The sequence below is a fragment of the Monodelphis domestica genome, chromosome 4 (assembly GCF_027887165.1).
Source record: "Monodelphis domestica isolate mMonDom1 chromosome 4, mMonDom1.pri, whole genome shotgun sequence".
NCBI lineage: Eukaryota > Metazoa > Chordata > Mammalia > Didelphimorphia > Didelphidae > Monodelphis > Monodelphis domestica.
This window is the reverse complement of record NC_077230.1, coordinates 440,774,878-440,919,056: the sequence shown is the minus strand read 5'-3', so window position 1 is coordinate 440,919,056 and position 144,179 is coordinate 440,774,878. Positions and strand designations below refer to the sequence as shown.

At 41.7% G+C, this 144,179-nt stretch overlaps 4 protein-coding genes and 2 long non-coding RNA genes across 6 annotated transcripts in view; 3 read left to right on the top strand and 3 right to left on the bottom strand.

Moving 5' to 3' along the window:
* LOC100619205 (zinc finger protein 345-like) overlaps nt 1-5,448 on the top strand; it is a 19,399-nt gene extending 13,951 nt beyond the window's left edge. Inside the window, exon 5 of the mRNA XM_007492460.3 lies at nt 992-5,448. Coding sequence (XP_007492522.2) covers nt 992-3,078 — 2,087 coding nt within the window. The 3' untranslated portion in view covers nt 3,079-5,448. The remainder of the gene's footprint in view (nt 1-991) is intronic.
* A 10,655-nt stretch (nt 5,449-16,103) lies between these two features.
* Nucleotides 16,104-18,092, bottom strand: LOC100026734 (sentrin-specific protease 2-like). The gene has a single exon (XM_056826280.1). The coding sequence runs from the start codon at nt 18,090-18,092 to the stop codon at nt 16,104-16,106; it is 1,989 nt and encodes a 662-aa protein (XP_056682258.1).
* A 15,772-nt stretch (nt 18,093-33,864) lies between these two features.
* On the top strand, nt 33,865-34,668 carry LOC107649189 (natural cytotoxicity triggering receptor 1-like). Its single transcript, XM_016422721.2, has 2 exons — nt 33,865-34,083; nt 34,289-34,668. Exons 1-2 carry the CDS (start codon nt 34,080-34,082, stop codon nt 34,666-34,668), a joined length of 384 nt encoding a protein of 127 aa, XP_016278207.2. The 5' UTR covers nt 33,865-34,079.
* Nucleotides 34,669-34,689: 21 nt separating this feature from the next.
* On the top strand, nt 34,690-137,807 carry LOC103093153 (immunoglobulin superfamily member 1-like). Its single transcript, XM_056826279.1, has 7 exons — nt 34,690-35,022; nt 35,386-36,013; nt 36,203-36,502; nt 37,092-37,388; nt 39,071-39,121; nt 122,368-122,418; nt 137,620-137,807. The coding sequence occupies exons 1-7, from the start codon at nt 34,690-34,692 to the stop codon at nt 137,697-137,699; spliced, it is 1,740 nt and encodes a 579-aa protein (XP_056682257.1). The 3' UTR covers nt 137,700-137,807.
* On the bottom strand, nt 65,005-68,053 carry LOC103096671 (uncharacterized). The gene is made up of 5 exons (XR_008911677.1): nt 67,798-68,053; nt 67,672-67,711; nt 67,534-67,571; nt 67,376-67,428; nt 65,005-66,121 (listed from the first exon to the last, which is right to left on the bottom strand). It is a non-coding gene; the product is annotated as an uncharacterized LOC103096671 (long non-coding RNA).
* On the bottom strand, nt 104,916-108,354 carry LOC130454003 (uncharacterized). The gene is made up of 5 exons (XR_008911676.1): nt 108,032-108,354; nt 107,900-107,939; nt 107,763-107,800; nt 107,605-107,657; nt 104,916-106,350 (listed from the first exon to the last, which is right to left on the bottom strand). It is a non-coding gene; the product is annotated as an uncharacterized LOC130454003 (long non-coding RNA).
* Nucleotides 137,808-144,179: the final 6,372 nt, after the last annotated feature.

Below are 144,179 nucleotides of genomic sequence, written 5' to 3'. Positions count from 1 at the left end.
GGTAGCTTATATTCTACAAGCATGCAGGACAATTGCAACAATATTGCACTAACCCGTTTGCAACTAGGACTACAGAAAATTACCATATTCTAAAAGAGAAAAGGGAACAAAGGATGGAGGTAAAAGGGAAATACGATTCCCTGGTTTGATTTTTTTCCTTCAATCACAGGGAGAAGGAAGCCAAAATGAAAGCCAAACAAAGTACTTGTAGAAACCCAGCACAGGGAAGTCCAACATCTGAATTTGCCAGGCAGTCGCTTCCTCAAACCCCAAGACAAGTCCTCTGTCTTGGCCTAGATTCTTATCAATGCCACAGGAATTGGCGAGGTACTAATCATGATTTTTAATAAGCACAATGAACTTAGGTGTAGAATGTGACAAGAATTATAGCTTTAAAGACCAAATTAAATTTGTATTTCAAAAATATCTGGACTCAATTTTTATAGGATATTTTTCATACTAGTTGTTTGGCATTAGCTCATATATTAATACCTAAAGTGAGAAGCACTTGTTTAAATTGTTGCTTACATAATGGTTTATACACATACAAATATAAGTAAGTGAACATGCAGGTATAAAATAGTTTTTTTTTTAAGTGCAATGGAGAAAAACATCTAATACTATGGACAGAGCATGCTCAGTCACAAAGTTTGAGTTTTAGTCTCAGCTTCAGGGATGTTGGCAGATCCCTCTGTCATTATGAGCAAAGAGCCTCAGTTGTGAATGTAAAGAGAATTCTAGGCCTGCCTGTGTCATAGGTTGGTTGTGAACATCCAATGTTATTGCATGTGAAGTTTTTTATAAGTGAAGTCATTCCTAAGGTGTGGGATAATGGCATTGTCAAATGATTGATTCTGCCTTTTTAAATTTGAAGACTCTTTTCTTTCCCTGTGGAAATAGAATATAAATCATTTTGCTTTCTGTCAATGGAGGGAAGAGGACATGTTTGTGTATGAGTTCCTATATTCGTTTGTCTGTTTGTTTTCTTCAGATGGAGAGACTAGACTTGGAATGAGGGAGACTACTGCAAAGATGAGCATTTCTATGGAAGAAACACAACAGCAAAGATTAATAAATGATGGTCACTGCAATCTCAATTTGAGAGAAACTTGTGACTCTGATATCAAGACAAAGAAAAAACAAAAGAGTCACTGCAAATTTGATAAAGATGGAAAGAGTTTCAGACAATGTTCAGTCCTAATTCACTGTAAGAAAACAACCTCTGGGAATAACTTTTCTCAGGATAGTCAAAATAGGGAATGCTTTCCTGAACAGTTAAATCTTGTGGAGTCTCATGAGAAGCCCCCTGAAGTCCAAACTTATCAATGTAATCAGTGTGAAATGGTCTTTGGCTTGAACTCTGACCTACTTAAGCATCAGAAGAGCCATCCTGGAGAAACACTTAATATATGTAATGAAGGTGAAAAGAGCTCCACTGGCAATTCACAACTCATTGGCCAGGGGAAAATTCCCAATGGAAAGAAGTGTTATAGATGTAATGAATGTGACAAAACCTTTAATCATCAATCATCCCTTATTCACCATCAGAGACTTCATTCTAATGAAAAGCTACATAAATGTATGCAATGTGGACAGGCTTTCAAGCAACAGGCATCCCTTCTTTCTCATCAGAGATTTCATACCAGGGAGAAATCTCAAGGGTGTAATGAAGGTGGTAAAGCTTTCAATGAAAACTCATCCGTTATGGCACATCAGAGAAGCCACACTGGAGAGAAACCTTATCAATGTAATCAATGTGGAAACACTTATACACAGAGGGCCAGTCTTGCTGTACACAAGAGAATCCACACTGGAGAGAAACCTTATGAATGTGATCAGTGTGGAAGGGCTTTCAGATGCAACTCCAGTTTTGCTTTACATCAGAGAATCCACACTGGAGAGAAACCTTATGAATGTGATCAGTGTGGAAAGACTTTTAGATGCCGTTCTAGTCTTGCTAAACACCAGAGAATCCATACTGGAGAGAGACCTTATGAATGTGATCAATGTGGAAAGACTTTCAGACAGAGCTCCAGTTATGCTGAGCATCAGAAAGTCCACACTGGAGAGAAACCTTATGAATGCAAGCAATGTGGGAAGACTTTCAGGTGTAACTCCAATCTTGCTCTACATCAGAGAATTCACACTGGAGAAAAACCTTATAAATGTAATCAATGTGGAAAGAATTTTAGCCAGAGTTCCAGTCTTGCTGATCATCAGAGAATCCATACTGGAGAGAAACCTTATGAATGTAATCAGTGTGGAAAGGCTTTCAGATGTAGGTCTAGTCTTGCTCTACATCAGAGAATCCATACTGGAGAGAAGCCTTATGAATGTTGTGAATGTGGCAAAGCTTTTATTGAACACTCATCCCTTATTGTACATCAGAGAATCCATACTGGGGAGAAACCTTATAAATGTAATCAATGTGAAAAGACTTTCACACAGAGCTCCAGTCTTGCTCTACATCAAAGAATTCACAGGGGAGAGAAACCTTATGAATGCAATCAGTGTGGAAAGACTTTTACAAACAAATCTAATCTTGCTCTACATCAGAGAATCCACACTGGAAAGAAACCTTATGAATGTAATCAGTGTGGAAAGACTTTCACACAAACCTCCAATCTTGCTGAACATAAGAGAATCCACACTGGAGAGAAACCTTATGAATGCAATCAATGTGGAAAGACTTTCAGATGCAGCTCTAGTCTTGTTGAACATGAGAGAATCCACACTGGAGAGAAACCTTATGAATGTAGTCAATGTGGGAAAGCTTTCAGATGCAGCTCCAATCTGGGGAAACACCAGAAAATTCACACTGGAGAGAAACCTTATGAGTGTAATCTATGTGGAAAGACGTTTAGACACAGCTCCAGTCTTGCTCTGCATCAGAGAACTCATACTGGAGAGAAACCTCATGAGTGTCATGAATGTGGCAAAGCTTTTAGGGACCACTCATCTCTTATTGTTCATCAGAGAATCCACACTGGAGAGAAACCTTATGAATGTAATCAATGTGGTAAAACCTTCCGGCAACAGTCATCCCTTATTTCCCATCAAAGAATTCATACTAGATAGAAATCTTATTTCTGTAGTGCATGAGAAAAGACATTCAAATGAAGTATAAAGGTTGTTGGACATCAGAAAATAATTCTGGGGCCAAATTCAATATGGCCTCAGTGAGGTAGAACCTTCAGTCAGGGATCGTCTCTTATATCTGAGCATTCATAGTGGAGAGAAATCTTAAAAGATGTGCTCAGTGGGGACATGCCTTTGCTGGAAAAGGAGAGGCCCTAGTTATCAGAATATTCATACTGGAAGGAAGGAAGGATTGTGGAAAAGCCTTGACATGGAGTTCAGGCTTGACTGGATACTGGAGAAATCATGCTGTAAATAAAACTTAGGGATCTAATGAAAAAGAAAAACATCTTGTTTCAGCACAGATCTAATTAGACACCCTAAATTTCATGCTGTGTATAAAACCCTATAAAAGCAATGATTTTTCTCTTAAAACTATTGTTTTTCAGTACTCCTCAATAATATTCCATAATATTTATTTACCACACCTTTATTAGTCATTTCCCAATCAATTAGTACTTACTTCTTACCTGTTCTTTGTTGATATAAAAAGTTATGGTATAAATATTTTGGTAACTGACATTTATTTCTGCATTCATTGCTTTAGATGGGTAGATGGAACAGTATTTAGAGTACTGATCCTGGAGTCACAAGACCTGAGTTGAAATTCAATCTCTAAGACTTACTAGCTGTATGACCTTGTACAAGTTACTTAACCAATTACTGTATGAGGCTTCCCCATTTGTAGACGGTATATACTAATAACACCTACTCTTAAAGTTGACATGAAGATCAAAAGAGCTAATATGTGTAAATCACATTGTAAGCATCAAATCACCATTTAAAAGCTAGCTCTTACTATTATTCCTTGGGTCAGAAGTCTCAGAGTCAGCCAAAAGATATGGACAATTTAATCACTTTTCTTGTAATTCAAATTGATATTTAAAACAATGTGGAAGAAGGCAGTGCCTCATGTGCTCTTTAGCTATATAACTCTGGGCAAGAAAGAGCCTTTCTGTCCATAATTTACTAATCTCTAAAATGAGGAGGTTGGCATCAATGACTTCTATGGTACTTTCCAACTCTGAATTTTTATTCCCATGGAAAATGTGTTTCTATGTCTTTTTCCACAGCCTCTTCCAGTATTTTTAGGAAGGATACATAACAGGTACAAAATCTGAAAGTATAATACAAACAATTTAGTTGGATTTCAAAATAGAAACCTTGAGAAATTGAACAGACCAGGTTTATAATATCCAAAAGAAATTGGGGGCTAGAGCTAAGATCATGGAATGAAATTGGCACACTTGTCCAATTTTTGCAATATACTTCTGTAAATTTTAAAAATTAATATTCAATACTCTGTGTATTGTATTTAATAATATTTATTAATACTTAACTTGAAGCAAAAGGAAAATAAAAGACTAAAGAAACAGAGCTTACTGGCCTCCCATGTGGAAAAAGAGAGTGAAGGAGGCATTCCCCACAGCTTAAAAACCATAATTTCAAGGACACATGTAAACAAAAAGGGAAAAGGATTCTTGGGACAAGGGGAGAATTTTGGGAGATGAAGCCCAAAGGATACAAAATTTCCACTTATACACTTCTTTTTAATAACTTAAACAAATGCACCTAAACAAATAATGAGCAAAAGAGACTCCAAAAATCTCAGTGAATCATTTTTACAATCCAGGATAGCTTAGGAAGACATAAAGAGATGTCTGTAGACACTGGAGTGGGAATTGGCAAAAAGCATGATGGGCTGGAATTGGCATTGTCTAGAGGCTTTAGAAGTGGTGGCAGCAGAGGCAGCAGCAATGGAGTGTTACAATTGGTCAGAAAACGATTCCATGGAATCCCTGAGATAATACTGGGAATATGATCAGGTGGTGGTATTAGGTGACACTATAATTTATTACCTGGTTCCTTGGTCCAGGTCGGAGAGGTGCATGGAGTCACAAGAGATGAGGGGTCCTATAGATCAAGAGGGTAAGGATCAGATTTTTCTCTGAATCATACAATATTGGAAGCATTAGAAACTTACAATCCTGTAGACCTTGTAGTAGAAGCAGCAAAACATAAAATAAAGAAGCTCAGGGTAATCATCCACTCCAATGCTGAGCAGAGCCCAACTTTAACATGAAATCCAAGATTGAGAAATATACTGGAAAAATGAGCAAATGACAACAAACCTATCCATAAGTAACTACTATGAGGACTGGGAAACTGAAAACCAAAACACAGAAGGGGACAATGACTTGAAAACATCTACAAGCAAAGCATTGAAGAAAAATTCACATTGAACACAAGCCCAAAAAGAATACCTCAAAGAGCTAAAGTGATTTTTAAAAGGAGATTTAAAAAATAAAATAATAATGGTAGAGAAAAATAAGAAGACATAAGAGCACTGGAAGAAAATTGTGGCAAGAAAACGAACAGCTTTGTAAAAGAGGCACATGACAACTGAAAAAACAAATCCTTGAAAATCAGAACTGGACAAATGGTAAAAGAGGTTCAAAATTTCACTCAAGAAAATAACTCTTTTAGAAATAGAATTGGTCAAGTAGAGGTTAATAACTCCATGAGGCATTAAGAAACCAAACAAATGTGAAAAACTAAAAAAAAAAAAATAGAAAAAAGAAACAGAAAAAACAACTGACATTGAAAAGAGATCAAAGAGTGATATTTTAAGAATTATTGAACCACTTGAAAGTTATGATAAAAAAGAGCCTAGCCATCATATACTAAGACATTATAAAGAAGGGTCCATATAACTTTTAAGTAGAGGGCAAAGCAGAAATTCAAAGATCCACTGCCAACATCCTGAAAGACACCCCTTAAGGAAAACTCTCAGCAATATTATAAGCAAAATCTGGAACTCTTAGGTCAAGGGAAAGGTACTGCAAGCAGTCAGAAAGTCAAATAGTATGAAGAAAGAATCAGGTTTATTCAAGATTTTGCCAGTACTACTTTTAGGAACCTAGACAGTTTAAAATACAGTATTCTAGAATACAAAGGATGGAGGATTAAAATTAAGAATAGCCTCCTCAACAAAACTCAGTATAATCTTAAAAATAAATTCTTTACTTTTCATTTTAGTAATAACTCTAAGATAAAAGATAAAAGGGCTAGGAAATCAGGGTAAGGTGACTTGCTTGGAGTCATATAGCTAGAAAGGCTTTAAAGCTAAGTTTGAACCCAGGTTTTCCTAACTCCAGACCTTGTGCTAGAGCCACTGAACCTCCTAACTGCCTAAAAACTCAGTATAATTCTTCAAATAAAAAATAGATATTTAATGAAATAAAGGACGTTTAAGCATTCCTAATGAGTTTAAGTATGAATAGGAGATTTGACATTCAAAGACCAAATTCAAGAGAAGCATGAAAAGGTAAATATGAATGAAAAATCTTCGGGGCTTGAAATGGTTAAATTGTTTCTATTCCTAAATGTGGAGATGATACATATGTGCCCTAAGAACTTTACAAGCATTAGGGTTTTTAGAAGAAGACTATTTAAACATAGACATGAGTCTGTTGTGTTGGGATGATCTCAAAAGGAGAATGAATGGAAGATTGAGAAAGAAGGAGGCACTGGGAGGTGGGGAAAGGACAGGAAGAATAAGGAAATTATAGAAAAGACGTGCAAAAGAAGTTTTTACAATGAGGGAAAATTGAATCTAGTTCAACATGGAAAGTATACATATAGTATATAGTATATGTATATGTATATATAGTATATATGCTATATATATATGTATATATAGTATAGCTATACAGTCATCCCTCACTATATCATGCTTCACTGTATCGAAGGTTTAAAAATAATCTAATTCTGTATTGTGGAGTTTTTGCTACATCACGGGATTTTTGTGGATGAATACTGTACTGTACATAATGGGAAAAGCCACTACAAGTTGTTCAAGTTTGCCAGTGTGAGATTGTACATGGCACACTATTGGCTAATGGAATGGAAGGCAACCAATCACAGCACTGTGTTCTGTATCCTGGGCACTGTTTATAAAAATGTGACAATGGTTAATAAGAGCGTGGAAAAGGTTTATAGGAGAGTGGGAAGGGTTTATAAAGCCTTAAAAATATATAAATAATAAAATAAATATAAAGCCACTATTTGGTAAATTTTCATCTATCACAGGGGTCTCTGGAATGTAACTCCCGTGATATGTGAGGGATCACTGTATGATGCATGTGTGGACATGTGTGGACACACACACACAAACAGTTTGGGAAGTAGGAGCAGTAGGGGCTAAGAGAAGGGGTTGAGGTGAGAGGGAGTATAGGTAGAGAAAGGTTAGGATTAATGATCAGAAACAAAAGAGACTTTTGAGGGGAGGACAGGGTTAAAGAGAGAATGATAAACGGAAGAGAATAAGATGAAAGGAAATCCAGAGTTAGCAATTATAATTATGAATGTGATGAATTCAACCATAAAATGAAAGAGGATATCAAGATGGATTAAGAATTATAATCCAACAGTATGTTCTTAACAGGAGAGACACTTCAAACAAAAGACACTCATAGAATTAAAATAGTGGGATGGAACAGAAACTATTATTCTTCAGTTAAAAAAAAAGGTAGAGGTAGGGGGCAGCAAGGTAGCCCAGCAGATTGAGAATCAGAGAAATAGGAGGTCCTAAGTTCAAATTTGGCTTCAGACATTTCCTATCTGTGTGGTCCTAGGCAAGTTTACAAAAAACTAACTATATATTAGGGCATAAAACCTCACAACAAATTCAGAAAAATAAAAATATAAAATCCATCTTTTCTTGGGCCATGATGCAATAAACATTACATTCAATAAAGGGATGTGGAAAGCATAAGTCAAAAGTTAGTTGGAATGGCAATTAGGTTGCTCAGTGTCTAGAGCAGCAGGCTAGGAGATGGGAATTCAAATCTGGTTTCAGATACTTCCAGGATATGTGACCCTAGGCAAGTCACTTAACCCCATTGCCTAGCCTTTATTGCTCTTCTGCCTTGGAACCAATATGAAGTATTAATTTTTTTAAAAATCCTTAACTTCTGTTTTGGAATCAATACTGTGTATTGGTTCCAGGGCAGAAGTGGTAAGGGCTAGGCAATGGGAGTTAAGTGACTTGCCCAGGGTCACACAGCTAGGAAGTGTCTGAGGCCAGATTTGAACCTAAGACCTCCCGACTCTAGGGCTGGCTCTCAATCCACTGAGCTTTCCAGATGCCCCCTCCCCCCTCCATAGTATTAATTCTAATACAGAAGGTAAGGGTTAAAAAAACCTGGAAACAAAATAAACTTATTCTTAAGAATGAGTTGATCAAAGAACAAATCATATAGAATATTTGTAGGATATACCCAAAGCTGTACTTGGGAGAAGATTTATCTCTGAACAATTGCTCAAGCAAAAATGAAAAAGGTGAACATTCAAACAATGAAGATGATAGTAAAGCAATGATTGGTAGTCATTTTACCTAACTATATGCCAATTTAACTAACAATCTAAAGGACATGAATATTTACCAAATTATAAATTGTACAGATTAATAGAAAAGGAAATAACATATTTCAATAACCCCGTTTTAGGCAAGTAAATCAAACAAGAAATAAATGAGTTCCCTAAGGGAAAAACCCCAGTCAGTACCAGATGGATTTACAAGTGAATTCTTCAGAACAATTCTAATGCTATACCAACTATTTGAAAAAATAGGTAAAGAAGAGATCCTACTAGATTTTTCCTATGACACAATTATGATTTTGATACCTAAACCAAGGAGTTAAAAAACCTGAAAGAAAACTATAGATCACTTTCCCCAAAGAATATGAAAGGAAAAATTTTAAATGAAATACTAGCAAGATGATTAAAGAAATATTTCATAAAAAATTATACATATGATCAGCTTGTATTCATATAAAGAATGTGGGACTCATTCAATATCAGAACACTGTAATTGATTATATCAAGGATAAAAACAGAAATTATGATTACACCAATAGAGACAAAAATTCAGACAGAATAATTAAATCATATGATTATATTAATAGATGTAGAAAAGTGTTTGATAGCATGTATTACTATTAAAAATAAAATGAAGCTTAGGAATTGGAAACTTTCTTAAAATGATAAGTAGTATCTATTGCGAACCAATTAAATATTATCTGTAAGAAGCAGAAACTTGAATATTTTCCAATAATATCAAGGGTGAAATAAGGATGTCCAGGGGGCAGCTGGGTAGCTCAGTGGATTGAGAGCTAGTCCTAGAGACGGGAGGTCCTAGGTTCAAATCTGGCCTCAGACACTTCCCAGCTGTGTGACCCTGGGCAAGTCACTTGACCCCCATTGCCTAGCCCTTACCACTCTTCTGTCTTGGAGCCAATACACAGTATTTACTCCAAGATGGAAGGTAAGGGTTAAAAAAAAAGAAATAAGGATGTCCATTATCATTGATTATTATATTAGAAATGCTGGATGTAGCAAAGGGCAGAAAAAGAAATTCAGATAGTAAGCATAGGCAAAGATGAAAGAAAGCCAAATGATGGTGGTTTACATAGAGAACCCTAAAGCCTCAACCAAAAAAAGTAGTCAAAGTAACAACTTTTAGCAAAGTTTCAGGATGAAAAATAAAACCACAGAATTTGTCAGCATTTTAATATGTTGTCAATAAAACATAGCAGAAAAAGAGAGCAATTCCATTTAGAGTAATTGCAGAGAGTTAAAATACTTGGTAGTCTTCTTGCTAATATACTCACAAGAACTCTATGAACACAACCACAAAACAATTTTTATGCAAATAAAGACAAATCTAAAGAACTGGAGATTGCTCATGGGTAGGCTGAGTCAATATAATAAAACTGATGATATCACCTAAATTAATTTACTTATTTAGTCCTATGCAAATCAAACTACCAAAGAATTTATAAAACTAGAAGAATAACAAAATTCATCTGGAGAAACCAAAGGTCAAGGAAAAGAAGGGAATAAGTGAAAAAATGTGAAGAAAGGTCTAGCAATACCAGATCTCAAACTGTACTACTGTACTACAGAGATATCATCAAAACAATTTGTTACCAGATAAGAAATGGAGGAGTTAATCAATGGAAAAATAAAATGCATACTATATAGAAGCAAATTAGTAGAGTAACCTGGTGTTTGATAACCCCAAAGTCCTAGCTATTGAAGAAGAATTCACTATTTGACCAAAAAAAAAATTAGAAACCTGGAAAGTTGTCTGGCAGAAATGAGCATTGATTTACATTTCATATTGTATACCAAGATAAGTTCAAAATGGGTATGTAATTTAGAACAACAGTGATAATCATAAACAAATTAGTGGAAGCAGGAAGAAATTAACCGTCAGATATATGGATAGAGGAAGAGCCTATGACCAAATAAGAGACAGATTCATGGGATATAAAATTTAAAAAGTTTTTATAAAAACAAAATCACTGTAGTCAAAATTAGAAGACAATTTTTAACAACTGAGGAAAATTTTGCTTTAGTAAACTTTCTCAGATGAAGGTCTTATTTTTCAAATATGTAGAGAACTGAACCAAATTTATACATTCCCCAGTTGATAAATGTCTAGAGCATATGGGCATATATATTTTTACAGAAATAAATCCAAACTATTAATTATCATATGGAAAAAAAAGAAAAAGGCAAATGCTGGTGGATATGAGGAAAAGAAGGTTCATTATTGCACTGTTAGCAGAACTGTGAATTAGTCCAACCAATCTGGAGAACAATTTGGAAGTATACACAAAAGTCTATTAAACTTCACATATTCTTTGCCCCAACAATACTGCTATTTGATCTGTTTCCTAAGGAGATCAAAGAAAAAGGATTCATATACATATATACATACATATATATTCATAGAAGATCTTTTTGTTGTGCCAAGGAATTGGAGACTGAGGGAATATCTATTAACTGGGGAAAAGCTAAATTAATTATGGTATAAGAAGGTGATGAATATTATTAGAGCATGAGAAATGATGGAGATGGCTTCAAAGAAACCTTGTAGGACTTATATGAACTGATGCAAAGTGAAATGAACAGAACCAAAAGAACTATATTAACTATATGCAATATTGTAATAATGATCAATGATGAAAGATTTAGTAACTGACCAATAAAATGATCCATCACAATTCCAAATGAGGACTCATAATGAAAAATTCCATCCAAATATGGATAGAAGACTGATCGACTCAGAGTGTAAATTGAAGCATTTCCCCCTTTATTTTTCTTTTTTGTTCAGAACACATTTTACATTATTTCAAATGTATAATGAGTATTATATTTCTTGTCTTAAGAGGTGGGTAAGTGGGAAGAAGGAGGGATGGAATTTTAATTGAAAATAAAAAAAAATTAATGGAAAATAAGTGCTATTACCTTGTGATCAACTAATCACTATAAAACACTGGAAAACATGTAAAAACATTTGTAAGAAACTAGATATAGACCTACATTTCATACTATATAACAGATTATTTCCAAATGAATGCATGACTTCAGCCACCTCAAAATTAAAATCACCATAATTTCCAGCTGACTTGGGTATTTTATTATTTGGGATACCACATGGCTACCAATAATTAAATATAGTTTAGATCACAACGCTAAAATTATCCTTACAGTATCCCTTGACTTGTAGAGAGGATCATTGTGTTTTTGATCAGCTTTCACTATCAATCATAATTGATTGGGAAATGAATAACAAAACATCTTTGTATCTAGGTGCAAAGTAAAAAGGTGACTTAAAAGCAGACCAGATTTGGCGTTTCCCTCAATTTACAAGTTCTGTTTTTCTTGTGTTACTTTGAAATTCCTAGCAATTCTGCCTGGTTTCTGTTCATCAACAAATTCATTGGAGTGTGATAACTGTAGGAAAAAGATTTATTATGGTGCTCAAGCATTTGGCCAGTGTTTATTGTAGGGTCTTGAAGCATATATTGTGCTTGAGAAAAGAGGGGTTATGGGCAATAATCTTTGGGCATTAATTGTAGTTGCAATCTTTTTACTGTAATAATCATGGGGGATTAAAGTGGAATATATATATATATATATATATATCCTATAAGTATTTGCTCTCATACTATTTCTCCTGTATTAGGGAGAGATTAGTAATTATAACAAGCCCATTATAGGGAAAGTTGGAGAGAGAAGTCACAGAATGGGGATGGGGGGCTTTTTGTTCTCGGGGGACTGCTTTGCAGCTTCTGGCTTCCCACTGTGACCATGTCAGCCAATGGGGGTCAGTTGGCTCCCTGCAATGTGCTATACAGCGTTTGATTTTTTCTCTCTTTTTTTGCATTTGAAGCACATGTCACCAGTATTGAAAGTATTTTCTTTTAACTATTTTTGATTTTTACAGTAGAATAAGCTTAGATGTCCATTTACCTAGCATATAAATGCATGACCCAAAACTTTATACCATGGAAACTTGCCATTTATTGATAAATGTTATGGGACTGTGATTAATGCTTGTGTCTGATTCTAGGAAATGGGATCAAAAAGGAGCACAGACTTTATATACACAGTGCCATAGAAGCACAGATTTAACCTGAATAGTGCCAAAAAAGAGCACACAGGTCAAAAAAGAAAACAATCCAGGTGAGATTGATGAACGTCTATGCCAATACAAAAGGGACGTGTGAACCTAGTGTGAGACTGGAGGTTGTGGCACTTGACATGTTAAGACATAGGACTCCTTGAATCACACTCCTTGTAAAATACTTTCTATCAAAGTACCTAAGAATGGGCTGTTCTGGCTTCTTTTATCCTTGAGAAATGTCAAAAGATCAGACCAGGGAATGACACTTCCCTTTTACACAAAAATCTAGTTCTTTTTCTTCTCTTATTGTATGGCAACTTCCTGTAGTCCTGGCTTATAATGGGTAAGTCTGGCTTATAATGAGTAAGTTCCCTATAGACTTGTGGGGCAGAAATTTACTTTAATTGTGCCCTAATACAAGGGCATGCTATGAATTTATTCTTGTTTTATTCAGAAATTTTATATACATACTTTTAAATATTTTGATTCTTATTTTGAATTTTTTATTTCTCCCAAAGGTTAATTTTTTTCTTCTATTTATTTTTCTTTTGATAATTGACTCATATATCTTATAACTCAACCAGGTATTCTGAGTTGATCCAGGTATTGGTGAACACCCTCTTCAGGGAGAATTGCATTGTATTTTCATAAAAAATCCAAGATTTAAAAATTTGTTTGAGAAAAATTTCAGGAAAAGAAGCTTGTTAACTCCTTGAATCCAGAGGATGAACTGTTTGGAGAAAGATGCCTGCAGAAACCTACACTGCATCAAGAAGATCCAGAATGAACTTTTGGGTGCAATTGATTGAACTAAAGGGGGTTGAACATTTATTTTGAATGTATACTTTTATACCAAAGGGGACTGCCCCATAATTGGCTTTTTGTCAATGAGCTTAGCAAAACATTGGTTTTGCTATCTCTTTCTATTTCCTAGCCTACCTGGCTCTGCCAAATGTAATGTGGAAGTATCCTAGAGGAATGTAAGATGTATTAACCTACCTAGGAATGCCACAGGGCCAATTAAGCACCAAACCCTTTGGTTATGAAACAAAGTTTATTTTAAGAAAAAGGGATAAGGGGAACTGGTTGCTATGACCCTGATACTCTTCAAGCTACCTCCACCCAACTCCCAAGTCTCCTGCTTAAGGAGAGTCTTCTGTTCTTCTTTAGGCCTTACCTACACCTCCCCATGCTATCTAAAAACCTTTCCGAGGCTATCTGACTTAACCCTAATCTTCCCACCAGTAATTAATAAAGAAAGAAAGGGAAAAACCTCTGGCTTTTGTGGCTGTACCAAGTAACTCAAAGTTATAGGTGGAAAGCTTTGAATTACTTTAGCCAGTAGAAATCCTGGTAGAAGGACCACTGCCAGATGATGACTAGACTCAGGGAAATTAGATTTCTTCAAGTAAACCCTCTACTTGGATGCCAAAGATTTTTTTCCATGAAAATCCTGATTTTCCAGGGAGAATCTCTTAGAGAAAAACTCTTCCTTTAGCTTGGAATTGTAGGCAGAGACAAAACCACTCCCAGCTCAGATGAAATCCAAGAAGGAAGTGAAGTTCAGTCATTTTCAGTTTTAGACTCCCACAATTTCTTGTTACCCAGAATCCTTTCCTGGGGCTTATCTCAAAATTCCCTCCTTTCCAGTAGCCGGAGAAAACGAGACTATCCCTAACTTTATTGCTACACTGGGGTGAGATAGTAACAGTCATAAAAGATCTGTATTTAAGTGCCCTATCCATAGAATTTCTAAGCTTTACTGTAGCACAAAATGGGGGTGGGTAGGAGTGAGGTTTTATAAACAGTTTAAAATTTTTAATTATTATTTATTTTTAAAATTTTTATTTAATTAGTTAATTTAGAATATTTTTCCTTGGTTACAAGAGGCAATCAACAGCTTTTCAGAAAGAGGTTTCATCTCCCATACATAGAGAACTTTGTCAAATTGACAAGGCTATGAGCCATTCTCCAATATAAAAGGATATGAACAACCAACTTTGAGCTGATGTTGCCAACGCTATATATAGCCATATGAAAAGTGGTCGAAATCATTACGGATTGGAGAGATTCAAATCAAAACAATTCTGATATCTCTTTTCACATTTGTCAGATTGGCTAAAATGGTCAAAGGGCAAGATGATAAATGTTGGAGGGGATGTGGAAAAATGGGGACGTGAAAGTATTTTTAGTAGAACTGTGAACTGATCCATCCATTTTGGAGAGCAATCTAGAGTTAAGTCTTGTGAGATATAAAATTATATATACCCTTTGGCCCAACAATCCCACTATTGGGTTTGTTTCCTAATGGAATTAGGGGAAAAAGAAAAAAGCCCCTATTAAAAAAAAATATTGCTTTCTTTCATAGTAACAACTTAGACAAGCTAGGGTTAGGCAAAGGGGATTAAGTGAGTTGGGGGGAGGGAGGGACTGGAGGTGTGGTTGTCTATCTCCTAAATCTCCTAACTACCTCCAACTTTATATTATAACATTTAGTAATAGTAGTCTCTTGGTAACGGAGGATGACGATTGTCTTTGTGCATTTTCGACATTTATGGCAGCTCTTTTTGTGGTTGTAAAGAAGTAGAAATTGAGGATATGCCCATCAGTTGGAGAATGGTTAAATAATTTGTTGTGAAGATAGGATTAACTCTCCCCTTGCCTATTTTTGGCAAATCAAATCAGGAACTTAAAGTTCCTCTACTAGATACTAAGTAAGAGAGATTGCAAGTCACTGGGCATTGCTAGGCAATTTGAAAGACTTTGTTTGGTTTCCATAAAGTGGGGAAGGGACAAGAAGTAACTTGGAAAATGGACTATAAATAGGGGACAATTAATCCTGTCTTCACAATGTGACATTAGATTTGATGGAATTCTACAGTGCCAAGAGACAAGCAGGGTAACCAAAAGACAAACAATCCTGGAAAGACCTAACCAAGAGAACATTGTATACTGCAACATAACTATTGTTTGGAGAATAACTTGTGTATGTCCACTTTGAGAGAAATAGCTGTTGAATAGAAACCAGTGGGACATAGTTTTTATATCCCCCCCTCCTTTTTTTTTTTTTTTGGTAAATAAAGGCTTCTTCAGTGTACCAGGGTGAGGCTGAGGGTTGGGAAGAAAGGGGAGGCAGGTGTGTGAAGGAAATGAGATATCTAGGAACTTTAAGGTATCAAGAAGCAAGTACATTAATTTAAAAAAGTTAAATTAGTATTGGTCTTCATAGGGCTTGCCCAGCAGAGGATTCTGCAAAGGGGCACAGGTCTGGAGTGGGCAGGGTTCTAGGCAGGCTGGGGCTCAGGCTTCTTTAGCCCCAGGGTGAGGTTCCAGACATCCAGACAATCTTTGGTACTTTGCAAAGCAGCAGGAACAAAACTGAACCAAGTTTATGGGGGAAGGGGGGAGGGGGAGAGGGCAAGAAGTAAATAGATCTTCCGGAGGGGAGGGTCCTGAACAGCTGTTGGGAACAAGAGGGGCTCTGTCAGAGCACCTGCTGATGCAGGATTTCCCACACCATCCTCTTCCGGAAGTGAGGCATGTGATTTTGAGTGAAGGCGAGAGGCTTGTCCTGAGAGATGTAATCTGCATATTTACAAAGAAACACGCCACAGTCCTTGCTATTGGACTGTTGAGGAATCTTCCAGGATCTCCCCTCGTCCAGAGTCCATTCTGTGGGATCCAGCTCTGCATTTCTTCTGCTCTTGCTTTCCTCTTTTAGATACTGGAGCATCATGGTGCAGATCCCGGGCTCCTTTCCTCCCAAGGAATCCAGGTACTGGATAGACTTTTTCCTCAGGTCTATGAGCACTAAGCTCCAATGTGCCCTCTGGTGAATGGGCACCAAAAGCAGGTCTTGCTGGAAGAGGTCCACCCCTTTGGTCCATCTTCTCACTGCCTGGTACCCGGCGGCCCTCAGTTTGGGGTAGAAGAATGTGCTGAAGGCATGGAGCCTTGGCAAGCCCTGCTTTTGATTTCTGTCCACCAGCAGATTCATGTAAAAGTTAATGATGCCATCATTGAGCCACTGGAAATTGTGCAAGGTCTGCAGATCCTCTCGAGTGACTCTGAATTTGAAGGTCCTGCTGAGTATCTCATCCTGGGGGCCAGGGCCCAGGGCCCTCTCGATCTCCCTTTCCATGTCCTGGGTGAGCTCAGGGAGCCCCTCAGGGCTCTTTTCCTCCCTTTGGCCCGAGCAATGGGGTTTCTTAGTGTGTAGCACAGGCGCTGGGTGAGAGAGAGGAGACTCGAGCAGGCTCCTCCAACGTTCCTTTCCTGAGCTCGGCCCGGTTGTCTTTTGGGGTTCCGACCTTCTCTCCTTCGGTGGAGACCTCCTCTTACTTGTCACGACGTCAACACTTGTGCAGGTTTCCGCAAGTCTGCCGGGTTCGGGACCAAGGTGAGCAGCGCTCCTGCAGGCTGGTGGTACCCCCTGGCCACCGTTCCTTACTGCTTTCAGAGGAAGCTGTGGAGAAGTCCGCCGGTCTTCAGGGACGGGAGTGAGGTGGCTGGGGTGGCGTCCTGGTGGAAGTGGCAGCCCCAGCCTCGGATCCTCGTCTCTCTTCCCTCTCTGCGCGTCCTCTTCTTCCAGCGTACAGCATGGTGTCCTCCGGACCTTCGCGCGCTCCTCTGGGAGTCCCTCGGAACCGCTGCAACCAGGAAGGAGCTCTCTCCAGCCTCGAGGCTCCTCTGGGGGAGACATGCCCGGGCGACCACCACTCACTCCGGGCTTCCCGACTTCCGCGTCCCGAGGCCAGCTACAGGAAGGCAGGAGTCGTCCTGGGGGCTCCCGATGGTCCTTCTTTGGATGGCGACAGGCTCCGTGAGGTGTCTGACTGGCCAGTGCAAAGCCGTCTGCACAGGATCCAGAATTGGTCCTCTTGTGAGGCGAAATCTGGGAAAGGAGCGCTCTGGGTGAGCCCCGGGTCCGTTCCCCGGGGCAGACGCTAGCCTGCGGGCGCCCGAGGGCCGGGCTGGCGGCAGCTCCGAAGGAGTTGGTGGCTTCCCGCGCGCTCTCCTTGTCTTCTAGGGGAATCGAAGACTCTAAGCGTGGTCTCTTGTTTTCTATGTCTTCAGGGGCTGGACTTCTGTTCCGGAGCGTCTTCCTGAGCTGGGCCGGGGCTCTGAGAACCGGCTGCCTCCGGGGACTCCAGAACAAGGAGTGGAGATCACCAAGCGGCCAGGTGTGCCCATCGTGCGGGCGGGAAAACTGCAGAAACTCACTCGGGTCAGAGCCGCCTTTGCCCGTTCTGGGATCTTTCTGGACTTCGGGTGTCTGCTTCGGAGTCAAGAAGCCCGTCAGCGTCGAGGGAAAGGACTCTTCGGATTTGTGCCAGCTTGGCGGGGCACTTTCCCCTGGGAGAGTAACCCCACCGCTGGCCAGCAGGCCCTCGGGGGCTAGATCAAGGAAGAACAGCGAGGAGTGTGAGAGTTCCTCTTCTATTTCCAAGAGTTCAGCTTCTACCGCGTCCATGGCGAATGCCTGGAGATGAAGCCCCTCAGCCCTTTTTATAGGGGCCTGAGAAGTGGGCGGGATTTGGATTGGCCAATGACCAAATGGCGTCCCGCCTTCTGGGTCAAGGGGGAAGTAGTTCACACCTGAGGAAGTGTGGGCGCTGACACCTTTTTAACTTATCCAAATGCCCCCCTGGATGAGGAGACAACAGGTTGTTCACACCTGATTAGTATATTTGTGCCTTTCCCGTGGAGGCCCCTTCCTTTGAGCTCTATTGTTCTGATCAGCCCTCTTCAGAGGCTGTGTTGTCCAGCACAGAGTGATGACGTTTTGGTCCTCTTGGAGTAGGCGGGACCACGGCCAACCAACCACACAGCCTGTGGTGGTCACTTCCTCTATCTCTGCATAGGGGTGTATGTGTGGGACCAAGTCCTTTTCTCCCTTAAAACCTGGTTTGCCAAGAAACCCTTCTTTGTTAACCCTTTCATTTTGCCCTTTCTGTCATTGTCTTCCCTTTGAACTGTTTCCTGGCTGCTTATTCACCCCCCTCCCCAGAGTGATGATTAAGGGTCCCTAGTGTAAATACAGGGTATATAGCCTGGACCTGGGACAGCTCTCTGATGGGTAATGCCCCCTGCAAGATGAGGGGTCCCGCCGGGGAGCCCTGCACTACTCTGCTGTGGAGATGTTGGACTTTCCCTCTCTTCTATCTCTGAGATTCTGTGACTTTGTGATGGGGCTTCAGGGAGCAGGGAAACGGGGCATTAGGGTGAGAAGAGGCTCGGACCATGAGGGGAGGAGGTCAAGGCTAGATTTTAGGGGAGATAGTCCCTATTATGGGGAGCTGGGAGACTTTCAAGCCCCATTTGAACACCTGGAGGAGGTTTTCTAGGCTCTGTGAGGAAGGTAGTGGCAAAGGGCTTTCAGGTCACTTTCAAAGAAGAGAAACCTTAAGAAGAATCTTTTGAGGAGTCCGAGGAAAGCCTTCAAGTCTTTGTGACAGAGTCTAGAGACAGTCTTCCAGGAGAGGCTGCGGGGAGATGGGAAGATGCCCATATCTCCCACTTCCTCTCTCCTAGTGTCTCCTCGACTCTAAGTAGGGGCACTCCTGCTTCCAGGTGTGTGATTCAAATCCTGTGTAAGGTTTCCCCAGGGGAGCAGTGAGTGTTGGAATCCCTTTCACCTCCCTCTTATTTGCTGGGCACCACCCTGATCTCTTGGAGCAACCTCTGGGCAGCCTAATTGTTGTCCATTTGCTCCCCCTACCCTGAAAGGTGCCATATTCCTCCTATTCCTTTGTCATGCTCTGGTGGTAGCTGAGGATCTCCATTCTCTTACATCCTCCTCACACCCTCACCAAGGGGAAGAGGGTCAGGAGGGGTTTGCCAGAGGATAAAAGCAGAAGCCAGAACAGAACTGGGTTAGGCTGAGCCAGGGCTTTGAAAGACAAGACAAACTACTGAGTCTGGCTCCCTTTTCCTTTTTCTACTGATAACAGGTGAAAGGAGATCTCTCAGCCCCTGTCCCAACCCCTTCCTCTTGAGCCAGGGCTAGTCCTCCTTCTCTGCTCTTAACACCTGAGCCCCATGAAGCCAAGGAAAGAGAGAGAGAAAGATGGACAGGCTGCTGCCCTGTCCCTTCTCTCAACTCAGTCCTTGGGAAATGGGTGAGGAAGGAGATGTCTCCTTGGCAACTCCAGGATTGGATTTCCTCAGGCCAGTACAGTAAAGTGTCCCTATCAGCCCTATTTATTCCTGAGATGGCCTCAGGTTAGATTATGTATGGCCCTCAAGTGCTGGTCAGAGAAGTGGTCTGACAGATTCTTTATGGAAAAAGACAGAGGAGAGATCTTTTCCTGGACTGTTTAGTACTTTGGGGATTTCAGCCAATCTTCTGCATTCCTGGTGAGAATGATGAAATTTTAGAAAAGCAAAAAAATCACACATATTCCTTACTGATCACAATCCAACAAGAATGATCTAAAATAAAAGACCTCTGAAAAAAGTATTAAGAATCAATTCTAGGAGACTACGAGGTGCCCCAGATAGAAGGTTCTGGGTTAAAATCTGATCTCAGACTCTTGCAGGCTGTGTGATCCTGGGCAAGTCACTTAACTCCCATTTTCTAGCCTTTATCACACTCTGCTTTAGTAGCAATAAACTGTATTGATTCTAAGATAGAAGGTAATGTTTTTTTTTTTTAATCACTTGTCAACAGAATACCTTAATAGTAAAGATTTTTGGTGGGCTAAAGAACAAATCAGAGAAACAAGGGCTAATTTCTCTAAAGATAATGATGACAATAAAACAATACATAAATCATTCTGGGATGCAGCTAAAGCATTCTTTAGGGGAAAATTTATGTCTCTAAAATAATCACTGATAAGAGAGAAAGGACAGGCCAATTAACTGGAAACGCATCTTAAAAAACAAACTAGAAATCAACATGTTTAAAACAAACAATAAAGCACAAAAATTCTGAAAATCAAGGAGATTAGCAATGTAGAAAATGAAAAAAAAACATTGAATTTAAAAGCAAAACTAGGAAGTATTTGAAGCAAAATAAAGATAATAAAATAATTATTTTGATTAAAAGAAAAGAAACAAATCATTAATAAAAATAAAAATGGAATTTACAAATGATGAAACATGCCAACAAGAGCAACAACTTAAATGAAATAAAGGGATATTTACAAAAATATAAAACACTTAAATCCACAGAACAAGAAATGGAGTATTTAATTAACCCTATCTCAGAGGAAGAATTTGAAGAAATCCTGAATGAATTTCTCAAGAAATTCAATTCAATTCAAATCTCAATTCATGAAGTGTCCAGGACTCAACAGAGACAATTCTGTTTACATTAGGTCCCTCTACTTTCTCTTCTCTCACTCTCTTCTTAACTCCTTCCAATCTCCCTTCAACCTTTTCTTTCCACTGAAATTTCTTTTTCTAAAGTTACCAGTGATCTTCCAGCTGCCAAATCCAATGGTCTTCTCTCCCTCCTCATTCTTCTGGACCTTTATGCAGTCTTTAACAATGCAGAGTACTATCTCCTCCTGTATATTCTCTTCTTTTTAGATTTTCAGGACAACCTCTATCTCTTTGACAGTTGCTTCTCTGACTCCTTTGTTGGATACTTTTCCAGATCACACGCTCTTTGCATGGTGCCCCTTATGGGTTCTGTCCTTGGCCCTTTTCTTTCTCTTCTCCCTCTGTATTACTTTATTTGGTGATCTCATTAGCCATGGGTTTATTAAATACTCCTTACTGATGATTCTCAGATTTACCTATTCTGCCCCAATTTCTCTGCTGACCTCCTCTTTCATCTCCTAACTGGATATATAATGTACTCATTGACTTTCTTTCTTAACCCTCCCTCTTCTATCTTCCCTTTTATTGTAGAGGACAACATCCTCCTCCTACTCCCTCCTGCTTGAAACTTGGAGTCAGGTTGGATTCCTCAAGTCTCTCACTTTCCTCTCTCCAATCTGTAGTGAAGGCCTGTTGATATCACCTTTATAACCCTTATGAAACATTCTTCCTTCTCACCTCTGATGCTGCCAACAAGCCGACAATCACCTCATGCCTGGACTACTGCTAGAGCCTGCTTGAGCCATAAATGGCTCCCCATTCCAGGCTATCTTTCACTTAGCTGTTAAATGAATCTGCCTAAAAGTGTACCCCCTAAATGTGTCACCCCCTTATTCAGTAAACTTCAGTGATTCTGTATTGGCCCCAGGATCAAATGCAAAATGCTCTGTTTGGAATTGAAAACCCTTCATAAGCTGTTTGCTTTTACCTTTCCAGTCTTCTTACACCTTACTCACTGACACATACTCTTTGAGCTTTCTTCTAACTGATGCTCTTACAAAATACTCCCTCTCTTGGCTTCTGGCATTTCTCAAGTTGTCTCCCATGCTTGGAACTCTATTCTTACTCTGTTCTGACAATTGACCTCCTGGGCTTCTTTTAATTCCCAACTAAAATTCCACCTTGTCCAGGAAGCCTTCTCTATCCCCCTTATTTCCAGTGCTTTCCTATCAATCCTGTATATAGCTTCTCAAAACGGGGTTCAGGGGAGACAGCAGATATATAGGAGAAAAGGTTTTGGGGATTGTAAAGGGAACAGAATCTAGGAGAGGACAGCTGAGGTTTAGGGTTGGCTCAGAGAGAGGAGAGGAGGCTTGAAGATTTTCCCCCTTCTGCCTTCCCTCCTTAGCTATGGCTGCTCTCCCAGATTTGCTCTTGTCCTCCTGTCCCCTCTCCACTACGAGAGACCAAAGGGTTTCTTCTTAGGAAGATGTCTCTCCCCTTCATCTGTTCACTCACACTTGATTCAAAGCTTGGGGGAAAGATAACTTCTTTAATGTCAACTCAATCAGGGTAATATAAAGGAATAACTGGCAGGGAAACAATGGGAAAGGAAAGTGGGAAAAAGGGGGTCCCTGTCTCTATATAAAACCCCTTTCCCTCCTTCCTTGAGTTTTGCGGGGAAGAACTCAGCCTGGTAGACTGAGTCTCCTGAGAGGTTTGGCCCCTTGGCCACAGTGCAGACCCAGGGCAACAGAAGCTGAGGTAAAGTCTGACAGAGATCCAAAATGCCTTTTCTCATGTTTCTCTTCTCTGGGTCCCTTCAATTGGGAAGTGTTCAGGGGGAAAGATTTTCAGTCAAGCAGGAAAAAGTGGGTAACTCTCTCCCAAACTGAGAGACCAACTGCTCTTTCAGTCAGAATCTTCAGCTCCTCAAGATTCCAATCTCCTGGAGCCCCTCCCCCATCGAAGCAATCAATTCTGCACACTCTTCAGCCTGGCACTTTTTCTTTCTGTGCCAGCCTCTGTCACAGCTTCTTTTTGTATCCTCAGTTTTTACCAAAGTGCATGGCACATAGTAAATGCGAATTGATTAATTAGCTACGGTCTACCTCAGTTTCCTTGATTATAAAGTAGGAACCACAGAATTCCTAGAGCATATAAGAATTAAATGAGATGGTATTTATAAAGTGCTTAGCTCATTGTCTGGCACACAGTAAGTATTCGATAGATTTTCATTTTCTTACTTCTTTCCTTTGGCGATTCCATCTCACTGCCATCAGATTGGCAAAGATATTAAGAAAGACATAAAATGGGTAATTTTGGAGGACTGAGGAAAAATAGGCACCTTGAAACACCATGAATTCTCTGTATGTAGGTGGTGCAAGAGACCAATAAGTTCAGGTAGATCTACTCAAGTCAGATTTGGATCTCTTCTAATAGGTTTTCAGTAGCTAGTTTATTTAATATTTCCTCCCTCCCACCTTCCCTCCCTCCCTCCCTTCGTCATTCCTGCCCTCTGTTCCTTCCTTCCTTCCTTCCTTCCTTCCTTCCTTCCTTCCTTCCTTCCTTCCTTCCTTCCTTCCTTCCTTCCTTCCTTCCTTCCTTCCTTCCTTCCTTCCTTCCTTCCTTCCTTCCTTCCTTCTTTCTTTCTTTCTTTCTTTCTTTCTTTCTTTCTTTCTTTCTTTCTTTCTTTCTTTCTTTCTTTCTTTCTTTCTTTCTTTCTTTCTTTCTTTCTTTCTTTCTTTCTTTCTTTCTTTCTTTCTCTCTTTCTCTCTTTCTCTCTTTCTCTCTTTCTCTCTTTCTCTCTTTCTCTCTTTCTCTCTTTCTCTCTTTCTCTCTTTCTCTCTTTCTCTCTTTCTCTCTTTCTTTCTCTCTTTCTTTCTCTCTTCCTTCCCTCCTTCCCTTCTTCTAACTCCACCTCCCCCGAATTCCCTCTCTCTTTCTTAAGTGGTGGTCAATAAAAACCATTTTATATTGTTTAAAGTGGAAAAGTAGATCAGGGTAACAAACCAGACTAGGGAGAATCATAATTATACAACTTAATAACACAGTATTCTCCAAACTGGAAAACATAATTTTAAGCAAATAATTCCTATTTAATTAAAAGCTGATGGGAAAACTGGAAAGTGGTCTTAAAGAGATTTGTCTCAGACAGATATTATACTGTATTACATAATAAATTCAAAATGGATATGTGACCTTATAAGTCTAAAGATTATCCCATCAGAAAAGAAATATATCTCATGCCTTTCATAGCCTTGGAGAGAAGAGGTATTTTTTTTAAAGCCTTACCTTCCTTCTTGGAGTCAATACTGTGTATTGGCTCCAAGGCAGAAGAGTGGTAAGGGCTAGGCAATGGGGGTCAAGTGACTTGCCCAGGGTCACACAACTGGGAAATGTCTGAGGCCAGGTTCGAACCTAGGACCTCAGGCCTGGCTCTCAATCCACTGAGCCACCCAGATGCCCCCAAGAAGAGGTATTTTTTAAAGGAACAAAGGCTAGAAACAATTACAAAAAGATAACCTACATAGTTTTCCATGGAAGTGAAAAAAATCCTGCATAAACAAAATTAACATATCTAAGACAAGAAGAGAAGAGGTTGATTGGAGAAGGCATTAAAAAAAAAACCTGACAAACATCCACTAATTAATTCTAATCCTAATTAAGTACTTAGTTTAGGAAGAGAAGCAATTAAAAGAAAAATTTTAAAAAAGTCATTACTTAGATAAGAGCCTGGTATCCAAGCTATCTAGACAAATTAAAAAAGAAGAGTGTTCTTAAAGTGTTTTAGGACATCTTATGTACCCTTTTCCAGTTGGTATGTCATCAAAGGATATGAACAAACAGTTCTCAAAGAATTGCAAACTAATAATAATCAATTGAAATAATGCTCCATATCATTAATAATTAAAGAAATACAAAACAATTGAGCTTTAAACCCATAGCTGGAAAATTGGCAAAACGACAAGAATGGGAATAGCCAATGATTGAAGGATTGTGGGAATCTAGGGTTAGGGTTAGTGGAATTGTGAATCAATGCAACAATTTTGTAAGACAACTCAGACTTATGTAAATATAGTGATGGTAATATCTTTATCCATTGGCCAAGAAATTTCAGAGAATACAGAGACTGGACTTATTTGCAAAGGACGTATTGATAAGGAAAAAAGTTCTTATATACACCAAAATATTTATTGTAGCACTTTTTGTGATAGCAAATAGTTTTTTAAAAAGATAATAGCCATCCCTTGGGGAGTGGCTAAACAAATTAAGGTACATGAATGCAAAGATAATATTACTGTTCTGAAAGAATAATGAAAATGATAGATTCAGAGTCATGTAGATATTTACACAATCTAATAGAGCAAAGTAACCAGAACCAAGAAAACAATATACACAATGCCTCTTACGGTATAAATGAAAAGCACCTCCACAAATCATTAAAAGCAAGTATCGCAAAGTTATAAAAGTCTTCAAGAGGAGATATGAGGAGGTACAGTTATCCCACTCCTTTGCAGAGGATATTTCCAGACTTCTTTGATATATTGATTGGTTTTGTTGTTATTCTCTTCTTCCCATTTTTTCCTATGAAATATTTATTAAAAAGGTTAGCTAAGAGAGAGGGGTGGGGAATAGATATTGGAAGAAATTCTGATGATATCCAAATATATTTAAAAAATAAAGGCATCAATGATGCCCTGCCCTGCCTCCCAACTCCTCAAGTCTTTTTTTTCCCCCCCTCCAGGCTAAATATATGCAGTTCTTTAACTCTCTTCTCATATGGAATGGTTTTCCATTCTCTAACCTTGGGCATGTCATGTAACTCCATTTTCTCATCTGAAAAATGAGGTTGGAATAAATCACCACTGACCTCCTTACTATTGGTAGATCTATGATCTAGGATACTAAGATGCATTCCAATCCGCCTACACTGGATTTTCTCCAGCTTATCTATATCCTTCCTACAGTATCACACTCAACTCAGCACAGTACTCTGAATGTGGTCTGACCAGGGCATTGCGTATAGTAGGTCTATCACTATCTATGTTCTTATTACATCCTCTTGATGTCAGCCATATTTGGGATTGCCATCTCACCATATTGTTGACCTCTTGGGTTTTCTGTCTGCTTAAACAACAAGATCTTTAGATGCAAATTTGAGACTGATATTCCCCCTGTATGGATTTTCCCAGCATGAATGTTTCATGTGACTTGGTGCCTAGAACATCAAGACAATGTTTCTCTCTTTGCCAGGATGTAGCTGGGGCAAGTTGGGAGGGAGAGTTTGTGGAAATATATCCCATGTTCTTCTAGCCCATCTCCAGGAATCTGGGATGGAACAGGGAGACAAGTAGCCACAGACCCTGTCTTTTCTCTGCTTCTGGTTAGGAACCACGACTAGGGGCAAGACCCCTCTTCAGAGTCCAGGGTAGATAATCTCTCTAGGGAGTTGCTGGAAATGGAATGGTCCCACTGTTTGTGACACAGGAGTCCCAATGTACAGCGTACTTTCTGAACTTACTCTCTCAGCCTCCACTCCCTCTGGAAGGTTAATTTCCTTGACTTTGATCAATAATCTACATTAAGGTATGGTATTTTCTGTAATGTTACCAATCTTGAGTACTCATAGGATTGTTTTATGCCATGATTCTTTTTTTTTTTAAACCCTCACCTTCCATCTTGGAGTCAATACTGTATATTGGCTCCAAGGCAGAAGAGTGGTAAGGGCTAGGCAATGGGGGTCAAGTGACTTGCCCAGGGTCACAAAGTATGCCATGATTCTTGACAAAGATAAATACAAAGTCTTCTTCTTTCCCCTCTACCCCCACTAGCTTAGTACCTTTTATATTCAGTTTTGGGTCTAGTCCAACTTCTGTCTTGTGATAAAACCTCATTCAAATATGACAATTGGGAGAAAACCTTATTGCATTGCTTGAACCTAGCCCAGTATAGCTGGACCACCTCCACCTGCTGCTTTGAGACTCCTAAGAATTTAGGTTATGCTTATCAGAAACACAGCCAGGCTCAAAGGTTGATGCAAGGAATTTTCTCCCAATTGCATGTATTAAGGAATCTTGCATCCTATTTGAAAAGTGGCTCTGGATGGATCAATCAGTCATTGTTTCCAAGTTCCTCTGATCGTTTAAAGATACTTGGGGGAAGTGGGACACCTCTTATATCTGAATTCATGGAATTGCACCTGTTCACTCTCCTCTCCCAACTTGGAAAATCCCAAATCTTTCATCTAATTAGAAACTTGGTAACCTAATGCTGCATTGCATTGTTTCCCTTTAGTTAATTAATCTTATTTGATTGTTTTTAATGTCTCCTCCTATATTCAGGGTCCAGTCCTAGACTGAGGAAGGTGCTTCATCCTGATTTGTTGGGCAATTGCATTGTTCAATAAATCAATATGCTCTGAAGAGCAAGCCTTTGATTCCTCAATCATTTCACCTTTCACCCACTACATAAAGGTCCCTCTTCAGAGGTCTTCTCAGATGAGCCCCCAGCCTCTGAGGTATTCCTTGAATGACTGGGTCGGAACAGGGAGGTGAGTGTCTGGCAATCCCTTCTGCTGAGCATACAGAAGAAGAGAGCAGGTATGGTGGTTGTATAGGGGATGTGGTGGCAAGAACGACTGTCCCCCACACAGGCTTAGAAGTTGGCCAAACTCCAGCCCATATTAACTCATGAGAAAATTGAGAAATCAGGGTTTTGTTTCTGACTTCCCCCATTCTGTAATTTCTTCAGCTCTCAGAAGGTCTATTCTAGTTCTGTTCTTTCTAGGATTCTTTCTGTACAAAGCCCATTCTGGCTACTACCTTCAAGGAGGTACATTTCCAAACTGGAGATGGCATAGGTGAGTCTCAGAGATATGGCCTGACCGGGCCAAGGGAGCAAGGAGCAGGAGAAGAGGATTGGTGCTAGCCCTCATCATAGACAGATCCATGGAAGGAACTGGAGATGTCTGACTAGATGAAGGTCTCTGGGGATGGGAGGGACAGGAAGACTGACTTCAAAGATGAGAAGGGCTAGCAGGGGAAACCCTAGAGAACAGATGGGCTCTGTGAGGACCCAGGTGACAGACCTAGGATCAAGGTGGTTGAAATATGAAGGAGGCAGAATCAGTTGAAGGTTAGGAAGAATCGCCTACCCATCATATTGTACAACCATGGACTTTGTGTGATGGTGAGCTCTCTTTCCCTAGAGGTCTTCAAAGGGTTGGTGAAACAACACTTTACATTCTGACCATCAGGAAGGACCAGAACTCTGCTTTCCCTTCCTGCACACTGGCTTCTGGCTCAGGAACAATGACCCTCCTATACATCCCACACAGGAAGAGATAATCAACCCAGTAAGAATGAGTCCAAGGATAGAGCTGAGCCAGCCTGCTCAAACATGCCTCATCCCTCTATAACCAGCTTGGCCCCAGAACTCCACTGAGCACTGCTTCTCCCCACTCCCAATCCAACATGACTTGTATTAAAAACCCAAACCTGTACCTTCTGCTCTCTTACTAAGTCTTGATTCTAAGGCAGAAGAGAGATAAGGGCTAGGAAACTGGGGTTAAGTGACTTGCCTAGGGTTACACAACTAGAAAGTATCTGAGGCCAGATTTGAACTTAGGATCTTCCGACTTCAAGCATGGCTTTTTCTCCACTGTGCTACTTAGTTGTTTCTCCATAATAATTTCCCAAAAGAACAGACTGTGTTCCCCCCTTACTCATGTGATAGAGACACGAAGAGAGACAGGATTTGCAGGACTTCTGGGCCAAGATGCAAGAACCAGGGTTCCAATGGAATGTTTCCAGTTGGTGGCAGTTTGAGCTAACAGGGGGAGGCGACTTTGTCTCTGACTGGAAGTCACTCTCTTTCCCTGAAGGGTTGAACTGGCTGAAAGACCTTTGTGAGGCTGACTTGGTTTTTGGGGTTTCTCTGGCTCTGAGCAGTTGAAGTTGACACTGAGAAGAGAAACTTGGCTTTTGGACTGGGTCTCTGTCTCTCTGACTCTGGGTAGTTGAAGCTGATAAGAAAGAGAAAAGGCTTTTTAGTTGGTTTGAGAGTTGAGCTGGCCAGGAGAAACAGAGACTTTGAACTTTGTTTTTCTTTCTGGGGTTAAGCTGAGAGACCTTACTGATTTCTTGTGAAGAAGAAGAAAGAAGATTTAGAAGGCTATTGTCTTCCATCTCCCTAACTGTCTTAGAGTCACAGTTTGTGACTGGAATACTTCCTCAACCCCCCCCCCCCTAAAATTATCCTTGTAGTTTAGGGAATTCCTCATCACTCTTACCTCAGTTTCCCATCCTGTTATCCCAATAAACCCCCTGACTTGAAAAGGAAAGAAAAGAATATCTTTATAGTTTACTCAAGTGGGGAGGGAAGGAGCCAAAGGTTCAAGAACTGGGTGGAGAGGATTAGAAAAGTGTGATTTTTAAATCTCCATCTAGGAAATAGATTGATCCATCAGCCATCAGTAGGGATCAGTAGGCAAACCCCAGAGTTTTGTCAGTATCTATCCAGAGTAGTTCCCTGTGTGGCAGCATTCCTGTGTACCAGTATCCCTGTGTGGCATCCCTCAGCATTTCTTATTCCTACCTCCATTACAAATAAGCAGGTTCAGATTCCTATAGCAGCCCTCTCTAGTCAAAGCCATCCAGAGGACAACAATCATTGATGAAGAAACAGTTCCCCTCAGTTTACCTTCTCTATTTCAATGAGTAACAGTTTCCTTCAGGTTACTCTATCTATTTCAAGTGGCATCCTTAGTCTGACTGATCAACAATGCCGCAGACAGGAAAGATAGTAAAGATGTTCAAACAAGTCGTTTTTGGTGTGGTGGTTTTGGCAGCCATCGCTTACTTTTGGGTTTACCATATTCTATACAGCAAACTGACTCAAATGGTGGTGGAAAGTGTGGATTATGTAGGAAACTTGACAATGGGTGTGTTACAATTTCCTTTTCAAAATGAATTAGTTCTCTGGCAAGTCCTGGCACAAGTATGTGTACTCTTCATGACTGTGTTGCAGACTCTATCCCAAGTAAAGAAAGTTTTCAGATTCATGGTTCCCCTTAAGGCAGAGAAGGTTATGGCCATTGATAACAACTTAGACAAGATGATTAAGGCAGTGTTTGAACAACTCATTAAGGAAAAAGGTTTAGATTTAGTTATGGGCAAGGACAATGGGCAAACCGAGAATGCACCTCAGGAAACTGAAGGTAGCAGTGAAAGTGAGAACCAGCCTGCTAGTGGCCCTGAGAAAATATGTCCATTGAAGGAGGTCACCAAGCTACCAACTAATGCTGGTGTTATTCACTCAAAGGCCCATAGACAATTCACTCCTCAGGAACTTGAGTCCATTAAATGCCATTTTCCAAAATTTGTGGACAATCCTTTTGAAGCCCAAAAGGAGCTGAAGAGAGAATTTTGGATCTTTGATCCAGATTTCGAAGATGTCAAATTCCTTTTATCAGAAATATTCAGTTCCCATGAAAAAAGGCAATTTTTGGAAAGAACCAGATATGAAAGCACTTTGACAAGCTGGCCTATTATTGATCAAAGAATGGATTTTGATTTCGCCAATCCTACCTGCATGTCATACCTTAAATGGTGCAGGAAGGATTTGCTTCAAGCCATTAAGCAATGCTGTTCCAAACCTAGTGCATGGTCCAAATTTGATAAGGTCAGGCCTGATAAAGGGGAACATCCTGCTACATACATAGACTGTCTGTCAGAAATGGCAGAGGAAATCTTAGGTTTAGAAGCAGATAATGAAGAGACAGCTGGCCATGTCTGTAGACAATTTCTGAGGGGATGCACCAAATTTGAGAACATTTTTCAAGAACTATTTTCCTAGATATGACTCAGTTTCCCTAATTGAATTGAGAGAGGCTGCAGGTTACCTATTTGAAAATAGTTCAGATCAGAGCAAGAAAGTTCAAGACCTTAAGGAAAAGTTAGAGTGGACTGAAAAGGATTTGAAACAGAAGGAAATTGAAGAAATTAAAAATTTGAACATGATCAGAACATACACAAAACCTAGTACTCAAAAGAAACCTAATTATCAGGCAAGATCAGTGCAAAGGGAAACTAGGGAGTGTTTCTTTTGCCACCATAAAGGACATTTGATTAGGAACTGCTTTTTAAAGAAAAAACAAGAGAGTAATAACAGAGAAAACCATAAAGTAGAAACTAGGTCCAAGAAATCCATTTGCTGTTCACACTGCAAGTTAAAGCCCTCACAGCAAGTTCCAGATTTGAGGGAAATGCAAAAGGCAATAGAAACTGGAGCAAAGCCAAAGTATTCAGAAATGGTTATAAGGGAATTATGAAGCCAGGCACTTGGAGATAGAAGAAATAGTAATAATGTGGTTGCAGTTAAAAATAATAGTAAAAAGTTGGGAAATAGTGTGAAATTGGTGCAAGAAAGTGATTCTGCGAATGATAGCCATTGCAATAAAGCAAGCGAAAGGCAGAGCCAGATTAAAGAAAATGAGGCAGAAATTAATGAAATAGCATCTCAAATTGCAACTGAGATGAGAAAATTTGATAAGACCTATATAGTGACCACACAGGAAAAGTCTATAAAGGAAATCAAATCATTCCTAGAAAACTTTTTCCAGTGTAGAGTGGATAATGGGATTGAATTATGCAAAAGAAAAAGAGTCACAAGAACTCAAGAAACAGTTAGTGACTAATACAGAGATACATAATTTCAATTCCCTAAATTCCTATTTCACTCAGTAAAAGAGAATACCCATGTATAGCTCCCTATTACCTTTAGATGTAATGGATTTCTGTGTTTACCTTTTAAGGCTCTTCCCATTTACTTCTTACATTGTTTTGCAGAGTTCTCTTCCTGTGCTCTAAGACCCAGCCAAACAAGCCACTTCCACACCACTCTCCATGTCAGATCTCCATGCCTTTGCACAGGCCATCACCCATGGCTCTAATGCCCTCTTGACTTTGAACTCCCAGGTCCTGGTCTCCATTCAAAATCTCCACCCACACAGCCCTTTAGACAGAAAGTCCTTCCCAATGTCCTCAACTGTTAGAGCCCTCCCTCCACGCTCATTTGTGTCCAAGCGCACGCTTGTTGTTATTTGGAATTGATTCTTTTTATGTTGATCCTGCACAAATATGGCAGCCCCTGAAGAAGGTTCCTGCCTTTGTACCCCCAGAAGTTAGCTTAGAGCCTGCCAACATTAGAAGCTTGACCAATGTTTGATGAGCTACTGTGCCTCAGACAGGACTAGGGAGCCTCTTACCTCTGATCACACACATGTGCTCTTTGCCCTTTCCCATCTCTTTCACAGAGACACCTCAGTCAATGGTTCAGTGGCTGCTCTTCTGTCCAGTGGGTCCACTCAGGAATCTGAGCTGTGGGCTGCCCAAGTCAAAACTGCCTTCCTGACCAGCCCATTCTCTTCTCTCCCATCCATCCATTTGTGCTCTCTGGAAGTGTTCTGTTGTTAACAAACTGTCCTTCATGCTGGAGCTGTGCCATTCACCTCGATATTCCTTTGCCTCTAGATCTTGCACTGACCTATACTAAGCTCTATTTTTGTCTTCATGAATGGATTGGAAACTCTGGGAGGGTGGAGCCTGTCTCTTTTTTGTCTTTGCACCCAGGGCACTCAGTACAGTGCAGGTCACTTAGTAGGAGCTTAATAAATGGTCTCGCCTAGTCTGGAGCCTGCTTACATCATAGGACTTTGGGTCAAGGGAACTCTGAACAATGGCATTCTGGGAAGCCTAGAATGCTCACCTCTTCTCTCCCAGGGCTCCTGAGACCTCCAGGTCAAGGGTCAAGTCTGTGGGTAGCTATGATGTCCAAGTAAACTGTAAGCAGCCAACACTGTGATTGCTCATTCTTGGCATGAGAGGTGATGTCATTGGGGTGGTCTAAAGGAGAAGTATGGACTGGGAAATTAAAATCCTGGGAGATTGGGTACCCCTTACCGAATTCTTGAATACTGTACTTGGTGCCAGGTTCATACTCTCAACTGACTTGGAGTCAAGAAGACCTGAATTCAAATCATACCTTGTACTCTCACTAGCTATGAGAACCTGGAACAAGTAATTTAACATCTGTGTACCTTAGTTTTTTCATCTGTGAAATGGGGATAAAATAGTACCTTGGTTTTTTTCATCTGCAAAATGGGGATAAAATAGTACCTTGGTTTTTTTCATCTGTAAAATAGGGATAAAATGGTACCTTAGTTTTTTCATCTGTAAAATGGGGATAAAATAGTACCTGATGTTGTTATGAAAATCAAATGAGAAGATATTTATTTCTAAATTATTAGGCAAACCTGAAAGTGCTGTAAAATTGCGGCCCATTGCTGCTGTTGTTGGTGTTCATGTTATTCATCTCAAGATTGCAGAAGATGAAACTAATTCAGAAATTCTATGACACATGGGAATGGGACATGAGCTCAATAACTAGCTGAGCCTAGAGAGTCTGAGACCTCGCCTTCTGGGCCACGGCATTTGCCTTTTTCTGCCTAATCTTGGTCCTTCCAGGGAATTCAGGGAAAGGTTTTTTGTATGGAGACCTGGCCATTGATCTGCAAATCTTGGGCTTTCTGGCTCTGGTCCCCTTCAGTGGTCTTGATACAAGACATCCATCAGAACTTTGGTCTTTGCCGGGCTTATCTCAAGACACCCTGTTCCCTTCAGAACTAAGCTTTGAAGAACCATTGGCCCTCTTTCACCATTACCACAGCGGAAATTGTAGGGCGTGGGTTTAAGGGGTATGAAGGAGCAGGGTTGGCCACCACATCCTGGCTGGGCTCCAGGCCAGCTACTTTCCCCCCTCTGTGCAGTGGGACTGGGCAGCCCAGGACAGAGCTGAAGGAGGACCTACCATGGACCCCACGGTCACCTTCCTGCTCTCTGTTGGTGAGTCTTCAGGGTCAGGTTTGGGGAGAGGAGGGACAACATGACCAGGTTCTTGTCTGGCTAACACTCAAGGACATGGAGGAACCCTAAATTGGAGACAGAACGTTCTTGGGCAGAGCAAGAGTGTCTCCTCTGGGCTTTTCCTCCATATTGTGTCCAGAGAGAATTCAAGGGTCAGAGGGCTTTGGCAAGAGCTGTCTCTAGGGTCAACCTGGCCTGGAAGGAAGTCTTCTATAACCTGACATTCTCTTCCAGGGCTGTGTCTAGAGTGGGTGATTAGGGCACAGATGGGTAAGTTGTTCCAAATATTCTGCCACGCTCCTCCCTCTTTCTGTCTAAGTCAGCCAGGATGGCCTTTCCCATGACAATCGGGGATGGAAAGCAGGGGATATGGGAATGGACAGATGGTGACTCAGAGAAGGGATGAAGGGTTCAGAGCTGGAAGAGACACGGGCCAAAGGAATTCCTGGAAATCTGGACATTGTTTCCTTTTCAGACACCCTTCCCAGACCCACCCTCTGGGCTGTCCCAAGTGCTGTGGTCTCTAGGGGAGCTGATGTGACCCTCAGGTGCCAGGGACAACCGGGAAGAGAGATGTTCCAGCTGTGGCAGGACGGAGAGCTCAGAGAAGAGAGAAACGCATCCGGGCACTTGGCAGAGTTCTCGCTCTGGAATGTGGAGGGCCTGAGAGATGCCAGAAGCTACAGCTGCCGCTATGGGCAGGGAGCCTTGTGGTCAGAGCTCAGCGAGCCCCTGGCTGTGGTGGTGACAGGTGAGGGGTGCCATCCTGGGGGAGGGGCAGACCTGAGAGAGCAGCCCCCATCCCTCTCTGGAGACTGCCATGTCCAGACCCAGAGATTGTTCCCCACTTGGTGAGTGTCCCCTGGTGAGGCAGCCATGGGAGCCTCTGGGAGAAGGGGCTCACCCCCTTTTACCGTCCAGATAAACCTTCCCATCTTCTCTTGGGCCCAAGCCAGAAACACATTGTTCCCTTCAGCTCTCACTATGTTCCCAGGAACTAGACGGATGACTGTCACTCCCATCATGCCCCATCGTTCTGCCTCTGCGCCCACCTTTCTACGTCCCTGCAATGCTTTTCCCCTCTTTGTCCGTCATTCCTCCATGTCCCAAAGGCCGGCTCAGACCCCGGCTCAGACCCAGCTCTTCTGGGAACCTGGCCCTCCAGGCATGTTGTCTACGCCGCTCTCAAGCTCTTGCTCTAGCATCCGGGTCCTTCCCACCAGCCCAGGCTGCTGAAGGGGGCCCGTGGAAGGGCGTTTAGACCCTAGCCTCCCCCCTCTGCCTCGCAGGTCCTGGCTAGGTGCCTGGGCAGGTCCCTGGCCTTCTGTGCCTTGCCATTAAGCTCATGGACTGGATTGTCTCAGCTCCCACGCTGGGGAGCTGTGGGAGAGGTGGGTGTCTTCCGTGAACCTCTGGGGCTCCCCCATCCCTGGGGCTGACAGAGGAGGACCCAGAGCTGGACAAAGCCCCGGATGTGGCCAGAGCAGCTGTCACCCTCCTCTCCTAGGAGACACTTTGCCAGCTTGACTCTGGGTGGCAGGAGAGGGGACGTGGGCAAAGCCTGGGTCTTAGGATGGGGCGTTGATCCAAGCTCACCCCACGGGCTGCTGGGAGGAAAGAGCTTTGTGTAAGTGGAGTCCACCAGCGCTGGGAGCCTGCTGGCCAGCGGGCGGAGGGAAGAGAGCCTGGCCCTCTGGAGGCAGCGAGGAGAGGTGCCGATGGGAGGGGAGACGCCCCGATCTCTCTTCTCCTCCCATCAGGCTGGGCCCTGGGAGTCTGGCAGCCAGCCATGAGCGAGCCTGCAGGACTGGGCAGAGGGGCCTCCCTCCCCTCGGCAGCTCCGGTCAGGGCTCGGCCTCCAGCCGCCTTCCTGCCTGCCTTCCTTCTTTCATAGGCGTCTTCCCCAAACCCCTCATTGCGGCCTCCCCCCAGGCCCCAGTCGCCCCTGGGACGGCAGTGGCCATCGGCTGCCGGGGGCCGATCGTGCCAGCCACGCTCTCGGGGGGCTACACGTTTGCCCTGCTGGAGGCGGAGAGCCTGGAGCTCTTGCAGCGACGGAGCCCTGCAGGAACCACGGCCAACTTCTCCCTCCCAGCCGCGAGGGCCCTGGACACTGGGAGCTACCGCTGTGTCTACTACAAGAAGACGGCGCCCCACCGAGGGTCAGCACCCAGCCAGGCTCTGGAGCTGACTGTGCTGGGTGACTAGGGGCCCCGGAGCGGAGGGGATGGACGCTGTGGGGGAGGCCGGAGGAGAGTACGGGGTGCCCTCGTGTCCCCCCAGACTCAGCCCTGGGTCCCAGCTCAGAACGGGCCCTGGACACAGAAGGGAGACCAGGGGCTCACCAAGGGCGCACGGGAGGGGTCCTCGGAATGTCCTTTGCCCTCAGGACCCTGGCCCAAACCCAGCCTGTGGGCCCAGCCTGGCCTCGTGGTGGTTCCGGGGACCGACGTCACTCTCTGGTGCTCGAGGCCCAAGCTGTTGTCCCCCCAAGAGAAGAACTTCACCCTCTGGAAGGCTGGGAGGCAGCAGCCGCTTCAGAACCGGAGCTCAGCTCAGGCCTGGACAGGCTTCCTCCTCTCTTCTGTCGGGCTGGAGGATGCCGGGAGCTACCGCTGTGCTTATGGGGAACCGAGAGGCTCTGCTAGAGATTCAGAGCCCAGCGACGCCCTGGAGCTGATGGTGACAGGTGAGGGCTGTCTGGGGGCCCCAGAAGAATTCTACCCCAGAGACAAGGGCGTGGTGTCTACACAGCCAGCCCTGCCCCGGGGCCCATCAGGACTGGGGGGGCGGGGCTTAGGCAGAACGAGGCATTTCCATTCTCTTCCTGGCTATTGGATAGGGAAGAGCTGGCAGAGACTGAGTTGGGGGTTAGGAGAGTCCCAGAACCTCAGGACTCAAAGGGACCTTGGAGGATCTCGAGGCCAAAAAAGTGAGGCTCAGAGAGAGGAAAGGACTTGTCCAGGGTCACACGACAAGTGAGTGATGGAGCCTGGAAGGGAGCCCAAGCCTTCTCACTCGTCGAGACTTAGCACTGAGCCCAGCTGTGCTCCCTGAGATGAGAAAGAAGCGAGGGCTGAAGGTCTTCCCTCCAGGGAGGCAATCGGATGCAGGACCGGGGTGGGAGAGCACCTTGGCATGGAAAGCCTCCGCACATCGCCTAGTCGCTGCACCTAGAAAAGGCCGACAGAGCTTTTAGCCCGACAGCCTCGCTGACAGAGGCTGGGCAGAGCAGACTTGAGCCAGGTGACCCCCATCCTGTGTTCTTCCTCCCACAGGATCTCTCCCCAAGCCCTCCCTCTCAGCCCTCCCAAGCCTTGTGGTGGAGCCGGGCACGCATCTGACGCTCCAGTGCCGGCAGCCTCTTCAGTCCCCCCTCTGGGGGGTGACATTCGCTCTGCTGAAGGCGGGGACCCCTCAGCCCTTGCAGAGCCAGAGCCCAGCGGGGACCTCAGCTGTCTTCCCCCTCCTCTCTGTGAGGGCCCAGGATGCCGGCAACTACAGCTGCATCTACCATGGGAAGGAGGGATCCCAGGTGTCTGAGCCCAGTGAGGTCCTGGAGATCTGGGTGACAGGTGAGGGGAGATCTGGGGACCCCAGGAAGCAGTGGGGGGATGAGGAGCCTGAGATGGCCACCATGTCAAACCCATGTAAACCACCTTAGATGCGGTACATGGATGATCATTTCAGAGGGAAAGCACTAAGTGGGAAAGAAAGAAGGATTTGATCTGAGTCTTGAGACAAAGAGCAGAGGAGGTGATGGGGTAGAGTATACCAGCCAATGAAAAGGCACCCATTCAGGGGATGGAGTGTCACAGAGGACCATCATCCAAGGGACCAGTGAAGAGGGATCATAGAATGAGTGGAGGGCATATAATGCAAGAAGGGCCGAAAGGTAAGGAGGGGACTGAAAACCCGAGGACTTTCCCTCGGATCCTGGGGATAAAGGGAGCCACTGGAGTTTATTGAGGAGGGGAGTTGGACCTATACTTTTAGAAGAGAGAGTTGGGGCAGAGGCCAAGCTCAAAAAGGTTACTTCAGTGGTCCAGGCATACGACAATGAGGGTCTACATCAGGGTGGTATAGTGACATAGCTGAGGAGGGAGCATATTTAAGCAATGTTGGCAAGGTGGAGGAAATGGGGATAGAGGGATGTACTCTAACTCCCTGGGAGTTCTGGGGAATGAGGAGTCTGGGGGAGGGCTTCTGAGAGATGACTGAACAAAGGATGCACTGGGAGTAATCATTTCCTAACTCAGGAAGCCCTGGGCAAAACCTTCACCTCCAACAAAATATTCCCACATTGGACTGGCATCCTACGGACCACATGGGAATAGTATTCATTCTCAAGCTGGGCTTTCAGTTACACATCCAGTCTTTCTCTAAACTGGCCTGATGATTTTTGACTCCACCTTCATTTAGATGAGAATTCCTTTGGTTGGAATCCAGTATTATTTAATTGCCTTAAACAAAAATTCATACAACCCTCTCATTGTCTGTTCACATTAAAGAAGGTTTTCAGTACTCTGTACCCACAGGTGCTTCCATGCCCTGTTCTACCTACTTTAGAGCCCAGGACATGAGAGGGGTTCAGGCAAAAACTACTGGTCCTGGGGACTCCATCACCAAGAAAGAATCCATGCTGTTCCCCTCTGGGCAGGCTGAGTCAGATCAGGACTCATGGCTATTTCCCCAAAGGTCAGCATCTGTTCCCCCAGTCACCAATGATTATTGCTCCCCAGGTCCCTTGCCCAGAGGGAGATACAGCCTCCTCCCTCCATTTCCCAGCATACTGAGCTGCCTCTTCTCTGCCCCATTTTCCTCTTCAACTCCCCAAGCACAAAGGTTTGTGCCCTTTGTCCCAGGAGCCAGCCAACCCACTTTTTCTAATACAAGTCTACACCGACATTTTCTACCTTGCTGACTCCTTGCCAGCTGCAGGGCAACCCACACTCCAGTTACGTTGACCTTTCAGGATCTATTGGACACATTGGCATGCCTTTCACAGCTGCCTCTCCATGATGCCTTGTGGTCTCAGATGCCCTCGTTGTACCCTTCTGTTTGCTATCTCAAGAACCGCCTCTGTTCTGGGGAAATGGTAGTGGTAGAAAGGATGATGTTCTAGGTTCACCAGGGGGCAGGGTCAGAGGAAGGGGAGGAAAGGACAAAAGATGAGGAATCCATTTCCCTGGAAGTATGGGGGGAAGGGAAGGAAAGTGAGTCCCAACTTCTTTCCTTTGCCTTTTCTTCTTCACAGGAGCTCCACTGGGATCCTATCCCAGGCCAAGCTGTCGAGAGTTGAAGACAGGTGAGTTGCTGGGAACTCCCAGATAACAGGAAGGGAGGATGGACTGGGCTCGAGTCTGGGGCATTTCAAAGGCCTCTTGAAATAGAGAAGTACCATTCTTGTGTCAGTAACAGTCTCTGTCCTTCTGTTCCTCAGATTCCATTGAAAAGGATTATACCACGGAGAATCTCATACAAATTGGCCTGTCCACACTGATTCTCATAATTCTAGGGTTCATTCTAGGTGATGCCTGTAATGACTGGAGGAGGAGTGAGGACAAAAGCTCTAAAAGGGACCCAAGGCTTGAGTAGCTAGACCAAGAATCTAGAAAGCAGAGAAAGGAGCAGAGAGGAATAAACATTTGCTGCCTACCAAACTCTGGATGATTCCCTAGTGTTTGAGGTTCTGTGGGAAGGGTCTTCCCTCCAGACATTTGCCTGTGCAGTGCTCCTTCCCACACTATTGCCTTCTCTCTCTTGTGCTTTCTCTAATCTCTAGTTTCCTTTGATGACCTTCTCAGGTGCCAAGTCCTATCTAGATCCTGACTAGCCCTGCTTCTTCCCTCCTCCCAGTTCTCCTTCTCCTTCTTGAAATGACTCAGCATTACTGTTGTATACTTAGTATTTGTTCATTGTATACGTCTTGTATTGCTCCTTCCCCCTCTCCAGTAGAATGTGATCTCTTTGAGGGCAAAAACTAATTTATTTTGCTTTTATTTTTATGTTAGATGAGTTTTGTACATAGCAGGCACAATAAATAAATGAGTGGATGAATTAGTGAGTGATACAACATGGTGTGATAACCATTTATTAAGTTCCTTCTACGTGCCAGGCACTGTGGTAAACACTAATGATGCAAAAAAGAAAAATGAAAACTAGTCCCTGCTCTCAAAGGGCAAGACAGTAAACAAAGTAAAATGGAGAGTTATGTGTGTGTATGGGGGAGTGTCAGAGGTTAACTCAGCCCTGGGCATGATGAAGATGATGGTGGAATCAAAACCAAAGAGAGTAGCTGGAGCAAACGAAGAGATGACAGGCATCTTCAGCCCTCAATAAGGGGGGGGGTGATAGGTGGCATTTTTTTGTGCTCCTCCCCAGAATGACTGAATGAGGGAAAGTGATCTGGCCAACACCCAGCTGGACCTGTGGATTCCATCACTATCTCTCCTCTGTTGTGCTCCACTCTACCCCTGACCTCCTGTCCAAGGCTTACTACCCCTGTCCCTCTCTTGTGGCCATGTATCCGTTATTCCTCTAATTGCCACAACACTGGTATTGAAGCTTTTCTCAGCCCCTCTTCTTTCTTCCCTTCTTCATAAGAGGGCTTTCAAAGCATCTACAGGTACATGGAGATAAGGTAAAAATGTAGCCAAAGCTCAGGGCATCTGCTGTGTTCTAGAAATACCTCAAGAAGTTCCCTGAAGATAACACTGATTACTCCAGATCTATGGCTTCCAACAGGACCCATCCAGATTCCATATGTTCTGTGTTAAGGCCCTCATTCTTGGACCCCTAAAATGAAAGGAGCTTTACACCAAGCAATGTGACCCTCCTCTGCTCTATACTCAGGTGTCTTTGGTGAAGTATTTTCTCAATGCAGGGTTATTTGTCTATTACCAGGGGATTCTGGAGACATAGTGAAGTGAGCACCCAAGAACACATCTCTGATGGCTCTGCTAGACTAATGCATAATACCAAAAATTGTTAAAAAAGAAAAAAGAATCCTGTTTCCGAGTCTTGGTCACAATAATGGTGGTGGTGATGATGGAGATGATGTTGGAAATGAAGATGATGATAATAATGGAGACAATAATGATGGTGATGAAGTTGATGAAAATAATGATGATGATGGTGACTTGACATATTCATTACCCTTTATGGGTTATAAAACATTTATCTTTCAATAGCTTTTGGGAGAGAGTAATATGAGTCTCACTATCTTTATTGGGACAAATGCCATTCTCTTGTGTTCCTCTTTTGTACCCATATGTAGAATGGGCTGCTTGGGCTCTCTGATCTCATAGTGCAGCATACCAGGCATATTAGCATTTTAAAGTATTATTGGTGTATTGATATTGTATCTTATGTGTTCATATACCAGACTCATGGTCATGTTACTTTTGATTATTGTATTTCCAAATCTTTGGTCCAAAGGACAAAAGAATTCCTGAGCAGGACATTATTGGCCACAGGGTCCTAGCTCCCACCTTGTTAGACCACATTCCTTACCAAGTCACATGCTTGATTAACGTCCTCCTCTTTGATTATGTGATTGTCAACTGGGCCAGTGTTAGAGCCTATGCCATGTCACATGTTCTTCAGCTACCTCCCACTCCACATTCCTAAATTCTTCAATAAAAGTTTGGGGACACATGTAGAGTCCTCTCTCTCAATTCCATCAGAAGAGCACACATGATGGAGCCCATATTTTTTAACTCCTTGTCTCTGAGTCTTTATTCCTTTCTCTCTCTCTCTCTCTCTCTCTCTCTCTCTCTCTCTCTCTCTCTCTCTCTCTCTCTGTCTGTCTCTGGCTCTCTGTCTCTGTCTCTGTCTCTGTTTCTCTTTCTCTTCTCTACCCACTTTCCATCAGTTTTCAATCTCCTTCTCAGGTGTCCACCAATGGAAATAATAATAGGTAACTGCAGGAGGTTACACATAGGATTTTGAAATTCTTGCAATTCCATGATTTTGTTTATTAGGGCAACCTTCTTTGGTGGGATGGTCTGTCATCCGTGGCAGGGAAAAAGATGAAATGATTGAGGAGACAGTATATGGATTTATTAAACTGTGCTCTCCCTGTCATAAGTCCTTCAGGATTGCCCCAATGCATTGCTGAGAGTAGTGAAGTTTTCACAGATAATTCTTGTCCAATATTGCTGTTACTGTGTACAATGTTCTCCCAGATCTGCTTATTTTGCTCTGCATCAGTTCCTGCAGATCTTTCCAGCCTTTTCTGAAATTGTCTTGCTTATAATTTATTATAGCACAATAGTATCCCATCACCAACTTATACCACAATCTCTTCAGCCATTCCCTAATCAATGTATATCCCCTCATTTTACAATTTTTTTGCCACCATGAAAAGAACTGCTAGAAATATTTCTGTACAAGTAGGTCCTTTTCCCTTTTTATTGTCTTTTTGGGATGCAGACACAGTAGGGGTATTACTGGATCAAAGTATTCACCATTTCATAGCCCTTTGAGCATAGTTCCAACTTGCCCTTCAAAATGGTTGGATCAGTTCACAACTTAACCAACAATGTATCAGTATCCCAATTTTGCCACTTTCCCTCCAACATTTGCCACTTTTCTTACTGCCATATTGGCCAGTCTGATAGGTGTCAGGTGAATGCTACACATTCTTGTGAAGAGTCTAACACTTGGGAAAGCAAAACATAATATTCACATCTTTTAAAAATATTTTGTCCTTCTCCATTGTGATCTCCGTAAGGGCAGGGATTGTCTTTTGCCTTTCCTGTAAGGTGTCTGGTATATGGCAGGTACTTAATACAGTTTTCTTGACTATTATTGACTTTCTACTACTACCACTAAGTAGCATTTGTATACAACTTAAGTTTTACAGAGTACTTTATATTTTATCATATTTGATCTCATAACAACTCTGAGAGGGAGGTACTATCATTATTCTTATTCTGTAGAAATTGAGGCATGGGACATTGAAATGATTTGACCAATGACTGAGGCAGGACTTGCCCTATTCCAAGATCAATCTCCTATGTCATTTAGCTGCTATCAAGTAATGACTCTTCTTTAAATTACAGAATCAAGCAATCAGAGGTATAAACTTGTTGTATACAAAACCTAGACAATCCAATCAGTTAACCAATCACTCAAACTGTCCCAGGCTGAGCAGGTACAGACCAAATAGAAACAGGTGAGTCCCCCCAGAGAATGCCTTGTGGTAGACTGAGGAAAACCAGGCAGATCCTATGGAGCTTTGATAAAATAAGAAAGGAGTCAAGAAGCTGAGGAGGGGGCTGGGGCCTCATGCCCTTTCTTTCATGTGTATCTCCTCACCTCTTTTGCTTTGGAGAGTCCTAAATGCTGGGTTTAAGAATAGAGGGAGAATCAGAGACAAGTCTTGGGTAATAGAGGTTGGGGGAAGAATGTGTCTATGGAATAGAAAGGATCAATCACGAAGGTCAGAGAGAGACTGAGGGCTGTGAGATTTAAAATGGTTGAGGTCTTAAACTGTAGTGAGTTAAAATGGTGGAAGATATAAATTGTGATAGATATAAGAGAGGGTGAGTAAATTTGACCGCAGAAAATATGTTTCACTACAGTGTCTTGGTTTTTAAATCAAATATAAGGTGGTCGCCAGGGAAATATTCCCAATTATTCAAATACCCAAGACAATTGGGTTTTATAGAGATTTTAATTAACAATACAATGAGTAATCAAAGAAAGAGAGAGAGAGTAAGAAAGGAATAATTATGAAGGGCCTCAAGCCAATATGGCCTAGACCTGAGTCTTAAGAGAGAAATCAGTCAGTTTTTTAACATTCACCACAAGGTCTGACTAAACAAGGATTCTAATGACACCAGGCCACCTCCATTTCAGCTGACTTCACCAGAGAGCCTTCCAGCCAGAGACTGTTCCAAAAGGCCTTTCTCAAGAGATTCTTCCCAAGCAATCCTCATCAGAGATCCTCCAAAAGGATTTCTCCAAAAGCATATATCCTCAAGAGATTCTGCTTTTTCTTATATAGAGGTTTTTCTCCCATGTCACCTCCCCTAAGATTTAGTTTTGATCTGTACAGGAACAGCAGATTTAAGTAAGCCTACATCGGAAGAAGATGTGGCCCAAAGAGACTCTGGAATATCTTTAGGTATTTCAAAAGTGGAAGGCTCTTTTGCCTCCTGGTTTTCTGAGAGAAGTACAGGGAGTAAATTTAAAGATTCCTCTGGTACTTCCAATGATAAAGAACCATCTGGTGAACAAGTTATTGTGGCTCTGAGTTTGCATAGGTCTCTCCCTAGCAAATTTAAAGGGGAGTCAGGCATTAAAAGAAAGAAATGTTGTATCTCTAGGGGTCCTACAGACACCATTCTAGGGGCAAGTTTTTCAACTCTTTGGGGTATTCCTGATACTCCCATTACACTTTGTGAATCAATGGAATAACAATTTAAATCTGGTACATTCTTCAATACAGACCTGGTAGCTCCAGTGTCTAATAGACAATCATAAATAAGTGTTACTCACCTTTAAGGTAACATGGGGTTCATTAGTATGGGGAGGGCAGTGGATAGGGACAACGGGTAGTAGGACATCAGGGTCTGGAAAATCAAAGGTTGTATCCTCTGATTCCTGTGCCTCAGCCCCCCCACCAGACGCCACCATTGTGTTTGGGATATTTTTTGGGCACCCCCCTGAAGGGCACCTTGACTGTTTTTTGGACGAGCTCCATTTCTTATATTTTGTTGTTGGGTATTATCATTTTCTTCATTTGGAGCATTGTCATTATTTTCCCAGTTCCTATTTCTATAATTCTGGTTTCTAAAGTTCTTATTTCTATGTTCATTATAGTTATTTCCATAATCTTCATTATAATTTCTAGAATTTCTAAAATTCTGGTTTCTATGACCATTATCATCATTATAGTTATTCTGGTTTCTATGACCATTATCATCATTTCTATAGTTATTTCTAAAGCTCTTATTAAACTGCATATTCCTTCCAATCATCTTAAGAAAGGTTCTACATTCCATCATTTTGTGGCCCTTCTTCTCACAGAAGTGGCAAGTTATTGATTTATTTGTGAATTCCCTCAAAGGGGCTATAGTCTCTCCCTTATTTTTCAATTGTCTCTTTAACATTTCAATTTCTTTCTTTAAATCTTCCACTGATGTATTGTCTTCCTCAGGTCTTTTTACACGACCTTTATAAACATAGGTTGCTACTCTCCTTAGTTCATCAAGGTCCACAGAATCCCAATTAGGACAGCTAGTTCTAAAGTAGTCTTTTACCACTGAACAACAATTCTTAACAAATTGTCTACATATTTTTCTAATATCTCTTTCTCTGGATAAATCAAGGTCCATATATGTATTCCCTACGTCAATAAGTCTGTCCATAAACTGGGAGGGTGTTTCATCAATATGTTGTCGGGTTTTTTCAAATTTTGTCCATTTTTCAGGTCTATCAGAGCAAGCTCTCATGGCTGTCAGTAATGCTTCTCTGGCCTGGTTTAGTTTTGTGTAATCTAGTTCAACATTGGGGTTCCAATGTGAATCTTCAGTTGGCCAATAATGTCCTCTTCTACCTTGTTTTTGATTAGCCAGAGAGACGATTTTATTTTTTTCTCTCTTTGTTAATAATTCTTCTAATATATTCTCAACATCCAACTAAGTGGGGTCAAAAGTTCTGAATATGTTCTCTAATTTTTTTATAATTAATATTGGTTTGTCCTCAAATGATGGCATATCTTCCTTCAATTTTTTAAGTCCTCAGGGGTAAAAGTTGTATGATGTCTTACAGATATCAAGTTTCCATTTTTATTAAAAGTGGGTACTTCCCTTAAAGGAAATAAACTTTCTAAATTATTTGGTACTCCTGTTTCTAGACTTCTTGCTCCATTTTCAATTGGGTAAGTCTGAGACATAGAAGAGTTGGGCACATTAAAAGGAAGGGTTTGTTGTAATCCCATAGTGCCAGAAAATTCAGAGGTAGGGTGTGAATTTTGGTTGGAATGTGAACTTAAAGTAGATTGTATAGGATGAGAAGGAGGAGCCAAGGAAGAAGTGTGAAAGTATACAGAGGTGTTTGGATTGGAGGAATCGGTAAGGTGATTAAGATCAGAAGTATGGGTAGGGTGTGAACTTAGAGTTGATGATTGTGTTGGGTTGGAAGCCTGGGTGGGGTGTGAACTTAGAGTTGATTGATTAGAATTAGAGTTTTCTGAGGCCAAGGTGGCAGGGGGAGAGGTAGGTTGGTTAGAAGCAGGGGGTTATAAGGTCAAGTTGCATTGAGGAGCTGTGTCCAGAGTTTCTGATAATGTTCTTAATTCTCTTTTAATGCTTCTCATAAAAGCTACAATCTTTCCCTGACCTTCCTCTATAAGCTCAAGCCGAGTATTTTGTTCTGCATATTGTTGAGTAGTAGAAGGAAAGCTTGGTTGGTTTGACTGAGAAGTGGGTTTTGTAAAGAAATACCATGTTATAGCTATAACTATCAAAATCCCAAGGGGGGAGTACTGTGTTGATTATATTTTGCAATAAATCCCATGGTATGAGAAATTTTAGAGAGAAAAAGAATGCAAATTTTACAAGCTTGGTCATGGAGCTGAATAGCCAGTTGTTAAGTATGTTGTGAACTGGCTGTAACCACATATTTTTAAAGCAAACAAATGGGGAGAAGAACAAGGCCAGAACTTTCCCCAGGTTTGTCTTAATCTTAATTTAGGCAGTTGTTCCCTAAAGGAAAGGATTTAGAAATAGTTCTCCTAGCCAGGACTTTAGGGCCCTGTTGCTAAGATCTAAAACAGCTTAATTTTAAAGAGAATCAAAAAGGTTTTTTACTCACCCATTCTTGCAGCTGTAAATTTGAAGTCAAGTTAAAAAAGAAAACAAAACTGACTGATGGGCAAGTAATAAAGCAAAGAGATAAAGGAAAAAGATTTCACAGAAGTCTTTTGAGGGTTTCTCACCAACTTCGTGAGGTTGCCATAAACTGTGAGATTTAAAATAGTGAAGCCCATAAACTGTAGTGTGTTAAAATGGTGGAAGATATAAATTGTGATAGATATAAGAGAGGGTGAGTAAATTTGACCGCAGAAAATATGTTTCACTACAGTGTCTTGGTTTTTAAATCAAATATAAGGTGGTCACCAGGGAAATATTTCCAATTATTCAAATACCCAAGTCAATTGGGTTTTATAAAGATTTTTAATTAACAATACAATGAGTAATCAAAGAGAGAGAGAGTAGAAAGGAATAAATGAAGGGCCTCAAGCCAATATGGCCTAGACCTGAGTCTTAAAAGAGAAATCAGTCAGTTTTTTAACACTCACCACAAGGTCTGACTAAACAAGGATTCTAGTGACACCAGGCCAGCTCCATCTCAGCTGACTACACCAGAGAGAGCTCCAGTGAGAACTCCTTAGAGATTTGTCCTCCAAGAGCTTCCTTTCTCCAGAGCCTCTCTCAAGATATTCTTCCCAAGCAATCCTCATCAGAGATCCTCCAAAAGGATTTTCCCAAAAGGATATCTTTAAGAGATTCTGCTTTTTCTTATATAGGGGGTTTTCTCCTATGTCACCTCCCCTAAGTCCTTACATCTACCAATCACTGTAGAAGCTTTCCAAAGGACTGCCCATCTAAATTCCTGCTAAGTCGACCAAGATCCTCAGTAAGTCTGAACTAGAGAAAACACCGTTGAGTCAACTAATTTCATCAAGAGAAAAACTTGTCCGACCCTTTTAGGTACCTAGCATCCCATTGTATCAATTCTAAAAACAGGCATGGCTCAAAGAACTCCTTGCCTTATTATAAACATGGGTCCAAGTACTTTCATTGTTTAGCAAGGAGTTTTTTCCCCCTAAAGCAGTCTTAAGTACAGTTGGAGTAGAGGTCCTCCCATTTCTGATCCTGGCGAGTTCTCACATCAAAATGGGGAATGTTTCTCAGTAGGGAATTTGTTCCAATTAAGAATTCCCTGATGGGGAAATTTTTAACATTCACAAGTCTGAGAGATTTCAAGATATACAGGGCCCAGTTGCTGGGATGTTCCTCTGCTTCTGATTTATAGCTGTTAACCTTGATTGAGGGGGGCTGATGGAGGAACTATCCAGCACTGGGTCCTCAAAGACAGGGCTGAGGCTGGACCAGAGCACCAGGGCCAAGGAGGATGAATCCTTCCTTTCTGGACACCCAGTTCCTCAAATCAACTGTAAAAATGGAGACTTGAACTCTGGACTCCAAACCCCAGGAGTCCTTGCTAGTTCCCAGAATGCCCTCTAATCTCACTGAATTCTCACCTGGGCTGAATGCAAATTATTATTTAAAGTGTCCCTGCCTCCGGGGGTTGGGGGGTGTCTCTCTTCTCTTCCTGTTTCTGCTGGCAAGCAGACGCATCTCATGATGTGAGTGAAAATTGAATGGGCCTCTCGGCCCACCTAGCACGTGTTTCTCTTACTTATATATTCTTAAATTCCTTATCTTAAATATACCTCTAAAAATATAATACTGTTTGCAGAGAGAAACCAATTTCTACCTGCCTCAGTTTCCCCCCAAATTTTAACTCTTATAGTTTGGCGTAACCACTTCGGGAAAATGAACTATCTCAATCTTCTGATTCTTTTCTGATTCTTTCCTCTACTAAGTCCAGCTTTTAATAGCTACTGCCTAGAAATTTTTTTAAGCCATGTTTCTCCAAGATGCTTTTTAAGAAAACCATATTGATCAGCTCCTGCTGGCAGCCATCTGCTTTGGACTTTCTTGATTCAATATCAATCACCTGTTCCTGGCCCTGCCCACCCAGGTTCTCTCTCAATCACCTGGGCCCTATTTAACCCAGATCTCGACCACCTGGTGACCTGCCTGCCCAACAAACTCTAGCCTTGGAGCAGATTGATCATCACTCAGGACTCATTTCTACTAGCTGGCAAAAAATGGGGGTATTGGCCTCCATGTGGGTGGTATCTGAGGGGAGAGAGAAAAAGGGAGAGAAGAGACTTACAAGCAGGAACTTAAAAGCATGGCTATTTTACAAGGATATCTTTTAATTGCATTGATCCTTTTATTGACTTCACCTGAAGAAAATTCAGCTTTCTGTAACCCTTTAGCTAACTTTGGGGAGGCAGCTGGGTGCCTCAGTGGACTGAGAGCCAGGCCAAGAGACAGGAAGTCCTGGGTTGGAATATGGCCTGAGACACTTACTGGCGGTGTGACCTTGAGCAGATCGCTTGGACCCCATTGCTTATCCCTTATTAATTTGCCTTCTGACAATAGACATCTAAATGGATAATTAAAAAAAAAGCCTAAGGAACTTTAAAGAGACTGGAAGTTATTTTTAAGGCATTTCAGACTCCAATGGTTTATACAAATCTCTGTATTTCTATTGTATTTTACTGTTTGCTTTGTTTAAGATTTAACTTTGTGATTTTAAGTTCATATGTTACTGCATTCAATATTATTCTGTTACACTGAATCATTTTAATGTACTGATTTTTAACTACTGTTATATTCTGTTACTTTTCCCCTATAACCATATTGAACAAATATCATTCTAATTAAGCCCATATATGAAAAAACAGCCTTTCTATTTTTGCCTTTGTAAATTGTCACATAGAGGATAGATGGACTTCATCAGAACTGGTTACAATTGCATAGCAACCTTTGAGAAATTTAATGTGCTAAATATCTCACTTGATTTTAAGGATTTTTAAAACATGATTTTTGGAATTTTTTTTAACAATCTCTGGTTAATTTGCCTGCCCCTAACACAAGGTGTAAGGCCCATTCTAGTAGCTGAAGTGAAATACAATTATAACCCCCAACCTTCCCGAATTTCTAAATATGTGAATGGAAGTTGGGTAGTTAATCCCAGGGCATGTATCCCTAAAAAGCCTCCAAAAAAGGAGCACCCCTCATTTATACACTTCAGCTCACTACTTTACTTCCACCAGAATGATATATGGATTTCTTGATGATATTCTAAAACCAAAAATGAGTTTTTGTTTAAAAATATGTTTATTACCAAGGTTGAAAGATTGCTACATTTGTAAAAACTTGTGACAAATATCCATCAGTTCATAGGCTTTTCAACATGCCATACAGCAGCAACGTATGTGAAATATGAAAGTGTGTTTGTTTGCTATTGTAATTAATTGGGCTATTGAGAATTTTGGGGATACTGATATCTACATATTTGTACTACTGTTCTTTAAAAATGAAAAATGTTACCTTGCTCAATTCATTTGCTTTCACTCACAGTGGATCATGGCCAGGTATGAAGAGGAAATGGATCTCATTTTTGGTGAGAAAGCCTTGCATTCTATATTTTCTTAGCAGACACAGTGTGTCAAAGATTATAAGCTACATTTTTATTTTTAAAGCTCTTTTATTATTATATTTTTCTTGCATGTGCAATATCCTTTTTCAGTTTTTTAAATTTTCTCTCCTTTTTATATTTGAAGCACATGTCACCAGCATTTAGATTTTCTTTAACTTTTTGATTTTTCAGTAATATAAGTTTAAGATACATTTGCTATAATGTCAATGCATGTCCTAAAAGCTTGGAACTATAAAAATGATGCCACTAATTATTTAAAATAAATTATGGGACTTTGCTTAATACTTTTGTCTGATTTCAGGACAAGATATACACAAAAGTCATTGCACAGGGCCAAAGAAAACCCAATCCAGGATGGATTGATGCACTTCTAGGCCAATGCAAAGGTTTTGAACGTAGTGTGAAGACACAAGGTTACTGTGTTTAACATTGTTAGACATAGGCTTTCCTTGTGTCCACACTCACTTTGAAGATACTCACAGACGAGTATCCCCGAAACCTTGGCTCCTATAATCTGGTCCCCTTTTCTGTCTTTCATAGTGTGGTACCTTTCTGTAGTCCTGGCTACTGACTGGGTAAATGCATCATTGCTTAGATCATTTTGATTGGGCCCTGATTCAAGGACCTGTTATAGATTTATTTTTCCTTTACTTAGAATTTTTACACATAAGACTTTGATAGTCTATATTTTCATCCAGTATTTTCTTTTTTATTTGGATTTTTCTGATGTCTTTTTAATTTCTCTTGCCAATTGATTCATATACCTCATAACTCAGCCACACATCCCTAAGTGATCCTGTGCTTTTCAATCACCCACAACACAGGGAAATGTAAAAAAATATTATTATTTAAATGGCAAAGATTAAATTCCTTTAAAGAAGAATTTTAGGTAAAGAAGATGCCACCTCTCTGAATCCAGAAACTGAACTGTTGGAGAAGATACCATGAAGAAGCCTCCGGACCACAAGCTGCACAAGAATGAACTTTGGGTGTGGTTGATCGAACATTTATTTGTATGTATACTTTCGTGCCAAAGGGGACTGCCCCCTAACTGGCTTTTTGTCAATGCGTCCAGAAATTATTGTTTTTTTTTCCTCACTTATCCTCAAATTATTGTAATCTTTAAGTTGATTATGTTTTCATGATCCTTTGGGAAGAAAAAAAAAACCTTTTTTTCCCCAAATGATCACACAGGGAAATGTAAAAATGGAGACTTGAACTCTGGACTCTAAACCCCAGGAGTCCTTGCTAGTCCCCAGAATGTCCTCTAATCTCACTGAATTCTCACCTGGGCCGAGAGCAAATTATTATTTAAAGGGTGTCCGCCTATGGCGGGGCTTCTCTTCTCTTCCTGTTTCTGCTGGCAAGCAGACGCGTCTTATGATGTGAGTGAAAATTGAATGGGCCTCTAGGCCCACCTAGCACCTGTTTCCCTTGCTTGTATATTCTTAAATTCCTTATCTTAAATAAACCTCTAAAAATATAATACTTCTAGAAAGAAACTAATTTCTACCTGCCTCAGTTTCCCCCCAAATTTTAACTCTTAGACAACACAGATAGCTCCTCAATAGCTTGCTAGTTTCTTTCTTATTATATGCCTCTATCAACTAACTCTTTACAAAGGGGACCCAAGGGGAGGACAGCCTGTGGTTACTCTGGGGTTAGCAGTTGTGCATCTCTGACATTAGGAGAGGAAGTCACAGCAGTGATGAGAAGAGGCACCTCCCATATCACAAGTTTTTTATGTGAAAACTTTGGTCTAGCTTTGAGGGTGTTAGGGGAGAGAAGTCATGAAACAATAGCTCTGGAAACAAACCACATTGGGTCCTGCTCTCCCCCTCCAGAAAGATGGGTATCCCCTTGTAGAGTCCTGGGTCCTGGATGGGTACAGTAAATGATCCTCCAACTCTTGGAGCAGGGACCAGTGATGCTGAAGAGAACTTGGGTTAACTCACCCTTTGCCCTGACCCTTTCTCATTTCTCTGGGTCTGGGACAGAACCTGTGTTTGGTATTGGGAACAAGGGGTAGGAATGGGAGAGCACTCTCAAGTATGTGTGTGGGACTGTGTGCAGGTGTACATCGGAGTGGGTGGAGAGATGGATGGGATCCATGACCCAGGACTGGGCCATAAAATCCAAGTTATTCCATTATTTGCTCTGGTTTCTTTCTTCTGTATGACTGGCTTAAAATCTACCCTGGTCAAGGAATCGCTCGATGGGTATCCACACAAGTATTTTAATTCTCTCTCCATGTTCTTTCTCCCTGATGTGGCTGTGTCCTTTTTGATGGCTTCCCATCCCTCTTGGGCTGACTTCTTCCCCCATAGACAGTCCTTTGTCTTGTCAATCCTTTCTCTAAACCATTTATTTTAGTATCTTGAATTGAGTCAAAAGCTCTTGATTTGGGCCAAATAGACATTGGCTGTCTTCCATTGTTATTCCCAAGGTGAAGGTGCTTTGAGGGCTAGACCCCATTTTCCTCTCCTCTATGACAAAGTCTCAGATGAAATGCTTACTTCTCCCTTCAAACCTCTCCTCCCCATAATATCTTTATGAAGACCCTTTTAGCACCTAGTTCTTCCCTATTGGTCCAAGTTGGCTATGGAGTTGCTCTTGCCACCTCAATCCCCCTCAATGATTCCTTTCAGATCACCTTTTGATGTGAGACCTTCCCTTATCTTCTCGGTGACTCATGTTACTTTTTGCCATCTCAAGTTGTCCTGTGTCTTTAAATTTATTTTGCTTATAATTTGTATTAATGCACAGTGTATAGTAGACTGGCTTCAGAGTCACAAAGACCTGTGCTCAAGTCTGAGAAGTTTTATTCTGGATATTGAATCCTATCTACTGAGTCTCAGGTTTGTCCTTCAAACCTGTTTCCTCATTCTTTTGTTCCTAAAAAGCCAAGGGATGCTTTTCATGTCTCTACCCCAGAGCATCTTTCAATTTGAAGTGATAAAATGAAATTATGGAGAACAAATTTCCACTTGGACAGGTATGTCTGTGGGCAACAGGACAGCATTCTTGAGTCTTTCACTGAAAAGTATTGAACAAAATCAGGTATGAGCTGATTTCTTCTTCTGGATACTGGAATCCAAGGACTAGGCACGTGATTTTCTAGCATCATCCAGGAATTGGGGAGACTCTGTAAAGATTATTGCTCCTCCTCATTAGATATCCATCAAGTAGACATGCATGTCTAGGGGAGTGCTGAATAATGAGCTTCTAAAATTGTGTTTGATGACCCCAGATGCTGTATGTCTTTGATCTCTCACTGAGAGAGATCACTGACCAACTCATTTATTGGTTGTTGCTGGCCTGATCAATAAGGTTTGCTTTCCTCCAGATTTACTCTTGGTTTGCCTTACCTGTCTACTGACCTCCCTTTGACTCTTTAGGGTTGGTCCTATCTCAGGGAATTAAATCTTATATTAGGGCTGGAGAAGAGGCAGAAGGGTCAGCTTTGGTCTGAAAAGATTGTGGATAGATCCCCAATCTCTACCAAGTCAAGAAAAAGAGAGGAGGATGGATAGAGGATGAACTTCTAGTGTTGGGTAGAGCCTGGGTCTACCTTGTACCATAGGATGGAGGATGGATCACCATCAGCATGATTCATCACTAGGAAAGGGGATCTCAAGTTGTCATTCCTGCTGTCACCACTGCCCATGGAGGGACTTATAGATGCTATAGCTTTCACAGTTACTTCCCCTACAAATGGTTGGTAGCTAAGATAAGGTTAAAAAGGTACATGATGTAGACATAAAAGGTGCTACCATAGGAAATTAGGGGAGCATGGAATAATCTATCTGTCAGATCTATGAATGAGGGAAGAATTTATGACCAAAAAGAGGTAGAGGGTACTGAGTACATTAAATTAAAAGATTTTGCACAAACCAACTGATGTGGTCAAGATTATAAGGAAAGAAGGAAACTGGGGAAAAATAAACTTACAAGTTTCTCTGATGAAAGTTTTATTTCTTAAATGTATAGAGAAGTAAGTTCAATTTATAAGAATATGAGTCATTCCCCAATTGATAAGTGGTCAAAATTTACAAATAGTTTTCAGAAGAAGAAAGCAAAGCTATCTGTGGTCACATAAAAATGCTCTAAATCAAGAGAAAAGCAAGTTAAAACAACTTTCAGGTACTACCTCATATCTATCAATTGACTAATATGTCAGAAACAGAAAATCAAAAATGTTGGAGGGGATGTGGCAAAACAGGTATTCAAATGCTGTATTGGTGGAGTTGTGAACTAACCCAACCATTCTGGAGATCATTTTGGAATCATGCCCAAAGGGCTATAAACCTGCAGAGCATTTGACCCAGCAAGACCACTGTTAGTTCTGTATCCTAAAGAGATTAAAGGTGGGGAAAGGATCTCTATATACAAAAATACTTCCAGGAGCTCTTTATGTGGTGGCAAAGAATTGTGAATTGAGGAGATGCCCATCAATTGGGGAATGACTAAACGAGCTGTGGCAAAGGATTGTAATGGATAAGAAATGATTAGTAGGATGCTTCCTTAGGAAGATGCAAAGTGAAGTGAGTAGATCCAGTAGAACATTCTACACAGTACTGGCAATATATCAGGTTCAACTCTGGATGACTTATTCTCAGCAATGCAAAGATCCAAGACAATTCAAAAGGACTTCTAATGCAAAATCCTAGCCACCTGCAAAGAAAAAGAAACTGATGGGAGTCTGAATGTAAATTGAAGCAATCTGAAAGTTTTTTCTTTTATTTATTTACTTTTTTTGTTGTGGGTTTTCTTTGACGAAATGGCTAATATGGAACAAAAAAGTATAACGGCACATATATAATTTATATCAAATTGCTTGCCTTCTCAAGTAGAGGAAATGGAAACAATTTGAAATTCAAGCATTTAAAAACATAAAATTGCTTTTACATGTAATGGAGAAAAAGTAAAAGAAAATAAAACACTCTCCCTGACATTCTGTTAATAGTCACTGTCCATCAGGATCTTGAAATCCTCAGGGCTCAGAGTGCCACCTTGTGGTTCAGACTTGTGTTGTTTTGAAGCTGAACTTGATGTTGCCAGTATTCCTCCCAGAAAGGGGAGTTTGTGTTGGGTCTTAGAAGTCACTGACAATTGTTGAGTAGGGCAGTGTCAGTCAGACATATTCCTCAGGAAGAGTCTATTGGCAGTGTGGAATCTGGGAAATGGAGGGTTTAAACTGAGGTGTTGGCCTGGTGAGTGAAGAGAGTATCATAGAATCACAGAAAACCCAGAATTCAGTGACTGGAAAGGACTCTTTTGGTTAACTTCTGCATCTTAGCCATGTAGGGAAGAATTTCCGTATGCGACATTCCAGACAAGTAGCTGTTCAGCTCTTGGGAGAAGACGTCCAAAGAGGGGGGATTCAGAACTTCTCAAGGAAATCCATTTTGGGTTTTTGATTGGGTCTTTATTGGGAAGACATTCTTTCTGACATCAAACCTAAATGAGCCTTGCCATCCCCTCTCTCCATTGCTCCTGCACTCTGGAACCAAATGCAACTAATCTGAGCTCTCTTCCACTTGACAGCCCTTCCAAGACTTGATGAGAGCTATAATGTCCTTCATGAGCTTTTTTTCCTCTTCATCAAACTTTCCTTAGGTCTGTCAGTCAATATCCATATGACACGGACTCAAGACCCTTCCTGATCTTACATTATTTCCTTTGGCTGGTTTCCAGTTGATCAGTGTTCTGCTTACCATAAAACTCCAATGTGACCACAGTACTCCACAGACTATATTATCTTTCTATTCCTGGAAGTCATGCCCCTCTTAGAGTAGCCCCATATCCCATTAGCTTTTTTGGCTGCCATATCAAACTGCTGGCATCTTATATTGGGCTTGCAGGCAATTGGAATCCTCAGATCTTTTTACATAACTGTTGCTGTCTGACCATTCTTGCTCTTTCTTATACCTGTGAGGTTGATTTTTTCCCCAAACCTAAGACTTTGCAAACCTCTGTCTCTGTCTCTGTCTCTGTCTCTCTCTGATTCTCTGTCTCTCTCTGACTCTCTCTCTCTCTCTCTCTCTCTCTCTCTCTCTCTCTCTCTCTCTCTCTCTCTGTGTGTGTGTGTGTGTGTGTGTGTGTGTGTGTGTGTGTCTCACTTTCTCTCTGGCACTATCATTATTTCCAGTTAAAGACTGAGTAAACTGGCTGAAAAAGGTTAAGTAACTTGCCTAGGATCACATAGCCAATGATCTTTCTACTGTGTCATCTAGAAAATTCAGGCAACCTGACTGGCTATTGAGGAAATTCTGTTTAATTTCATTCAATTAGATTCAGCCCAATATTCTAGCCTGGAGGTTCTTCAAATTTTTGTGTCACTTATCCCTTTGGCAGTCAGTCCAATGAATCTGGCTTGGTTCTGTCTGGACCTTAGAAGGATGCTTTTAAATGGATAACATAAAATGCATGGGAGTACCAAGAAAATACATTAATTTGAAATATAATCATAAGGAAAAAATAGGACCAATACTCTAATCTGTAAAGAGCTTTTTGGATCCTGACTCTGTCACTCAGTGTGTTAGGTGTAGCTCTCTTTGCTTTGTGTCAGCAGGAAACCTTCTGATAAAGCCATCTAGGTCTTCATCCATGCTATTGATGACAAAGACAAGCAACTCAGGGCCAAGCACAAATCCTTGTGTTAACCACTGGGGATCTCTTCTCATACTTACTTAGAACCATTAACAACTGTTCTGAGTCTAACTATCTGGCCAACTATATTGTAGTTTACTCCATATCTCTCCACCTTCTTAACAAGAAAAGGATGAAATGATTTATCAAGGGCTTTGCTAAAATCCAGGACAACTAGACCTCCAGCATCCCCCCTTTTTTAGCTTAATAATCTTGCCAATAAAGGAAATGGCCTACTCCTACTAATCTCTTCATTCTCTGACCTTTCTGGAGGATCTTTCTATTGTACCCCAGCACCTTTTCCTTCCCTTTCTTCTCTTCATTATCCTGAAAAGGGTTCCATCAAACCCTCCCCTTGTAAAAATGGAGATTTGAACCCCAGACTTCAATCCCCAGAAGTCCTTGGCACTTCCCAGAATGCCCTATAATCTCAACCATAGGCCCACCTGGGCTGAGAAGAAAATGGGTATTTTAATTAACTGTAGCACCTACTTTCTCTCTCCTTTTGCTTCTAAGCCACCAGTCTCTCAAGATGTAGAGTAAGTGGCTGTGAATGGGCTATTCAGCCCTAGACATGTGCTTTTCTTATTTTGTATTTTCTAATTTCCTTGATTTCTAATAATCTTTAATAAGCCTCTAAAAATATAATACTTTTGTTAGAGAAACTAATTTAACTTGTTATACCCTCTAAGTTACTTCTCCCTCTCTCATGTCTTGCTTTTTTTTCTTTAGGAACAGTTAATTCCCCTTACCATCCTGGTGTTTGGAAAGGTTTTTATTTGGATCCATTCATCCAAAGAGCAGCAGTGGATACAGTCAAGGATGCAATTACTGAATTAAGAGTAGTTATACCCAGAATTGAGGCTGCCATAAAATGTTTAGGATGCCTTGGATTGTTAGAAATTAGGTGTAAGGCGTAAACACCTGTATCATCACAGCAATCAGTTGTCAAGTTCACAGGAAGTATGCTAAAGGGTGGTTGTTAAACAATGAATCATGGTTGCAGAAACAGAGGGATCCATACAGTTTGTCAAAATACATCCTGAACAAGAAATCTCAAAAGTTGTAAGGAGGAGAAACTGTTGTTTCCCTGGGATGGCTCAGAAATAGATATTATAAACAACAACGCTTGACATTCTGCCTCCCAAGAACACTATGGAGTGGCTTGCCTTGTCCACGGTGTCAATGCCAGAAGGCAGGTCTATAGTTCTAATGAGGATTATAATCAGCCAATACTATGAACTGGCATTGTTTAGTAGAAGGCAGATGGGTCAGCAGGTCACAGAAGAGCCAGAGTTCCTGTCCAGGGACCAAAGTGACTTATGATATCCCCGATGAAACTGGGAAGCAGTTATATATAGAGCCAAATAGTAATGCCAACACTTACCCTTGCATTGGGCACCTCATATTATATATTGGGCACCACCCTTATTCATTTAGTAAATGTTAATTACTTCATGCTCCTTTTTAAATAGTTCTCTCTTCAGCATTTCTGTTTGCATTCGTTAGAATCATGCATGTAGTGTATAGTTGGTTAAATATGTTGTTTTAATTAATAAATTAACCTGCCTCTTTTCCATGGTTCATTGATGTTATTATTGAATGAACCAAGCTGATAAGAACAAGAGGCAAAAAGACAGAGTTTCTCCTAACTAGTAGGACTAGAATAAAGAGTGAAGTCATGGAAAATAAGGCTGAGGAAAGTTTTGAGAATGAGGAAAGACCCTGCAAGGTGGTCTCCTTCTAGATTGAGTTTGGAGGAATGTTCAGCTACTCTAGGAATTTGGTAAAATCCAAGGGCACCCAACCTTCAGATATTTAAATGCCTCAGTTACTGCATCTCCTTTAGGCCACACCAATGGCAGTACATTTTATGCCCAAGAATGGACCACCATAGAGTTCACTCCTTTGATTGCCATGTGGTTAGGCATTGTACCTACCATAAAGTTGATCCTCAGTTTACATATCTTAGGAGCTATTTATTTATTTTTAAATTTTATTTTATTGTCATGCAAAACATTCTTCCATATTGGTCATTGTAAGAGTAAAATCTCATACATAACCAAAACCCCAAAATAAAACTATAAAAGACTCTGATGTAAGAGGGAACTCTAATAGTTCTTTCTCTGGAGGTGGATAGCATCCCTCAGCATGTCTTTCAGGATTGTCTCAGATCATTGCATTGTGGAGAGTAGCCAAGTTTTCACAGACAATCATTGTCCAATATTGCTGTTATTGTGTTCAATGTTCTCCTAGACCTGCTTATTTCACTCTGCATCAGTTCCTGCAGATCTTTCCAGCTTTTTCTGAAAGCTTCTTGCTTATCATTTCTTATACCACAAGAGTATTCCATTACCAACATGTACCACAATTTGTTCAGCCACATCCCCTGTTTCCAATTCTTTACCACTACAAAAAGAACTGGTGTAAATATTTTTGTATAAGTAGGTCCTTTCCCCTTTATTTATTATCTCTTTGGGATACAGACCCAGTTGTGGTGATACTGGACCAAAGGATATGCACAGTTTTATAGCCATTTGGGTAGTTTCAAACTGCCCTCCAGAATGGTTGGATCAGTTCACAACTTGACCAACAATGCATTAGTGTTTTGCCACATTGCCTTCAATATTTACCACTTTTCTTTCCTGCTGTATTGGCCAATCTGATAAGTATGACATGGTACCTCAGTGTTGTTTTAATTTGTATTTCTCTAATCAAGAGCATTTTAGAACATTTTTTCATATGATTATTAATGACCTTGATTTCTTAAATTGAAAATTGCTTGTTTATATTCTTTGACCATTTGTCAGTTGGGGAATGGGAGCCATTTATTTTTTTTATAACCTTACCTTCTGTCTTAGAATTGATACTGAGTACTAGTTCCAAGGCAGAAGAGTCATTAGGGTTAGGCAATTGGGGTTAAATGACTTGCCTAGGGTCACACAGCCAGGAAGTATCTGAGGTCATATTTGAACCCAGGACCTTTCATCTTGAGTCCTCGTTTCCTAGTCACTGAGCCATGGAGCTGCCCTAAAGGAGTTATTTACAGTAATAGTTGACAGTTCTGGGTTGCTTTCTACAACATCACTCAGTTCTTTCCTCACCTGGATCCAGTAAGGATAATTTTAGGGTTGTGACCTAATCTGAATTAATTTGGTTGCCAGGGAATATCCTAAATAAAATACCCAAGACAGTTAGTAAATTTTTGGTGGCTTAATTAATATAGAGTAAAGGAATTTAGGAGAAGGGAGAGGGAAAGGGTGTAGGATTTCTCCCACCTGGCCTGTGACAAAGGAAGTTCAAAGTCCTCTGCCACAAGGTCTCTGAAGATTAGTGGCTTTCTAAGAGGGTAGTGTTTGGAAGGTAAAGGAGAAAGAATCAGCCTAAACTCTGATAGAGCTCAGTAAGATGCCTCACCTGAACTAGGCTACTCAGCTTCTCGCAGTATAGTATCAAGGAAAACTTACCGCCAAACTGGACAATAGCTTTCACTATGCCAGGGTGCTGGAATGCTTAGCACTCTCAGCAAGCTGCTGCCAGCCACCTCTCCACTGCAAAAGAGGCCGGAGAGAAGAAGTGACATGAAATATATAGAGGGTTTTATATCACCTTCCTGCATCTCCCCTGTACTAATGGTAGCTTAAGCTTGATTTAGGACAGCCCAGGGATCTGTCAGTTTTTTCTGATTTGTCATTTGCTAGCACATGTCTGTCATAGGCAGACATCCTCCAAAATACTTAATCCTTAAGTATGGGTGTAGACATTCTTGTTTTTGTTAGACTAAGTAGGGTGGAGTAATCTAAAGTTCACAATATCAAGGTTAAAACATGCAAATTTTATAAGTAATCTAAATTATTAAAAAAGGAATAGGAAAACAAGGTTGTTAGTAATGAAAAGATATTTTTTTCTAATTTCCCAAGCAATATCCACTTACTGGGATAAGAAACCAAGATAAATCATGACCAAGATACATTTTACATAATATTGTTAAAGACTTAGTACTTCTTACAAACTTATTAACCCCTCACAGTAAACAGAAATTTAAAACTCAAGATGTTAGTTAATAGCTTTATTAAATTTTTATGTAGTATAAAAATGATACTATATCCAAAACCAAAAGTAAACAGGTATTTAAAAATGGTATAGATATAAAATGAGAAATTTTTATATAAACAATAACAATTGAATAAATTACTGACTTACCTATATGGAAATATCAGAAATGAAAGATTATAAATTTTGTGGAAAAAAATCTAGAATGTGTCTTTACACCAAATGCAACTGGTACAGTAAGCATTTTCAATTTTTTAAACAAAGCAGATTGATATTGAACAATAACTTTAGACCACCAAGACTGATTAATCTCCAATTAACACATCACAAGTATAGTGTAAGAGTTAAACAGTAGGCATTTGACAAAAATGAGGAGAGCAGTTGAATAAAATACTTATTTTAATTTGAAAAGAAGTAAAATAGAAATAGAAAAGGAGAAAAGGGAAATTATTATTCTAATACCATATGACTATACCGAAGTTCCTAATACTATTTAAAATTTCTAAAACCCTGCTTCTAGCTGTCTTCTGAGGACAGGTTCTTCTTGCCTGGCAAGACCAGACCTATCTAACCTACACTTTATAAAATTGATTCACTAACTACCTATCTTCCTCAATAACCAGACATTCACAATGCTTCAACTTCATGAAAACACATTATCATTACTGGGCATCCCAATACTAAATCCACAGATTGTGTTACTAGAAAAGCTGTTGCAGCTGCACCTCTAAAACAAAGTGGTACTCCTGAAGCTATTGGGTCTAGTTGAGCCAAATAATGCACAATTGGACGTTGAAGAGGTCCTAAACCTTGGGTTAAAACATCTGAAGCTACTCCTCTCTGTTCATGTATATGCAGAGTGAATGTTGTTGTTGTTGTTGTTGTTTTTGGTAATCTGGGGTGCCTAGAGCAGGGGCAGACAGGATAGCCTGTTTTACTATAGTAAGTGCTGGTAGGTGTTCTGCATCCAACCTAAGTGGTTCAGTGACTGTATCTTTTGTCAATGCTATGAGGTATTTGGTGATTTCACCATTGCAAGGAATACATTATCTGAAAAATTCTATTGCCCAAATTGTGCCCCATTGTGCCCCAAATTACTCTCAATTGTCTCTTAGTGTATGGGGCCCTCAGTTTTTAGATATCTTCAACATGCTTAGGAGAAATGAAATGGGCACCATCAGATAAAATGAATCCTAAATACTCCACTTTTGAGAGACACTACTGAACCTTTGACTTTGAGATCTTGTCTCCCCTCTTATATAATTCCAACAGAATATGTTTGCTATCTTCTTGGCATGGTGCAGCATTTGGTGAGGCCAAGAGCAAATTATTCATAAAATGTATTAAATGGCTCACCTTAAATTCGATATTTGTCAAATCTTGTGTCAAAATTTGGGGAAATAATGTTGGATTTTCTACATAACCTTGAGGCAGACAACACCACATGTATTGGGACTCTTTCCAGGTGAACACAAATATGTTTTGGGAATCTTCATGGATGGGTATTGGAAAAAAGATGGAACACAAATATACTACTGTGAAATATTTAGTGGTGCTAGGAATAGAGGAAATGATAGTTGATGGACTTGGAACAATAGCATCTTTTGATGACATGATTATTAACAGCCCTTAAATCTTGTACAAATTGATAAACAGGTTTTCCATTTTTACCCAATTTCAGTTTTTTAATAGGCAAGATAGGTGTATTATATTCTGATTTGCATGGTATTAGTATTTTTTGCTTAATTAAAGAATTTATCACTGGAGTAATTCCCTCAATTGCTTCTTTTGATAATGGATACTGAGGAATAGACAGAGGTGGTAATATGATGTAGACACTTAACACCTGGGAGTTTACCTGCTGAGACAACCCCAAGAACTACTTGATCACAATTGTGAAAGAATTTTCATCCAAATAAAGTCACATCTAAACAGCTGGAAAATCATTAATTGCTCATGAATATGCTGAATCAATATATTAAAAATGATAATTCTACTTAAATTAATTTACCTATTCAGTCTTATCCCAGTCAAGCTACCCAGAAATTATTTCATTCAGCTGGAAAATAAAACAAAATTCATCTGGAAGAAAAAAGATCAAGGATTACAATAGAATAAAAAATATGAAGGAAGTTTATATTAGATCTCAAACTGTATTATAAAGTAGCAACCATACAAACAAGCTGGGACCGTTTAAGAAATAGAGTAGTGCATCAATGTACTATATTAGCATTCATCATGAAGTAGTAAATGGTCATGTAACCTGATATTTATAAACCCAACAAAGATTAGAAAGAAAACAATAAATTGGGAAAGATATTTTGTAGCAAGGGTTTCTAACAAAGGTCTAATTCTTCAAATATATAGAAAACAGTCAGATTTATAAAAATACAAAACATTTCCTGATTGATCAATGCTCAAAGGATATGAACAGGAAATTCTTAGATGAAGAAAGTAAAACTATTTTAGTCATATGAAAAATGCTCCAATTCACTATTAATTTGAGAAATGAAAATTAAAATAATGCCTAGGAACCACTTTACACCTCTCAGAGTGGTTACTATGACTAAAAAGAAACATGATAAATGTTAAAGGGGGTTTTGTAAAACTAGGACATTAATATACTGTTGGTGGAACTGTGAACTGATATATTCATTTGAGATAGCAAATTGGAATGATGTCCAAAGGGCCACAAAATTGTACATACTCTTTGAGCCAGCAACAGAACTACTAGGTCTATATCCAATAGAAATCAAAGAAAGGGGAAAAGGACCTACTTGAGCAAAAATATTTATCGCAGCTCATTTTGTAGTGGAAAAGAACTGGAAACTGAAGACTTGTCTCAATTGGGGAATGGCTGAATAAGGTGTGATGTATGATTGTAATGGAACACTATTGTGCCATTATAAATGAAGAACATGATGATCCCTAAAAAGCCTGGAAAAATTTAGATGAAATGATGCAAAGTGAATTGAGCAGGACCAGGAAACTATTGAAAACTAACAGAAATAATGGTGGATGATCAAATGAGAATGACTTAACTATTATCAACAATGCAAGAATCCAGGACAGCTCTAGGAGACTCATCATGGAAAAGATTATCAATCATCATACAAGGAAGTGACAGAATCTGAATGCAGATTGAAGCATGCCACTCTAGACTTTATTTCCTTCAAGAATTTTTTTTTCTCATGTAGGCAATAGGTCTTCTTTCACAACATAATGAATGTAGAAATATGTATTGAATGATTACCCATGGACAGCACATGTCATCCTACTTGTCATCTTGGGGAAGAGGGACGGGGAGAAAACATGGATTGAAAAATATCAGAAAAAGAATATTAAAATTGTATCAACATGTAGAATAAATAGATAAAGAATCCATTTCAGCTGGAAGTCAACTTTTCATTACAGGTGAGTGTATTAATGAAATATTGAAATCTGGTTTTCCCTTTAGGCAATAGGGTGAAGAGGAGAAGGGACAGTCCTAGCAGTATTGGGGTCTGGGATGGATGAAGGGAGAATCTTCCCTAAATCCCTAAAATAGATGCACTTCTGGAAGGGGCATCTGAGCTGTGGGCTTCCCTGCTAGCTTGTCCCACCAAGGCTGCTGGCTAGAGCTCTGTGGCTCACAGAACACTCCAGGATCTATAGTAATGGGGTGCCAGACTAATTGGTACTTATTCTACAGAAGAGGAAACTGATATCCACACAAAGAAACTGACTTGTCAAGGCACATAGCTAAGGAAATAGAAGAGTCAGATTCAAATCCCAGTCCTTGGTCTCCAATTCCAGCCCTTTTTAGGTCACTCTGAAAGTCTATGAAAAGACTAATTGATGGGCCACACTGTGTATAGATTTGGGGGATGCTGCATTTGGATGTAACCCCAGTCTGTGAGGAGGGAACCTGGGCCAAGGCAAGCAGAGCAGGGGCTGCCAGAAACGGTCCTGGATTTAGCAGAGCTTGCCCACTCGTCTGAGGCTACAGCATCTGAGTGTAAGTTCTGGGACCTTTATCCTGTGCAGGTGTTTGGGGGTCTCGGGTGCCCAGACAATCCCCCTCCTCCCCTGAGGGCCAGCCTCTCCCTGTCCTTTAGAGATTAAGTATGCTCTGCTGTCTCTTATAGAGCATATTCCCCTCCACAGTGTAATGACAGATCTATTGTGGGGGACCCAGATAATTTCTAATTTGTAATAATCATTTTGTTCCTTTGTGGATGTTGGGGGACCCAGCATTCCAGGGGGCACATTCTATGCAGAGGAAAGTCCTTTCTCTCCCAGCATCCCACAGTGAAAAGTTCCAGCCCTCTCAAAGATCCCTGGGAATTCTAATACCCTAGAAGGGAAGCCAAGAACTGGGAAAAGGAATGGGGAAATGGGCTTAAGCCAGGGAATGGAGCTGCATAGAGGGAATGAGAGACAAGAGAGCCAGAGAAATACCTAGTGTGGAATCGGGCAGGGAGACAAGAGTGACAGAGATCAGCTTGTCCCTGACCCGTTTATTATAGGTTAACACATCATTGGGGGTTTCAGGGTGTCCTCCAGACAAAGGAAGCCCCAAAAGGTTTAACAGAATATACAATCCAATTACAGAGATAAAGAAACAGACAATAAAGCTGGGTAGGAAGGAGGAGGCGCATTTGAAAGTCTTTCTGGACTTGTTAAACTTCTCTCTTCCTGGAACCCTGCTCAGAACTCACTCAGAGGGTAAAGGGGAGCCTTTCAGACCCCAAAGATCTTTGCAACCTCCCTGCCAGGTTCCAGGCTGCAGCTACAGCTCTTTGAACAATTTGTAGCCCCATAATTTTTTACCCCAAATTCATTTCTCTGATAGAAGAATCCAGGATAAGTCCATCATGTGAATTACAAATAATATCCCCAGCTAAGTCTGGTCCATGGACGCCTGGCTCACCGGCATCAGCTTCTGCATTCATCTCTAACATCCTCCTGATCCGTCATTACTGAACTACGACTGGATGGCTGTTCCCCAGAGTTTAGGCTTTTTGTCTTTTCTGCTTTTCCTCTTGGGGTGACAAACTGAGGTGCTAATGGCAGGGTGTCTTGGGGATGAGGTAGGACAGGGTCTGCCCTCAGGAAGCAGAGGGAGAATGGATGAAGGAGCAGCTTCTTACTCTGGTCTCCTGGGCTTAGGCAAAGCTCACCGAAGGACAGCATAGACACTAGGCTCCACTGGGCCAGATTGGGGAGGAGGCTGAACCCCACACTTGAGCCTCTTGTGGTTCACCTGGGCATAGGTTACTTCCTGAAGGTCTTCTCTTTGGAGAGCCTGACAGGAGGAGAGGAAGCAGGAGGAGGTGAGGGGATTGAGGGGGCGTTGGGGCAGGAGGGGCAAGGATGCTGAACCCAGCAGCCCTCCCAGCTGTGTGTGACCTGTGTGGCATTTAAAAGAGTTAAGCCATAAACTGTAATATTTAAAAGGTTGAGGTTGTAAACTGTAGTGAGTAAAATAGTGGAAGATATAAATTATAGTAGACATAAGAGTGGGTGAGTAAATTGTGACCGTGGAAAATATGTTTTCACTACAGTGTCTTGTTTTAAAATCAAATATAAGGTGGTTGCCAGGGAAATATTCCCAATTATGAATATACCCAAGTCAACTGGGTTTTATAGAGAATTTAATCAATAATACAATGAGGAATCAAATAAAGAGAGAGAGAGAGAGAGAGAGAGAGAGAGAGAGAGAGAGAGAGAGAGAGAGAGAGAGAGAGAGAGAGAGAGGAAATGAGGAAATAAATGAGAAAAGAATAGGCCGGTCCAGGCAGCTCTGGCCAACCCAGGCCTAAGCCCTAAAAGAAAAGATCAGTCAGTCCTTAATCACTCACCACATGATCTGTTCAAGCAAGGATTCTAGTGACACCAGGCCAGACTCATCTCAGCTGCTTTCACCAGCTCAGTCCTCAATCTGAAATGTCCCTGAGAGAGTCTTGAGAGAGACCCTTCAAGGCAGCCTTTCCCAGCTGACTCTTTCTCTTAATGAATCTGAGCTCCTATTTAAAGGGCATTTTCTCCTTTGTCACCTCCCCTAAGTCCTTACATCTACCAATCACAGTAGACGTTTTCCAAAGGACAGACCATTCTTAGTTCATTCCTAAGAAGGTGTGGATTTTTGAGTAATTCACACAGGAAAGCTCTGAGTAAGTTTCTCAGCTCTTTGTTCCTTGTAAATTCACAAGTTGTCTGACCTTTATAGGTACTTAGCTTAAGGGCTTTTGCCTTAGGATAAGTATGAGTTAAGTACTTTTTCATTGTTCAGTAAGGAGTTTACAACTTTATCTTCCCCTAAAGTATTCCTAAGTATGTGTGGAATAAGGTCAGAGTTCTCACATTCCTGATCAAGTACCTTCATTGTTTAAAATGGGGAATGGTCTTAACCAAATGTTCTAAGGTAGAGGCTGAGAATCTTTTAACATTCACAAGTCTGAGAAATTTTAAGGTTTACACCTGGGGGAAGGTCTCCCCCTCTGTTCCCTCCATAAGGAGATCTCTGGGCAAAAGAAGAGAGATCTGATTGACTCACAACCTTTTCTTCTTGTCCAGCCTCCTCTGTCTGTGTGTCATCATTCACAGCAGCATCTGGATACAAAAGAAGGGATGAGGGGTCAGAAGGCTGGTTCTCCCCAGGGCAGGCTTTGTCCTCTCACAGCCCAGGCCCTCCTGCCCTACATCCCTGTCACTCACACACAGTCTCCTCTAGGGTGGTCCCAGCTAGTTCTGATCTGTGGAGGAAGAAGACACAGAAAGATGGGGGGGGTCTGAGAAGGGGGGCTGCTACATGGGTCGATCTAGGAAGAATGTGGGGTATGTCAGGGCTCCTACCTCCTGGTGGTCTTGATGTCTGTCTCTCTGTCTCCTTTCCCTGTAAGGAAGGGAGTTGGGCTTTAGGAGGTCCAGCTTAGCCCATCAGACCCTCTGCCAGGGGGGCCCCCAACCCCAAGAACTCACCTAGTCTGGGCTGATAACAATGGCGATGAAGGCAAAGGAAAGAGAGGAAGAGGAAGGTCAGGACGAGGAAGGCTGAGATGCCCACCAGGATGCCTGCTTGGAGGCAGGAGAGCCCTGAGGAAGCCAAAGAGGAAGACCAAGGTTGGGGAGACAGAATAATACTGATGTTTGTGGAGGCCCCTGTCCAAGGGGAAGAGAGACCCAGCCCTGTGGTCTGAGATGCCCCACTGTGAGGGGAGGAGACCCAGACCCAGCCCTGTCCTCAGCAATCCCCCAGACTCATTTAATCATTCAGCTCTCCAGACTTCTCTGAATCACCCACCCTGTGCTAGACTCTGCCAGGTGACCCAGAGGATACAAAGAGAAAACAGAATAGCTCCTGCCCTCCAGGGGCTCCCATTCTCCTGCAATGCTGTTATCCCCTATAAAAATAACTTGGTCTCTTCTGAGGAGTTTGATCATTAATAATAACAGAATGGAACAAAACGTTGTAGATCACGACAGGCTTCCTGTAGGAGGTGACTCCTAATCTTAGTCTCAGAGACACCTTTGCATAGTAAGAGGAATAGGTAAGGAAGCAGTGCATTCTAGGTAGGGGCACAGCCTGGAAAAGGTCCAGAGGGAGAGAAGAATTAGAAGGATGTTTAGGAGGATTGGTGGGAAATGAGGAGACACTGACTGGACACCCAGCCCCGCCTGCCTCCCTCCACTCTCTGTTGAGAATCCTCCAGGTACTCACCTGAGATTCTATTCTCAGACTTGACCAGAGTCCCTGGGGATGAGGAAGGGGCAAGGTTAGGGGCTGTTCAGAGGGGGTCCAGAGAGACCTGGAGAACTGGAGGGTATTAAGATGGGGTGTGAGTCCAGCTGTGTCCAGACTTGCTGGGTGAGGGATGTTGGGCAAGTCCCTCCTCTCTCTGGGCTTCATGGATTTCCCATCTGTCAAATGGGTCTGAGCTCAAGACCTCTCCTGGCCTAGTTCTGAGACTTGATGCTCCTGTGATTCCTGTGACCCCTCTCTGAGCTTCTGGGGGGCTCTGGGGACAGGCAGGGACCCTGGGAGAAGAATGGAGGAGCTGGTGAGGCAGGGAGGGATCCTCTGAATCCTCTTCAGGGTATCTTGCCTTGGCTGGCTGCAGGTCCCTGAGGTCCTCCCCTGCCTTGGGGCCAGAGCCCTGAGACTCTGCTGGATCAGTGGGAGGCTGTGCTGGGCAGTGGAGGGATGAGGGGGAGGAGGTCCCTCTGGTGCTTCCAGCTTAAGGGAATTGGGGTGTAGCACCTAAGGGGGCCCCCCTCCCTCTATACTGGGGAAGCCATGGAGGAGCAGAGCCCCAGCTTCCTAGTTCCAGCTATGGCTGTGTGAGTGAGGAAAGGAAGGGCCCAGGGGCTCCTGGGGAAGGGGGGAGAGAAGGGAGAAGGGTGGGGGCTGCTCTGCCCCTCTCTGCTCCCCTCTTTTCCCCTCCCTGACCAGCCTTGTCCTTCCTTCTCCCCCAGCCTGGTGTTTCCTCTGTCCCTGTCCTTTCCCTCCAGCCCTCCTTATGCCTTGGTTTGCCTGAGAAATGGGGGCTCATCCCTGGCCTAGAGAGAAGGTGGACAGCAATGGGGGAGAGAGAGAGAGACCCCCACCCTGTCCTCAGAGGAAGTGATCACTCCTTGGGTGGGGGGACATCAGAGCTAGGGGATTCCCAGGGCTTTGGGGGAGGCGAGGACCCTTCCAGGTGCCTGGAACAGGGAGAGAAGGAGGTGGCGGGGTTTGGGGGTGTTTAACATGCCTCCCCTCCCCCGTCATTTCTCCCAACTCCCACCTCAGGCCTGCTCTGATCTCCTCTTTTCCCCCTCTGACCTCTTCAAACCTCTTCCTGAGACTGAACAGAAAATTGTCTGGATGTGGGACAAACACTATTGAACAGGCTGCTGATGGGGGGGGGTGTCTAGAGGGGTCATGAGGAGAGGCCTCACTGTCTACACCTCTCTGAGGCTGACCCAGTGCCCTTCTCTCTGAGCCTCCTCTTCTCCCAGTCCCCCTGGCCTCTGAGGTCCCCTGGACAGGCCTGATTAGGCAGGGAAGAGCCCCAGGGCAGAGATGGAGTTTGGGAGAACTTGGGGGGGGGCTGGGAGGGGCGGGGAGGGGCTGGGGCTGCCTCACCGGAGACCCGGAGCACCAGGGGGGCGCTGGGGGAGGACCACAGAGAGGGGGAAGAACTAAAAAAGCCGAAGCATCGGTAAGGGCCTTCCTGGGTCAGATTCACAGCAGGGAAGAAGAAGTCAGCCTGACGCCCCCATCCATGGCTCCGGGTCCTGCGGCGGCTGATCTCTTCTCCCTCCTTGCACAGGACGAACCAGTCATACCATCGCTCTGACAGACACTGCAGGATCACGCTCTGTCCTGAGGCCACCTCAGAGCCTGGAAGGGCTGCCAGGGAGGGCGGGGCAGAGAGGCCTGGGGGGGAGGGGAGACCCTGGAGTTAGAGCCGGAGCAGCCCTGGGGCAGGGAGGGGGCAGATGAGGCTGGGAGGAGGCCTGGGCTGGGCTGGGAGGTTCAGCTCTGAGAGGGGAAATGTCTGGTGTGTGAGGGGAGAGAAAGACCTTGGACAGCTCTGGGGCCAGGAATGGGGGAATGAAGGGGAAGAGAGAGAGTGAGAGAGGAGAGGGAGCCTGGGTGATCTCCCGGAACAGGCTGAGAAGGTGAAGAAGAGGCTCCGCTGTGCCTCCTGATCCCCCTCAACACTCTGCTCCAGGTCTGGGCTGGGAGAGGGTCCTGGGCAGCAGCAGCTCCACCCTCTGCTCTCTCCTGGCTCTGGGAGATGCCTCACTAGCCCTGGCCTATCCCCAGGGAGCCCCCAGCTCTGTCTGGTCTCCTGAAGCCCAAGCTGAGCCTCTCCTGCCTCCTATCTGGCCCCAAGGTGGGAGCTGAGTGAGGCAACTCATGGGGCAGTAGAGAGAGCCCTGGGCCAGGAGTCAAAAAGGCCCGAGTTCAAATTCAGCCATCCCAACTATGTTATCCTGGGCATGTCACTTCCTCTCTGCCTCAGTTTCCTTATCTGTAAAATGGGGATCATACTAGCCCTGACCTGGCAGAGTTGTTGTGAAGATCCAATGAGACAACAAGGATAATGTATTTGGCACATAGTAGGTGCTACAGAAATGCTGGTTCCTCCCCTCTTCTGCCAACCCCAGAGGGAAAGCAGAGGCAGACACAGGGGAGAAGCCAGGAAGGGCAGAGTCAGAGGTACACTCGGGGCCAGGCTGGGCTCAGGAGGGACCCAGAGCTGTGGAGACCCTGAACCAGCCCTGCCTGGGGGGAGGATCTGCCTTACCTGTCACCACCAGCTGCAGGGGGTCACTGCGCTCTGACCATCCATAGGATGAATGTCTGTAGAGGCATCCATAAGTGTCTGCATCATGTGGTGTCACAGATGGGAGGGAAAACTCGCCCTCATTTCCAGCTTGTCTCACAGCTTTGCTCATTGACCATCCAGATCCTCCCCATTTCTCCAGCCTCCACTCTACAGCCTTCCATGATCCCCTGCACCTGAGGGTCACATCTCCCCCTTTGGGCACCAAAGGGCCATTCTCTGCCCTGAGGGAGGGCTTGTGGAGTCCATCTGGAAGGGAAGGAGAGCTGTTAGGTCCAGGAGGTCCCCCTTCTGTAGGCACCCCACCCCCACCCCGGGTCCCCTCTATAGACTGTCAGCCCAACCCAGACCTCTCCCAGCTCCCTCTCCAGGTCAGTTGTGTCCTCTGGGAGGGGCACTGTGGAGGGGGAAGGACTCACCTGTTGCCTGGGTTCTTGTCCTCTTGCACAGACACAGCCCTGGCAAAGAAGACCCTGATTACTCTCAGCTACCTCCCAGCATCCCCACAGGAAGGACAGAGACAGCTCTGGGCCAGGGCTTAGGACTGCTGTGAGGGAAGGAGGCTGGAGGCCAAGAGACCCCTCTAAGAGTCCCAGCTTCTCTGCTCCAATCCCACCCTTGCTGTGTGACCTTAGACTTGTCACTCCCCTTCTTTGGAGGAAAGTTTGCTCCTCAGAAAAGTGGAGGGGGGGCAGGTAGGACTTGATGGTGGCTAAAGTCTCCTCTATGGTGGGGGCTGCTGAGGACTCACCCAGGCATAGCAGGGCTGAGAGGGCAGGAGTCATGGTGCTCCCAGATGCTGGTGGGAGAAGGGACCGAGGCTGACCTGGGGCTGGTCTGAGGCACAGGATGACACCAAGGCCAGCTCTGCACTGTGTCCCCACCCTGAGTGTCTCTGACCAGCTTCTCTTCTCCTTCCTCTCTGTGGGTTCTGCTTGATGATGCCATGCAGTGGGGAGGGTGTGGGAGGGAGCAAGCTGTGGGGGAGGAGGTTGGAGAGTCCTCTGGGTCAGAATGGTGGAGCACTTCCTGCTTTTTCCTGATTCAGACCCCATTGCCAGGGAAGGATCCCCTGGCCGGCTTCAGGAGCCGCCTTTTATCTTCCCCAAAGTGTCTCCCAGAGTTCTGGATGGAGCTCCTTAAATGTACTTTTTTACCCCAAAGTTTTGCAGGCTCCTAACAAAGCTGCAGCCTTCATAGCCATCTTCTCTCTGTCTCCTGATTCTCCTCCACCCATTGCTCTGAATGGCTCTTCATGGCCTTAGACAAGCCCTCTGAGGCTGGGAGACTTCCTTGAATCACAGGGCAGCTGAGGGCAGCTTTTCCTCTGGTGTCAGTCTGGATCTGAAGGTTCTGCTTCCTCTTCTGGAAGGAGGGAAGCATTTGCTTTGCAGAGAGCAGGTCAGGCTTTAGTCACAGATAATTTTGTTCCTGATCGTTTCCTGGAATCGTTTTAATGTCACTTTTTCTTGTGATGGACTGACTGGGGGGTTTGATGAATTGATCTACACTGATTTGGCTCCATCCTGTCCCTGTATAATTGCCCAGTTAAAGGCGATCTTGGTCTGGTCTTGCCCTGTTCAGTGAAGCAAAATCAGGAAAGGAGAGTCGAAGTGGCTCACCAGAATGGCCTGGGCAGACATAAAGCTCTGGAGGCTCTGTTGGAGGGGAGCAAACGGCTTCCACATGATGGCAAAAGTGTGTTGACTGGAAATGAGGAGGCAGCTGAGGACCATGACTAGAGTGTGACTTTTGGTCTGGTCTCCTAAGCAGAGAACCTGCTCTGTTCAGGCTGTGCTCCATGATCAGAGGCCCTCTGGCCTCCCCTGCACACCTGGTTAACTTGTCTGCTCTGGCATCGGCTTTATGGTAATCCCTGTGATGAAGGCTGCTGGGCTTTAGGGGAATTCTGGGCACAGTTCTGGGCAACAGAAGCTCCTCTCTGGAGTTTCACTTGGGACTTCTCAGTCATTCTTTGATCTGGTTTGTGTTTCAGAGTCTCTTTTTAACCCTCATTTTCTGTCCTTGACACAACTTTAAGACAGAAGAGCAAATGAGGGCTAGGAGAAGAGTGACTTGTCCAGGGTCACACAGCTAGGAAGTGTCTGAGGCCATATTTGAATTGTACAAAGTAAATATTTAGGGGAACCTCTAAGTCAGCGTGTCCCAGCCCTGCCAACCTCAGTGTCAGCACCAGGACCCACAAAGGGAGTTGCAGACATTTTCAAAAGCCAGCATGGAAAGCTGAGTCAGTCTCTTTGCTTCTGTAGCTCTCTCTGGGCTGGAGCTTTCCTCTGCTTCCTCTGTTAGTGATTTCCTATCACTCACAAATGCTAACCTACAATTATGATGAAATCTACTTCTATACTTCAGTTTCTACTTTCCTTTTTTTTTAATTTTAAACATTATTTTATTTGGTCATTTCCAAACATTATTCACTGGAAACAAAGATCATTTTCTTTTCCTCCCCTCCCCCCCTCCCACCACCTTTCCCTCTCCCATAGCTGATGCACGATTCCACTGGGTATCACAAGTGTTCTTGACTCAAACCCATTTCCCTGTTGTTGGTATTTGCATTAGAGTGTTCATTTAGAGTCTCTCCTCAGTCGTATCCCCTCCACCCCTGTAGTCAAGCAGTTGCTTTTCATCGGTGTTTTAGTTTCTACTTTCCTAAGAGTTGAACAAATTCGCTAAACTGTCACTAATGTCAGTCATTAGAATCTATTAATAAATTACTCTAATATAGTTAGCTTGTTAGTCAATTAGTATTCACATGTGTACACAGGATCTATACAAATTTACATATGTACATCATTCTAAATTTCTGTGCAAACTCATGCAGATAAGAAATATCTTTATCTGTTGGAATTTTTGCACAGAAATTTTTATCAGTGTGTCTTTTTGTTATTCAACTATGAATGTTGTATACTTACCCATTCCATGAGATATCTTCCTAAAATGTACTTTATGTAGCGTGTGCATGCATATATGTGATATTAACATGTATGATGCATTCTTACATATCTTCTTGATGAAAAGTTCCAAAATTTCAAAGTTCCAAAGTCCTTCCATGTCCTTTTATGCTGCTTGTAGAAATACTTTATTCCTGTCTGGTCCATCTGTCTGGTCAGCATGCCAGACTTCTCTTCCAGTCTTGATTGAAGATGTGTTCTTCAAATCAGGATCCACTGGGATAATCAGGAACCAGGAACACATGAACATGTATGCACATAAGATTTTTACATGTGCATGCATGTGAGAGTGAAATTTACATGTGCATAGAAGTAAATTGAAATCTTCATGAATGTCAGAATATATCAATCATTCTTCATGTCTTAAAGTGAGATTTACATATGTTCTCTTCATGCATGAGGGTAAGATTTGCATATGTACATCTTCATGCCTGCAAGTAAACTGTATATGTGTTTTTTCATGGGTGGGTGTGAGCATTTTGGATAGGTTCTCAAGATTTTGTTAAGAATAGTGATTTGATGTTTCTAATCTTTTTCTATGTGACTCTTTACAAGGAAATTTATTATATGGTTACTGTAATCATTTCTCATATGGTTACTGTACTTATTTCTTGGAAATAGAATTTAGAAAATTATGCATTCATTTGCAATAACATTGTTTCTTTCTGTTCAATTATTGTGGTTGGCTGGCAGAGACTGTATAAAAATTATATATGAAGGCTTTTTTATGGCTGCTAATCTTTTAAATGCATGTTTTCCTTTTGTCTGTATTACTGACTGTTCTTTCTGGAACTGTACTATTTGATTCGGGGTGCTATCGTTTTATCATTTCAACATGTGCGTGCTCTCTTGTCTGTATTCTGGTGGCAAGTACTCTCATGTGCTTTCCTGTGTTTTCAGTAGGGACTGTTATTGCTTATTGATTAGTTTCCTAGGGCTACTCAATATTATGGGTGTGATGCAATTTCACATGTGAAGTATGTAACCATGGATCTCTTTGATCAACCTTTATAGACATTGGAGTTGTCATTACGACCATTGTTGTTCCTATCCATCTTGGTTCTATAGGAGATTCTCTATTAAAGTTCTTGACATATACCTTGTCACCTGGTTTTATCTTATGCAACAAAAAAGCTAGTGATATTCCTTGCACAAGCAAACCCAGTTTCCTTAGTTCTTCAATCCTACATTGTATCTGTTTAAGTTTTCATGAAGAACACTTTCCCCTCTTAACATGGACAAGTAAGGTGGCTTTACTGTCCTACCATGCCAAAGAGGCTGATCATATATCATTTCAAAAGGTGATATATGCAGGTCAGTCCTACACCTGGTTCTTATGTTGAACAAAGCAAGAGACAAAACATCTGTCCATTTTAAGTGTGTTTCTGAACAGAGTTTACGTATTTGTGTTTTTAATTCTTTGTTCATACACTCGACCTGCCCGGAACTTTGGGGTCAATAAACTGAATGATAATTGCACTAAATTCCCAAGTTCCTGTAGATTTCTTGTAGAACCTGGGAAGTGAAGTGGGACCCCTTGACTGAATCTATGGTATTGGGAATGCCATGTCTAGGTATAATCTCCTTTAATAGAAATATCACTACTGTAGCAGTGTCACTTTTCTTTGATGGACATGCTTCAACCCATCTAGTCAGCCTATCCACAATCACCAATGCATATTTGTATCCCTAGTCTTTTGGTATGTTGATATAATCAATTTGAATACACTGGAAAGGCATATAGCTGAGTGGTCTGCCTCCCAATGCAACACTCTTAAAATGTCCTTGATTATATCTCCTGCATGTTTCACATGCCTGACAAGTTCTAATGGCATTTGTTGTTATTCCTGGTGCTGTCCAATATCTCTGTATGGTATCTAGAATCCCTTGCACTCTGTAATGTCCCTTTGCATGAATTACGGTGTATAGATGTTGATATAGCTTTTTAGGGAGAATAGGTTTAACCCCTTGAGCAATCCAGATGCCTTTGATTAGGGTAGCACCTAGATGCTCTTTCCATGACTGTATTTCTTCTCTGTCATAGGCTTCAGTGAGATCACACCTTTTGATCAGAGAGAAATACAGCACACGGTGGGGACCGAACCTAGCAGTGGACTTTGATGTTATGTCTGCTCTGTCATTCCCTAAGGATATTCTGTCCTTTCCATGAGTGTGTGCCTTACAATGGATTACGGTCAGCTCTTTAGGAAAGTCTACAGCACTTACGGGACAATCTATCAGAATGCCATATGCAATTGGTTTCCCAGCTGAAGTTGCATACCCTCTGTTTTTCCATATGTATGATGACCAATGTACAGTGGAGAAAGCGTATTGTGAATCCAGAAAAATATTAGCTCTTTTTCCTCTAGCTAATTCTAAGGCCATGAGCAGAGCCTTGAGCTTGGCTCCTTGGGTGCTGACATGACTTGGCAGTGATGCATGCCAAAGAGTTTTGTCATTGTCAACTATTGCTGCCCCTGTGAATTTTTTCCCATTGTGAACATAGGAGGATCCATCTGTGTATAACTCTATTTCTGGATCGATAAGAGGTGTCTCTCTAACGTGTTCATTTGGCCTATGCATGAGTTCCTCTATTTGATCACAATCATGCAATACTTCTCCACCCATTGGCAAATCAGGAATCAGAGTCACTGGGTTCAATGGTGCACTTCTTTGAATTTTGGTGTTATCATTGCCTAACAAAATGACTTCATACTGGGATATTCTTGCATTGATGAATGAATGCATATTCTGCGACCATTACAGTTTTTCAATTTGGTGTCAGAATACACATGCAATTTACATCCCAGTACTATATCATATGACTTCTTGACCATTAGAGCTGTAGCTACTAAGCTCCTGAGGCAATGTACCATTCCTTGTGCAACCATGTCAAGTATAGAACTGTAAAATGCAATAGCCCTCAGATTTAACCCAAAATACTGTGCTAACATTCCAGAAGCAATGCCTTTTGCTTCATGGACATACAAGTGGATTCTTTCTTATAATTAGGTATTCCCAAAGCTGGAGCTTATAGAATAGCTCCTTTCAACTGTGACAAAGCATGTAAATGTTCCTTATTCAATTGTAATGGTTCTTTAATGTCTTTCTTTGTCAAATCAGTTAAGCACTTAGAAATATGAAACTATCCCACAATGTACTGCCTTGAGAAACCAGCCACCCCTAGAAAAGCTCTAAGTTCTTTCTTAGTTCTAGGGATGCCTAGCTTCTGTATGTCTGCAATCCTTTAATTAGAGATTTTCCTGGTGCTCCCCTCCAGGAAAAATCCTAAATATTCAACTGTTGGCAGGACCCATTGAATTTTCTTTTTAGAAACTTTATGATCTCTCTTATAAAGTTCTTTCAATAATTTCTTTGAATCTTCCAGACAAGTTTTTGGGTCAGGAGATGCTAGCAACAAATCATCCACGTACTGTATCAATCTGCTACTTTTGAACGTTATGGTGGCTAGATCTCTTTGCAACAGTTGACAAAATATTGAAGCCGACATAGCACAGCTGAGTTTGTCCCCATTGGGAAGCAAAAATATTTTGAGAATCAGAGTGCAACAGTGTAATAAAGTAAGCTTTGCTCAGATCTGACACTGTGTACAACCTAGCTTCAGCAGGAATTTGAATTATAATATCATTTGGAGATGGTGTTATAGTGTGTCTTTTCCTTATAAAATTATTCACAGCCCTCAAATCCATCACAAATCTCCAGGCAGGAGTGCCATCTTCATTTAGCTTATTCTTTTTAATAGCAAAAAATTGTGCTATTATATTCAGATACCATAGGTCTCAATACACCTTGTTCAAGCAAACTATTTATGATAGGTGTTATCCCTTCTCTTGCTTCTCTACTCAATTTGCATTGTGGTATCTTAGGTGGTATTCCTTCCCTGACCTCAATCCTGACAGGAGTAATCGATTTGATCCTACCCACATCATTTTGATGTTTTGCAAACACCCCTTGAGGTATATATCTGTCAGTATGTCATACATAGAAGTTACAACTTGATTCTTTTCAGGTTCTTCTTCTAGTTGTTCTAAGTACAATAATGGATAGTGCTTCAGTGAATTCTTGGGTAGATGCGAATAAATTTCCCCAGATTTTTCACATTGTAGTGTTGCCTGAATCTTGCATAGAAAATCTTGTCCTAAAAGGTTGTCTGGGCATGATGGAATCAACAAGAAGAAGGTAAGATCTATGGTGAGAGGACCCAATTTAACCATAGTGCTTTTGAGCTCAGGGACCTGTTGAATTTGTCCTGATACTCCAGCTACAGAAGCCATACCCCCTATGGCGGTATCCCCTGGACATGTCTTTAGGACAGATTTTGAAGCACCAGGATCCAAGAGAGCCTTGTAGTTTTTCTTTCCCACCTTAATCCATACATATGGTTCCGGCCTGTGTGTAGCTAAAGAGTTTATCGCTACTGAATTACTACTCACATCTTTGCTACCCTCTGCCAGTTGCATATGTAACCCAGTTAATTCTTTTTGATTTGATTCATTCCCTATGAAGTTTGCATTGGAGGTTGCATTCTCTACTACAATGGAACATGAACCTAAATTATAGCTGTTGCTTTGGCTAGATTCCCTTTTGCCCCTTAGAATGTTGGCACTAACTGAATCCTCGGTTGTTACCAAGACAACCATTCCATCCTCCTTTTCAAATTTAACTGTAATGTCACCTCCAATACTTTGAATAGGGTTATTGTTTTCAAAAGTAATGTCAGCTCCATTTTCAGTTAATTTTTCCTCATCTATATCACTCACTGTTGGATGGAAAGTTTCAGCTTCTGGATTCAAATTAGATGCACTTTCTATGGGTACCTGTGTCATAAAGCTATTTACAGAATTAACTAAGTTTGGTGGGAGTTCATGATACAAATCTGTGAATGGTTTCAAAGCCTTTATTTTTTCTTCTTTAGCAGCAGTAACCTTTAGGGAATTGAAATTATGTGTCTCTGTATCTGTTACAAACTTTTCTTGAGTTATTGTGATTCTCTTTCTTTCTTTCTTTCTTTCTTTCTTTCTTTCTTTCTTTCTTTCTTTCTTTCTTTCTTTCTTTCTTTCTTTCTTTCTTTCTTTCTTTCTTTCTTTCTTTCTTTCTTTCTTTCTTTCTTTCTTTCTTTCTTTCTTTCTTTCTTTCTTTCTTTCTTTCTTTCTTTCTTTCTTTCTTTCTTTCTTTCTTTCTTTCTTTCTTTCTTTCTTTCTTTCTTTCTTTCTTTCTTTCTTTCTTTCTTTCTTTCTTTCTTTCTTTCTTTCTTTCTTTCTTTCTTTCTTTCTTTCTTTCTTTCTTTCTTTCTTTCTTTCTTTCTTTCTTTCTTTCTTTCTTTCTTTCTTTCTTTCTTTCTTTCTTTCTTTCTTTCTTTTTCTTTCTTTCTTTCTCTTTTGCACAATTCAATCCCATAGCCAAATCTACACTGGAAAAAATTCTCTAATAAGGATTTGATTTTATTTAAATTCTTTTCCTGTTTAGTTACTGTGCAGCTTTTTTCAAAGTCTCTTATCTCAGTTGTAATTTCTGAAACAATTCCTTTTATTTCTATTTCTGTTTCTTTAATCTGTCTCTGCCTTTCTCTTACTTTATTGCATGTACTGTCATTCACAGATTCACCTTCTTGCACTGAATTTGTGCATTTTGTGTGTTCTTGTTATTAATCTCATCTTTCTTCTTTAAAATTTTGGGAAACATCTCTTTATGGATTCAAGTTCCTGTGGGGTGAATTGTCTATGGGCTTTGGAGTGTAGCACACCAACATCACTGGATAATCACCTTCATTTTCCTTAGGTACTCTCTCTGTTTGCCCATTGTCCTTGCCCACAACCTGATCTAACACTTTTTCCTTAATCAATTGCTCAAACACAGCCTTAAACGTGCCTTCCAGGTTGTTATCAATAGCCAGTATCTTTTCTGTCTTCAGGGGAATCATAAATCTAAAGATCTCCTTAAGTTGGGTTAGAGTTGGAAGGACAGCCATAAAGAGCACATACATTTGAGCCAGGACCTGCCAGAGTATAGGGTCTGTTTGGAAAGGCAACTGCAAAACAGACATTGTTATATTGCCAATATAATCAATAGTTTCCACGATCCTAGGGGTCATTCTGCTGTACAATATGTGGTAGACCCAGAAACAAGCTATGATAGGCACAGTCACAGTTCCACAAATAACTTGTCTAAACGTTGATTCTTTCTTTCTTTCTTTACTACTCCGCCTGTCAAAGGATTGTGGGGTTCAGTCAGACTTCGAGGTGCCAATTGTAATAGAGATGATAATCTGTGGACATATTTCTGGTTGCAGTAACTATGGATATACTCTGGCTGTTGCTAGAGAGATGCTAGGGAACCTGAGGGTACCTAGTTATATCCTAACTATAGTGGCAGCCTAGTGAATTTGTTTGAGTCTTAAGGAAGTAGAGAGACTGACCTAGAAGTTCTTAAGTATAGAAGTTAGATTGCTTTGTTATTGTAAGTTAGTATGTGTTAGTGGTAGGGATCTTGGTTGAATTTATAGATATTAGGAAATAGGACAATTGCAGATTCTGAATGTTAGTGAAATTGTTGGAATGATTTGAAAACTTGTCACAGGATTTGTTATTATCTAAACCTTTGTTCATGTGAATCCCTTACCTAAACCATTTTCCTATAACCCATTCTTAGCTTAGCACTAGGTAGACAGAATAGATGAGGTAAGTTAGGATTTTGTTATTTTGGGGGGTAAGGGAATATTTAAGATGGGACAGCATTAAGAAAAGATAGACAGAATTATAATAAAGGTAAGTATCATTAAAAATGCAAGGTGCATCTTTTTAAAGAAGAAAAGGGGGAAATGTGGAAGAGGCACGAAGGAATAGAGGATTTACAAGCCAAGCCAAGCATGCAAGACAAAGTAAAGGAGCTCAGCTGTCAACCAAGGTGAACATTCCAACATAGAATGTTCCCAGGAAAGGCAGTTGGAGCCTGGCCAGGAGAGGAACTGGGAGTCTTCCTTGGCTTCTGGCTGAAGGGGGAAGAAGCTGGCAACTGAGTCCCCTGCTAGCTTCTGTCCCTGGCTGAAGGACCCTGGGGGGGCTTCTGGAGTTAGGCTGAGAAGAAATTAACTTTTGTTGGTGGCTTTGTGTAATTGGAAGAAGAAAGAAGATTAAACAGTTGTCCTCCATCTCCTTGACAGACTTTTATGTCACAATTGTGACAGGACTGACATTTCCCAAAATCCTGCTATCCCTCATTACAGATTAGGGAAACCCTCATCCCTTTCACCTCATCATACCTCAGTTCTCCTTCCTGTTGTTCCCAATCAACCCCTTTACTTGAGAAAGGAAGAGAAAGGACTTTTTCCTCATAAATCTCATAGTCCACTCAGGAGGGAGGGGCAAAGCCGCAGGCTTCAGAAAAGGGAGGTGAAGGGTGGAGGGTAGGAAATATCTTGATCTATTAGCCATGAGCAGTGATCAATAGGCAACCACAGAGTATCCCCTCTAGTAGCATCTCGATCTCTCAGAAGTACCTCTATCTCCATTATAACTAAGCATCCTGAGGTTTCCCTAGCATCTCTCTAGTCTGCCAGAGTATCCATTTAATACAACCAGAAATACATCACAGATTATCCAATTCTAATACAGTGTATGTGTGTGTTTAGAAAATAACATCCTCATTTTAATTTTGTCAGACAGTGAAATTCCAGTCTGTATAGAAAAGCCTCTTCTCTGCCCCATTTTCCTCTTCAACTCCCCAAGCACAAAGGTTTGTGCCCTTTGTCCCAGGAGCCAGCCAACCCACTTTTTCTAATACAAGTCTACACCGACATTTTCTACCTTGCTGACTCCTTGCCAGCTGCAGGGCAACCCACACTCCAGTTACGTTGACCTTTCAGGATCTATTGGACACATTGGCATGCCTTTCACAGCTGCCTCTCCATGATGCCTTGTGGTCTCAGATGCCCTCGTTGTACCCTTCTGTTTGCTATCTCAAGAACCGCCTCTGTTCTGGGGAAATGGTAGTGGTAGAAAGGATGATGTTCTAGGTTCACCAGGGGGCAGGGTCAGAGGAAGGGGAGGAAAGGACAAAAGATGAGGAATCCATTTCCCTGGAAGTATGGGGGGAAGGGAAGGAAAGTGAGTCCCAACTTCTTTCCTTTGCCTTTTCTTCTTCACAGGAGCTCCACTGGGATCCTATCCCAGGCCAAGCTGTTCAGTGTTGAAGACAGGTGAGTTGCTGGGAACTCCCAGATAACAGGAAGGGAGGATGGACTGGGCTCGAGTCTGGGGCATTTCAAAGGCCTCTTGAAATAGAGAAGTACCATTCTTGTGTCAGTAACAGTCTCTGTCCTTCTGTTCCTCAGATTCCATTGAAAAGGATTATACCATGGAGAATCTCATACAAATTGTCCTGTCCACACTGATTCTCATAATTCTAGGGTTCATTCTAGGTGATACCTGTAATGACTGGAGGAGGAGTGAGGACAAAAGCTCTAAAAGGGACCCAAGGCTTGAGTAGCTAGACCAAGAATCTAGAAGGCAGAGAAAGGAGCAGAGAGGAATAAACATTTGCTGCCTACCAAACTCTGGATGATTCCCTAGTGTTTGAGGTTCTGTGGGAAGGGTCTTCCCTCCGGACATTTGCCTGTGCAGTGCTCCTTCCCACACTATTGCCTTCTCTCTCTTGTGCTTTCTCTAATCTCTAGTTTCCTTTGATGACCTTCTCAGGTGCCAAGTCCTATCTAGATCCTGACTAGCCCTGCTTCTTCCCTCCTCCCAGTTCTCCTTCTCCTTCTTGAAATGACTCAGCATTACTGTTGTATACTTAGTATTTGTTCATTGTATACGTCTTGTATTGCTCCTTCCCCCTCTCCAGTAGAATGTGATCTCTTTGAGGACAAAAACTAATTTATTTTGCTTTTATTTTTATATTAGATGAGTTTTGTACATAGCAGGCACAAGAAATAAATGAGTGGATGAATTAGTGAGTGATACAACATGGTGTGATAAACATTTATTAAGTTCCTTCTATGTGCCAGGCACTGTGGTAAACACTAATGATGCAAAAAAGAAAAATGAAAGCTAGTCCCTGCTCTCAAAGGGCAAGACAGTAAACAAAGTAAAATGGAGAATTATGTGTGTGTATGGGGGAGTGTCAGAGGTTAACTCAGCCCTGGGCATGATGAAGATGATGGTGGAATCAAAACCAAAGAGAGTAGCTGGCGCAAACGAAGAGATGACAGGCATCTTCAGCCCTCAATAATGGGGGGGGGGGTGATAGGTGGCATTTTTTTTGTGCTCCTCTCCAGAATGACTGAATGAGGGAAAGTTATCTGGCCAACACCCAGCTGGACCTGTGGATTCCATCACTATCTCTCCTCTGTTGTGCTCCACTCTACCCCTGACCTCCTGTCCAAGGCTTACTACCCCTGTCCCTCTCTTGTGGCCATGTATCCGTTATTCCTCTAATTGCCACAACACTGGTATTGAAGCTTTTCTCAGCCCCTCTTCTTTCTTCCCTTCTTCATAAGAGGGCTTTCAAAGCATCTACAGGTACATGGAGATAAGGTAAAAATGTAGCCAAAGCTCAGGGCATCTGCTGTGTTCTAGAAATACCTCAAGAAGTCAAGATAACACTGATTACCACAGATCTATGGCTTCCAACAGGCCCCATCCAAATTCCATATGTTCTGTGTTAAGGCCCTCATTCTTGGACCCCTAAAATGAAAGGAGCTTTACACCAAGCAATGTGACCCTCCTCTGCTCTATACTCAGGTGTCTTTGGTGATGTATTTTCTCAATGCAGAGTTATTTGTCTATTAGCAGGGGATTCTGGAGACATAGTGAAGTGAGCACCCAAGAACACATCTCTGATGGCTCTGCTAGACTAATGCATAATACCAAAAATTGTTAAAAAGAAAAAAGAATCCTGTTTCCGAGTCTTGGTAACAATAATGGTGGTGGTGATGATGGAGATGATGTTGGAAATGAAGGTGATGATAATAATGGAGACAATAATGATGGTGATGAAGTTGATGAAAATAATGATGACGATGGTGACTTGACATATTCATTACCCTTTATGGGTTATAAAACATTTATCTTTCAATAGCTTTTGGGAGAGAGTAATATGAGTCTCACTATCTTTATTGGGACAAATACCATTCTCTTGTGTTCCTCTTTTGTACCCATATGTAGAATGGGCTGCTTGGGCTCTCTGATCTCATAGTGTAGCATACCAGGCATATTAGCATTTTAAAGTATTATTGGTGTGTTGATATTGTATCTTATGTGTTCCTATACCAGACTCATGGTCATGTTACTTTTGATTATTGTATTTCCAAATCTTTGGTCCAAAGGACAAAAGAATTCCTGAGGAAATTATTTGCCACAGGGTCCTAGCTCCCACCTTGTTAGACCACATTCCTTACCAAGTCACATGCTTGATTAACGTCCTCCTCTTTGATTATGTGATTGTCAACTGGGCCAGTGTTAGAGCCTATGCCATGTCACATGTTCTTCAGCTACCTCCCACTCCACATTCCTAAATTCTTCAATAAAAGTTTGGGGACACATGTAGAGTCCTCTCTCTCAATTGCATCAGAAGAGCACACATGATGGAGCCCATATTTTTTAACTCCTTGTCTCTGAGTCTTTATTCCTTTGTCTCGTTCTCTATCAATCTCTCTTTCTCGTCTCTATTAACTTTCCACCAGTTTCCAATCTCCTTATCAGGTGTCCACCCATGAAAATATTAATATGTAACTACAGGAGGTTACACACAGGATTTTTAATTCTTGCAATTCCATGATTTTGTTTATTAGGGCAACCTTCTTTGGTGGGATGGTCTGTCATCTGTGGCAGGGAAAAGATGAAAGGATTGAGGAGACAGTATATGGATTTATTAAACAGTGCATGGCAATTACCCAACAAAATTGGGATCAGGACCCTTCCTTAACTTAGGTTTGGACCCCAAATATAGAGGGAAATGGACTTTTACACATTAAAAACAAGTAATCAAATGAGGCAAATTAATGTAAGATGACATTATGTAATGCAGTTTTTAATTGGATGAAAGATTAGGAACTTTTCCACATTCAGAGGGGGGAGTATGAACACGTATAACTTCCATAACTCAGAAAAAGAGATAAATGATAAAAGGAATATCCAAACAATCATGGATTGGTTAGTATGGAGCCAGTTTTTAAATTTTCAGATAGGACATATGATTTGGGGCAACTAGGTACAGAAATGGATGGAATGCCAGGCCTAAAGTTGGAAAGTGCTGGGTCCAAATCAGGCCTCAGAAACTTCCTAGGTGGGTGGTCCTGGACAAGTCACTTAACTCTGTTTCCCTAGTCCTTGATGATTTTCTGTCTTGGAATTGATACTGACAGAAACTAAGGAATTGAAAAAAGACATATGAGTTGCCTTTAATGTAAAATTATGAGAAACTCCTTATATCATTCTTAGAATCTGACTGCCTTTTTGATCAGCATAATCTAGGTCAGTGAAGGAGAACTTTTTAGAGGGGTGGGTGATGTGAGAAATGTCCAGGCACACAGAGAGGGGGAGGGGAGCAGCCTTGCCCCTGACTCCTCCCTGCCCCTTTCCTCTGGCTTTCTGGTAACTAACTGGTGAACTCTAGGCTGGAGCAATTGTGCATGTACCCAAAGAGAGGGTTCTGAGTGCTACCTCCGGCATATATGCCATAGGTTTGCTACCATGGATCTAGGTCCTTGATTAAAGGTCTTCTAAACAGCAGGTACAAGTGTTCTAGTTTCCCATCCATGTAGGACAATGTATAAACAATGCAATAAATTTTTTCCCAATTTCCATAATTGAAAAAAAGTTGTCAAAAGTTGAACTAGCCCCATAATCGAACAGAAACCAAGATACCTCTAGAATTGAGTCACAAGATGGAGTCAGTGTGATTCAGTCAATTCTTATAATTAACCACTTGCTTTCCTAATCTCAGGTTTTAGAGTTGAGAATGTGAGGAAATGGAGAGAGATCTGGTCCTTTCTTAGGTTTTCTGGCACAGTGAGCACCCACCTGGGTACTTTCCAAATTGGTTGGTTTATATGGATTAGCAAGTCAGACTTTTAGAAAGTCAAAGTGTTCTAAATCCCTCCTGATTAGAGAAATGTAAATTAAAAGAACTCTGAGATACCACCTCACACCTAGCATATTGGCTAATATGGCAGCAAAGGAAAGTAATAAATGTTGGAGGGGATGTGGCAAAGTTGGGACATTAATTCACTGCTGGTGGAGTTGTGAATTGCTCCAACCATTCTGGAAGGCAATCTGGAACTATGTGCAAAGGGCTTTAAAAGAATGCCTGCCCTTTGATCCAGAAATACCACTCCTGAGTTTGTACCCCAAAGAGATAATAAGGAAAAATACATGCATAAAAATATTTATAGCCATGCTCTTTGTAGTAGCAAAAAACTGGAAAACAAAGGGATGTCCGTAGAATGGGAAATGGCTGAACAAATTGTGGTATCTGATGGGGATGAAATACTATTTTCCTGGAAGGAATGATGAACTGGAGGAATTCCATGTGAACTGGAACAACCTCATGCAGAGTGAAAGAAGCAGAACCAGAAGAACATTGTACACAGAGACTGATACACTGTGGCACAATCAAATGTAACAAAGCACAATCAAATGTAACAAACTTTTTGGTTAGCAGCATTGCAATGACCCAGGACAATTCTAAGGGACTTACAAGAAAGAACGCTCTCCACATTCAGAGGAAGAACTGTGGGAGTAGTGTATAAAGGGAACCCCTTCCTCCCAGGGTTGTGACCCTTCTTCTCATCTGACCCATCCCATTAGCATGACTGGAATGCTCCAAACAGAGGTCACAGGTTAAGAGCCCTAGGAACATGACCTGGAACTAAGGGTTATAGATTCGAGTCAGAGACTTTGATTGGTTCCTGAGATGTGATAGACTAGCTCAGAGAGACAGGAAGGGATGTGAGTAAAGGGCTATAAAAGATGAGACAGTAGAAGAGATCAAGGTTTTTGGTGTAAGTTTTCTGGGATTGACTCTTCTACTCCATTTGGCATTGGTGGCTCAGGGAGAAGACACCCTCTTGGGCTGGTAAGACTCTTGCTCTGAAGAGACTACTGGACTTTCACATGGAGATTGGAACCTTGTTGGAGAAAGAACTAAAATTCTATGGACCAGACTTTAGAGTGGTAGGCTAGGAAATAAATTGTCTACTTTCTTCCTTCTTTATTTCTTTCTTATACTATATATTAAATAAAATTGTTAAAAGCTACTATCATCTTCATGACGAGTTAATTTTTTAAATGGCAACCACAATAATTTTTTTGCTAGTATTATTGAACAAAACTAATTGCTAAATATAACATGTAGCATTTTAATTATTGCATACTACATTTATTTTCATTATTACAGTAGAAAAGCAGAAGAAAAACAGGATAGATCAAATGGTTTGATGGTCATGTGATTGCGGATTTGGCATTAAAAGATCACTTGTATGCAAATATGAATAACATGGAAATAGGTTTTGAACAATGATATAAGTAAAACCCAGTGGAATCATGGAACCATGGAAAAATATTCTAAATAAATTATAAAAGTTATAAGAGAAAAAGATTGAACCCTTTAAGTCTTCACCCCTGACTCTGTTTTGAGAGTGTAAGATGGGGTGACTTAAGTTGACCAATTTGTGCCTGCCAATTAATTTATGGAGATCACAGAGCTTGAATCTTACTCTGAAGAGTGACTCAGGATTGGAAAAAGTATTTTTAAGCACTTCATTTGTTCTGAACACTGTTACAAGGAAAAGTAGAAGCAGTGAGTTATTTGAATAGCTTATGTCTAAAGAAAGACATAAGGACGTTGCTTGTACAGCAGCTCTGAAAACATGTTAATATTTTGGAGAGGTGTCTAACTCCCAAGGGAGTACTACACATTCTTTTTTATTTTGTTGTAATGCAGAACACTTTACCATATGGGTCACTGTTGTAAGAACAAACTCATACGTAACCGAAACCCCAAAATGAAACCAAAAATGCACTGATGTGAAAGACAATTCCAACAGTTCTTTCTCTGGAGGTGAATAGCACTCCCTGTCCTTCAGGATTGCCCCAATGCATTGCTGAGAGTAGTGAAGTTTTCACAGATAACCATGGTCCAATATTGCTGTTACTGTGTACAATGTTCTCCCAGATCTGCTTATTTTGCTCTGCATCAGTTCCTGCAGATCTTTCCAGCCTTTTCTGAAATTGTCTTGCTTATAATTTATTATAGCACAATAGTATCCCATCACCAACTTGTACCACAATCTCTTCAGCCATTCCCTAATCAATGTATTTCCCCTCATTTTACAATTTTTTTTTGCCACCATGAAAAGAACTGCTAGAAATATTTCTGTACAAGTAGGTCCTTTTCCCTTTTTATTGTCTTTTTGGGATGCAGACACAGTAGGGGTATTACTGGATCAAAGTATTCACCATTTCATAGCCCTTTGAGCATAGTTCCAACTTGCCCTTCAAAATGGTTGGATCAGTTCACAACTTAACCAACAATGTATCAGTATCCCAATTTTGCCACTTTCCCTCCAACATTTGCCACTTTTCTTACTGCCATATTGGCCAGTCTGATAGGTGTCAGGTGAATGCTACACATTCTTGTGAAGAGTCTAACACTTGGGAAAGCAAAACATAATATTCACATCTTTTAAAAATATTTTGTCCTTCTCCATTGTGATCTCCGTAAGGGCAGGGGTTGTCTTTTGCCTTTCCTGTAAGGTGCCTGGTATATGGCAGGTACTTAATACAGCTTTCTTGACTATTATTGACTTTCTACTACTACCACTAAGTAGCATTTGTATACAATTTAAGTTTTACAGAGTACTTTATATTTTATCATATTTGATCTCATAACAACTCTGAGAGGGAGGTACTATCATTATTCTTATTTTGTAGAAATTGAGGCATGGGACATTGAAATGACTTGACCAATGACTGAGGCAGGACTTACCCTATTCCAAGATCAATCTCCTATGTCATTTAGCTGCTATCAAGTAATGACTCTTCTTTAAATTACAGAATCAAGCAATCAGAGGTGTAAACTTGCTGTTACAAGACCTAGACAATCCAATCAGTTAACCAATCACTCAAACTGTCCCAGGCTGAGCAGGTACAGACCAAATAGAAACAGGTGAGTCCCCCCAGAGAATGTTTTGTGGTAGACTGAAGAAAACCAGGCAGATCCTATGGAGCTTTGATAAAATAAGAAAGGAGTCAAGAAGCTGAGGAGGGGGCTGGGGCCTCATGCCCTTTCCTTCATGTCTCCCCACTTGTTTTGCTTTGGAGAATCCTAAATGCTGGGCTTAAGAATAGAGGGAGAATCAGAGACAAGTCTTGGGTTATAGAGGTTGGGGGAAGAATGTGTCTATGGAATAGAAAGGATCAATCACGAAGTTCAGAGAGAGACTGAGGGCCCCGTTGCTGGGATGTTCCTCTGCTTCTGATTTATAGCTGTTAACCTTGATTGAGGGGGGCTGATGGGGGAACTATCCAGCACTGGGTCCTCAAAGACAGGGCTGAGTCTGGACCAGAGCACCAGGGCCAAGGAGGATGAATCCTTCCTCTCTGGACACCCAGTTCCTCAAATCAACACAGATTGCTCCTCATTAGCTTGTTAGTTTCTTTCTTATTATATGCCTCTATCAACTAATTCTTTACGAAGGGGACCCAAGGGGAGGACAGCCTGTGGTTACTCTGGGGTTAGCAGTTGTGCATCTCTGACATTAGGAGAGGAAGTCACAGCAGTGATGAGAAGAGGCACCTCCCATATCACAAGTTTTTTATGTGAAAACTTTGGTCTAGCTTTGAGGGTGTTAGGGGAGAGAAGTCATGAAACAATAGCTCTGGAAACAAACCACATTGGGTCTCAGTCCTGCTCTCCCCCTCCAGAAAGATGGGTATCCCCTTGTAGAGTCCTGGGTCCTGGATGGGTACAGAAAATGATCCTCCAAGTCTTGGAGCAGGGACCAGTGATGCTGAAGAGAACTTGGGCTAACTCACCCTTTGCCCTGACCCTTTCTCATTTCTCTGGGTCTGGGACAGAACCTGTGTTTGGTATTGGGAACAAGGGGTAGGAATGGGAGAGCACTCTCAAGTATGTGTGTGGGACTGTGTGCAGGTGTACATCGGAGTGGGTGGAGAGATGGATGGGATCCATGACCCAGGACTGGGCCATAAATTCCAAGTTATCCTATTATGTGCTCTGGCTTCTTTCTTCTGTATGACTGGCTTAAAATCTACCCCGGTCAAGGAATCACTCGTTGGGTATCCACACAAGTATTTTAATTCTCTCTCCATGTTCTTTCTCCCTGATGTGTCTGTGTCCTTTTTGATGGCTTCCCATCCCTCTTGGACTGACTTCTTCACCCATAGACAGTCCTTTGTCTTGTCAATCCTTTCTCTAAACCATTTGTTTTAGTATCTTGAATTGAGTCAAAAGCTCTTGATTTGGGCCAAATAGACATTGACTGTCTTCCACTGTTATTCCCAAGGTGAAGGTGCTTTGAGGGCTAGACCCCATTTTCCTCTCCTCTATGACAAAGTCTCAGATGAAATGCTTACTTCCCCCTTCAAACCTCTCCTCCCCATAATATCTTTATGAAGACCCTTTTAGCACCTAGTTCTTCCCTATTGGTCCAAGTTGGCTATGGAGTTGCTCTTGCCACCTCAACCCCCCTCAATGATTCCTTTCAGATCACTTTTTGATGTGAGACCTTCCCTTATCTTCTCGGTGACTCATGTTACTTTTTGCCACCTCAAGTTGTCCTGTGTCTTTAAATTTATTTTGCTTATACTTTGTATTAATGCACAGTGTATAGTAGACTGGCTTCAGAGTCACAAAGACCTGTGCTCAAGTCTGAGAAGTTTTATTCTGGATATTGAATCCTATCTACTGAGTCTCAGGTTTGTCCTTCAAACCTGTTTCCTCATTCTTTTGTTCCTAAAAAGCCAAGGGATGCTTTTCATGTCTCTACCCCAGAGCATCTTTCAGTTTGAAGTGATAAAATGAAATTATGGAGAACAAATTTCCAGTTGGACAGGTATGTCTGTGGGCAACAGGACAGCGTTCTTGAGTCTTTCACTGAAAAGTATTGAACAAAATCAGGTATGAGCTGATTTCTTCTTCTGGATACTGGAATCCAAGGACTAGGCACGTGATATTCTAGCATCATCCAGGAATTCGGGAGACTCTGTAAAGATTATTGCTCCTCCTCATTAGATATTCATCAAGTAGACATGCATGTCTAGGGGAGTGCTGAATAATGAGCTTCTAAAATTGTGTTTGAGGACCCCAGATGCTGTATGTCTTTGATCTCTCACTGAGAGAGATCACTGACCAACTGATTTATTGGTTGTTGCTGGCCTGATCAATAAATTAAATTTCTTATATGAAACCCAGTCTCTTGGAATTTTTAATTGTCTCATGTCCCATCTCTGGCACATACTAGCTTGAAGTCATTTAACCCCTCAATCTCCTAGGTAGGTAATTCTAAAAATACAGAACAGGTGTAGACCAGCATTCACAGAGTTCTCTAACTTAATGAAATCACTAGTCTGGTCCAAAAAGATTTGTTTGCACACTTATATGTACTCAGATGGTCTCCCTTATTAGACTGAATGTTTCCCAGAGGAGTGACTTTTAAATTTTCATTTGTGTCTTTGCATCATCATCCTTAAGCACACTACCCAGCTATATACACAGTAATTGTTTAATAAATACCTGTTGATGATTGATAGATTGATAAATGGATGCTTTCTTGAATTGTATCAAATGTCCTAAATCTAGCATTTCCTGATCCCCTATTGTTATTAAGAAGATGTAATCCTACTTCCTTCTCTCTTCTTTTCCTCTGACCAACTGGCAGATAATGGCTATTCCCATCTTCTATCTGTACTCTCCTAGGGTTTTTGACCAAAAACTTCTCTATGCCCCATCCCCCCAAGTAAGCCCTTCTCTCCTTCCACAAGACTGGCTCATCCATTTCCTTTCCCTGAGAGATTGTGAAACTGGAATGGATAGGGGTGGCTTTGGGAAGATGAAAGGGCTTCTTTATTATTAGGAGAGGAAGTCACAAGGATGAGAAAATATATTTAGGTTTCTGGTGTGGAAATTCACTAAATTTGCCTCTTTGCAACTTCTTGCCATGGTTCTTTGTTCTGCTATATGGGACCAAACAGTATAAGTTTCATCTCTCCTCCATGTAACAAGGACTTGAATGATTTGTCATCCTGTGATCATACTGCTCCTTCCTTGCTTCCTTGCTTCCTTGCTTCCTTGCTTCCTTGCTTCCTTGCTTCCTTCCTTTCTTTCTTTCTTTCTTTCTTTCTTTCTTTCTTTCTTTCTTTCTTTCTTTCTTTCTTTCTTTCTTTCTTTCTTTCTTTCTTTCTTTCTTTCTTTCTTTCTTTCTTTCTTTCTTTCTTTCTTTCTTTCTTTCTTTCTTTCTTCCTTCCTTTCTTCCTTCCTTCCTTCCTTCCTTCCTTCCTTCCTTCCTTCCTTCCTTCCTTCCTTCCTTCCTTCCTTCCTTCCTTCCTTCCTTCCTTCCTTCCTTCCTTTCTTCCTTCCTTCCTTCCTTCCTTCCTTCCTTCCTTCCTTCCTTCCTTCCTTCCTTCCTTCCTTCCTTCCTTCCTTCCTTCCTTCCTTTCTCTCTTTCTCTCCCTCCCTTACTCCTCACTTTCCCATCTCTTCCTTCCTCCCTCCCTTCTTTCCTTCCTTCCAGTTGGAGAGTCTTTTCAGGATAGGGTTGATGAGGACCATAACCCTTATCTTCATAACCCTGCTCTTTTCTGGTGAATAATCAGTGTACCTTGATGCAAATGGGTCTTTAAAAGTTCTGGGGAGTGGAGTGGAAGACAGCAAGGGTAATGGACTCAGAAATCTGGAAAAGCTGCACAAAGAGCCCCCTCTGGTTTCCTGATGATAGAGCCTAGGATGGGTAAACAGGATATTCCTATGTGGCTGAGGAAGGCTTCTCACTCCAGCTGCCACCCCTGCAGGTTTACTCTTGCTTTGCCTTCCCTGTCTACTGCCCTCCCTTTGACTCTTTAGGGTTGGTCCTATCTCAGGGAATTAAATCTTATATTAGGGCTGGAGAAGAGGCAGAAGGGTCAGCTTTGGTCTGAAAAGATTGGATAGATCCCCAATCTCTACCAAGTCAAGAAAAAGAGAGGAGGATGGATAGAGGATGAACTTCTAGTGTTGGGTAGAGCCTGGGTCTACCTTGTACCATAGGATGGAGGATGGATCACCATCAGCATGATTCATCACTAGGAAAGGGGATCTCAAGTTGTCATTCCTGCTGTCACCACTGCCCATGGAGGGACTTATAGATGCTATAGCTTTCACAGTTACTTCCCCTACAAATGGTTGGTAGCTAAGATAAGGTTAAAAAGGTACATGATGTAGACATAAAAGGTGCTACCATAGGAAATTAGGGGAGCATGGAATAATCTATCTGTCAGATCTATGAATGAGGGAAGAATTTATGACCAAAAAGAGGTAGAGGGTACTGAGTACAGTAAATTAAAAGATTTTGCAGAAACCAACTGATGTGGTCAAGATTATAAGGAAAGAAGGAAACTGGGGAAAAATAAACTTACAAGTTTCTCTGATGAAAGTTTTATTTCTTAAATGTATAGAGAAGTAAGTTCAATTTATAAGAATATGAGTCATTCCCCAATTGATAAGTGGTCAAAATTTACAAATAGTTTTCAGAAGAAGAAAGCAAAGCTATCTGTGGTCACATAAAAATGCTCTAAATCAAGAGAAAAGCAAGTTAAAACAACTTTCAGGTACTACCTCATATCTATCAATTGACTAATATGTCAGAAACAGAAAATCAAAAATGTTGGAGGGGATGTGGAAAAACAGGTATTCAAATGCTGTATTGGTGGAGTTGTGAACTAACCCAACCATTCTGGAGATCATTTTGGAATCATGCCCAAAGGGCTATAAACCTGCAGAGCATTTGACCCAGCAAGACCACTGTTAGTTCTGTATCCTAAAGACATTAAAGGTGAGGAAAGGATCTCTATATACAAAAATACTTCCAGGAGCTCTTTATGTGGTGGCAAAGAATTGTGAATTGAGGAGATGCCCATCAATTGGGGAATGACTAAACTAGCTGTGGCAAAGGATTGTAATGGATAAGAAATGATTAGTAGGATGCTTCCTTAGGAAGATGCAAAGTGATCTACTCACGTAGATCCAGTAGAACATTCTACACAGTACTGGCAATATATCAGGTTCAACTCTGGATGACTTATTCTCAGCAATGCAAAGATCCAAGACAATTCAAAAGGACTTCTAATGCAAAATCCTAGCCACCTGCAAAGAAAAAGAAACTGATGGGAGTCTGAATGTAAATTGAAGCAATCTGAAAGTTTTTTCTTTTATTTATTTACTTTTTTTGTTGTGGGTTTTCTTTGACGAAATGGCTAATATGGAACAAAAAAGTATAACGGCACATATATAATTTATATCAAATTGCTTGCCTTCTCAAGTAGAGGAAATGGAAACAATTTGAAATTCAAGCATTTAAAAACATAAAATTGCTTTTACATGTAATGGAGAAAAAGTAAAAGAAAACAAAACATTCTCCCTGACATTCTGTTAATAGTCATTGTCCATCAGGATCTTGAAATCCTCAGGGCTCAGAGTGCCACCTTGTGGTTCAGACTCGTGTTGTTTTGAAGCTGAACTTGATGTTGCCAGTATTCCTCCCAGAAAGGGGAGTTTGTGTTGGGTCTTAGAAGTCACTGACAATTGTTGAGTAGGGCAGTGTCAGTCAGACATATTCCTCAGGAAGAGTCTATTGGCAGAGTGTGGAATCTGGGAAATGGAGGGTTTAAACTGAGGTGTTGGCCTGGTGAGTGAAGAGAGTATCATAGAATCACAGAAAACCCAGAATTCAGTGACTGGAAAGGACTCTCTTGGTTATCTTCTGCATCTTAGCCATGTAGGGAAGAATTTCCGTATGCGACATTCCAGACAAGAGCTTTTCAGCTCCTGGGAGAAGACGTCCAAAGAGGGGGGATTCAGAACTTCTCAAGGAAATCCATTTTGGGTTTTTGATTGGGTCTTTATTGGGAAGACATTCTTTCTGACATCAAACCTAAATGCGCCTTGCCATCCCCTCTCTCCATTGCTCCTGCACTCTGGAACCAAATACAACTAATCTGAGCTCTCTTCCATTTGACAGCCCTTCCAAGACTTGATGAGAGCTATAATGTCCTTCATGAGTTTTTTTTCCTCTTCATCAAACTTTCCTTAGGTCTGTCAGTCAATATCCATATGACATGGACTCAAGACCCTTCCTGATCTTACATTATTTCCTTTGGCTGGTTACCAGTTGATCAGTGTTCTGCTTACCATAAAACTCCAATGTGACCACAGTACTCCACAGACTATATTATCTTTCTATTCCTGGAAGTCATGCCCCTCTTAGAGTAGCCCCATATCCCATTAGCTTTTTTGGCTGCCATATCAAACTGCTGGTATCTTATATTGGGCTTGCAGGCAATTGGAATCCTCAGATCTTTTTACATGATTGTTGCTGTCTGACCATTCTTGCTCTTTCTTATACCTGTGAGGTTGATTTTTTCCCCAAACCTAAGACTTTGCAAACCTCTGTCTCTGTCTCTGTCTCTGTCTCTGTCTCTGTCTCTGTCTCTGTCTCTGTCTCTGTGTCTCTGTCTCTGTCTCTGTTTCTCTCTCTCTGACTCTCTCTCTGACTCTGTCTCTCTCTCTGTCTCTCTCTAACTCTCTCTCTGACTCTGTCTCTCTCTCTGTCTCTGTTTCTCTCTCTCTGTCTCTGTCTGTCTGTCTCTCTCTAACTCTCTCTCTGACTCTGTCTCTGTCTCTCTGTCTCTGTCTCTGTTTCTCTCTCTCTGACTCTCTCTCTGACTCTGTCTCTCTCTCTGTCTCTCTCTAACTCTCTCTCTGACTCTGTCTCTCTCTCTGTCTCTGTTTCTCTCTCTCTCTGTCTCTGTCTGTCTGTCTCTCTCTAACTCTCTCTGACTCTGTCTCTCTCTCTGTCTCTCTCTAACTCTCTCTCTGACTCTGTCTCTCTCTCTGTTTCTCTCTCTCTGTCTCTGTCTGTCTGTCTGTCTCTAATTCTCTCTCTGACTCTGTCTCTCTCTTTGTTTCTCTCTCTCTGTCTCTGTCTGTCTGTTTCTCTCTCTCTCTCTCTGTCTCTGTCTGTCTGTTTCTCTCTCTCTCTCTCTCTCTCTCTCTCTCTCTCTCTCTCTCTCTCTCTCTCTCTCTCTCTGTCTCTCACTTTCTCTCTGGCACTATCATTATTTCCAGTTAAAGACTGAGTAAACTGGCTGAAAAAGGTTAAGTAACTTGCCTAGGATCACATAGCCAATGATCTTTCTACTGTGTCATCTAGAAAATTCAGGCAACCTGACTGGCTATTGAGGAAATTCTGTTTAATTTCATTCAATTAGATTCAGCCCAATATTCTAGCCTGGAGGTTCTTCAAATTTTTGTGTCACTTATCCCTTTGGCAGTCAGTCCAATGAATCTGGCTTGGTTCTGTCTGGACCTTAGAAGGATGCTTTTAAATGGATAACATAAAATGCATGGGAGTACCAAGAAAATACATTAATTTGAAATATAATCATAAGGAAAAAATAGGACCAATACTCTAATCTGTAAAGAGCTTTTTGGATCCTGACTCTGTCACTCAGTGTGTTAGGTGTAGCTCTCTTTGCTTTGTGTCAGCAGGAAACCTTCTGATAAAGCCATCTAGGTCTTCATCCATGCTATTGATGACAAAGACAAGCAACTCAGGGCCAAGCACAAATCCTTGTGTTAACCACTGGGGATCTCTTCTCATACTTACTTAGAACCATTAACAACTGTTCTGAGTCTAACTATCTGGCCAACTATATTGTAGTTTACTCCATATCTCTCCACCTTCTTAACAAGAAAAGGATGAAATGTCTTAACAAGAAAAGGATGAAATGATTTATCAAGGGCTTTGCTAAAATCCAGGACAACTAGACCTCCAGCATCCCCCCTTTTTTAGCTTAATAATCTTGCCAATAAAGGAAATGGCCTACTCCTACTAATCTCTTCATTCTCTGACCTTTCTGGAGGATCTTTCTATTGTACCCCAGCACCTTTTCCTTCCCTTTCTTCTCTTCATTATCCTGAAAAGGGTTCCATCAAACCCTCCCCTTGTAAAAATGGAGATTTGAACCCCAGACTTCAATCCCCAGAAGTCCTTGGCACTTCCCAGAATGCCCTATAATCTCAACCATAGGCCCACCTGGGCTGAGAAGAAAATGGGTATTTTAATTAACTGTAGCACCTACTTTCTCTCTCCTTTTGCTTCTAAGCCACCAGTCTCTCAAGATGTAGAGTAAGTGGCTGTGAATGGGCTATTCAGCCCTAGACATGTGCTTTTCTTATTTTGTATTTTCTAATTTCCTTGATTTCTAATAATCTTTAATAAGCCTCTAAAAATATAATACTTTTGTTAGAGAAACTAATTTAACTTGTTACACCCTCTAAGTTACTTCTCCCTCTCTCATGTCTTGCTTTTTTTTCTTTAGGAACAGTTAATTCCCCTTACCATCCTGGTGTTTGGAAAGGGGTTTATTTGGATCCATTCATCCAAAGAGCAGCAGTGGATACAGTCAAGGATGCAATTACTGAATTAAGAGTAGTTATACCCAGAATTGAGGCTGCCATAAAATGTTTAGGATGCCTTGGATTGTTAGAAATTAGGTGTAAGGCGTAAACACCTGTATCATCACAGCAATCAGTTGTCAAGTTCACAGGAAGTATGCTAAAGGGTGGTTGTTAAACAATGAATCATGGTTGCAGAAACAGAGGGATCCATACAGTTTGTCAAAATACATCCTGAACAAGAAATCTCAAAAGTTGTAAGGAGGAGAAACTGTTGTTTCCCTGGGATGGCTCAGAAATAGATATTATAAACAACAACGCTTGACATTCTGCCTCCCAAGAACACTATGGAGTGGCTTGCCTTGTCCATGGTGTCAATGCCGGAAGACAGGTCTATAGTTCTAATGAGGATTATAATCAGCCAATACTATGAACTGGCATTGTTTAGTAGAAGGCAGATGGGTCAGCAGGTCACAGAAGAGCCAGAGTTCCTGTCCAGGGACCAAAGTGACTTATGATATCCCCGATGAAACTGGGAAGCAGTTATATATAGAGCCAAATAGTAATGCCAACACTTACCCTTGCATTGGGCACCTCATATTATATATTGGGCACCACCCTTATTCATTTAGTAAATGTTAATTACTTCATGCTCCTTTTTAAATAGTTCTCTCTTCAGCATTTCTGTTTGCATTCGTTAGAATCATGCATGTAGTGTATAGTTGGTTAAATATGTTGTTTTAATTAATAAATTAACCTGCCTCTTTTCCATGGTTCATTGATGTTATTATTGAATGAACCAAGCTGATAAGAACAAGAGGCAAAAAGACAGAGTTTCTCCTAACTAGTAGGACTAGAATAAAGAGTGAAGTCATGGAAAATAAGGCTGAGGAAAGTTTTGAGAATGAGGAAAGACCCTGCAAGGTGGTCTCCTTCTAGATTGAGTTTGGAGGAATGTTCAGCTACTCTAGGAATTTGGTAAAATCCAAGGGCACCCAACCTTCAGATATTTAAATGCCTCAGTTACTGCATCTCCTTTAGGCCACACCAATGGCAGTAGATTTTATGCCCAAGAATGGACCACCATAGAGTTCACTCCTTTGATTGCCATGTGGTTAGGCATTGTACCTACCATAAAGTTGATCCTCAGTTTACATATCTTAGGAGCTATTTATTTATTTTTAAATTTTATTTTATTGTCATGCAAAACATTCTTCCATATTGGTCATTGTAAGAGTAAAATCTCATACATAACCAAAACCCCAAAATAAAACTATAAAAGACTCTGATGTAAAAGGGAACTCTAATAGTTCTTTCTCTGGAGGTGGATAGCATTCCTCAGCATGTCTTTCAGGATTGTCTCAGATCATTGCATTGTGGAGAGTAGCCAAGTTTTCACAGACAATCATTGTCCAATATTGCTGTTATTGTGTTCAATGTTCTCCTAGACCTGCTTATTTCACTCTGCATCAGTTCCTGCAGATCTTTCCAGCTTTTTCTGAAAGCTTCTTGCTTATCATTTCTTATACCACAAGAGTATTCCATTACCAACATGTACCACAATTTGTTCAGCCACATCCCCTGTTTCCAATTCTTTACCACTACAAAAAGAACTGGTGTAAATATTTTTGTATAAGTAGGTCCTTTCCCCTTTATTTATTATCTCTTTGGGATACAGACCCAGTTGTGGTGATACTGGACCAAAGGATATGCACAGTTTTATAGCCATTTGGGTAGTTTCAAACTGCCCTCCAGAATGGTTGGATCAGTTCACAACTTGACCAACAATGCATTAGTGTTTTGCCACATTGCCTTCAATATTTACCACTTTTCTTTCCTGCTGTATTGGCCAATCTGATAAGTATGACATGGTACCTCAGTGTTGTTTTAATTTGTATTTCTCTAATCAAGAACAGTTTAGAACATTTTTTCATATGATTATTAATGACCTTGATTTCTTAAATTGAAATTTGCTTGTTTATATCCTTTGACTATTTGTCAATTGGGGAATGGGAGCCATTTATTTTTTTTATAACCTTACCTTCTGTCTTAGAATTGATACTGAGTACTAGTTCCAAGGCAGAAGAGTCATTAGGGTTAGGCAATTGGGGTTAAATGACTTGCCTAGGGTCACACAGCCAGGAAGTATCTGAGGTCATATTTGAACCCAGGACCTTCATCTTGAGTCCTTGTTTCCTAGTCACTGAGCCATAGAGCTGCCCTAAAGGAGTTATTTACAGTAATAGTTGACAGTTCTGGGTTGCTTTCTACAACATCACTCAGTTCTTTCCTCACCTGGATCCAGTAAGGATAATTTTAGGGTTGTGACCTAATCTGAATTAATTTGGTTGCCAGGGAATATCCTAAATAAAATACCCAAGTCAGTTAGTAAATTTTTGGTGGCTTAATTAATATAGAGTAAAGGAATTTAGGAGAAGGGAGAGGGAAAGGGTGTAGGATTTCTCCCGCCTGGCCTGTGACAAAGGAAGTTCAAAGTCCTCTGCCACAAGGTCTCTGAAGATTAGTGGCTTTCTAAGAGGGTAGTGTTTGGAAGGTAAAGGAGAAAGAATCAGCCTAAACTCTGATAGAGCTCAGTAAGATGCCTCACCTGAACTAGGCTACTCAGCTTCTCGCAGTATAGTATCAAGGAAAACTTACCGCCAAACTGGACAATAGCTTTCACTATGCCAGGGTGCTGGAATGCTTAGCACTCTCAGCAAGCTGCTGCCAGCCACCTCTCCACTGCAAAAGAGGCCGGAGAGAAGAAGTGACATGAAATATATAGAGGGTTTTATATCACCTTCCTGCATCTCCCCTGTACTAATGGTAGCTTAAGCTTGATTTAGGACAGCCCAGGGATCTGTCAGTTTTTTCTGATTTGTCATTTGCTAGCACATGTCTGTCATAGGCAGACATCCTCCAAAATACTTAATCCTTAAGTATGGGTGTAGACATTCTTGTTTTTGTTAGACTAAGTAGGGTGGAGTAATCTAAAGTTCACAATATCAAGGTTAAAACATGCAAATTTTATAAGTAATCTAAATTATTAAAAAAGGAATAGGAAAACAAGGTTGTTAGTAATGAAAAGATATTTTTTTCTAATTTCCCAAGCAATATCCACTTACTGGGATAAGAAACCAAGATAAATCATGACCAAGATACATTTTACATAATATTGTTAAAGACTTAGTACTTCTTACAAACTTATTAACCCCTCACAGTAAACAGAAATTTAAAACTCAAGATGTTAGTTAATAGCTTTATTAAATTTTTATGTAGTATAAAAATGATACTATATCCAAAACCAAAAGTAAACAGGTATTTAAAAATGGTATAGATATAAAATGAGAAATTTTTATATAAACAATAACAATTGAATAAATTACTGACTTACCTATATGGAAATATCAGAAATGAAAGATTATAAATTTTGTGGAAAAAAATCTAGAATGTGTCTTTACACCAAATGCAACTGGTACAGTAAGCATTTTCAATTTTTTAAACAAAGCAGATTGATATTGAACAATAACTTTAGACCACCAAGACTGATTAATCTCCAATTAACACATCACAAGTATAGTGTAAGAGTTAAACAGTAGGCATTTGACAAAAATGAGGAGAGCAGTTGAATAAAATACTTATTTTAATTTGAAAAGAAGTAAAATAGAAATAGAAAAGGAGAAAAGGGAAATTATTATTCTAATACCATATGACTATACCGAAGTTCCTAATACTATTTAAAATTTCTAAAACCCTGCTTCTAGCTGTCTTCTGAGGACAGGTTCTTCTTGCCTGGCAAGACCAGACCTATCTAACCTACACTTTATAAAATTGATTCACTAACTACCTATCTTCCTCAATAACCAGACATTCACAATGCTTCAACTTCATGAAAACACATTATCATTACTGGGCATCCCAATACTAAATCCACAGATTGTGTTACTAGAAAAGCTGTTGCAGCTGCACCTCTAAAACAAAGTGGTACTCCTGAAGCTATTGGGTCTAGTTGAGCCAAATAATGCACAATTGGACGTTGAAGAGGTCCTAAACCTTGGGTTAAAACATCTGAAGCTACTCCTCTCTGTTCATGTATATGCAGAGTGAATGTTGTTGTTGTTGTTGTTGTTGTTGTTGGTAATCTGGGGTGCCTAGAGCAGGGGCAGACAGGATAGCCTGTTTTACTATAGTAAGTGCTGGTAGGTGTTCTGCATCCAACCTAAGTGGTTCAGTGACTGTATCTTTTGTCAATGCTATGAGGTATTTGGTGATTTCACCATTGCAAGGAATACATTATCTGAAAAATTCTATTGCCCAAATTGTGCCCCATTGTGCCCCAAATTACTCTCAATTGTCTCTTAGTGTATGGGGCCCTCAGTTTTTAGATATCTTCAACATGCTTAGGAGAAATGAAATGGGCACCATCAGATAAAATGAATCCTAAATACTCCACTTTTGAGAGACACTACTGAACCTTTGACTTTGAGATCTTGTCTCCCCTCTTATATAATTCCAACAGAATATGTTTGCTATCTTCTTGGCATGGTGCAGCATTTGGTGAGGCCAAGAGCAAATTATTCATAAAATGTATTAAATGGCTCACCTTAAATTCGATATTTGTCAAATCTTGTGTCAAAATTTGGGGAAATAATGTTGGATTTTCTACATAACCTTGAGGCAGACAACACCACATGTATTTGGACTCTTTCCAGGTGAACACAAATATGTTTTGGGAATCTTCATGGATGGGTATTGGAAAAAAGATGGAACACAAATATACTACTGTGAAATATTTAGTGGTGCTAGGAATAGAGGAAATGATAGTTGATGGACTTGGAACAATAGCATCTTTTGATGACATGATTATTAACAGCCCTTAAATCTTGTACAAATTGATAAACAGGTTTTCCATTTTTACCCAATTTCAGTTTTTTAATAGGCAAGATAGGTGTATTATATTCTGATTTGCATGGTATTAGTATTTTTTGCTTAATTAAAGAATTTATCACTGGAGTAATTCCCTCAATTGCTTCTTTTGATAATGGATACTGAGGAATAGACAGAGGTGGTAATATGATGTAGACACTTAACACCTGGGAGTTTACCTGCTGAGACAACCCCAAGAACTACTTGATCACAATTGTGAAAGAATTTTCATCCAAATAAAGTCACATCTAAACAGCTGGAAAATCATTAATTGCTCATGAATATGCTGAATCAATATATTAAAAATGATAATTCTACTTAAATTAATTTACCTATTCAGTCTTATCCCAGTCAAGCTACCCAGAAATTATTTCATTCAGCTGGAAAATAAAACAAAATTCATCTGGAAGAAAAAAGATCAAGGATTACAATAGAATAAAAAATATGAAGGAAGTTTATATTAGATCTCAAACTGTATTATAAAGTAGCAACCATACAAACAAGCTGGGACCGTTTAAGAAATAGAGTAGTGCATCAATGTACTATATTAGCATTCATCATGAAGTAGTAAATGGTCATGTAACCTGATATTTATAAACCCAACAAAGATTAGAAAGAAAACAATAAATTGGGAAAGATATTTTGTAGCAAGGGTTTCTAACAAAGGTCTAATTCTTCAAATATATAGAAAACAGTCAGATTTATAAAAATACAAAACATTTCCTGATTGATCAATGCTCAAAGGATATGAACAGGAAATTCTTAGATGAAGAAAGTAAAACTATTTTAGTCATATGAAAAATGCTCCAATTCACTATTAATTTGAGAAATGAAAATTAAAATAATGCCTAGGAACCACTTTACACCTCTCAGAGTGGTTACTATGACTAAAAAGAAACATGATAAATGTTAAAGGGGGTTTTGTAAAACTAGGACATTAATATACTGTTGGTGGAACTGTGAACTGATATATTCATTTGAGATAGCAAATTGGAATGATGTCCAAAGGGCCACAAAATTGTACATACTCTTTGAGCCAGCAACAGAACTACTAGGTCTATATCCAATAGAAATCAAAGAAAGGGGAAAAGGACCTACTTGAGCAAAAATATTTATCGCAGCTCATTTTGTAGTGGAAAAGAACTGGAAACTGAAGACTTGTCTCAATTGGGGAATGGCTGAATAAGGTGTGATGTATGATTGTAATGGAACACTATTGTGCCATTATAAATGAAGAACATGATGATCCCTAAAAAGCCTGGAAAAATTTAGATGAAATGATGCAAAGTGAATTGAGCAGGACCAGGAAACTATTGAAAACTAACAGAAATAATGGTGGATGATCAAATGAGAATGACTTAACTATTATCAACAATGCAAGAATCCAGGACAGCTCTAGGAGACTCATCATGGAAAAGATTATCAATCATCATACAAGGAAGTGACAGAATCTGAATGCAGATTGAAGCATGTCACTCTAGACTTTATTTCCTTCAAGAATTTTTTTTTCTCATGTAGGCAATAGGTCTTCTTTCACAACATAATGAATGTAGAAATATGTATTGAATGATTACCCATGGACAGCACATGTCATCCTACTTGTCATCTTGGGGAAGAGGGATGGGGAGAAAACATGGATTGAAAAATATCAGAAAAAGAATATTAAAATTGTATCAACATGTAGAATAAATAGATAAAGAATCCATTTCAGCTGGAAGTCAACTTTTCATTACAGGTGAGTGTATTAATGAAATATTGAAATCTGGTTTTCCCTTTAGGCAATAGGGTGAAGAGGAGAAGGGACAGTCCTAGCAGTATTGGGGTCTGGGATGGATGAAGGGAAAATCTTCCCTAAATCCCTAAAATAGATGCACTTCTGGAAGGGGCATCTGAGCTGTGGGCTTCCCTGCTAGCTTGTCCCACCAAGGCTGCTGACTAGAGCTCTGTGGCTCACAGAACACTCCAGGATCTATAGTAATGGGGTGCCAGACTAATTGGTACTTATTCTACAGAAGAGGAAACTGATATCCACACAAAGAAACTGACTTGTCAAGGCACATAGCTAAGGAAATAGAAGAGTCAGATTCAAATCCCAGTCCTTGGTCTCCAATTCCAGCCCTTTTTAGGTCACTCTGAAAGTCTATGAAAAGACTAATTGATGGGCCACACTGTGTATAGATTTGGGGGATGCTGCATTTGGATGTAACCCCAGTCTGTGAGGAGGGAACCTGGGCCAAGGCAAGCAGAGCAGGGGCTGCCAGAAATGGTCCTGGATTTAGCAGAGCTTGCCCACTCGTCTGAGGCTACAGCATCTGAGTGTAAGTTCTGGGACCTTTATCCTGTGCAGGTGCTTGGGGGTCTCGGGTGCCCAGACAATCCCCCTCCTCCCCTGAGGGCCAGCCTCCCCCTGTCCTTTAGAGATTAAGTATGCTCTGCTGTCTCTTATAGAGCATATTCCCCTCCACAGTGTAATGACAGATCTATTGTGGGGGACCCAGATAATTTCTAATTTGTAATAATCATTTTGTTCCTTTGTGGATGTTGGGGGACCCAGCATTCCAGGGGGCACATTCTATGCAGAGGAAAGTCCTTTCTCTCCCAGCATCCCACAGTGAAAAGTTCCAGCCCTCTCAAAGATCCCTGGGAATTCTAATACCCTAGAAGGGAAGCCAAGAACTGGGAAAAGGAATGGGGAAATGGGCTTAAGCCAGGGAATGGAGCTGCATAGAGGGAATGAGAGACAAGAGAGCCAGAGAAATACCTAGTGTGGAATCGGGCAGGGAGACAAGAGTGACAGAGATCAGCTTGTCCCTGACCTGTTTATTATAGGTTAACACATCATTGGGGGTTTCAGGGTGTCCTCCAGACAAAGGAAGCCCCAAAAGTTTTAACAGAATATACAATCCAATTACAGAGATAAAGAAACAGACAATAAAGCTGGGTAGGAAGGAGGAGGCGCATTTGAAAGTCTTTCTGGACTTGTTAAACTTCTCTCTTCCTGGAACCCTGCTCAGAACTCACTCAGAGGGTAAAGGGGAGCCTTTCAGACCCCAAAGATCTTTGCAACCTCCCTGCCAGGTTCCAGGCTGCAGCTACAGCTCTTTGAACAATTTGTAGCCCCATAATTTTTTACCCCAAATTCATTTCTCTGATAGAAGAATCCAGGATAAGTCCATCATGTGAATTACAAATAATATCCCCAGCTAAGTCTGGTCCATGGACGCCTGGCTCACCGGCATCAGCTTCTGAATTCATCTTCAATTTCCTCCTGATCCCTCAATACTGAACTACAACTGGATGGCTGTTCCCCAGAGTTTAGGCTTTTTGTCTTTTCTGCTTTTCCTCTTGGGGTGACAAACTGAGGTGCTAATGGCAGGGTGTCTTGGGGATGAGGTAGGACAGGGTCTGCCCTCAGGAAGCAGAGGGAGAATGGATGAAGGAGCAGCTTCTTACTCTGGTCTCCTGGGCTTAGGCAAAGCTCACCGAAGGACAGCATAGACACTAGGCTCCACTGGGCCAGATTGGGGAGGAGGCTGAACCCCACACTTGAGCCTCTTGTGGTTCACCTGGGCATAGGTTACTTCCTGAAGGTCTTCTCTTTGGAGAGCCTGACAGGAGGAGAGGAAGCAGGAGGAGGTGAGGGGATTGAGGGGGCGTTGGGGCAGGAGGGGCAAGGATGCTGAACCCAGCAGCCCTCCCAGCTGTGTGTGACCTGTGTGGCATTTAAAAGAGTTAAGCCATAAACTGTAATATTTAAAAGGTTGAGGTTGTAAACTGTAGTGAGTAAAATAGTGGAAGATATAAATTATAGTAGACATAAGAGTGGGTGAGTAAATTGTGACCGTGGAAAATATGTTTTCACTACAGTGTCTTGTTTTAAAATCAAATATAAGGTGGTTGCCAGGGAAATATTCCCAATTATGAATATACCCAAGTCAACTGGGTTTTATAGAGAATTTAATCAATAATACAATGAGGAATCAAATATAGAGAGAGAGAGAGAGAGAGAGAGAGAGAGAGAGAGAGAGAGAGAGAGAGAGAGAGAGAGAGAGAGAGAGAGGAAATGAGGAAATAAATGAGAAAAGAATAGGCCGGTCCAGGCAGCTCTGGCCAACCCAGGCCTAAGCCCTAAAAGAAAAGATCAGTCAGTCCTTAATCACTCACCACATGATCTGTTCAAGCAAGGATTCTAGTGACACCAGGCCAGACTCATCTCAGCTGCTTTCACCAGCTCAGTCCTCAATCTGAAATGTCCCTGAGAGAGTCTTGAGAGAGACCCTTCAAGGCAGCCTTTCCCAGCTGACTCTTTCTCTTAATGAATCTGAGCTCCTATTTAAAGGGCATTTTCTCCTTTGTCACCTCCCCTAAGTCCTTACATCTACCAATCACAGTAGACGTTTTCCAAAGGACAGACCATTCTTAGTTCATACCTAAGAAGGTGTGGATTTTTGAGTAATTCACACAGGAAAGCTCTGAGTAAGTTTCTCAGCTCTTTGTTCCTTGTAAATTCACAAGTTGTCTGACCTTTATAGGTACTTAGCTTAAGGGCTTTTGCCTTAGGATAAGTATGAGTTAAGTACTTTTTCATTGTTCAGTAAGGAGTTTACAACTTTATCTTCCCCTAAAGTATTCCTAAGTATGTGTGGAATAAGGTCAGAGTTCTCACATTCCTGATCAAGTACCTTCATTGTTTAAAATGGGGAATGGTCTTAACCAAATGTTCTAAGGTAGAGGCTGAGAATCTTTTAACATTCACAAGTCTGAGAAATTTTAAGGTTTACACCTGGGGGAAGGTCTCCCCCTCCGTTCCCTCCGTAAGGAGATCTCTGGGCAAAAGAAGAGAGATCTGATTGACTCACAACCTTTTCTTCTTGTCCAGCCTCCTCTGTCTGTGTGTCATCATTCACAGCAGCATCTGGATACAAAAGAAGGGATGAGGGGTCAGAAGGCTGGTTCTCCCCAGGGCAGGCTTTGTCCTCTCACAGCCCAGGCCCTCCTGCCCTACATCCCTGTCACTCACACACAGTCTCCTCTAGGGTGGTCCCAGCTAGTTCTGATCTGTGGAGGAAGAAGACACAGAAAGATGGGGGGGTCTGAGAAGGGGGGCTGCTACATGGGTCGATCTAGGAAGAATGTGGGGTATGTCAGGGCTCCTACCTCCTGGTGGTCTTGATGTCTGTCTCTCTGTCTCCTTTCCCTGTAAGGAAGGGGGAGGGAGTTGGGCTTTAGGAGGTCCAGCTTAGCCCATCAGACCCTCTGCCAGGGGGGCCCCCAACCCCAAGAACTCACCTAGTCTGGGCTGATAACAATGGCGATGAAGGCAAAGGAAAGAGAGGAAGAGGAAGGTCAGGACGAGGAAGGCTGAGATGCCCACCAGGATGCCTGCTTGGAGGCAGGAGAGCCCTGAGGAAGCCAAAGAGGAAGACCAAGGTTGGGGAGACAGAATAATACTGATGTTTGTGGAGGCCCCTGTCCAAGGGGAAGAGAGACCCAGCCCTGTGGTCTGAGATGCCCCACTGTGAGGGGAGGAGACCCAGACCCAGCCCTGTCCTCAGCAATCCCCCAGACTCATTTAATCATTCAGTTCTCCAGACTTCTCTGAATCACCCACCCTGTGCTAGACTCTGCCAGGTGACCCAGAGGATACAAAGAGAAAACAGAATAGCTCCTGCCCTCCAGGGGCTCCCATTCTCCTGCAATGCTGTTATCCCCTATAAAAATAACTTGGTCTCTTCTGAGGAGTTTGATCATTAATAATAACAGAATGGAACAAAACGTTGTAGATCACGACAGGCTTCCTGTAGGAGGTGACTCCTAATCTTAGTCTCAGAGACACCTTTGCATAGTAAGAGGAATAGATAAGGAAGCAGTGCATTCTAGGCAGGGGCACAGCCTGGAAAAGGTCCAGAGGGAGAGAAGAATTAGAAGGATGTTTAGGAGGATTGGTGGGAAATGAGGAGACCCTGGCTGGACACCCAGCCCCCCCTGACTCCCTCCACTCTCTGTTGAGAATCCTCCAGGTACTCACCTGAGATTCTATTCTCAGACTTGACCAGAGTCCCTGGGGATGAGGAAGGGGCAAGGTTAGGGGCTGTTCAGAGGGGGTCCAGAGAGACCTGGAGAACTGGAGGGTATTAAGATGGGGTGTGAGTCCAGCTGTGTCCAGACTTGCTGGGTGAGGGATGTTGGGCAAGTCCCTCCTCTCTCTGGGCTTCATGGATTTCCCATCTGTCAAATGGGTCTGAGCTCAAGACCTCTCCTGGCCTAGTTCTGAGACTTGATGCTCCTGTGATTCCTGTGACCCCTCTCTGAGCTTCTGGGGGGCTCTGGGGACAGGCAGGGACCCTGGGAGAAGAATGGAGGAGCTGGTGAGGCAGGGAGGGATCCTCTGAATCCTCTTCAGGGTATCTTGCCTTGGCTGGCTGCAGGTCCCTGAGGTCCTCCCCTGCCTTGGGGCCAGAGCCCTGAGACTCTGCTGGATCAGTGGGAGGCTGTGCTGGGCAGTGGAGGGATGAGGGGGAGGAGGTCCCTCTGGTGCTTCCAGCTTAAGGGAATTGGGGTGTAGCACCTAAGGGGGCCCCCCTCCCTCTATACTGGGGAAGCCATGGAGGAGCAGAGCCCCAGCTTCCTAGTTCCAGCTATGGCTGTGTGAGTGAGGAAAGGAAGGGCCCAGGGGCTCCTGGGGAAGGGGGGAGAGAAGGGAGAAGGGTGGGGGCTGCTCTGCCCCTCTCTGCTCCCCTCTTTTCCCCTCCCTGACCAGCCTTGTCCTTCCTTCTCCCCCAGCCTGGTGTTTCCTCTGTCCCTGTCCTTTCCCTCCAGCCCTCCTTATGCCTTGGTTTGCCTGAGAAATGGGGGCTCATCCCTGGCCTAGAGAGAAGGTGGACAGCAATGGGGGAGAGAGAGAGAGACCCCCACCCTGTCCTCAGAGGAAGTGATCACTCCTTGGGTGGGGGGACATCAGAGCTAGGGGATTCCCAGGGCTTTGGGGGAGGCGAGGACCCTTCCAGGTGCCTGGAACAGGGAGAGAAGGAGGTGGCGGGGTTTGGGGGTGTTTAACATGCCTCCCCTCCCCCGTCATTTCTCCCAACTCCCACCTCAGGCCTGCTCTGCCCTCCTCTTTTCCCCCTCTGACCTCTTCAAACCTCTTCCTGAGACTGAACAGAAAATTGTCTGGATGTGGGACAAACACTATTGAACAGGCTGCTGATGGGGGGGGGGTGTCTAGAGGGGTCATGAGGAGAGGCCTCACTGTCTACACCTCTCTGAGGCTGACCCAGTGCCCTTCTCTCTGAGCCTCCTCTTCTCCCAGTCCCCCTGGCCTCTGAGGTCCCCTGGACAGGCCTGATTAGGCAGGGAAGAGCCCCAGGGCAGAGATGGAGTTTGGGAGAACTTGGGGGGGGGCTGGGAGGGGCGGGGAGGGGCTGGGGCTGCCTCACCGGAGACCCGGAGCAGAAGGGGGGCGCTGGGGGAGGACCACAGAGAGGGGGAAGAACTAAAAAAGCCGAAGCATCGGTAAGTGCCATTGTTGGTCCCATTCACAGCAGGGAAGAAGAAGTCAGCCTGACGCCCCCATCCATGGCTCTGGGTCCTGCGGCGGCTGATCTCTTCTCCCTCCTTGCACAGGACGAACCAGTCATGATATAGCTCTGACCGACACTGCAGGATCACGCTCTGTCCTGAGGCCACCTCAGAGCCTGGAAGGGCTGCCAGGGAGGGCGGGGCAGAGAGGCCTGGGGGGGGGGGGGGGAGACCCTGGAGTTAGAGCTGGAGCAGCCCTGGGGCAGGGAGGAGGCAGATGAGGCTGGGAGGAGGCCAGGCTGGGCTGGGAGGTTCAGCTCTGAGAGGGGAAATGTCTGGTGTGTGAGGGGAGGGAAAAACCTTGGACAGCTCTGGGGCCAGGAATGGGGGGAATGAAGGGGAAGAGAGAGAGTGAGAGAGGAGAGGGAGCCTGGGTGATCTCCTGGAACAGGCTGAGAAGGTGAAGAAGAGGCTCCGCTGTGCCTCCTGATCCCCCTCAACACTCTGCTCCAGGTCTGGGCTGGGAGAGGGTCCTGGGCAGCAGCAGCTCCACCCTCTGCTCTCTCCTGGCTCTGGGAGATGCCCCACTAGCCCTGACCTATCCCCAGGGAGCCCCCAGCTCTGTCTGGTCTCCTGAAGCCCAAGCTGAGCCTCTCCTGCCTCCTATCTGGCCCCAAGGTGGGAGCTGAGTGAGGCAACTCATGGGGCAGTAGAGAGAGCCCTGGGCCAGGAGTCAAAAAGGCCCGAGTTCAAATTCAGCCATCCCAACTATGTTATCCTGGGCATGTCACTTCCTCTCTGCCTCAGTTTCCTTATCTGTAAAATGGGGATCATACTAGCCCTGACCTGGCAGAGTTGTTGTGAAGATCCAATGAGACAACAAGGATAATGTGTTTGGCACATAGTAGGTGCTACAGAAATGCTGGTTCCTCCCCTCTTCTGCCAACCCCAGAGGGAAAGCAGAGGCAGACACAGGGGAGAAGCCAGGAAGGGCAGAGTCAGAGGTACACTCGGGGCCAGGCTGGGCTCAGGAGGGACCCAGAGCTGTGGAGACCCTGAGCCAGCCCTGCCTGGGGGGAGGATCTGCCTTACCTGTCACCACCAGCTGCAGGGGGTCACTGCGCTCTGACCATCCATAGGATGAATGTCTGTAGAGGCATCCATAAGTGTCTGCATCATGTGGTGTCACAGATGGGAGGGAAAACTCGCCCTCATTTCCAGCTTGTCTCACAGCTTTGCTCATTGACCATCCAGATCCTCCCCATTTCTCCAGCCTCCACTCTACAGCCTTCCATGATCCCCTGCACCTGAGGGTCACATCTCCCCCTTTGGGCACCAAAGGGCCATTCTCTGCCCTGAGGGAGGGCTTGTAGAGTCCATCTGGAAGGGAAGGAGAGCTGTTAGGCCCCCTTCTGTAGGAGCCCCACCCCCACCCTGGGTCTCCTCTCTAGACTGTCAGCCCAACCCAGACCTCTCCCAGCTCCCTCTCCAGGTCAGTTGTGTCCTCTGGGAGGGGCACTGTGGAGGGGGAAGGACTCACCTGTTGCCTGGGTTCTTGTCCTCTTGCACAGACACAGCCCTGGCAAAGAAGACCCTGATTACTCTCAGCTACCTCCCAGCATCCCCACAGGAAGGACAGAGACAGCTCTGGGCCAGGGCTTAGGACTGCTGTGAGGGAAGGAGGCTGGAGGCCAAGAGACCCCTCTAAGAGTCCCAGCTTCTCTGCTCCAATCCCACCCTTGCTGTGTGACCTTAGACTTGTCACTCCCCTTCTTTGGAGGAAAGTTTGCTCCTCAGAAAAGTGGAGGGGGGGCAGGTAGGACTTGATGGTGGCTAAAGTCTCCTCTATGGTGGGGGCTGCTGAGGACTCACCCAGGCATAGCAGGGCTGAGAGGGCAGGAGTCATGGTGCTCCCAGATGCTGGTGGGAGAAGGGACCGAGGCTGACCTGGGGCTGGTCTGAGGCACAGGATGACACCAAGGCCAGCTCTGCACTGTGTCCCCACCCTGAGTGTCTCTGACCAGCTTCTCTTCTCCTTCCTCTCTGTGGGTTCTGCTTGATGATGCCATGCAGTGGGGAGGGTGTGGGAGGGAGCAAGCTGTGGGGGAGGAGGTTGGAGAGTCCTCTGGGTCAGAATGGTGGAGCACTTCCTGCTTTTTCCTGATTCAGACCCCATTGCCAGGGAAGGATCCCCTGGCCGGCTTCAGGAGCCGCCTTTTATCTTCCCCAAAGTGTCTCCCAGAGTTCTGGATGGAGCTCCTTAAATGTACTTTTTTACCCCAAAGTTTTGCAGGCTCCTAACAAAGCTGCAGCCTTCATAGCCATCTTCTCTCTGTCTCCTGATTCTCCTCCACCCATTGCTCTGAATGGCTCTTCATGGCCTTAGACAAGCCCTCTGAGGCTGGGAGACTTCCTTGAATCACAGGGCAGCTGAGGGCAGCTTTTCCTCTGGTGTCAGTCTGGATCTGAAGGTTCTGCTTCCTCTTCTGGAAGGAGGGAAGCATTTGCTTTGCAGAGAGCAGGTCAGGCTTTAGTCACAGATAATTTTGTTCCTGATCGTTTCCTGGAATCGTTTTAATGCCATTTTTTCTTGTGATGGACTGACTGGGGGGGTTTCATGAATTGATCTACACTGATTTGGCTCCATCCTGTCGCTGTATAATTGCCCAGTTAAAGGCGATCTTGGTCTGGTCTTGCCCTGTTCAGTGAAGCAAAATCAGGAAAGGAGAGTCGAAGTGGCTCACCAGAATGGCCTGGGCAGACATAAAGCTCTGGAGGCTCTGTTGGAGGGGAGCAAACGGCTTCCACATGATGGCAAAAGTGTGTTGACTGGAAATGAGGAGGCAGCTGAGGACCATGACTAGAGTGTGACTTTTGGTCTGGTCTCCTAAGCAGAGAACCTGCTCTGTTCAGGCTGTGCTCCATGATCAGAGGCCCTCTGGCCTCCCCTGCACACCTGGTTAACTTGTCTGCTCTGGCATCGGCTTTATGGTAATCCCTGTGATGAAGGCTGCTGGGCTTTAGGGGAATTCTGGGCACAGTTCTGGGCAACAGAAGCTCCTCTCTGGAGTTTCACTTGGGACTTCTCAGTCATTCTTTGATCTGGTTTGTGTTTCAGAGTCTCTTTTTAACCCTCATTTTCTGTCCTTGACACAACTTTAAGACAGAAGAGCAAATGAGGGCTAGGAGAAGAGTGACTTGTCCAGGGTCACACAGCTAGGAAGTGTCTGAGGCCATATTTGAATTGTACAAAGTAAATATTTAGGGGAACCTCTAAGTCAGCGTGTCCCAGCCCTGCCAACCTCAGTGTCAGCACCAGGACCCACAAAGGGAGTTGCAGACATTTTCAAAAGCCAGCATGGAAAGCTGAGTCAGTCTCTTTGCTTCTGTAGCTCTCTCTGGGCTGGAGCTTTCCTCTGCTTCCTCTGTTAGTGATTTCCTATCACTCACAAATGCTAACCTACAATTATGATGAAATCTACTTCTATACTTCAGTTTCTACTTTCCTTTTTTTTTAATTTTAAACATTATTTTATTTGGTCATTTCCAAACATTATTCACTGGAAACAAAGATCATTTTCTTTTCCTCCCCTCCCCCCCTCCCACCACCTTTCCCTCTCCCATAGCTGATGCACGATTCCACTGGGTATCACAAGTGTTCTTGACTCAAACCCATTTCCCTGTTGTTGGTATTTGCATTAGAGTGTTCATTTAGAGTCTCTCCTCAGTCGTATCCCCTCCACCCCTGTAGTCAAGCAGTTGCTTTTCATCGGTGTTTTAGTTTCTACTTTCCTAAGAGTTGAACAAATTCGCTAAACTGTCACTAATGTCAGTCATTAGAATCTATTAATAAATTACTCTAATATAGTTAGCTTGTTAGTCAATTAGTATTCACATGTGTACACAGGATCTATACAAATTTACATATGTACATCATTCTAAATTTCTGTGCAAACTCATGCAGATAAGAAATATCTTTATCTGTTGGAATTTTTGCACAGAAATTTTTATCAGTGTGTCTTTTTGTTATTCAACTATGAATGTTGTATACTTACCCATTCCATGAGATATCTTCCTAAAATGTACTTTATGTAGCGTGTGCATGCATATATGTGATATTAACATGTATGATGCATTCTTACATATCTTCTTGATGAAAAGTTCCAAAATTTCAAAGTTCCAAAGTCCTTCCATGTCCTTTTATGCTGCTTGTAGAAATACTTTATTCCTGTCTGGTCCATCTGTCTGGTCAGCATGCCAGACTTCTCTTCCAGTCTTGATTGAAGATGTGTTCTTCAAATCAGGATCCACTGGGATAATCAGGAACCAGGAACACATGAACATGTATGCACATAAGATTTTTACATGTGCATGCATGTGAGAGTGAAATTTACATGTGCATAGAAGTAAATTGAAATCTTCATGAATGTCAGAATATATCAATCATTCTTCATGTCTTAAAGTGAGATTTACATATGTTCTCTTCATGCATGAGGGTAAGATTTGCATATGTACATCTTCATGCCTGCAAGTAAACTGTATATGTGTTTTTTCATGGGTGGGTGTGAGCATTTTGGATAGGTTCTCAAGATTTTGTTAAGAATAGTGATTTGATGTTTCTAATCTTTTTCTATGTGACTCTTTACAAGGAAATTTATTATATGGTTACTGTAATCATTTCTCATATGGTTACTGTACTTATTTCTTGGAAATAGAATTTAGAAAATTATGCATTCATTTGCAATAACATTGTTTCTTTCTGTTCAATTATTGTGGTTGGCTGGCAGAGACTGTATAAAAATTATATATGAAGGCTTTTTTATGGCTGCTAATCTTTTAAATGCATGTTTTCCTTTTGTCTGTATTACTGACTGTTCTTTCTGGAACTGTACTATTTGATTCGGGGTGCTATCCTTTTATCATTTCAACATGTGCGTGCTCTCTTGTCTGTATTCTGGTGGCAAGTACTCTCATGTGCTTTCCTGTGTTTTCAGTAGGGACTGTTATTGCTTATTGATTAGTTTCCTAGGGCGACTCAATATTATGGGTGTGATGCAATTTCACATGTGAAGTATGTAACCATGGATCTCTTTGATCAACCTTTATAGACATTGGAGTTGTCATTACGACCATTGTTGTTCCTATCCATCTTGGTTCTATAGGAGATTCTCTATTAAAGTTCTTGACATATACCTTGTCACCTGGTTTTATCTTATGCAACAAAAAAGCTAGTGATATTCCTTGCACAAGCAAACCCAGTTTCCTTAGTTCTTCAATCCTACATTGTATCTGTTTAAGTTTTCATGAAGAACACTTTCCCCTCTTAACATGGACAAGTAAGGTGGCTTTACTGTCCTACCATGCCAAAGAGGCTGACCATATATCATTTCAAAAGGTGATATATGCAGGTCAGTCCTACACCTGGTTCTTATGTTGAACAAAGCAAGAGACAAAACATCTGTCCATTTTAAGTGTGTTTCTGAACAGAGTTTACGTATTTGTGTTTTTAATTCTTTGTTCATACGCTCGACCTGCCCGGAACTTTGGGGTCAATAAACTGAATGATAATTGCACTAAATTCCCAAGTTCCTGTAGATTTCTTGTAGAACCTGGGAAGTGAAGTGGGACCCCTTGACTGAATCTATGGTATTGGGAATGCCATGTCTAGGTATAATCTCCTTTAATAGAAATATCACTACTGTAGCAGTGTCACTTTTCTTTGATGGACATGCTTCAACCCATCTAGTCAGCCTATCCACAATCACCAATGCATATTTGTATCCCTAGTCTTTTGGTATGTTGATATAATCAATTTGAATACACTGGAAAGGCATATAGCTGAGTGGTCTGCCTCCCAATGCAACACTCTTAAAATGTCCTTGATTATATCTCCTGCATGTTTCACATGCCTGACAAGTTCTAATGGCATTTGTTGTTATTCCTGGTGCTGTCCAATATCTCTGTATGGTATCTAGAATCCCTTGCACTCTGTAATGTCCCTTTGCATGAATTACGGTGTATAGATGTTGATATAGCTTTTTAGGGAGAATAGGTTTAACCCCTTGAGCAATCCAGATGCCTTTGATTAGGGTAGCACCTAGATGCTCTTTCCATGACTGTATTTCTTCTCTGTCATAGGCTTCAGTGAGATCACACCTTTTGATCAGAGAGAAATACAGCACACGGTGGGGACCGAACCTAGCAGTGGACTTTGATGTTATGTCTGCTCTGTCATTCCCTAAGGATATTCTGTCCTTTCCATGAGTGTGTGCCTTACAATGGATTACGGTCAGCTCTTTAGGAAAGTCTACAGCACTTACGGGACAATCTATCAGAATGCCATATGCAATTGGTTTCCCAGCTGAAGTTGCATACCCTCTGTTTTTCCATATGTATGATGACCAATGTACAGTGGAGAAAGCGTATTGTGAATCCAGAAAAATATTAGCTCTTTTTCCTCTAGCTAATTCTAAGGCCATGAGCAGAGCCTTGAGCTTGGCTCCTTGGGTGCTGACATGACTTGGCAGTGATGCATGCCAAAGAGTTTTGTCATTGTCAACTATTGCTGCCCCTGTGAATTTTTTCCCATTGTGAACATAGGAGGATCCATCTGTGTATAACTCTATTTCTGGATCGATAAGAGGTGTCTCTCTAACGTGTTCATTTGGCCTATGCATGAGTTCCTCTATTTGATCACAATCATGCAATACTTCTCCACCCATTGGCAAATCAGGAATCAGAGTCACTGGGTTCAATGGTGCACTTCTTTGAATTTTGGTGTTATCATTGCCTAACAAAATGACTTCATACTGGGATATTCTTGCATTGATGAATGAATGCATATTCTGCGACCATTACAGTTTTTCAATTTGGTGTCAGAATACACATGCAATTTACATCCCAGTACTATATCATATGACTTCTTGACCATTAGAGCTGTAGCTACTAAGCTCCTGAGGCAATGTACCATTCCTTGTGCAACCATGTCAAGTATAGAACTGTAAAATGCAATAGCCCTCAGATTTAACCCAAAATACTGTGCTAACATTCCAGAAGCGATGCCTTTTGCTTCATGGACATACAAGTGGATTCTTTCTTATAATTAGGTATTCCCAAAGCTGGAGCTTATAGAATAGCTCCTTTCAACTGTGACAAAGCATGTAAATGTTCCTTATTCAATTATAATGGTTCTTTAATGTCTTTCTTTGTCAAATCAGTTAAGCACTTAGAAATATGAAACTATCCCACTATGTACTGCCTTGAGAAACCAGCAACCCCTAGAAAAGCTCTAAGTTCTTTCTTAGTTCTAGGGATGCCTAGCTTCTGTATGTCTGCAATCCTTTAATTAGAGATTTTCCTGGTGCTCCCCTCCAGGAAAAATCCTAAATATTCAACTGTTGGCAGGACCCATTGAATTTTCTTTTTAGAAACTTTATGATCTCTCTTATAAAGTTCTTTCAATAATTTCTTTGAATCTTCCAGACAAGTTTTTGGGTCAGGAGATGCTAGCAACAAATCATCCACGTACTGTATCAATCTGCTACTTTTGAACGTTATGGTGGCTAGATCTCTTTGCAACAGTTGACAAAATATTGAAGCCGACATAGCACAGCTGAGTTTGTCCCCATTGGAAAGCAAAAATATTTTGAGAATCAGAGTGCAACAGTGTAATAAAGTAAGCTTTGCTCAGATCTGACACTGTGTACAACCTAGCTTCAGCAGGAATTTGAATTATAATATCATTTGGAGATGGTGTTATAGTGTGTCTTTTCCTTATAAAATTATTCACAGCCCTCAAATCCATCACAAATCTCCAGGCAGGAGTGCCATCTTCATTTAGCTTATTCTTTTTAATAGCAAAAAATTGTGCTATTATATTCAGATACCATAGGTCTCAATACACCTTGTTCAAGCAAACTATTTATGATAGGTGTTATCCCTTCTCTTGCTTCTCTACTCAATTTGCATTGTGGTATCTTAGGTGGTATTCCTTCCCTGACCTCAATCCTGACAGGAGTAATCAATTTGATCCTACCCACATCATTTTGATGTTTTGCAAACACCCCTTGAGGTATTTATCTGTCAGTATGTCATACATAGAAGTTACAACTTGATTCTTTTCAGGTTCTTCTTCTAGTTGTTCTAAGTACAATAATGGATAGTGCTTCAGTGAATTCTTGGGTAGATGCGAATAAATTTCCCCAGATTTTTCACATTGTAGTGTTGCCTGAATCTTGCATAAAAAATCTTGTCCTAAAAGGTTGTCTGGACATGATGGAATCAACAAGAAGAAGGTAAGATCTATGGTGATAGGACCCAATTTAACAATAGTGCTTTTGAGCTCAGGGACCTGTTGAATTTGTCCTGATACTCCAGCTACAGAAGCCATACCCCTATGGCGGTATCCCCTGGATATGTCTTTAGGACAGATTTTGAAGCACCAGTATCCAAGAGAGCCTTGTAGTTTTTCTTTTCCACCTTAATCCATACATATGGTTCCGGCCTGTGTGTAGCTAAAGAGTTTATCGCTACTGAATTACTACTCACATCTTTGCTACCCTCTGCCAGTTGCATATGTAACCCAGTTAATTCTTTTTGATTTGATTCATTCCCTATGAAGTTTGCATTGGAGGTTGTATTCTCTACTACAATGGAACATGAACCTAAATTATAGCTGTTGCTTTGGGTAGATTCCCTTTTGCCCCTTAGAATGTTGGCACTAACTGAATCCTCGGTTGTTACCAAGACAACCATTCCATCCTCCTTTTCAAATTTAACTGTAATGTCACCTCCAATACTTTGAATAGGATTATTGTTTTCAAAAGTAATGTCAGCTCCATTTTCAGTTAATTTTTCCTTATCTATATCACTCACTGTTGGATGGAAATTTTCAGCTTCTGGATTCAAATTAGATGCATTTTCTATGGGTACCTGTGTCATAAAGCTATTTACAGAATTAACTAAGTTTGGTGGGAGTTCATGATACAAATCTGTGAATGGTTTCAAAGCCTTTATTTTTTCTTCTTTAGCAGCAGTAACCTTTAGGGAATTGAAATTATGTGTCTCTGTATCTGTTACAAACTTTTCTTGAGTTATTGTGATTCTCTTTCTTTCTTTCTTTCTTTCTTTCTTTCTTTCTTTCTTTCTTTCTTTCTTTCTTTCTTTCTTTCTTTCTTTCTTTCTTTCTTTCTTTCTTTCTTTCTTTCTTTCTTTCTTTCTTTCTTTCTTTCTTTCTTTCTTTCTTTCTTTCTTTCTTTCTTTCTTTCTTTCTTTCTTTCTTTCTTTCTTTCTTTCTTTCTTTCTTTCTTTCTTTCTTTCTTTTTCTTTCTTTCTTTCTCTTTTGCACAATTCAATCCCATAGCCAAATCTACACTGGAAAAAATTCTCTAATAAGGATTTGATTTTATTTAAATTCTTTTCCTGTTTAGTTACTGTGCAGCTTTTTTCAAAGTCTCTTATCTCAGTTGTAATTTCTGAAACAATTCCTTTTATTTCTATTTCTGTTTCTTTAATCTGTCTCTGCCTTTCTCTTACTTTATTGCATGTACTGTCATTCACAGATTCACCTTCTTGCACTGAATTTGTGCATTTTGTGTGTTCTTGTTATTAATCTCATCTTTCTTCTTTAAAATTTTGGGAAACATCTCTTTATGGATTCAAGTTCCTGTGGGGTGAATTGTCTATGGGCTTTGGAGTGTAGCACACCAGCATCACTGGATAATCACCTTCATTTTCCTTAGGTACTCTCTCTGTTTGCCCATTGTCCTTGCCCACAACCTGATCTAACACTTTTTCCTTAATCAATTGCTCAAACACAGCCTTAAACGTGCCTTCCAGGTTGTTATCAATAGCCAGTATCTTTTCTGTCTTCAGGGGAATCATAAATCTAAAGATCTCCTTAAGTTGGGTTAGAGTTGGAAGGACAGCCATAAAGAGCACATACATTTGAGCCAGGACCTGCCAGAGTATAGGGTCTGTTTGGAAAGGCAACTGCAAAACAGACATTGTTATATTGCCAATATAATCAATAGTTTCCACGATCCTAGGGGTCATTCTGCTGTACAATATGTGGTAGACCCAGAAACAAGCTATGATAGGCACAGTCACAGTTCCACAAATAACTTGTCTAAACGTTGATTCTTTCTTTCTTTCTTTACTACTCCGCCTGTCAAAGGATTGTGGGGTTCAGTCAGACTTCGAGGTGCCAATTGTAATAGAGATGATAATCTGTGGATATATTTCTGGTTGCAGTAACTATGGATATACTCTGGCTGTTGCTAGAGAGATGCTAGGGAACCTGAGGGTACCTAGTTATATCCTAACTATAGTGGCAGCCTAGTGAATTTGTTTGAGTCTTAAGGAAGTAGAGAGACTGACCTAGAGGTTCTTAAGTATAGAAGTTAGATTGCTTTGTTATTGTAAGTTAGTATGTGTTAGTGGTAGGGATCTTGGTTGAATTTATAGATATTAGGAAATAGGACAATTGCAGATTCTGAATGTTAGTGAAATTGTTGGAATGATTTGAAAACTTGTCACAGGATTTGTTATTATCTAAACCTTTGTTCATGTGAATCCCTTACCTAAACCATTTTCCTATAACCCATTCTTAGCTTAGCACAAGGTAGACAGAATAGATGAGGTAAGTTAGGATTTTGTTATTTTGGGGGGTAAGGGAATATTTAAGATGGGACAGCATTAAGAAAAGATAGACAGAATTATAATAAAGGTAAGTATCATTAAAAATGCAAGGTGCATCTTTTTAAAGAAGAAAAGGGGGAAATGTGGAAGAGGCACGAAGGAATAGAGGATTTACAAGCCAAGCCAAGCATGCAAGACAAAGTAAAGGAGCTCAGCTGTCAACCAAGGTGAACATTCCAACATAGAATGTTCCCAGGAAAGGCAGTTGGAGCCTGGCCAGGAGAGGAACTGGGAGTCTTCCTTGGCTTCTGGCTGAAGGGGGAAGAAGCTGGCAACTGAGTCCCCTGCTAGCTTCTGTTCCTGGCTGAAGGACCCTGGGGGGGCTTCTGGAGTTAGGCTGAGAAGAAATTAACTTTTGTTGGTGGCTTTGTGTAATTGGAAGAAGAAAGAAGATTAAACAGTTGTCCTCCATCTCCTTGACAGACTTTTATGTCACAATTGTGACAGGACTGACATTTCCCAAAATCCTGCTATCCCTCATTATAGATTAGGGAAACCCTCATCCCTTTCACCTCATCGTACCTCAGTTCTCCTTCCTGTTGTTCCCAATAAACCCCCTTACTTGAGAAAGGAAGAGAAAGGACTTTTTCCTCATAAATCTCATAGTCCACTCAGGAGGGAGGGGCGAAGCCGCAGGCTTCAGAAAAGGGAGGTGAAGGGTGGAGGGTAGGAAATATCTTGATCTATTAGCCATGAGCAGTGATCAATAGGCAACCACAGAGTATCCCCTCTAGTAGCATCTCGATCTCTCAGAAGTACCTCTATCTCCATTATAACTAAGCATCCTGAGGTTTCCCTAGCATCTCTCTAGTCTGCCAGAGTATCCATTTAATACAACCAGAAATACATCACAGATTATCCAATTCTAATACAGTGTATGTGTGTGTTTAGAAAATAACATCCTCATTTTAATTTTGTCAGACAGTGAAATTTCAGTCTGTATAGAAAAGCCTCTTCTCTGCCCCATTTGCCTCGATAACTCCCCAAGCACAAGGGTTTGTGCCCTTTGTCCCAGGAGCCAGCCAACCCACTTTTTCTAATACAAGTCTACACCTACATTTTCACTACCTTGCTGACTCCTTGCCAGCTGCAGGGCAACCCACACTCCAGTTACGTTGACCTTTCAGGATCTATTGGACACATTGGCATGCCTTTCACAGCTGACTCTCCATGATGCCTTGTGGTCTCAGATGCCCTCGTTGTACCCTTCTGTTTGCTATCTCAAGAACTGCCTCTGTTCTGGGGAAATGGTAGTGGTAGAAAGGATGATGTTCTAGGTTCACCAGGAGGCAGGGTCAGAGGAAGGGGAGGAAAGGACAAAAGATGAGGAATCCATTTCCCTGGAAGTATGGGGGGAAGGGAAGGAAAGTGAGTCCCAACTTCTTTCCTTTGCCTTTTCTTCTTCACAGGAGCTCCACTGGGATCCTATCCCAGGCCAAGCTGTCCGGAGTTGAAGACAGGTGAGTTGCTGGGAACCCCCAGATAACAGGAAGGGAGGATGGACTGGGCTCGAGTCTGGGGCATTTCAAAGGCCTCTTGAAATAGAGAAGTACCATTCTTGTGTCAGTAACAGTCTCTGTTCTTCTGTTCCTCAGATTCCATTGAAAAGGATTATACCACGGAGAATCTCATACAAATTGGCCTGGCCACACTGATTCTCATAATTCTAGGGTTCATTCTAGGTGATGCCTGTAATGACTGGAGGAGGAGTGAGGACAAAAGCTCTAAAAGGGACCCAAGGCTTGAGTAGCTAGACCAAGAATCTAGAAGGCAGAGAAAGGAGCAGAGAGGAATAAACATTTGCTGCCTACCAAACTCTGGATGATTCCCTAGTGTTTGAGGTTCTGTGGGAAGGGTCTTCCCTCCGGACATTTGCCTGTGCAGTGCTCCTTCCCACACTATTGCCTTCTCTCTCTTGTGCTTTCTCTAATCTCTAGTTTCCTTTGATGACCTTCTCAGGTGCCAAGTCCTATCTAGATCCTGACTAGCCCTGCTTCTTCCCTCCTCCCAGTTCTCCTTCTCCTTCTTGAAATGACTCAGCATTACTGTTGTATACTTAGTATTTGTTCATTGTATACGTCTTGTATTGCTCCTTCCCCCTCTCCAGTAGAATGTGATCTCTTTGAGGACAAAAACTAATTTATTTTGCTTTTATTTTTATATTAGATGAGTTTTGTACATAGCAGGCACAATAAATAAATGAGTGGATGAATTAGTGAGTGATACAACATGGTGTGATAACCATTTATTAAGTTCCTTCTATGTGCCAGGCACTGTGGTAAACACTAATGATGCAAAAAAGAAAAATGAAAGCTAGTCCCTGCTCTCAAAGGGCAAGACAGTAAACAAAGGAAAATGGAGAATTATGTATGTGTATGGGGGAGTGTCAGAGGTTAACTCAGCCCTGGGCATGATGAAGATGATGGTGGAATCAAAACCAAAGAGAGTAGCTGGAGCAAACAAAGAGATGACAGGCATCTTCAGCCCTCAATAAGGGGGGGGGGTGATAGGTGGCATTTTTTTTTGTGCTCCTCTCCAGAATGACTGGATGAGGGAAAGTGATCTGGCCAACACCCAGCTGGACCTGTGGATTCCATCACTATCTCTCCTCTGTTGTGCTCCACTCTACCCCTGACCTCCTGTCCAAGGCTTACTACCCCTGTCCCTCTCTTGTGGCCATGTATCCGTTATTCCTCTAATTGCCACAACACTGGTATTGAAGCTTTTCTCAGCCCCTCTTCTTTCTTCCCTTCTTCATAAGAGGGCTTTCAAAGCATCCACAGGTACATGGAGATAAGGTAAAAATGTAGCCAAAGTTCAGGGCATCTGCTGTGTTCTAGAAATACCTCAAGAAGTTCCCTGAAGATAACACTGATTACCCCAGATCTATGGCTTCCAACAGGCCCCATCCAGATTCCATATGTTCTGTGTTAAGGCCCTCATTCTTGGACTCCTAAAATGAAAGGAGCTTTACACCAAGCAATGTGACCCTCCTCTGCTCTATACTCAGGTGTCTTTGGTGATGTATTTTCTCAATGCAGGGTTATTTGTCTATTACCAGGGGATTCTGGAGACATAGTGAAGTGAGCACCCAAGAACACATCTCTGATGGCTCTGCTAGACTAATGCATAATACCAAAAATTGTTAAAAAAGAAAAAAGAATCCTGTTTCCGAGTCTTGGTAACAATAATGTTGGTGGTGATGATGGAGATGATGTTGGAAATGAAGATGATGATAATAATGGAGACAATAATGATGGTGATGAAGTTGATGAAAATAATGATGACGATGGTGACTTGACATATTCATTACCCTTTATGGGTTATAAAACATTTATCTTTCAATAGCTTTTGGGAGAGAGTAATATGAGTATCACTGACTTTATTGGGACAAATGCCATTCTCTTGTGTTCCTCTTTTGTACCCATATGTAGAATGGGCTGCTTGGGCTCTCTGATCTCATAGTGCAGCATACCAGGCATATTAGCATTTTAAAGTATTATTGGTGTGTTGATATTGTATCTTATGTGTTCATATACCAGACTCATGGTCATGTTACTTTTGATTATTGTATTTCCAAATCTTTGGTCCAAAGGACAAAAGAATTCCTGAGGAAATTATTTGGCACAGGGTCCTAGCTCCCACCTTGTTAGACCACATTCCTTACCAAGTCACATGCTTGATTAACGTCCTCCTCTTTGATTATGTGGTTGTCAACTGGGCCAGTGTTAGAGCCTATGCCATGTCACATGTTCTTCAGCTACCTCCCACTCCACATTCCTAAATTCTTCAATAAAAGTTTGGGGACACATGTAGAGTCCTCTCTCTCAATTCCATCAGAAGAGCACACATGATGGAGCCCGTATTTTTTAACTCCTTGTCTCTGAGTCTTTATTCCTTTGTCTCGTTCTCTATCAATCTCTCTTTCTCGTCTCTATTAACTTTCCACCAGTTTCCAATCTCCTTCTCAGGTGTCCACCCATGAAAATATTAATATGTAACTACAGGAGGTTACACACAGGATTTTTAATTCTTACAATTCCATGATTTTGTTTATTAGGGCAACCTTCTTTGGTGGGATGGTCTGTCATCTGTGGCAGGGAAAAGATGAAAGGATTGAGGAGACAGTATATGGATTTATTAAACAGTGCATGGCAATTACCCAACAAAATTGGGATCAGGATCCTTCCTTAACTTAGGGTTGGACCCCAAATATAGAGGGAAATGGACTTTTACACATTAAAAACAAGTAATCAAATGAGGCAAATTAATGTAAGATGACATTATGTAATGCAGTTTTTAATTGGATGAAAGATTAGGAACTTTTCCACATTCAGAGGGGGGAGTATGAACACGTATAACTTCCATAACTCAGAAAAAGAGATGTCCTGTTTCTCCCAAGTGTCAGTAAATGATAAAAGGAATATCCACACAATCATGGATTGGTTAGTATGGAGCCAGTTTTTAAATTTTCAGATAGAACATATGATTTGGGGCAACTAGGTTCAGAAATGGATGGAGTGCCAGGCCTAAAGTTGGAAAGTGCTGGGTCCAAATCAGGCCTCAGAAACTTCCTAGGTGGGTGGTCCTGGACAAGTCACTTAACTCTGTTTCCCTAGTCCTTGATGATTTTCTGTCTTGGAATTGATACTGACAGAAACTAAGGAATTGAAAAAAGACATGAGTTGCCTTTAATGTAAAATTATGAGAAACTCCTTATATCATTCTTAGAATCTGACTGCCTTTTTGATCAGCATAATCTAGGTCAGTGAAGGAGAACTTTTTAGAGGGGTGGGTGATGTGAGAAATGTCCAGGCACACAGAGAGGGGGAGGGGAGCAGCCTTGCCCCTGACTCCTCCCTGCCCCTTTCCTCTGGCTTTTTGGTAACTAACTGGTGAACTCTAGGCTGGAGCAATTGTGCATGTACCCAAAGAGAGGGTTCTGAGTGCTACCTCCGGCATATATGCCATAGGTTTGCTACCATGGATCTAGGTCCTTGATTAAAGGTCTTCTAAACAGCAGGTACAAGTGTTCTAGTTTCCCATCCATGTAGGACAATGTATAAACAATGCAATAAATTTTTTCCCAATTTTCATAATCGAAAAAAAGTTGTCAAAAGTTGAACTAGCCCCATAATCGAACAGAAACCAAGCTACCTCTAGAATTGAGTCACAAGATGGAGTCAGTGTGATTCAGTCAATTCTTATAATTAACCACTTGCTTTCCTAATCTCAGGTTTTAGAGTTGAGAATGTGAGGAAATGGAGAGAGATCTGGTTCTTTCTCAGGTTTTCTGGCACAGTGAGCACCCACCTGGGTACTTTCCAAATTGGTTGGTTTATATGGATTAGCAAGTCAGACTTAAGTACCTTTTAGAAAGTCAAAGTGTTCTAAATCCCTCCTGATTAGAGAAATGTAAATTAAAAGAACTCTGAGGTACCACCTCACACCTAGCATATTGGCTAATATGGCAGCAAAGGAAAGTAATAAATGTTGGAGGGGATGTGGCAAAGTTGGGACATTAATTCATTGCTGGTGGAGTTGTGAATTGCTCCAACCATTCTGGAAGGCAATCTGGAACTATGTGCAAAGGGCTTTAAAAGAATGCCTGCCCTTTGATCCAGAAATACCACTCCTGAGTTTGTACCCCAAAGAGATAATAAGGAAAAATACATGCACAAAAATATTTATAGCCATGCTCTTTGTAGTAGCAAAAAACTGGAAAACAAAGGGATGTCCGTAGAATGGGAAATGGCTGAACAAATTGTGGTATCTGATGGGGATGAAATATTATTTTCCTGGAAGGAATGATGAACTGGAGGAATTCCATGTGAACTGGAACAACCTCATGCAGAGTGAAAGAAGCAGAACCAGAAGAACATTGTACACAGAGACTGATACACTGGCACAATCAAATGTAACAAACTTTTTGGTTAGCAGCATTGCAATGACCCAGGACAATTCTAAGGGACTTACAAGAAAGAATGCTCTCCACATTCAGAGGAAGAACTGGGGGAGTAGTGTATAAAGGGAACCCCTTCCTCCCAGGGTTGTGACCCTTCTTCTCATCTGAATCATCCCATTAGCATGACTGCAATGCTCCAAACAGAGGTCACAGGTTAAGAGCCCTAGGAACATGACCTGGAACTAAGGGTTATAGATTCGAGTCAGAGACTTTGATTGGTTCCTGAGATGTGATAGACCAGCTCAGAGAGACAGGAAGGGATGTGAGTAAAGGGCTATAAAAGATGAGACAGTAGAAGAGATCAAGGTTTTTGGTGTAAGTTTTCTGGGATTGACTCTTCTACTCCATTTGGCATTGGTGGCTCAGGGAGAAGACACCCTTTTGGGCTGGTAAGACTCTTGCTCTGAAGAGACTACTGGACTTTCACATGGAGATTGGAACCTTGTTGGAGAAAGAACTAAAATTCTATGGACCAGACTTTAGAGTGGTAGGCTAGGAAATAAATTGTCTACTTTCTTCCTTCTTTATTTCTTTCTTATACTATATATTAAATAAAATTGTTAAAAGCTACTATCATCTTCATGACTTGAGTTAATTTTTTAAATGGCAACCACAATAATTTTTTTTGCTAATATTATTGAACAAAACTAATTGCTAAATATAACATGTAGCATTTTAATTATTGCATACTACATTTATTTTCATTATTACAGTAGAAAAGCAGAAGAAAAACAGGATAGATCACATGGTTTGATGGGCATGTGATTGGGGATTTGGCATTAAAAGATCACTTGTATGCAAATATGAATAACATGGAAATAGGTTTTGAACAATGATATAAGTAAAACCCAGTGGAATCATGGAACCATGGAAAAATATTCTAAATAAATTATAAAAGTTATAAGAGAAAAAGATTGAACCCTTTAAGTCTTCACCCCTGACTCTGTTTTGAGAGTGTAAGATGGGGTGACTTAAGTTGACCAATTTGTGCCTGTCAATTAATTTATGGAGATCACAGAGCTTGAATCTTACTCTGAAGAGTGACTCAGGATTGGAAAAAGTATTTTTAAGCACTTCATTTGTTCTGAACACTGTTACAAGGAAAAGTAGAAGCAGTGAGTTATTTGAATAGCTTATGTCTAAAGAAAGACATAAGGACGTTGCTTGTACAGCAGCTCTGAAAGCATGTTAATATTTTGGAGAGGTGTCTAACTCCCAAGGGAGTACTACACATTCTTTTTTATTTTGTTGTAATGCAGAACACTTTACCATATGGGTCACTGTTGTAAGAACAAACTCATACATAACCGAAACCCCAAAATGAAACCAAAAATGCACTGATGTGAAAGACAATTCCAACAGTTCTTTCTCTGGAGGTGAATAGCACTCCCTGTCCTTCAGGATTGCCCCAATGCATTGCTGAGAGTAGTGAAGTTTTCACAGATAACCATGGTCCAATATTGCTGTTACTGTGTACAATGTTCTCCCAGATCTGCTTATTTTGCTCTGCATCAGTTCCTGCAGATCTTTCCAGCCTTTTCTGAAATTGTCTTGCTTATAATTTATTATAGCACAATAGTATCCCATCACCAACTTGTACCACAATCTCTTCAGCCATTCCCAAATCAATGTATATCCCCTCATTTTACAATTTTTTTTTTGCCACCATGAAAAGAACTGCTAGAAATATTTCTGTACAAGTAGGTCCTTTTCCCTTTTTATTGTCTTTTTGGGATGCAGACACAGTAGGGGTATTACTGGATCAAAGTATTCACCATTTCATAGCCCTTTGAGCATAGTTCCAACTTGCCCTTCAAAATGGTTGGATCAGTTCACAACTTAACCAACAATGTATCAGTATCCCAATTTTGCCACTTTCCCTCCAACATTTGCCACTTTTCTTACTGCCATACTGGCCAGTCTGATAGGTGTCAGGTGAATACTACACATTCTTGTGAAGAGTCTAACACTTGGGAAAGCAAAACATAATATTCACATCTTTTAAAAATATTTTGTCCTTCTCCATTGTGATCTCTGTAAGGGCAGGGATTGTCTTTTGCCTTTCCTGTAAGGTGTCTGGTATATGGCAGGTACTTAATACAGCTTTCTTGACTATTATTGACTTTCTACTACTACCACTAAGTAGCATTTGTATACAATTTAAGTTTTACAGAGTACTTTATATTTTATCATATTTGATCTCATAAGAACTCTGAGAGGGAGGTACTATCATTATTCTTATTTTGTAGAAATTGAGGCATGGGACATTGAAATGACTTGACCAATGACTGAGGCAGGACTTACCCTATTCCAAGATCAATCTCCTATGTCATTTAGCTGCTATCAAGTAATGACTCTTCTTTAAATTACAGAATCAAGCAATCAGAGGTGTAAACTTGTTGTAAACAAAACCTAGACAATCCAATCAGTTAACCAATCACTCAAACTGTTCCAGGCTGAGCAGGTACAGACCAAATAGAAACAGGTGAGTCCCCCCAGAGAATGTTTTGTGGTAGACTGAAGAAAACCAGGCAGATCCTATGGAGCTTTGATAAAATAAGAAAGGAGTCAAGAAGCTGAGGAGGGGGCTGGGGCCTCATGCCCTTTCCTTCATGTCTCCCCACTTGTTTTGCTTTGGAGAATCCTAAATGCTGGGCTTAAGAATAGAGGGAGAATCAGAGACAAGTCTTGGGTTATAGAGGTTGGGGGAAGAATGTGTCTATGGAATAGAAAGGATCAATCACGAAGGTCAGAGAGAGACTGAGGGTCCCGTTGCTGGGATGTTCCTCTGCTTCTGATTTATAGCTGTTAACCTTGATTGAGGGGGGCTGATGGGGGAACTATCCAGCACTGGGTCCTCAAAGACAGGGCTGAGTCTGGACCAGAGGACCAGGGCCAAGGAGGATGAATCCTTCCTCTCTGGACACCCAGTTCCTCAAATCAACACAGATTGCTCCTCATTAGCTTGTTAGTTTCTTTCTTATTATATGCCTCTATCAACTCTTTATGAAGGGGACCCAAGGGGAGGACAGCCTGTGGTTACTCTGGGTGTTAGCAGTTGTGCCTCTCTGACATCAGGAAGAGGAAGTCACAGCAGTGATGAGAAGAGGCACCTCCCATATCACAAGTTTTTTATGTGAAAACTTTGGTCTAGCTTTGAGGGTGTTAGGGGAGAGAAGTCATGAAACAATAGCTCTGGAAACAAACCACATTGGGTCTCAGTCCTGCTCTCCCCCTCCAGAAAGATGGGTATCCCCTTGTAGAGTCCTGGGTCCTGGATGGGTACAGAAAATGATCCTCCAAGTCTTGGAGCAGGGACCAGTGATGCTGAAGAGAACTTGGGCTAACTCACCCTTTGCCCTGACCCTTTCTCATTTCTCTGGGTCTGGGACAGAACCTGTGTTTGGTATTGGGAACAAGGGGTAGGAATGGGAGAGCACTCTCAAGTATGTGTGTGGGACTGTGTGCAGGTGTACATCGGTGTGGGTGGAGAGATGGATGGGATCCATGACCCAGGACTGGGCCATAAATTCCAAGTTATCCTATTATGTGCTCTGGCTTCTTTCTTCTGTATGACTGGCTTAAAATCTACCCTGGTCAAGGAATCACTCGTTGGGTATCCACACAAGTATTTTAATTCTCTCTCCATGTTCTTTCTCCCTGATGTGTCTGTGTCATTTTTGATGGCTTCCCATCCCTCTTGGGCTGACTTCTTCCCCCATAGACAGTCCTTTGTCTTGTCAATCCTTTTTCTAAACCATTTGTTTTAGTATCTTGAATTGAGTCAAAAGCTCTTGGTTTGGGCCAAATAGACATTGGCTGTCTTCCACTGTTATTCCCAAGGTGAAGATGCTTTGAGGGCTAGACCCCGTTTTCCTCTCCTCTATGACAAAGTCTCAGATGAAATGCTTACTTCCCCCTTCAAACCTCTCCTCCCCATAATATCTTTATGAAGACCCTTTTAGCACCTAGTTCTTCCCTATTGGTCCAAGTTGGCTATGGAGTTGTTCTTGCCACCTCAACCCCCCTCAATGATTCCTTTCAGATCACCTTTTGATGTGAGACCTTCCCTTATTTTCTCGGTGACTCATGTTACCTTTTGCCATCTCAAGTTGTCCTGTGTCTTTAAATTTATTTTGCTTATAATTTGTATTAATGCACAGTATATAGTAGACTGGCTTCAGAGTCACAAAGACCTGTGCTCAAGTCTGAGAAGTTTTATTCTGGATATTGAATCCTATCTACTGAGTCTCAGGTTTGTCCTTCAAACCTGTTTCCTCATTCTTTTGTTCCTAAAAAGCCAAGGGATGCTTTTCATGTCTCTACCCCAGAGCATCTTTCAGTTTGAAGTGATAAAATGAAATTATGGAGAACAAATTTCCACTTGGACAGGTATGTCTGTGGGCAACAGGACAGCGTTCTTGAGTCTTTCACTGAAAAGTATTGAACAAAATCAGGTATGAGCTGATTTCTTCTTCTGGATACTGGAATCCAAGGACTAGGCACGTGATTTTCTAGCATCATCCAGGAATTCGGGAGACTCTGTAAAGATTATTGCTCCTCCTCATTAGATATCCATCAAGTAGACATGCATGTCTAGGGGAGTGCTGAATAATGAGCTTCTAAAATTGTGTTTGATGACCCCAGATGCTGTATGTCTTTGATCTCTCACTGAGAGAGATCACCGACCAACTAATTTATTGGTTGTTGCTGGCCTGATCAATAAATTAAATTTCTTATATGAAACCCAGTCTCTTGGAATTTTTAATTGTCTCCTGTCCCATCTCTGGCACATACTAGCTTGAAGTCATTTAACCCCTCAATCTCCTAGGTAGGTAATTCTAAAAATACAGAACAGGTGTAGACCAGCATTCCCAGAGTTCTCTAACTTAATGAAATCACTAGTCTGTTCCAAAAAGATTTGTTTGCACACTTATATGTACTCAGATGGTCTCCCTTATTAGACTGAATGTTTCCCAGAGGAGTGACTTTTAAATTTTCATTTGTGTCTTTGCATCATCATCCTTAAGCACACTACCCAGCTATATACACAGTAATGGTTTAATAAATACCTGTTGATGATTGATAGATTGATAAATGGATGCTTTCTTGAATTGTATCAAATGTCCTAAATCTAGCATTTCCTGATCCCCTATTGTTATTAAGAAGATGTAATCCTACTTCCTTCTCTCTTCTTTTCCTCTGACCAACTGGCAGATAATGGCTATTCCCATCTTCTATCTGTACTGTCCTAGGGTTTTTGACCAAAAACTTCTCTATGCCCCATCCCCCCAAGCAAGCCCTTCTCTCCTTCCACAAGACTGGCTCATCCATTTCCTTTCCCTGAGAGATTGTGAAACTGGAATGGATAGGGGTGGCTTTGGGAAGATGAAAGGGCTCCTTTATTATTAGGAGAGGAAGTCACAAGGATGAGAAAATATATTTAGGTTTCTGGTGTGGAAATTTACTAAATTTGCCTCTTTGCAACTTCTTGCCATGGTTCTTTGTTCTGCTATATGGGACCAAACAGTATAAGTTTCATCTCTCCTCCATGTAACAAGGACTTGAATGATTTGTCATCCTGTGATCATACTGCTCCTTCCTTGCTTCCTTCCTTGCTTCCTTGCTTCCTTGCTTCCTTCCTTGCTTCCTTGCTTGCTTCCTTGCTTGCTTGCTTGCTTGCTTGCTTGCTTGCTTGCTTCCTTCCTTCCTTCCTTCCTTCCTTCCTTCCTTCCTTCCTTCCTTCCTTCCTTCCTTCCTTTCTCTCTTTCTCTCCCTCCCTTACCCCTCACTTTCCCATCTCTTCCTTCCTCCCTCCCTTCTTTCCTTCCTTCCAGTTGGAGAGTCTTTTCAGGATAGGGTTGATGAGGACCATAACCCTTATCTTCATAACCCTGCTCTTTTCTGGTGAATAATCAGTGTACCTTGATGGAAATGGGTCTTTAAAAGTTCTGGGGAGTGGAGTGGAAGACAACAAGGGTAATGGACTCAGAAATCTGGAAAGGCTGCACAAAGAGCCCCCTCTGGTTTCCTGATGATAGAGCCTAGGATGGGTAAACAGGATATTCCTATGTGGCTGAGGAAGGCTTCTCACTCCAGCTGCCACCCCTGCAGATTTACTCTTGCTTTGCCTTCCCTGTCTACTGCCCTCCCTTTGACTCTTTAGGGTTGGTCCTATCTCAGGGAATTGAATCTTATATTAGGGCTGGAGAAGAGGCAGAAGGGTCAGCTTTGGTCTGAAAAGATTGGATAGATCCCCAATCTCTACCAAGTCAAGAAAAAGAGAGGAGGATGGATAGAGGATGAACTTCTAGTTTTGGGTAGAGCCTGGGTCTACCTTGTACCATAGGATGGAGGATGGATCACCATCAGCGTGATTCATCACTAGGAAAGGGGATCTCAAGTTGTCATTCCTGCTGTCACCACTGCCCATGGAGGGACTTATAGATGCTATAGCTTTCACAGTTACTTCCCCTATAAATGGTTGGTAGCTAAGATAAGGTTAAAAGGTACATGATGTAGACATAAAAGGTGCTACCATAGGAAATTAGGGGAGCATGGAATAATCTATCTGTCAGATCTATGAATGAGGGAAGAATTTATGACCAAAAAGAGGTAGAGGGTACTGAGTACATTAAATTAAAAGATTTTGCACAAACCAACTGATGTGGTCAAGATTATAAGGAAAGAAGGAAACTGGGGAAAAATAAACTTACAAGTTTCTCTGATGAAAGTTTTATTTCTTAAATGTATAGAGAAGTAAGTTCAATTTATAAGAATATGAGTCATTCCCCAATTGATAAGTGGTCAAAATTTACAAATAGTTTTCAGAAGAAGAAAGCAAAGCTATCTGTGGTCACATAAAAATGCTCTAAATCAAGAGAAAAGCAAGTTAAAACAACTTTCAGGTACTACCTCATATCTATCAATTGACTAATATGTCAGAAACAGAAAATCAAAAATGTTGGAGGGGATGTGGCAAAACAGGTATTCAAATGCTGTATTGGTGGAGTTGTGAACTAACCCAACCATTCTGGAGATCATTTTGGAATCATGCCCAAAGGGCTATAAACCTGCAGAGCATTTGACCCAGCAAGACCACTGTTAGTTCTGTATCCTAAAGAGATTAAAGGTGGGGAAAGGATCTCTATATACAAAAATACTTCCAGGAGCTCTTTATGTGGTGGCAAAGAATTGTGAATTGAGGAGATGCCCATCAATTGGGGAATGACTAAACGAGCTGTGGCAAAAGATTGTAATGGATAAGAAATGATTAGTAGGATGCTTCCTTAGGAAGATGCAAAGTGAAGTGAGTAGATCCAGTAGAACATTCTACACAGTACTGGCAATATATCAGGTTCAACTCTGGATGACTTATTCTCAGCAATGCAAAGATCCAAGACAATTCAAAAGGACTTCTAATGCAAAATCCTAGCCTCCTGCAAAGAAAAAGAAACTGATGGGAGTCTGAATGTAAATTGAAGCAATCTGAAAGTTTTTTCTTTTATTTATTTACTTTTTTTTGTTGTGGGTTTTCTTTGACGAAATGGCTAATATGGAACAAAAAAGTATAACGGCACATATATAATTTATATCAAATTGCTTGCCTTCTCAAGTAGGGGAAATGGAAACAATTTGAAATTCAAGCATTTAAAAACATAAAATTGCTTTTACATGTAATGGAGAAAAAGTAAAAGAAAATAAAACATTCTCCCTGACATTCTGTTAATAGTCATTGTCCATCAGGATCTTGAAATCCTCAGGGCTCAGAGTGCCACCTTGTGGTTCAGACTCGCGTTGTTTTGAAGCTGAACTTGATGTTGCCAGTATTCCTCCCAGAAAGGGGAGTTTGTGTTGGGTCTTAGAAGTCACTGACAATTGTTGAGTAGGGCAGTGTCAGTCAGACATATTCCTCAGGAAGAGTCTATTGGCAGAGTGTGGAATCTGGGAAATGGAGGGTTTAAACTGAGGTGTTGGCCTGGTGAGTGAAGAGAGTATCATAGAATCACAGAAAACCCAGAATTCAGTGACTGGAAAGGACTCTCTTGGTTAACTTCTGCATCTTAGCCATGTAGGGAAGAATTTCCGTATGTGACATTCCAGACAAGTAGCTGTTCAGCTCCTGGGAGAAGACGTCCAAAGAGGGGGGATTCAGAACTTCTCAAGGAAATCCATTTTGGGTTTTTGATTGGGTCTTTATTGGGAAGACATTCTTTCTGACATCAAACCTAAATGCGCCTTGCCATCCCCTCTCTCCATTGCTCCTGCACTCTGGAACCAAATACAACTAATCTGAGCTCTCTTCCACTTGACAGCCCTTCCAAGACTTGATGAGAGCTATAATGTCCTTCATGAGTTTTTTTTCCTCTTCATCAAACTTTCCTTAGGTCTGTCAGTCAATATCCATATGACACGGACTCAAGACCCTTCCTGATCTTACATTATTTCCTTTGGCTGGTTTCCAGTTGATCAGTGTTCTGCTTACCATAAAACTCCAATGTGACCACAGTACTCCACAGACTATATTATCTTTCTATTCCTGGAAGTCATGCCCCTCTTAGCGTAGCCCCATATCCCATTAGCTTTTTTGGCTGCCATATCAAACTGCTGGCATCTTATATTGGGCTTGCAGGCAATTGGAATCCTCAGATCTTTTTACATAACTGTTACTGTCTGACATTCTTGCTCTTTCTTATACCTGTGAGGTTGATTTTTTCCCCAAACCTAAGACTTTGCAAACCTCTGTCTCTGTCTCTGTCTCTGTCTCTGTCTCTGTCTCTGTCTCTGTCTCTGTCTCTCTGTCTCTGTCTCTGTTTCTCTCTCTCTGACTCTCTCTGACTCTGTCTCTCTCTCTCTCTCTCTAACTCTCTCTCTGACTCTGTCTCTCTCTCTCTGTCTCTGTTTCTCTCTCTCTGTCTCTGTCTGTCTGTCTGTCTCTAACTCTCTCTCTGTCTCTGTCTCTCTGTCTCTGTCTCTGTTTCTCTCTCTCTGACTCTCTCTCTGACTCTGTCTCTCTCTCTGTCTCTCTCTAACTCTCTCTCTGACTCTGTCTCTCTCTCTGTCTCTGTTTCTCTCTCTCTGTCTCTGTCTGTCTGTCTCTCTCTAACTCTCTCTCTGACTCTGTCTCTCTCTCTGTCTCTCTCTAACTCTCTCTCTGTCTCTGTTTCTCTCTCTCTGTCTCTGTCTGTCTCTCTCTAACTCTCTCTCTCTGACTCTGTCTCTCTCTCTGTCTCTGTTTCTCTCTCTCTGTCTCTGTCTGTCTGTCTCTCTCTAACTCTCTCTCTGACTCTGTCTCTCTCTCTGTTTCTCTCTCTCTGTCTCTGTCTGTCTGTTTCTCTCTCTCTCTCTCTGTCTGTCTGTTTCTCTCTCTCTCTCTCTCTCTCTCTCTCTCTCTCTCTCTCTCTCTCTCTCTGTGTCTCTCACTTTCTCTCTGGCACTATCATTATTTTCAGTTAAAGACTGAGTAAACTGGCTGAAAAAGGTTAAGTAACTTGCCTAGGATCACATAGCCAATGAGGATCCAATGATCTTTCTAGTGTGTCATTTAGAAAATTCAGGCAACCTGACTTGCTACTGAGGAAATTCTGTTTAATTTTATTCAGTTAGATTCAGCCCAATATTCTAGCCTGGAGGTTCTTCAAATTTTTGTGTCATTTATCCCTTTGGCAGTCAGTCCAGTGAATCTGGCTTGGTTCTGTCTGAACCTTAGAAGGATGCTTTTAAATGCATAACATAAAATGCATGGGATTACCAAGAAAATACATTAATTTGAAATATAATCATAAGGAAAAAATAGGACCAATACTCTAATCTGTAAAGAGCTTTTTGGATCCTGACTGTCACCCAGCGTGTTAGGTGTAGCTCTCCTTGCTTTGTGTCAGCAGGAAACCTTCTGATAAAGCCATCTAGGTCTTCATCCATGCTATTGATGACAAAGACAAGCAACTCAGGGCCAAGCACAAATCCTTGTGTTAACCACTGGGGATCTCTTCTCATACTTACTTAGAACCATTAACAACTGTTCTGAGTCTAACTATCTGGCCAACTATATTGTAGTTTACTCCATATCTCTCCACCTTCTTAACAAGAAAAGGATGAAATGATTTATCAAGGGCTTTGCTAAAATCCAGGACAACTAGACCTCCAGTATCCCCCCTTTTTTCTAACTTAATAATCTTGCCAATTAAAGAAATGGCCTACTCCTATAATCTCTTCATTCTCTGACCTTTCTGGATGATCTTTCTATTGTACCCCAGCACCTTTTCCTTCCCTTTCTTCTCTTCATTATCCTGAAAAGGGTTCCATCAAACCGTCCCCTTGTAAAAATGGAGATTTGAACCCCAGACTTCAATCCCCAGAAATCCTTGTCACTTCCCAGAATGCCCTATAATCTCAACCTGAAGCCCCACCTGGACTGAGAAGAAAATGGGTATTTTAACTAACTGTAGCACCTACTTGCTCTCTCCTTCCTCTTCTAAGCACACGAGCCTCTCAAGATGTAGAGTAAGTGGCTGTGAATGGGCTATTCAGCCCTAGACATGTGCTTTTCTTATTTTGTATTTTCTTATTTCCTTGATTTCTAATAATCTTTAATAAACCTCTAAAAATATAATATGTTTAGTAGAGAAACTAATTTAACTTGTTATACCCTCTAAGTTACTTCTCCCTCTCTCATGTCTTGTTTTTTTTTCTTTAGGAACAGTTAATTCCCCTTACCATCCTGGTGTTTGGAGTGGGCTTTATTTGGATCCATTCATCCTCCCCTTTATCCTGTAGGAGAGGAATCAGCCTACTTAAGGATCTCTGAGGTATTGCTAAAATAAAACATTTCACACAATGCAAATAAATGCATAATTCCCTGACTCTCCATAATGCTTGAGACTTTTAGCCTTAAAATATTATATATTAATATTTTTATTAATATTATATTAATATAATAATATAACAAAATATTTGAATATATAATACATATTTCAAATATTTTGAAACTATGTAAAAACGTTTTAATTTAAACTGTAAGCACCTGGCTAAATCTCATATAGTCAATGATCACCTCTTAAAAATTTGACATTTATAATCAACTTATTTTCTTTAGTTGAAACACCTCTTCAACCTCTTTGGTGTCTACCTTCCCTTCCAGTTTGGACTAATCTTCCCATTTGTTAAAAAAATTTCCTCACCTACTAATCTTCTCTCTTTGTTGTAGTTCACTCATTTCAGTTGTGCCTGACTCTGTGATCCCATTTGGTGTTTTCTTGGCAAAGATAATTGAGTGGTTTGCCATTTCCTTCTCTGGTTCATTTAATAGATGAGGAAATTCAGGCAAATAGAGTTAAGTGACTTGCCCAGGATTATGCAGCTAGTAAGTGCCTGAGACCAGTTTTGAACTCAGGTCTTACTGACTCCAGACCTGGTCCTGTATCCACTGTGCCACCCAGCTGTTCACTCTACTTACTTTACCCCCAATTATTCCATTTCCCATTTAAAAAATTCTCTTGAATTGTTTTGTCTATTGCCTTTTCTTCCTTGAGTCTCTTTCTTTTTATGGCTTATGTTTTATCTTTCTTTATCGTTTTCTATCACCCTAAACTATCCTTAATCCTATACTTCTTTTAACTGGGCAGAGGAGTCTGTACCATTATCTGTCCCTGGGAATGGTCATCATCCATGTTTTCCTCAGTTTCTTCCAAATTGTATCAAATATATAGTTCCTCAATTGCCCCCCTAACCTACTTCAGTAGTCCAGACTCATGCAATTTACCTCCATGATTTCCTTCTCCTCATTCTTCTCCCATAGTTTTTAAGCACCTACCTTATCCGGTCACTAAGCTCTGTGGATACAAAAAGAAGGCAAAAGACAGTCCTTGGCCTGAAGAATCTCACAATGTAGTTGGGGACCCAGCATGTAAAGAACTCTGTGATGGGAGAGCTAGACAGAGTAGACGGTGGGAGTAGAGAAGAACTTTGATGTGAAGATGTTAGCAGATGGTATCATGAAAAGCATGTGAAAAACGGGGATTTCAGATGAGTTTGAAGGAAGACAGAGGAACTGAGAAGGGGAAATGAGGAGGCAGGACATTGTAGGCATGGGACACAGTTCATACAAAGGTGCAGAGATGGGAAATGTAGAGTCCTATTTAAGAAACTCTAAGTAGGTCAGTGTAAATGGGTCACAGAGATTACATCGAGGCAGAAAGCATTAAGAAGTCTGGGAAGGGCACTTGGTATATTTATATCCATCAATAAACATCTATTAAGCACCTACTATGTTCTGGGCACTGTACAAGCATTGGGGTCATTAACGAGGAATGAGAGTGTAGGAAATGGTCAGATTTTTGCTTTAGGAAAATCATTTCATAAGCTGAGTAGAGGATTTGTTGGAATAGAGAGAGAAGAGGGAGACAGACCCCTTTGAGGCTATTTGTTATAGTCCAGGCAAGAGGCAAATGGGACTTTCACCTCCCCTGTGTCAGATGGGAGAAAGGGCAGTGCAGAAGGGATGCTCTAATGGTCATGAGGTCAGCATCTGGCCACAGATGGGCTATGTGGGCTGAGACAGAAAGAGCTTAAAGAAGACCCTGAGGTTACCAGGCTGAGTAGCCTGATGGTGTCCTTCATGATAGTGGTGACATTATCATTCCCTTATAGACTTCTCCAGCCATACTGAGTAGCTCCCTCAAGGTTGCTGGAGCTTAAAGCCCTCTTCAACTCCTCACTCATGACTCAGCTTCTCCCTCCCATCCTTGTTTTCTGGCTTCTGGTTTGCACCACACCTGGGAGGAAGCGGGCACCATTGGCAGGGCACAACCCTTGTACCCTAAGCCCCCGAAGCAGAGAATTGTAAGTGTGGAGGGAATCTCAGAGATATCCTGGGCAGCCAAACCACTCTAATAGAGACTCTTAGTCTGGGTCCACATTTTAATAGACTTGGTCATGCATATATTTCATTTTAATACATTTAAAAACATAATTCTGAGCAGGGGTCTCCAGGCCTCAGACTGACTACCCAAAGGGTCTAGGACACAAACAATGCCCTTTTACCTAGTCTCTGCTTGAGGATTTCCAGGGCATGCAAACACCCTTGTCCCTGGCAATCCATTCATTTTTGTGCAGATTTTACTGTTAGGGAGTTTTTTTTTTAATTCTCTTGAAAACAAGCTTAGCTTTGCCTCATTATATTTTCCCTCTGTTCCTGCTGGTTCTGCCTCTGAGGCCAAACAGGACAAATCTAATTCCTCCTGAATGTATTATTCTTTCAAATAAAGCTTCCCTAGCCCCTGAACCGACTCTTCACTGACATACCAACCATTCCCAGTTCTTTCCTTTGAAAGTCCTCAGATCCTACCTTTTTGTTTTTTAAAGTAAACAACATCATCTTGATTTGGACTTGAGTTATGGTGGATCTTGGGAGTTGGATGATAACTGGAAAGCAAACAAGAATGAGAAAAAAAAGACTAGAGCAAATCCACAGGCAATAAGGGTGTGAATGAGACTGTTATGGCATACATAGGAAGAAACACTGTCATAAAAGGAATTTGCAATAGATGAGGCTGAGTAAAGGGAAGTGCTGGAATGGCTAATATCCATCATTTGCTTATGCAGTGGTTTGAGGTCAAACAGAAAATTCTGAGTGGTTCCAGATCCCAGAGATGTGCTGTTGTATGTTCTTCCAAGGAATATCTGATTGATTATAAGGAAGGGGAGAAACACAAGTCCATCTGTCCTCAGCACGGCACTTCGATTTAAATCTCACGTTTATATTCTGTAGCTGATTGCCAATATAAATGGTGGCTTCTTCTAAGACATTTAATCGAGCCTCTAACCTTTATCTATGGGTTCTTGGGTTAAGAGGGCAAATGAACCATTCTTAGAGATTGTCTACATGCTGTGAGTGTGGACTGTTTGTACAAGAGCAGCAGTGGATGCAATTACTGAATTAAGAGCAGTTATACCCAGAATTGAGGCTGCCATAAAATGTTTAGGATGCCTTGGATTGTTAGAAATTAGGTGTAAGGCGTAAACACCTGTATCATCACAGCAATCAGTTGTCAAGTTCACAGGAAGCATGTTAAAGGGTGGTTGTTTAACAATGAATCATGGTTGCAGAAATAGAGGGATCCATACAGTTTGTCAAAATACATCCTGAACAAGAAATCTCAAAAGTTGTGGGAGCTTCACATTGTAAGGAGGAGAAACTGTTGTTTCCCTGGGATGGCTCAGAAATAGATATTATAAACAACAACGCTTGACATTCTGCCTCCCAAGAACACTATGGAGTGGCTTGCCTTGTCCACGGTGTCAATGCCGGAAGACAGGTCTATAGTTCTAATGAGGATTATAATCAGCCAATACTATGAACTGGCATTGTTTAGTAGAAGGCAGATGGGTCAGCAGGTCACAGAAGAGCCAGAGTTCCTGTCCAGGGACCAAAGTGACTTATGATATCCCTGATGAAACCGGGAAGCAGTTATATAGAGAGCCAAATAGTAATGCCAACACTTACCCTTGCATTGGGCACCTCAAATTATATATTGGGCACCACCCTTATTCATTTAGTAAATGTTAATTACTTCATGCTCCTTTTTAAATAGTTCTCTCTTCAGCATTTCTGTTTGTATTCGTTAGAATCATGCATGTAGTGTATAGTTGGTTAAATATGTTGTTTTAATTAATAAATTAACCTGCCTCTTTTCCATGGTTCATTGATATTATTATTGAATGAACCAAACTGATAAGAAGAAGAGGCAAAAAGACAGAGTTTCTCCTAACTAGTAGGACTAGAATAGAGTGAAGTCATGGAAAATAAGGCTGAGGAAAGTTTTGAGAATGAGGAAAGACCCTGCAAGGTGGTCTCCTTCTAGATTGAGTTTGGAGGAATGTTCAGCTACTCTAGGAATTTGGTAAAATCCAAGGGCACCCAACCTTCAGATATTTAAATGCCTCAGTTACTGCATCTCCTTTAGGCCACACCAATGGCAGTACATTTTATGCCCAAGAATGGACCACCATAGAGTTCATTCCTCTGATTGTCATGTGGTCAGGCATTGTACCTACCATAAAGTTGATCCTTGGTTTATATATCTTAGGAGCCATTTATTTTTTTATTTTATTTTATTGTCATGCAAAATATTATTCCATATTGGTCATTGTAAGAGTAAAATCTCATACATATCCAAAACCCCAAAATAAAACTATAAAATACTCTGATTTGAAAGGCACTCTAATGGTTCTTTTTCTGGAAATGGATAGCATTCCTCAGCATTAGTCTTTATTTATAAGTCTTTATTTTCCCAGATCATTGCATTGTGGAAAGTAGCCAAGTTTTCACAGAAAACTTTCACAAGTTTTCATTGTCCAATATTGCTGTTATTGTGTTCAATGTTCTCCTAGATCTGCTTATTTCACTCTGCATCAGTTCATGCAGATCTTTCCAGCTTTTTCTGAAATCATCTTGCTTATCATTTCTTATAGCACAAGAGTATTTCATTGCCAACATGTACCACAATTTGTTCAGCCACATCCCCTCAGTTTTCAATTCTTTACCAGTACAAATAGAGCTGATGTAAATATTTTCATATAAGTAGTTCCTTTCCCCTTTTTTATTATCAATTTGGGATATAGACCTAGTAGTGGTGATATTGGACCAAAGGATATGCACAATTTTATTGCCATTTGGGTAGTTTCAAATTGCCCTCCAGAATGGTTGGATCAATTCACAACTTGACCAACAATGCATTAGTGTCCCAATTTTGCCACATTGCCTTCAACATTTACCACTTTTCCTTACTGCCACATTGGCCAATCTGATAGGTGTGACATGGTACCTCAGTGTTATTTTAATTTGCATTTCTCTAATCAAGAACAATTTAGAACATTTTTTCATATGATTATTAATGGCCTTGATTTCTTCATCTGAAAATTACTTGTTCACATCCTTTGACCATTTGTCAATTGGGGAATGGGAGCCATTTATTTTTTAGAACCTTACCTTCTGTCTTAGAATTGATACTGAGTATTAGTTCCAAGGCAGAAGAGTCATTAGGGCTAGGCAATTGGGGTTAAGTGACTTGCCCAGGGTCACACATCCAGGAAGTATCTGAGGTCATATTTGAACCCGGGACCTTTCATCTTGAGACCTGGTTTTCCTAGTCCCTGAGCCATGGACAACATCACTCAGTTCTTTCCTCACCTGGATCCTCATGTGGGCAATACTCAGCTCAAACTCAATGACAATTTATTAAGCTTATATGTGCCCTATTGTGCTAGGTGTTGGGAGTCCTCATGGAGTCTACACTCCATTCATGAGGTCAAAAATATGCTCAGGTATACATGTCAGCACAAAATATATATGCTAAGTGATTTTGGAGAGGAAGGAACAACTCTATTTTGAAATGGAAGTTTATTATTGAAAGAATAAGACTTCCAGAGGGCATAAAGGAAGAGTAGGGGAGAATGGAATTTGACACAGAAGGGAATGAAGTGGAAATGAATGAACTTTGATTGAAGAGTCTGGTGAGTAGAATGGCAGATTTGGCCTGGGCAGCCCGTAGCTCACAGTTCTGAGTAGAATCATTGAATAATAAGCTGTCAGTCCTTCCCTGCAGTAATAAGGAAGATTGATTTAATTTTCAGTCTTTGTGGATTGAAAAGGAAATGAATACACATGCATGATGGAAAGCCAGATAATTACTGATGCACAATCAATCATCAAACATTTGACCAGACTCTAAGCTAATTGCTGGGGATACAAAGAAAGAAAGACTTTCAATTGATTTTCACAAATTCAGGTGAGATAATATCTACAAAAAGATGTATGATTATGCAGAATAAATATATTCAGGATTGTTAGAAAACAAATACACAAATGTAGGGAGATTTAATCCTGTTTTAGAGGGAAAGCACTAACACTTATGGGTTGAGGGTCAAATATATGTTTAGGATGACATGTGAACAGTGTCTTGAATTAATAGAAGGAACATATGAGGCAAAGGTCAGGGGAGGAGTCCATCACAGACACAATAGAGGGTCCAAATAAAGATTTATTCCAGTATCATACATATGTTCATATATACATATACACATGTGCCTCTTTCTATATTTATATTAGAACATAATGGAAATATTCCCCTTAGTTTTTCAGCTAATAATTTTGTGGTTTTAATGAATGGACAACTTGAAGTATAAACATTGTGGTGAGATAGCAACCCCAAACAGTGCTGAGATCTTCTCCTGCATTTAGAGAAGTGATGGACTAAG

Bases quoted from the DNA above. Each gene is read 5' to 3' on its own strand.
- LOC100026734 (XM_056826280.1), bottom strand. From the start codon at position 18,092: ATGGACGCGGTAGAAGCTGAACTCTTGGAAATAGAAGAGGAACTCTCA.
- LOC103093153 (XM_056826279.1), top strand. From the start codon at position 34,690: ATGGGAGCCTCTGGGAGAAGGGGCTCACCCCCTTTTACCGTCCAGATA. The intron at 35,023-35,385 runs GTCCTTCCCACC...CCTGGGTCTTAG, and splicing joins GCTCTTGCTCTAGCATCCGG to GATGGGGCGTTGATCCAAGC. The intron at 36,014-36,202 runs GTGACTAGGGGC...CTTTGCCCTCAG, and splicing joins TCTGGAGCTGACTGTGCTGG to GACCCTGGCCCAAACCCAGC.